The 127,819-nt window shown below is 42.6% G+C and overlaps 1 protein-coding gene across 1 annotated transcript; it reads left to right on the top strand.

Annotated features, from left to right (window-relative positions):
• Positions 1–55,992: 55,992 nt before the first annotated feature.
• LOC310959241 (all-trans-retinol 13,14-reductase-like) lies at positions 55,993–106,930 on the top strand (the record flags this gene model as incomplete). The annotated part of the gene is made up of 12 exons (XM_083930528.1): positions 55,993–56,155; positions 56,696–56,878; positions 76,224–76,362; positions 76,641–76,743; positions 80,314–80,509; positions 80,595–80,792; positions 84,535–84,654; positions 84,768–84,906; positions 85,009–85,118; positions 104,038–104,204; positions 104,317–104,476; positions 104,567–106,930. 12 exons carry the CDS (start codon positions 55,993–55,995, stop codon positions 104,716–104,718), a joined length of 1,830 nt encoding a protein of 609 aa, XP_083786654.1. The 3' UTR covers positions 104,719–106,930.
• Positions 106,931–127,819: the final 20,889 nt, after the last annotated feature.

Here is a 127,819-nt window from a genome sequence, read left to right on the forward strand (position 1 = left end):
GCTGTGCAATTTAGACAGCATCCTCCTCTCAGACACCACCACCAAAGAGTCCAGTTTGACCCCCAGGACGGAGCCAGCCTTCCTGATGATCTTACTGATTCTCTTTGCGTCTGCTTCCCCAGCACACAACAGCGAAGAAGATGGCACTGGATACCAGCGACTGGTAGAACATCCTCAGCATGGTGTTACATACATTGAATGACCAGAGCCTCCTCAGGAAATAGAGACAACTCTGGCCCTTCTTGCAAACAGCCTCAGTGTACTTGGAAGCAGTCCAGCTTGTTATCCAGGTTTACTCCAAGGTATTTGTAATCCTGGACAACATTAACAGTCACACTGTTGATGGAGATGGGTGTGGGGCAGATTTACTCCTGCGGAAATCCACCACTAGCTCCTTAGTCTTGGTGGGGTTTAGAATCAGGTGATTAGCTGCACACCAGTCAACGAAGGAATCCACAACGCCCCTGTACTCGTCCTCCTTCCCCTCACTGACACAGCCAATTGCAAATTGCCGAATCGTCAGCAAACTTCTGCAGGTGGCAGTGCTCAGAGAGGAGCTGAAAGTCTGAGGTGTACAGGGTGAACAGAAAGGGGGAAAGAACAGTTCCCTGTGGAGCCCCAGTGTTGCTGCTTACTTCCTAGCAGAACAGGCTGGATGGTATTGAACGCACTGGAGAAGTCCATGAACAAGATTCTCACAGTGGTTCCCAGTCTGTCCAGGTGGGCGCAGGCACGGTGGAGCAGGAAGATGATAGCGTCCTCCACACCTAGTCTCGGCTGGTAGGCAAACTGTAGAGGGTCCAGTGATGAGCTGACCAGGGGCCGAAGAAGTGACAGGACAAGCCTCTCCAGGGAATTTCATCAGGTGCGACGTCAGTGCGACCGGTCTGTAGTCTTCGGAGGTGCTGGGACGCACCTTCTTCGGTACTGGTACCAGGCAGGACGTCTTCCACAGCTCTGGACCTGCCTCATCTGCTCTCTGTCCCCATCTCTGAAGGCCCTCTTCTTCTCATTCAGCAGAACCTTGATGTCTCTGGTGACCCACGGCTTGTTATTGGGAAAACAGCGTACATTCAATGTAGGAACAACGCTGTCCACACAGAAATTGATGTACCCTGTTATGAAGTCTGTGAGATCATCAAAGTTCTCTCCATGTGAATTACAGAGCAAATCCCAGTCTGTAAGTTCGAAGCAGCCCTGTAAAGCTTCATCGGTCTCCTGTGACCATCTCCTCACAGTCCTGGTGGTCACAGGATGCCGCATATACAGGGGCTGCAGGTGGATGAGGTTGTGGTCCGATCTTCCAAGAGGAGGAAGGGCAGTAGAGCTGTAAGCGTCCTTAACATTGTCATACAGAAGGTCCAGTGTCTTGTTTTCCCTGGTGGGACAGTCCACAAACTGCTTGAAAGTGGGCAGTGTTGCAGCCAGAGTGATGTGGTTGAAGTCCCCAGGTATTGCAATCAATGCATCTGGGTGCCGTGTCTGAAGACCTGCGAAGACGGTGTGGGTGACATCACTCGAGTGCACCACGTTTGCAGTCGGAGGAATGTAAACCAGGACAAACGTGTGAAAACTCCCTTGGTAGATAGTATGGCCGCAGACTCACGGCAGGCAGCTCAATGTCCGGGCTGCACACACAATCCTTTACAGTAACGTGACCAGGATGACAGCACTTGTTATTAATAAGAATGGCAAGTCCCCCACCTTTCCTCTTGCCACTCTCACGGTGACTCCTGTCCGCCCGAACAGTCTGAAAGCCACAGTTACGTTAGAGACCAGGATGTCCTCGTGGAGCCACGTCTCTGTGAAACACAGCACACTGCTCACACGATAAATCCACTGAGTCCTCACCAGCCTTACATCCCCTGTACTTTCTCCTCAGTTCTGTGGGGATTTCAGGCCTCTCCCGCATCAGCGCTGTTGGTTTTAGCGACAACAGAGGTTCACTGGTGTAAACAATGGACCCGCCGCTTTGTTGCGTCCAGACGGAGACGCGGTCGGCAAAAATAGTCCCAAGAATAAGACAAACAGACAAAAAACATGTAAGAAAGTTAACAAACATAGTTGGCTATGGTTATCACGACGACTTACAGGAAGGAAAAGCACTAATAAAAAGACAATAAATAAGATAAAATAGCTAAAAGTGCTATGACTTATTTATGATTTTCATAGACCCAACAATTCCTTTATAGAGTAAGGTGGCAACGAAAACCTTCCCTATAGCAGGCAGGAACGTCAGACAATATATCTGATAATAATTAATACATTTTTGAGACATTCAAAGAATAAGAATACTTAGAGCTTGTACATAATTATATTAGAACTTCTTCATCAAGCTACTATATTGTAAGAAAACTCGCCTCTGCTGAGTAGGGTTTGCAAAAGCTCCTGCGTCAATGGGGCTGGGACACCTGACAGAACCCCATGTTGACGGGGATCATCCTGCCTCTTTCTTACACCTTTTCTGTGTACAGGCTCCACTTTTTCGACTTTTTATCGTACATCTTGTCGTATATTTAATAAGAGAAAAGATAAAAAGCTTTGTGATACATTCATATTAGCTGAGAATTTACATGGGGTGGAGTTGTATGCATCAAGTTCTGAGGCATAAAGCTCTGCCCCCAGATCAACAACGCCTGAAGGGAGTGATATCTATCCTAACCATTGAATTTGTAATTTCAACTTCTTTCTAAGATAAACAACCTCCCACCTTCTCACCAAGATATCAGCCTTTTTCAATTGTAAATATAATCCCTTTGCATTTCAACTACCTGAGACACCAAACATCTCACTTTCTCATCACTACTCAAATCCTCTCTATTTTAAATTGTGCAGACTAGACCTCTTAACTTCACACTTCAGGGGGCCACTGCCGATCTGCAAAAGAATAAAGAGTGTGAAAACACACCCTATGTAAGACGACGACCCTACAGCAGACAAAGGACGTAAAACACACATCCGGGGTTGGCTTTCCCTTCCCTTTAAAAGGCAGGAACGTCAGACAGACCCAGCTCTGTGGAGGACGGCCATCTGTCTTGACCGGTTGGGGAGGAAGAAAAGGAGAGAGAAAAAAGAAAAGGCACACAGATGGACAGAGAGAGACAGACAGACACACTTCCAGAGATGCAAGCAAAGCCTAACAGTAACTATAATAATATTTATAGTAATGTGAATATAACGTATATGTTAAGACAGTTAATACAGCAGAATAGTAGAAACAAGCACAGCTGAGGTGACAGAATATGAAAATGATAATAATTATGGTGGCAAACATGATTAATGATGAGTCCTGGCAATAGCATCTACGATACAGATACAAATTTTATAGTTTATTAAACTAGTGATAGTATATATGAGTAACAGTGATAATAGCAGCAGGAAGCGTCATGTAGGAGCACGGCAGCAGGCACCACCACGATCAGCAGAGACCTGCGAGACGACAAAGCACAAACAGCTCCGGGGAAGAAGCTGAATTAGTAACATGCATTGATGAGACATGAATGGTACAGACAGAGAGGAGAGAAGCTCAGAGTATCAGGAAAAGTATTATCCCCCGGCAGACTAGGCCTATAGCAGCATAATTAAGCAGAATAAAGTCTAATCGTAAGCCCTAGCTGTAAGCTTTATCAAAAAGGAAAGTTTTAAGTTTACTCTTAAATAAGGGGACAGTGTCTGCCTCCCGAATAACATTTGGGAGCTTGTTCCACAGGAGAGGAGCTTGGTAGCTGAAGGCTCTGACTCCACTTTTACTTTTGGAGACTCTAGGAACGACGAGTAGCCCTGCATTCTCAGAGCGCAGAGATCTAGTTGGGTGATGCAGTACTATGAGCTCTTTAAGATACGACAGAGCCTGACCAATAAGAGCTTTGTACGTAAGGAGAAGGATTTTAAATTCTATTCTAGATTTTACAGGTAGCCAGTGCAGAGAAGCTAATACAGGAGAAATATGTTCTCTTCGATTTGTTTTAGTCAGTACACGAGCTGCAGCATCTTGGACCAACTGGAGACTCTTAACAGACTTATTGTAGCAGCCTGATAATAAGGAGTTGCAGTAGTCCAGCCTAGAAGTAACAAATGCCTGTTTCTGACAAGTTTCTCTGCATCTTTCTGAGACACAATGTTCCTAATTTTTGCAATATTACACAGGAGAAAATATGCAGTCCTTGTTGTTAGTTTTATGTGAGAATCGAAGGACATATCCTGATCAAAAATAACACCCAGATTCCTTACTGTGGTGCTGGAGGACAACACAACATCATCCAGAGTAACAATGTCTTTAGCTATTGAGTCTCGGAGGCCTTTGGGGCCAAGTACAATGACTTCAGTTTTGTCTGAGTTTAACATCAGAAAGTTGCAGGTCATCCAGCTTTTTATTTCCTTGATGCACATTTGAAGTTTATCTAACTGATGGGTTTCTTCTGGTTTGATCGACAAATATAATTGTGTATCATCAGCATAACAATGAAAATTTATAGAGTGCCTCCTTATAATATTTCCTAAGGGAAGCATATATAAGGTGAAAAGAATCGTTCCAAGGACAGAACCCTGTGGGACTCCATGACTGACTTTAGTGTTCATGGAGGATTTGTCATTAACATGTACAAACTGAGATCTATCTGATAAATATGACTTAAACCAGCTCCGTGTGGTTCCTTTAATGCCAATTAGATGCCCCAGTCTCTGTAGAAGGATGTGATGGTCAATAGTGTCGAAGGCCGCACTAAGATCTAGTAAAACAAGCACAGAGACAAGTCCTTTGTCTGAAGCTATTAGAAGGTTGTTAGTAATTTTTACCAGTGCTGTCTCAGTGCTATGATTTGCTCTAAATCCTGACTGGAAATCCTCAAATATCTCATTATTATGTAAAAAGTCACACAACTGATTGGCAACTAATTTCTCGAGGATCTTAGAGAGAAAGGGAAGGTTAGATATAGGTCTATAGTTGGCTAGTACCTCAGGATCAAGACTGGGCTTTTTAAGAAGAGGTTTAATTACAGCTACTTTAAAAGACTGTGGTACATCACCTGCTGATAAAGACATGTTAATCATATCTAATACAGGAGTGCTAATTTAAGTAGAAGGTTTTGATGCTGAAATAGTGGAGGTTAATTTGTTAAGGTCGACTGTAGAAAAGCAGTCCAAGAATATATCAGGTCGTACAGTTTCTAAGGTTCCTGGGTTTGATGAAAAATTGGTGCCAAGCGAGTTGATTTTGTCTCTAATAGTTATAATTTTGTCATTAAAGAAGGTCATGAAGTCGTTACTACTGAGGGTTATAGGAATACATGGCTCAATAGAGCTGTGGCTCTCTGTCAGCCTGGCTACAGTGCTGAAAAGAAATCTAGGATTGTTCTTATTCTCCTCTATTAAAGATGAGTAATAGGCTGCTCTGGCATTACGGAGGTCCTTCCTATAGGTTTTAAGACTTTCTTGCCAAACTAAGTGAGATTCCTCCAGTTTAGTGGAGCGCCATGTACTTTCCAACTTTCGCGATATTTGTTTTAATTCACGGGTTTGTGAGTTATACCACGGAGCTAACTTCCTCTGTTTTATTATCTTCTTTTTTAAAGGAGCAACAGAGTCGAGTGTTGTTCTTAGAGAGCCTGCAACACTGTCAACAATGTGATCAATTTCAGAGAAACTAACATTAGTGCAGGAGTCTTGAATATTAGGATAAGGCATTAAAGTAAATGCAGATGGAATTGCTTCCTTAAATTTAGTTATAGCACTATCAGATAAACATCTAGCGTAGACACTTTTACCCAGAGGTGAGTAGTCCTGTAATATGAATTCAAAAGTTATTAAATAATGGTCTGATAAAATAGGATTCTGTGGAAAGACTATTAAGTCATTAATTTCCACACCATAAGCCAAAACAAGGTTGAGGGTGTGATTAAAACAGTGAGTAGGTTTATGTACACTCTGACTAAAACCAATCGAATCTAATAGAGAGATAAACGCGATACTGAGACTATTATTATCGCTGTCCACATGAATATTAAAATCACCTACAATGATTACTTTGTCAGATTTAAGGACTAAATTTGACAGAAACTCTGAGAATTCAGACAGAAATATAGAGTACGGACCAGGAGCAGGGTACACTATAACAAATATAATTGGCTGCACAGTTTTCCAGGTTGAATGTGAAAGACTAAGAACAAGACTAAGAATGAATTATAATTTAGTTTAGGTTTAGGGTTTATTAATAGGCCTGAGTCATAAATAGCTGCAACGCCTCCTCCTCGACCACTGCCTCGAGGAATATGAGCATTAATATGACTGGGAGGAGTGGATGCATTTAGGCTAACATATTCTTTGGGACGCAGCCATGTTTCGGTCAGACAGAGTAAATCAATATGGTTATCTGATATCAGATCGTTTACTAATACAGCTTTAGATGACAGAGATCTGATGTTTAAAAGTCCACATTTTATTTTCTGATATTGTTGCATAGTCGCAGATTTTGCGTTGATTTGTATCAAGTTTTTCTTTATAGCTCCTCTTCTGTTCATTTTTGATCTGTTTAATTTAAATGATCGTGAGGCAGGCAGTGTTTGTATACTAAACTGAGCTGGAAAATGCTCCACAGGGAGCGCAGAGAGGTGTGTAAGACTGCCACTCTGCTTCCTGGGCACCTGCGATAAGGGCAGCGCAGAGAGGTGTATTAAACTGCGACTCTGCTTCCTGATCCCAACACTGGGTTGTCATGGTTTTAGACCGCTAACAACTGCGTCCAGGTTCTTAGATATGAGAGCGGCACCCTCCAAAGTAGGATGAATACCATCTCTCCTAATAAGACCAGGTTTTCCCCAGAAAGACTGCCAATTATCTACGAAGCCCACATTATTTACCGGGCACCATCCAGACAGCCAGCAACGGAATGATGACATGCGGCTATACATGTCATCGCAAGTCAAGTTGGGCAGGGGACCAGAGAAAATTACGAAGTCCGACATAGTTTTTGCATAAGCATACACCGACTCCACATTAATTTTAGTGACCTCCGATTGACGTAATCGGGTGTCATTACCGCCGACGTGAATAACAATCCTACCATATTTACGTTTATACTTAGCCAGAAGTTTCAAATGGGATTCAATGTCGCATGCTCTGGCCCCTGGGATGCATGTTACTATGGTCCCTGGTGTCACTAAGTTCACGTTTCTCAAAATGGAGCTGCCAATAACCAGTGAGGTTTCCTCAGCAGGCGTGTCACTGAGTGGAGAAAACTTGTTTGAAACGTGAACGGGCGGATGGTTAACCATGGGCTTCGATTTAGAACTATGCTTTCCTCTCACAGTCACCCAGGAGGACCCTGGCTGCTCAGGGATTGCCGGGGGAGGGCTAGCAGGAGCTAACGCTACACTATGTGGCTTCGCACCGGCTAAAGTTATAGGTGGCCGGCTAGCTACTGTAGCGTAAGACTGAGCTTCCATGGTGCGGAGCCGTGGCTCTAACTCACTGAGCCTCGCCTCCAGCGCTACAAATACACTACACCTATTACACTTACCAATATCACTAAAGGAGGTAGAGGAGTAGCTAAACATACGACACTCCGAGCAAGAGAGAGCAGGAGAGAGAGCGGGGGAAGCCATCACCAGCCGTGAAGCTAGTTATGGAAAGACTTCGATTCTGCAGTAAACCTGAGAGCACAGAGAACATTTAAAATTACTTCATAATCTGATAATAAAAAACAGGTCAAAGGAGAACAATTAAATAAGTGAAGAGAAAAATTTTCATTGTGAAAACAGTAAGTGGAAGATAGAGCTATACAGACTTACCATATATCTACTTAATGTAGATAATTGTGTACATTTTTTAGCCAGCGTGCATCAAGGACAACTTCTCTTAGAGCCTACTCACACTGTCCTTTTGGACGGGGCCAAAACCGTTTTTTCAGCTAAAGCCTAGTACCTTTAAGCCGTGTGAGTGCACCTGCTCCGCGCACAACTGCGGCCAGCGGGCTGTCCACGGCCCGCTTGAAAGAGGTGGGCTTTAGCGGAGCCGTTTGCACATGTACGAGCACGAACGTGCGCACGTGTACGAGCACGAGCCCTACGGCAGTAGCATTATGTCCGCCTGTTCGGACATGTAAATAGAAGGACGGACCATGCGCGGAAATTTAACAACAACAACAATGGCGGTGAAAGGTTCATGTTGGTGTGATGCAGAGGTGGAGTGTCTACTCCGGATTTGGTCGGATGAAAATATTCAAAAACAGTCGACAAGACGCACAAAAACTCTGAGGTCTATGGAAAGATTTGTAAACAAAGCCACACACACGCGATCAATGCGTGTGACGTGTTACGGCGTGATGGCGTATGGACAGCAAGAAGCATTGGCTGGCCCTGGCAGTGTGAGTACAAACGGGGCTGGGACGCGGGGGGGAGAGGGAGGGGGGACAAGTACCCTAAAGTCCGGGTCGCGGTCCGGGAGGACAGTGTGATTACGCTCTTAGTCTCTGGTGTGCTACAGAATTCTTCTCGATCCAGTACTTCTCCCTGTCCTCCACCAAGGAACCATGGTAACAGGCACGTTAGGCCCACATGTGTTCCTGACACGTGGGGAAGCAGGTCAGTTCACATGTCCTAAGAGAAAAAATGTGGACAATGAGAAAAAAAGGCCTTTTCACCAAAATAACTATTACAAAATAAAATATGGCCTAGATATTTTTATTTCTATGATACTTACAAAGAAGAAAGAATGTATCTGAAGTCTTGCAGCAATACCAGGAGTGGTTGCAGATGTCTTTAGTCCACATCTGTAGGACGGCAGACCCCTTTTGTTGTCCTGCCCTGACATTGCATCACAATTGCATTTTAGGAATGTCAAATTCATTTCTGAAAAGAGAATTTCAGTAGATATTTATTTAATCCAGCTATATCAATCTAACGATAATAAACTTACTGAAGAGGGCTGATATCAGCGAATGAGCATGTGTGCAGAAATCCTCAATTTGGAGTTCTTCGCATAGTGTCTCAAATGCTCGCATGAAGCGCTCCTTCTCCATGATAACCGAGTTACACATTGTCTCACGCTTGTCAATGTTGACTGTGCAGATAATCATCTTGGATTCATTGTCCATGACAGTATACGTACAATACTGTGCAGAGAATCCAGGACTGTCCATGTGAGCATCTCCTTTGAAATTAAATGAGGACATATGGTGATCCAACTTTGTAAAAAGCCACTGTCCAGCACCTTAAATTGTAAAAAAAAATCTATTTTATCCTGACTTTTTATGTCAACCCTGAAGAAGACATTCTTTACTTTTTGTCCCCTGATCTTCTAATGACACAGACTGTGTGCTCATTTCTGGATTCCAGGATCTTCCCATTCAATGCTGTAAAAAAATTAATTAAGAGAACGTAATATAGTTATACACAAAATGAATATGATCTTCAAGTAAAACTACAGCTATACTTCACGTAGAAACTTACATGGAGTTTCGGATATCACTAAATTCATCAGCATCAACACCAACATTTAGCTCCAGTTACGACAGGCTAAAAAAGAAAAACACACAAAAAACAGAGGAAATATTACATCACCACATGTAGCTGAAATAATGCACGGACTATGATTTTACAGTGAATTTTACTCTGCAAATTATTGGACAAAACCATCTAATATAACTATACTAATCCTACCTTGTGTGCTTCTTCCGCCCTTGCCCGTGACAAAGGCTGGTTTCCTCCCACTCTAAAAACTTGCCCGTAGGTGTGAATGGTTGTCTGTCTCTGTTCATCTCTATGTGCCCTGCGATAGACTGGCGTCCTGTCCAGGGTGTACGCCGCCTCAAGCCCGATGTCACCTGGGATCGGCTCCAGCCCCCCCACGACCCTGGCGTGTGCGGTCAGTAACATACCTTGTGTCAAAAGAAAAGAAAAGAAAACTAATACTAAGAGCTCGACAACGCCACCCTGGGGATTTCACCCAGAGAATTGTTTTCTTACGCAAAAAAAGCATTTTATTTTAATATATTCTTAAAAATCAATAAACTCATTCACACAAAAAAAAACAACTAATCAGGGCTGAGGCCGAAGTGGATGGACGGAGGCTAGTGCAGGGGAGGAATCCACCAAAATAAAGAAACAAACTTAAATCTCCGGGCACACGTGGCAGACACACTCAGTGAAGTAAAACCCACTACAAGGGACGCAGCAAGGCAAGACAGGATACCACCACCAGGTCACCAGCAATGCCACCACCGGCCTACAGCACTGAAAAGGGAGGAGACAACAAATTAGTGGGGTTGCACACACACAAAAAGAAAGAAAACCCAACAAAACCATAACAGACAGACCCCTTCCCTAAAATCACAATATATCACATAACAACATGAATTTACAAAATAGATTTGCATAAACAGAATCCAAAATGAACTCAAACACACACTCAAAAATAATGAAACAGGATCCACAAATTGATACACTCATTCAACATAAGGGGCACCAGTCCCCAGTAAAACAGATACACAGTCGTGTACTGCAGCGTATGGCCGACCAATTGTCTTGTACAAGCCGACGTGGCCACACTTCCGATGACCGCAGGACAACGCCGCACGGCATGCAGCAGCAGCAAATAGGAACGTAGTAAACACAACGCACAAAGCAGCAGCTGCCCAAGGAGGTGGCTACAGTAACACCTCTTTAAGGAAAACCATCATTAGTATTGGCTAAGTAAGTTAAAATGAGGTTATGCATTGAAGTATAAGCTACATACCCTTTTTTAGTAGCACAGACACACACACTCACGAGAGGAGGGAGGGAGAGAGGACTCCAGGCAGCACCTGTGACCACACTAGCATTAGCCCTCTGGTAGCATCAACCACAACAGAGAGAGAGAGATGACACTTACCACCGCCAAACCATCACAGAGTCGGACAGGAAGCACAAAGCAGCATACAATCGCCCTACAACACAACTCAAATGCCTAAAACATCATGATTGAATAAGAAGAGCAGCGAGGTGAAGCAGCGTGCGGCCATACCTGTCGAGCATACAACCACCGACCCGAAAATGACGCAGGTGACAATGGGAGCGCAGAGGACGAACCGGCAGGCGGACTACCCCTTTTGTACCAGCCTACCCCAATGCATACCGGAAATGAGTGGAAACCATAGTAACCAAATGTAAGTAAAAAAAGGCAAGAGGGGAAACAAGACAGAATGCTTATCCGGCTACACTTGCATCCAGTTGCTAGAGAGCTGTGTCCTCTGGGCAGTTAATGTCAACAACAACAAAGTTAGAGGTAGCTGTGTTTTGTTTTAGTGTTGGTAATTGTTTTAGTTGATGTTAACAACTCTGTGTAGTGCTGGATCTCCTAAGGTAAAGGACAGTGATCTAATCACTAACATTTACTCAATATCTGTATAATGATATGGCATATATCATTGATAACACATATTGTATGTGCAATGGTTTTTTTATGAAGTACCTCAAATAGAACTTTGAGGCACATAAAACTGAAAAGGCTAGATGTGAAAGACAGATATTTACAGATTCAAGATTCAAGAAGCTTTATTTATCAAGAGGGAAATTATTGTGCAACAGTTTCAATACAAAGATGGGAAAGGATCAGAGTAACAATAAACTAACATAATCAAATCAAAATAAAGCTAACGTAAAATAAATCAAACAATAACTAAGTGTGACAGAGTGCAATAGACATTGTGGTTAAGCGTAGTTATATACAATATACAACAATACACACTGTGCAGATTAGCAGCAGATTGAATAAAAATAAGTACAAACTAAAAAAGTGAGAAGGAGCGGTAAGTGATAACAGTGTTAAAAATGTAGCAGCATTTCCTACAGAACTAAGTGACAGTATGGCACAGTGAAGTGTAGCAGCCTTTCTTACTGAAGTAAGTTACAGTAAAAGTACAGTGTAGCAGCATTTTACTGAGATGCGTTACAGTAAACCACAGTGAAATGTAGCAACATTTCCTACAGAACTAGGTTACAGTAAAGCACAGTAAAGTGTAGCAGCAGTAGTTACAGTACCACAAAATAAAGTGATGTAGTGGTGATATAAAGTGTAAAGTGTAGCAGCATTTCTTACTGAAGTAAGTGACAGTACAACTGAATAAAGTGGTGCAGTGATGATATAAAGTGACAAAGTGACATTTTCTCAGGAAACAGTTTCTCCACTGTTCCTTACCTGACCGGAGGGAGATGAATTATAAAGTTTGATGGCCACCGGAGAAAAGACTTCCTCCGATGTTCAGTATTACACCGGGGGAGAATGAGACTGTGGCTGAAGGTGCTTCTGTTGGAGGTCAGCAGATGGTGGAGAGGGTGAGAGTTGTTGTCCAGGATGCTGTGTAGTTTAGACAGCATCCGCCTCTCAGACAACGCCACCAAAGAGTCCAGTTTGACCCCCAGGACGGAGCCAGCCTTCCTGATGATCTTACTGATTCTCTTTGCGTCTGCTGCCCTCAGTCTGCTGCCCCAGCACACAACAGCAAAGAAGATGGCACTGGCTACCACCGACTGATAGAACATCCTCAGCATGGTGTTACATACATTGAATGACCGGAGCCTCCTCAGGAAATAGAGACGACTCTGGCCCTTCTTGTAGACAGCCTCAGTGTTCTTGGACCAGTCCAGTTTGTTATCCAGGTATACTCCAAGGTATTTGTAATCCTGGACAACATCCACAGTCACGCCGTTGATGGAGATGGGTGTGGGGGCAGATTTACTTCTGCCGAAATCCACCACCAGCTCCTTAGTCTTGGTGGCGTTTAGAATCAGGTGATTGCTGCACACCAGTCGATGAAGGAGTCCACAACGCCCCTGTATTCCTCTTCCTTACCCTCACTGACACAGCCAACAATTGCAGAATCGTCAGCAAACTTCTGCAGGTGGCAGGACTCAGAGAGGAGCTGAAAGTCAGAGGTGTACAGGGTGAACAGAAAGGGGGAAAGAACAGTTCCCTGTGGAGCTCCAGTGCTGCTGACCACAGTGTCAGACACTCCGTCCTGCAGTCTGACATACTGTGGTCGACCCGTCAAGTAATCCGAAATCCAGGAAACCAGGGGAGGGTCCACCTGCATCGCCGTCAGCTTACGTCCCAGCAGAGCAGGCCGGATGGTATTGAACACACTGGAGAAGTCCATGAACAAGATTCTCACTGTGGTTCCCGGTCTGTCCAGGTGGGTGCAGGCACGGTGGAGCAGGAAGATGATAGCGTCCTCCACACCTAGTCTCGGCTGGTAGGCAAACTGTAGAGGGTCCAGTGATGAGCTGACCAGGGGCCGAAGAAGTGAAAGGACCAGCCTCTCCAGGGACTTCATCAGGTGCGACATCAGCGCCACCAGTCTGTAGTCTTTGGAGGTGCTGGGACGCACCTTCTTTGGTACTGGTACCAGGCAGGATGTCTTCCACAGCACAGGGACCTTCTCAAGACTCAGGCTGAGGTTGTAGATGTACTGCAGGACTCCACACAGCTGGGTCGCACATGCTTTGAGGACCCTCGGGCTGACACCGTCGGGACCTGCTGCCTTGCCTGGGCGGAGTCTGCACAGCTCATTCCTCACCTGCTCTGCAGTGAAGGTCTGTCTGCTGTGTGTGTTGGTGGGGGTGGAGAGAGTCGGTGGGGAGTGATGGTGGGGGGGAGGGGACAGGTAGGGCAAAATCAGGAAGGAATTGAGGGGGAGGGGGGGTGTCAGCAGGGCTGGAGGTTTGGAGGTGGATGGTTGTGGAGGAGCTGTGGCGGGGTGGTCCAGAGCCCTTTCGTCAAATCTGTTGAAGAACAGATTCAGCTCATTGGCACGTTCAGTACCACCTCCTACTGTCTGGCTACCAGGTTTGTAGCCAGTGATGCTACTCATGCCGCTGTCCTTGGACCGATTCTATTCACCTTATATATGCTTCCCTTAGGAAATATTATAAGGAAGCACTCCATAAATTTTCATTGTTACGCTGATGATACACAATTATATTTGTCGATCAAACCAGAAGAAACCGATCAGTTAGATAAACTTCAAATGTGCATTAAGGAAATAAAAAGCTGGATGACCTGCAATTGTCTGATGTTAAACTCAGATAAAACTGAAGTTATTGTACTTGGCCCCAAAGGCCTCCGAAACTCAATAGCTAAAGACATTGTTACTCTGGATGATGTTGTGTTGTCCTCCAGCACCACAATAAGGAATCTGGGAGTTATTTTTGACCAGGATATGTCCTTCGATTCTCACATAAAACTAACGACAAGGAGTGCATATTTTCACCTGCGTAATATTGCGAAAATTAGGAACATTGTGTCTCAGAAAGATGCAGAAAAACTAGTCCATGCATTTGTTACTTCTAGGCTGGACTATTGCAACTCCTTATTATCAGGCTGCTCCAATAAGTGTGTTAAGAGTCTCCAGTTGGTCCAAAATGCTGCAACTCGTGTACTGACTAAAACAAATAGAAGAGAACATATTTCTCCTGTATCAGCTTCTCTGCACTGGCTACCTGTAAAATCTAGAATAGAATTTAAAATCCTTCTCCTTACGTACAAAGCTCTCATTGGTCAGGCTCTGTCGTATCTTAAAGAGCTCATAGTACCGTATCACCCGACTAGATCTCTGCGCTCTGAAAATGCAGGGCTACTCGTCGTTCCTAGAGTCTCCAAAAGTAGAAATGGAGGCAGAGCCTTCAGCTACCAAGCTCCTCTCCTGTGGAACAAACTCCCAAATGTTATCGGGAGGTGGACACTGTCCCCATATTTAAGAGTAAACTTAAAATTTTCCTTTTTGATAAAGCGTACAGCTAGGACTTACGATATGATTTTCTTCTGCTTAATTATGCTGCTATAGGCCTAGTCTACCGGGGGATAATACTTTTCCTGGTACTCTGGGCTTCTCTCCTCTCTGTCTGTTTCATTCATGTCTCATCAATGCATGATACTAATTCAGCTACTTTCCCGGAGTTGTTCGTGCTTTGACGTCTCGCAGGTCTCTGCTGATCATGGTGGGGCCTGCTGCCGTAGTCCTACATGATGCTTCCTGCTGCTATTATCACTGTTACTCATATATACTATCACTAGTTTAATAAACTATAAAATTTGTAGCCATAAAAACACCACCAGTGGTATGTCTCTCTGTATCGTAGCTGCTATTGCCACTACTCATCATTGATCATGTTTGCCACCATAATTATTATCATTGTCATATTCTATCACCTTAGCTGTGCTTGTTTCTACTATTCTGTTGTATTAACTGTCTAAACATATACGTCATATTCACATTACTATAGATATTATTATAGTTACTGTTAGGCTTTGCTTGCTTGCATCTCTGGAAGTGTGTCTGTCTGTCTCTCTCTGTCCATCTGAGTGTCTTTTCTCTCGTTCTCTCTCCTTTTCTTCCTCCCCAACTGGTCAAGGTAGATGGCCGTCCTCCACAGAGCTGGGTCTGTCCGACGTTCCTGCCTGTTAAAGGGAAGGTTTTCGTTGCCACCGTACTCTACAGAGGAATTGTTGGGTCTATGTAAATCATAAATAAGTCATTGAGTGCGGTCTTTACCGACTCTGTAAAGTGTCCTGAGATAACTTTTGTTATGATTCAACACTATAAATAAAATTTAATTGAATTCCACATGTCCTTTAAATTGTTCTGCTGGAGTGTGCTCCAGCTTCCTCCTGTAGGTGTCTTTGCCCTGTTGGATCCTCTCCTTCAGCTCCCTCTGGACCTGCCTCATCCGCTCTCTGTCCCCTTCTCTGAAGGCCCTCTTCTTCGCATTCAGCAGGACCTTGATGTCTCTGGTGACCCACGGCTTGTTATTTGGGAAACAGCGTACAGTCACTGTAGGAACAACGCTGTCCACACAGAAATTGATGTACCCTGTTATGCAGTCCGTGAGATCATCAAGGTCCTCTCCATGCGAATCACAGAGCAAATCCCAGTCTGTAAGTTCAAAGCAGCCCTGTAAAGCTTTATCAGTCTCCTGTGACCATCTCCTCACAGTCCTGGTGGTCACAGGAAGCCGCTGGACTTGGGGCTTATACAGGGGCTGCAGGTGGATGAGGTTGTGGTCTGATCTTCCAAGAGGAGGAAGGGCAGTGGAGCTGTAAGCCTCCCTAACGTTAGCATACAGCAGGTCCAGTGTCTTGTTTTCCCTGGTGGGACAGTCCACAAACTGCTTGAAAGTGGGCAGTGTTGCAGCCAGAGTGATGTGGTTGAAGTCCCCAGATATTGCAATGAATGCGTCTGGGTCCCGTGTCTGAAAGGCCCACGACGACGGTGTGGATGACGTCACTCGCGCACCAGAACGATCACGAGTGAAAACTCCCTCGGCAGATATGGCCAAGCTCACGGCAAGCAGCACAATGTTCGGGCTGCACACACGCTCCTTTACAGTAACAGTCTGAGGGCTGTCCACAGTTACGTTAGAGTCCGGGATGTCTTCGTGGAGCCACGTCTCCGCAAAACACAGCACACTGCTCACACGATACATCCACCGAGTCTTCACCAGGCCGGCCAGCTCGTCCTTCTTATTAGCCAGCGACCTTACGTTCCCCATGGTGATGGAAGGGAGAGATGGTTTATTACTCCTCTTCTTTTCCCGGTGTTTACGTCCAGCCTTACATCCCCTGTACTTTCTCCTCAGTTCTGTGGCCTCTCCCGCATCAGCGCCGTTGGTATTAGCGACAACAGCTGTTCGCGAGTGTAAACAATGGAGCCACCACGTTGTTGAGTGCAGACGGAAACGCGGCCGGCAAAAATAGTCCCAAGAATGAGACAAACGGACAAAAAACATGAAAGAAAGTTCACGAACATAGTTGGCTAAGGTTAGCACGACGACTTACAGGAAAAAGCACTAATAAAAAGACAGTAAAATAAGATAAAATTGCTAAAAAGTGCGGAAAGGAGAGAGAGCATCTGTTGCTGGCTGCCGCTTTACACAGCGCCGGACATCCCACCAAAGACAGCGTTGGTCAAATTCATATTCAGAAGCAGCAGCAGCAAGTTGAACTCACCGGTCGGATAGAGACTCAGAAACTATAGTCGAAACTGGCGGGGGAGGGTGTCTCATCAATCCTTTAGACAGCGCAGAGGTTGATGAATCCTTCTTATAGCTATTAGACATAAATGAGCTGCATCACCGCAGTTGTAAAAGCCTATATATGTATGTCTTTTTATTACAATATAATAATGCAGACACTGATGACTATGGTAGAGGTAATATCTTAAAAAATTTGATATACTATAATACTAGCGCCGTCGACCCGTTTTAAACCCACAAAGAAATCGCATTAGGCTAATACAAGTTAAAATAGTAGCTACATTAGCAAAAGTTACACATTTCATGAAAAAAACAAATCCTCCATGAAGCAAAACAAATAATTATCTGTCCAACAGAAAACAAGAAACATTGGCATTACTCTTCAGGCCCTTCTAATCCCTCAGTTGTCTCCACAGCTAAAAAGCTACATCCATGTTGACTCAGGTTTGCACTCTTGCTTTATCCAGAGCCTTTTTGTTTGCAGGCTTTCTCTTCCTTTCCTTTTTCTCTGGACGGGCTGTAAAAAGTAACCATGGAAGCAGTAAGTTGGGGTGTGTTTTCTCAGCCATTGCTCAAATGACCAAGAAATACGTTCTGTAACTCTGTAGTCCTGCAGACCGGTGTACGGATTCTTCTGGCATCGGCAAGACGTGAAGGCTGTGCACACGCGTAGGCAGGGACAGAGGGGGGCGGGTGCAGAACTAGTTGTGTTGGTGGATGAGAGTAAAGAAACAAGTAAAAAGGAGCAGATTTCTGTTACCATGCGGTATTTGCAGCCAGTCAGGCTGCATTAAACACACACTCAGTTAGTTATGTTAACAACTAACTGAGTGTTATATTGATATACATTGCTGTGTCGGTCAATGCTACGTTGGAGCATCTGTGATGTCAGGATGTAATAATGGGGTGCAGGAAAAATTCAGAAAGCCCACGCTCATGCCCACAGGCTGAATTTAGTGTTAGTAGACTGTGTATGTCAGCACTGCAGCAGTTTACAAGTTTGTTGCTGGATCCGTGGTGCACGATTTATTCATGAAAAAACAAAAAGAACTTGACCCGACAGCACAATCAGTGGAACTCAAGAGACTGTGCGATAATCGCTGGGCTTGCCAGTATAATGTGATCTGTGCCTTCAAAAAAACTCTCCCTGCTATCCGAGCCACCCTGCAGTCAAACTCACATTGGAGGGCAGAGGCAAGAGCCATCAGTGCCCTCATCGATGAGAAGTTTGTTTTGCATCTCATCATGATTGAGGATTTATTTAGAACAGAAGAAGTTCATGTCAGATCAGCTACAGGCACCAAATTTTGACCTTGTTGCGGCAGATGATTTGGCCCAGTCTATCCTTAATGCACTATCAGAGAAGCGCACAGACACTAAGCGGAAAAAGAAAAAAAAAGAAATCCAACAATAGGCAGAGACTCTGTGTGCAAACTGAAGAATTAAAAATCAATGTATGAAGTATAGTAATCATGTGTTAGCATGTGTATTAGTAATGATTAATAAGAAGTGTGATAATCAATGATTCAATTAATAATCATATGTTAGCGTGTGTATTAGTAATGATTAATAAGAATGTGATAAGTGTGATTATTAGGTATGATCATTTAAAGTGTGATAGTGATTATAAGTTCAAGCTCAAACTTTTCTGTTCCCAGCATAGCACATAAACTTTTGATTCAATCTGTATCTGCTTTCTCTGCACAGGAACAAGTCAAGGTCACAAAGACAAAGAACTAGTCAGCGCTCGAACAGGAATCTGGCAGATAGCGTAAGAGTTAGGAGAATTGCTGTCCGTGTTTTGTTTCCTTCACAGATAAAGAAGAAGACTCCTGTGGACACAGAGGGAACCCCTACGCCTGGGAGTCGAGATGGAGGTGTCCTGATGGCTGTTTCAAAAATACACACATGCACGCACAAGCGCACACATAACCACGCCTTTGTAACAAGTTTATATGCTGGAATAGTTAGAATAGATATCAGAACTTCTTGCCTCTGATCACGGGTACTGTGTGCTCACAGTTACTCTAGATAGAGAATAGAACATTTCTCCAGACGTCTGTAGAATCCGATATTCTTCTGCTAATAAATGCCTGCTGGCGCACCAAACTACCAACGACTCTGCTGACTCCAGAAAGCCTCCTGTAGAATTTGAATTACGCAATATATACTCTGTTAGGTCCTTTTGATTTGTGTGAAATTCTGAAAAGTATCGTGTAAAAATCCTACAAAACACAGGCACAAGACATAGTTCAAGCAGGAAAAGGCAGACCCAGAAAACTCAACACATGGAAGATTTTATTGTGGAGGCCCCGTGGAGAACACACAGACAGACAACACCGATGACATGAAAACGCACTCTTTCTATCCCGGTGGAAATGAATCTGCGCTTTTCAACAGAGACAAATGACTTTCTGAAAGATGTGCCAACTCTCAGCCCAAACACACCGTTTTTGGACAAACAACTTCTGCTGCCCATGGCCCAACATTATGGTGTTAGTGAGGAAATCCTGTCAGCAGAGATCTACCAGGTGTGACGGCTTCTGCAAAGGAAGTAAGAACATGGACATGCCATCCACAGCACATATGTCACACAAATCCCAAAATGTCTCCTTCCAATCTCCGACTTTATGCTGATGTTCGTGCGCTGACACGCCCCATGGTTTCATATACAGTATACACTCATATTACTGGCCATCACTTCCCACGCTCTCCAAACGTCTAACTGTGCCTTTGTGTGATGAGACCTTAGCATCTAAAATCTGTTCTATTTGTGATATATATGATTCTGAGATGTCAGCTCTGGTCGGAGCTGCCACCTTATCAATGGGTAACTTCTGAGCTAAATCCTGGGTTGAATCTTTGTCTATTACTTCCTTTCCTTGGTCATGGGTTGGACTTTGATTTACACTTGTGTTTAACGCCTGTGTAGTTGCATCTTACTCATCTGATTCCTGCCTCTGATCGTCATTCTGCCGTGGCTGGGTCATTGTTTGGATCCAGCCCTTCAGGCACTGCTGCTTCCTCGCTGGTCCACCCAACGTTCTGCTTCCTGGCAACATCCACATCAGAAAGCACAATAGTGTAAGCAGATGAATCTGCAGTGTTTTGCTTTTACTCTCGCCTGACTCTGTTTCTTTCTTTCTTTCTCTCTTTTGATCAGCTGCTACCCGGGCCCTGATGTAGTGGTTCAGATGGTACCATGTTGTGCTCCCCTCCAGTTGGACCACTGTTGGTGTCCCTCGAACCACGGTGTAAGGACCCTCCCTCCTTGGCTTGTGCCACTTTTCCGGAAGATCTCTGTGTACATCTGGTCCCCTGGTCCCACTGGTCTCAGGATCTCTGACCCGGAGCCTGGAAACCTATTGTTCTCTCACAAATAGACAACACTATATACACCATTAATTGCTCCATTCATCGTAAGTACATTCACATGTTTTCTAAACTTCATTTGCAGCAGTTGAGAGGTTAAAGCACAGCCTGTTAACATGCAGTGTTAAATATATGCTTCTGTTAGTATAGACAGCAAAACAAAACAATCTTGTTATTTTTAACTTCGATGGTTAACTACCTCCATTAACTTACTCACCTCACTCAAGAATGCGACTGTGGCTCAGTAACAGTGTGGGTGGTCCTCCATTCGAGGGATCGACCTCCCCCGGTCCACATGTCGAAGTGTCCTTGGGCAAGACAACACTGAACCCTGAATTGCTCCTCGTGCTGCGCATGGGTGTGTAAATGTGGTGTGAATGATTAGATTAGATGGTATGTAGATGTCCACTGCCATCAGTGTGAATGTCTGTTTGAATGGGTGAATGTGACAAACACTGTGAAAGCGCCTTGAGTAGTCAGAACCTGGCCACGCGTCCACAATTGAGGTTCTGAACAGACTCATCAACAGTTCAGCTCCCTCCTCAGTTTCTTGTTTCACTCTTTTCAGCTGACGGCTGATGTATATGGCTGGATTTTCTGTGTCACCCTTCAATGCGTTAGGATCAATATTGACAGGGTACTCTTTTCTCAGGACTGCCCACATGCGGTTTCTGTAAGCATTGGACTCAGTTCCATTGGCATCCTTGGATCTGCCATCCATGCACATCCATTGTCTCGCAGAAGATTCTCCATCGTGGTTATGCCAAAAACTCCTGCCAACACTGATTTAATGTCGCCCAGTGCAAGCAACTTTCCCACTGTTTCTTCCTCAAAGTGTTTTATCCAGCGGCTAGCTTCCTCGTGGATTTCAGGTAATCTATGGATCAACGCCTCAAGGTCTTGGGTTTTCCAAGTGGAGTAATGCCCCTGTGACCCCCGTATCAATATTGGATATTGGCCATGGTCAGTGCATCTATCTGAGGTGTGAATGTAATTGCATGTCCTATTAACTATCACTGTTCTCCCCCCTCTCAGGGTGCTTGCTAATCTAGGTGTTTCCTTTTCCATGCCTTTTTATTTGTTAGAATTGTTAGACTTCTGTTAGAATTCTCTTTATGTTTTCCCTGTAATGAATGCAGTCATCTCTGACTAGTTTTAATGTTTCTAGTTCTTTCTCTCTTTTTCGCTGTCGTTTATTACTCTAGGCTTTGTAGTCTGTAATACGAAGCTTCATGTCCTCACACAGGCTCACACCAAGGGTCCCTTCTTTTGGCAATACTAAATCTAAATCCTTTTTTCCCCCCATTTCTCAGATATTTCTTGAATCTCCTTCTTTTTGTTGGGATGTTTAATTCTCTCTTTCTTTTAATTATGACTTATTTTATTTTATTTTTTTATAATAATAACACAGCCAGTATTTTTAATATATTAAGGAATACTAATGTGTCAGCTATTTCTCAATAGAATCTCTCACTTGTATCTGTCCCTTGTTCTGAGTTTTTCTAAAATCTATAAGTCTGTTGAGTAGGATCAAAGGCTAGCATATAGTTTCAATTAACTTCCCTATTTATTTCAATTGTTGGCTCAAATATACTTTAACTAACTTCCCTAATTGTTTTTCTTTCAGTGAATTATTGTTTTTATTTTATTACTATTGGTAAAGTTAAATTTAACTTTTTAGTTAAGATATTAACATATACTTTTCCCATTTGCACTTAAATGGCTCTTACTTAGCCTTGCTGCAATTCCTGGTCTCACTGTTTGTGGCTCTTTGCTCTGCCCCTGTTGTTGAGCAGGCTCTCACTTCCTCTACTCTCAAGATTTGTTTGTGAACTGCCAACGTCTCTCCCTTTACATTGTAAGAACAGGCTGCTGTGAGTCCTGTTTTATCGGCCTGACGTCTCACTAACCCAGAAAAAGACTTCAGAATGGCTATCTAACTCACTTCACTTCTCACAGTGTATTAAAATAAGAGTGACTGTATATCAAGCTTCAAAGCAACTTTACACACAGATTATGTACAGAGGCATCTCGCAATTTTCTTAGCAGTTCTGAATTCAGCACCACTTATTTCACTCCACCGAGTTTGTCGGACAGCGACAACTCAACCCACTCTACACAGTCCGTTGCACGACAACAAAATACACCGCAGTTTGAGCCAGCCAGTCTTTTTCACCCTCTCAGGACTTGCAGTCCTGCTCGCTCTAACACACATTCGCACATATATGTGCCCACGCAAAAAACACAAGCCTCCACTCTCTTTCACTGTCCTGCTCTGTTTTCTTTTCCTCCATTTCACTCGTACACATAGGGGACTGCACAGCAAGTTTATTCAAGTTCACAGTTTTTACACTATCCACTACAACAGTTTAGACATCTACAGTATATCACTTTAGTCAGTCCGTCAGTCTTTTTACATGGATTTTTAACCTACATTTCTAGTTACTTTTTTCTTTCTTTATACTTATTCTCTAACTCTTCACTTTTCACTGACATCTAAATTTTCTACAGGTCTTAATCTGAGATATTTACAACACATCCTTCCCGGTTTCCTTTCTCTGTTTTTACAACTAGAATATGTCTGCTTTTATATGCAGCTATATCAGTTCAGTAGTAGTTCTGTATAATATTTATAATATATCTATATCACAAATAAAGTTTATTTTTATTTTTTTACAGTTTATTAAATGCCCTATTAAATATACTCCTGAGTCAAGTGAATACATTTTACACATTTTCACAAAACTATTATTTTCCTTAGAAAAACACAGCTTTGGACACCCAGAGACTTCCTGTCTCTTTTAACATATATTAGTAAGCATGCGGACATCAACTGTGCAAATTCCTTGTCTCAGTACTTCAGTCACCTTTAAAGGTTCTTTTTGGAAGAATTTTCAGATACCCCCAGCTGCACCTCAACCGTATCAAAGACTGAACAAACCGAATTATGGATCAAAAGATCTCTTGGTTTTGGGTGCTAACCGTGTGTCTATTGCCAGGAGAGAAGATGCAGCTCCGATGTGGTGTCTTGTTTGTGACAGGATGCCAATTATGTTACTTATGTTGTGGCAAAGACTAGGGATTGAACAGTTGATGGGCTCTTTAACAACTCTCTGGATCGCATAATCAAAAACAACCATTTACAAAAGCAGCCACTGACAAAAACAAAACAAAAAATGAAACAAACCAAAATGTTCAAATCCTTTTACAGTCTCGTCTCAGTCAATGAGAGACTGGATCAGTCAGCCATTAACCCGTTCAGTCAAAGATTTTCAAGACTTCAATCTATAGATTTATATACGTAGATTATAAACAGAGTTTTTACAGATTTAAATAAACATTATATTATTATAATATTATATTGACACCCTTTCCTGTTTAGAAAATAGTTAAACAATAACTTTACTTTATCAAATGGTGCTTTAATTATCATGCATGCACTGGTTATATGAGTTTATATATTTTTATGTGAGAGTTTTTATAAGTAGTGTGTACCCTTTACCGACTGAATTACTTTACTTATTAGCCTTCCAATGGACCTTTTGAGACATTATTTCTTCTGCTGTGTGTTTCTATCCATTGCTCAAACAGATCCTGCTTAATTTCTAGTGAATTTCCGTAGCCCCATTAACTCTGTAGCCCCACGGTGATCAGCCCGTGGCGGTAGCGGGTCACCATGTGCGTGTGACCTACTCTAAAAACCGATCACGTTGGGGTCACCATTATATTGCAAAACAATGTATTATAAAAATAGAAAGATCTACAAATGAGTCAGCAGAGACCGTCTCAGCCATCAAGTTGGAATTTTATTAACACAAATTGACAGAAGCTCTCACTACACCTTCGTCACACAAATCCCAAAATGTCTCCTTCCAATCTCTCACTTTATACTGATCGTGCATTGACAAAGTTTACACGCCTCATGGTTTCATATACAGTATAGACTCATATTACTCACATCACTTCCCATCTTTCCAGTGTCTTTGTGTCCAGAACGTCATCAAACATGCCCATATATAGTCCTATGTGATCTAATCAGCCTCTATTTCCTGTTATCCACTGTTCTTGTTGCACACACACTTTTTCAATGATAAAGCCTTACTTTCTTCCACAATAGCTACATCTATGAACACTGCCGATTCATCATCAGACAAGTGGTGTTAACTGTCTATGTGATTTTATGTTCTGAGTGTTTTAGGCCGAAGCGTGCACGGTGTCGCTTGCCTTCTGTTGCTGCTCTGTGTGGTGGAAATTTAATGAACACTTCCCTGGTGAGAAATAAATGTATAAGACGACTGAGTATTAAAATGATTTAATAAGTAACAGGTTCAGTCAACAATTATGGGCTGACAATCAAACAGCCGGAGTCATGCAATAGTATTCAGCTGAGAAGGGTCAGAGTCATCCACCAGGCTGGTTTCAGAGTCTGACAATTTCTTGAAGTTTAGCAGGCCTTTTAATACTCAGCTTCCATGTGCAGTAGACGTGGAATGAAGCACGGGCACTGTCCAGTTGTTTGCGCTGGGGCGAACTTTGTTCAAGGCTGTCTGAGCCCCTGTTTAACTTAGCCAGTCTTAGCAAAGCAGGTTTAGAACAACAGGTTTACAATAAGAGAAAGCAAAGCTTATGAATATTGCAAATTTCTATCACATTACACCCTTTTTGTCATTCTCTGAGAAACTTGTGAACTAAATCAAATAGCTAAATTCACCAAGATTCAGAACATCACATCATTAACTCTAAATGGGAAAGTACTTGTACTGTCTTATTAGCATCCCATTTCGTTGAAGTACTACATAATTTTCAAGCTCAACCTCACTATCAAGGCTGTCTGAATTAGGAGGAACCCAGTCTGGAATGGGATACAATTCAGGTTTGTCTGTGTCTGAAACGGATATAAAAATCGTAGTAATTTTTTTCGCACAAACCTTGAAAAGGGTTACAATTACGACGATGACGATCATACCCAAGATTATTCCACCTACTATCCACACTATCCCTTTGATAAGAGAAGCTCCCCATGATCCCGCCCATGCCTTCATTCCCCCAAAAGGATTCCGACCATGATCTTCATGTAATTCTTTTATTCCCCTTGCTGTATCTGACATTAAATCATGCACTGCTGAGGAAGCATCCAACACAAAAGAACAACATTCTTCTGCAATAATTTTACATACCCTGCCTTGTGAGGCTAAAATCAGGCCCAGTGCCATTCTATTTTGTAGCACCATATGTCTAATTTCACTCATTTCATTTTTCATGGCAAAAAGAGCTACTGAGGTGTCTTTCTAATACTGTGAACAATGCAACTATTTCCTCTTGACTCCTGTATACGCTGTATGCTGGTATTATTATGCTCAGGATCTTGATCCTGGGGAAATAGCCCGTTTCTGCTATATGTGAAATGGAGCGAGCTCAGTGGAATGAGCCTGTCTGATTAAAGGAATTAAATATGCCAAATAACATGTTCCCACAACAGATCTTTTAAAAGTTTTACCTATCTCTGGAACACAACCATAGGCGATGTTGCCACAAACTAAATGAACTTGTTCTGGTAGTGCGAAGTCTCTAGATTCCGTGGTGAAACTAATAAACTTGTCATTACAGTTACTATTACTGACATTAGTCAAGGGATGGACAGGGATAGGGGATTTTGGATCAGCCCAATCTCTATTTTTAATTGGGATTGGGATTAAAGGCTTTGTACAATTGTGCCTAGTCCAAGACGAATGGGTTATTCTAAAATCATTCGCCCAAGGTATGCTTTGTATACATACTTCAAATCGAATAGATGCTGTATTTGGGATATGAGTACATTTTGAGGTTAACCAATCACTTTCCATTGCACAATAAGTTTCAGCCAGAGTCATTTGCATTCGATATCTTAACCCTTGTTGGACATACTCCTTCTAATATGTTAGTCTAAACAAACCCAATTGTCCCTTCAGGTCTGTTTTTGTGATTGACTGTTCTTACCGCAAAATGTATGACCTTCCCCTTATCGCATCCGTGGTTAGACACGAACGGTGTGATTGCCACGGTGTGTGACGGAGGAGTATAACAGTCTACATCGTTCCCTACGAGTTGATCAGATATGGCAGGCCACCCCATTACACTCCAGTCTGCTCCTGTGAAGGGGATTGGGGTAAGCATAGGAGCACTAGATGAAGCGGGCATGCATTGGCATATCCAACAATTTGAGATTTTTCTTTTGTTACCAAATTCTCCCATGATTGTCAATGCAATATTGTAATCTTCATAGAGTGGCATACATGTGGGGGGACCCTTTATTACCAGGCCTGCTCCACATGCAGGCTGCTAGTCCATTTCAGTCGGATGGACGGGTTCCATGTTACAACCTGTAGGCTCCTCACACCAGAATGGGAAAGCCTAGCTGCTATCATAGATTGGACTTAGAGTTAGAAAACAGGTGTAATTTGTGGGACATTGCGTTACAACATGTTGTGGTTCTACTGCTGACCCATGGCCAAATAAAGGCTTACTAAGTCGTAGTGTATATGCTTTACACATATCATTCCTACATATCTTTCTTGGGCATTTAAACCTGACTATCCCTGCCCCCACCCCTTCTTGCCTGCGGTGCTGGGCTTATGAATAATCAGGGGATGTGGGTCAAGTCTTTTTTTTAACGACCTTGGGTTGTACTGTTGTAAGTGGTGTCTGGTTGATGCTCTGATTAACTTTTTGACACATGCTTCTACAATCAATGTCGCCACCATAGGCCGGACTCTCCTGACAGGCCTGTGGTTTTCCACATCAATATGGAAAGTCTGTGTTAGAATCAAAGATGTCATGTAACCACACTGTGCAGACACCCTCAGCCTTTGGTCTTGCAACACATCTCGTTTGGATGAGATCATTGTTAACATTAATCAATACATCATCCTCTACTGCATAAATTGAGCAGTTATCTTTGTTACATTATCCTACAAAAGTCAGCAGCAACAGTTAAAAAAACCCTCTGGTGTACCAATTTGCATTAATAGCAGTACACATCCCTCCTTTGCCAACGTGGTCTCTTCCATGCTTAGCATACATATGGAAGAGAGCCCGTGGCAAACAAGGTTTGCTGTCAGGCCCAGTCCAAACTCCGCAGCCAACTCTAAACGTGGCACTTGAGCGTGTCCACATGGAGCATTCCTGGGCATCGGCGAGAGATTGAATGTGGGGAGATCAGCATACAGGTCAAGGTCCGTGTCTGCAGAGAGCAGCTGAGGGAGGGGGAAGAAAGAGCCTCGGTTTTAGCGTCTAAGTCTAATGTCATGTAACGGTCCTTTTGGTCTATGAACTGAGTTAAGGGTAAGTCAGGTCTTGGCAGGCCAAAAGTCGGGGCTTGAGTCAAAGCAGTCCGTCTGTCGTGCGCGGTAAGAGTATTATGTCCGTTTTCTGCCAAATGTTTAAGTAGCGCTACTGTGTCAATTTTTTAAGCTCCCTCTGAGGGGCTACAAACCATCAAATTGTCTACATAATGTAGGAGAGCCGACCCCACCGGGAATTGCAGGCTGCTTAGGTTTTCGCTAAGGGCTCTGTGGAATATGGTGGACGCAGCATTTACCGTTTGTAAATCCCGCACAAATCTCCATTCAGTCGGCTGGTTGTATACCATCTATAGCTTCTTGCTTTAGTGGATATTGCTTGAGGCATGGTCTACGATCAGATTTACGGAACATTATCAGAGGTGCAGGGCCCCCTTATGAGCCCCACATCGTACTTATGGGCGGCCCACAATTCGAAACACATTACCGCTAGCGCTATAGTCAGTAGTGGGATCCCCTGCAACCGGTCCAAAATCTAGCAGTACAAAGACAATGCTGCAGCCACGGCCCAAGCTCCCTCCACTGCCAGTGTGATGCTTTTGACAATGAAATATGTGGGGTTGAACCAAGGAAAACCTTTTCCTGAGGAGGAGAGAGAATGACAGACACAGCAGCAACCTCCTCTATCCAGTACACATGCTTCAGACTCAACTTTTCTGGCTCTTCCTGTTGCTCATACCATACTTCCTCATACCTTCTGTCTGTTCCTTCACTAACATGAGCAACACAGTCTCACTCCCAACGCGTCAAATACTGAAGATTGGTCAGGGCCTTTGGCGTTAGTTACGGACTGAAAAGGTCTCCTTAAACGTACAAACCCGACACAGAGGGCTTTCAACGCATTCCAATGTAAGCCCGTCCGAGGCGATATTTGAAGCTTAGGGCTATCCTTTAACGTCCACATCTGAAGTTTTGGGCTCTCCTTAAACGTCCATATTTAAAGCTCAGGGCAGTCTTTAAACGTATAAACCCGACGCAGGGGGCTTTTAACTCATTCCAATGTAAGCCCGTCCGCGCTGATATTTGAAGCTCGAGGAGCGCTCCTCGGGGCGCTCATCGGGGCGCTCATCGGAGCGCTCCTTAAACCTACAAACCCGACGCAGGGGGCTTTCAACTCATTCCAATGTAAGCAGCCTGTCCTCCACCCAAAAACGACCACATAGGTTGTTTGATCAAGGAGCTTATTACGACCCATAGGCACGTTTCGAGTTTAGCGGTCGTGTACATAACTACAATAAACGGTGTGTTGGGTATGTCGTCATCGCCTACCCTTTAACCTTTGGCACCAATCAAAATGTGATGCGCCAGAAGGAGGCGTGGCATTCACGTTTCACTGGACCTCGTAGCATTGGTAAGTCCGTTTGTGTACTAATTTATGTGGTCATGTTATGTTCTGTGCGTGAGCTATCACGGTGATTGTCTCCAAATCATGTGTAAGTAAGTTAGTTCAGTTTGACGTTTAAGTTACAACTCAGTTGGGAATGCCACCGAGGTCGTATGTTAACTATCAATAAGGCGCTAAGGTTAGCGCACATGCTAACACGCTTTTTATTTATGCTATCTTGACAAAAAAATGCTACCTTATGTGATTTTGTGTATTTCCGTCAGTATAAGGACATCTGTTAACTATTTATTTTGGTAATAAACAGGTGAAAATGCACTGTTAGAACTTAGAGAGCGCATTTTGATACTCAAATACAGAGCCCTGATAGTTTTAATTAGTGTTAGTGTACTCTTAACTTTTGTAGGCACACGTTTTATTTCTCTTTTTATTCTTTTGATTATTTACTCTACATTTTGCTAAATTTTTATTTTTAGAGCCAATAAGTAACATTTATGGAAGTGCAACTAATCCTGCTTCATTTTTTTTATAATAAAAAAAACTCTCTTCATATATCACAAATCCAGCGGTTCTTTTAAGAGCCATTTTCTTAATCCTTCTCCCTGTTACACTAATTTAATTTTCTGAGCTTTTGCTTTGTCATTTTGTCTCTTTGTCTTCACTTTGACTGTAGCCTTTGTTTGGTCTTCTGTTTGTTAGTTTCTTCTCTCTCTCTCTCTCTCTCTCTTTCTCTCTCTCTCTCTCTCTCTCTCTCTCTCTCTCTCTCATCTAAAATGGCATCTGGAAAAGAAAAGAAAACAAAGGGACTAAAGTTTCCAGAGTTACCTTGAGGAAGAGGGACAAGAATGTGAACATTATAGCTCAACACTTTAGGAAGAATCGATCTGGTCAGTAAAATATAATACAGTTCTACTGTTAATCACAAGTTGGTCAGCAGTAATGTTTCTTGCATTATGTTTTGTGTTTATAGTTAAACCGTGTGGCTAGGAAGCCCCCAGAAGTGGAGGAGTTGCTGACAGATGACATTCCTCAAGATGTCCTAAGTCTTGGTACACATATTGACATCTGATAGCTTAAATAGCTTAAAGACGACCTTTATGTTTCCATTTAAAAATGTGAAATTTAGGCAACTGACTTAAGTAGTGGCCGTGATTTTTTTTTATGCACGTGCAGTAACAAAGCCATTATGGAAATGACTTTTCTGTCTTTAAATACACTGTCCTTTACATCAATTTTTGTGTTTTATTATTTTAGATCATCATCTTCAGAGACTAAAGTGGAGCAGACACCCACAATGTCAGCATGGACAAGAAAACAGTTAATGTCTGAAAAAGAATTCAGAGCTGCAATGCCAGAGCTCTTGAATTCGAAATTGGGCGCAGAGACTGTAACTCCACATTGCTGTCAGCAATGTAAAACAGCTGATGCTGGTTGGTGTGTAGTCAGAAAAGGGTAGGCTTGACACGGTACCAGATTGTAAAGTTTTTCTGAATTTTGATATTTTCTGGGGGGTTTTGTGTGTGTGGATATTTTTTTTACAGGCAGAGCAGAGATGATAACTGTGCTTGCCATGGGATGGAACAACAGGAAGACAGAGAGTCTGCACAAGACCCTGGCAAAAAGATTTTTCAAAGTAAGAAGTCTTTACTGCAAGTTACCATTTGTCATTTCATGGTTACTTTCTGTGGGCTTGAATACTGGCATCACAGGTTAAAGGAGTGACAACTTTGTTCAGCTCATGTCCTGTGACTGGTGTGGTGTGGAGGCATGGCAGAGCCATATGCTGGTTGGCTGCTGGCTTGCTGGATCGCTGTGTTTTTGTGCTGCATTGGCTACAAAAAATGAGCAGAACAATGTGCTTATGGTCCACTGACTCACTGCTACTGAGTTTAACAGTCCCTTCTCCTCACACCTTCCTCTGAAGAACATCCTCCCCACTGGCGTGTGTTGTCATCATGACAACTCACAAAAATCACCATTAAGTGTTTTTGACATCAAATGACTGCAGCAAACAACTCAATGTCCTTTCTATCCAATTAGCATTCTTATATACGTATTGCATTCTTTCACCATAAAATAGCCTTTGTTATAACAAGGAAATAATTGTTTCATGAGGCACATAGTCTCTTTTGAGGACATACCTTTAAGAATATCCTCAAGAATATCAATTTGTGCTTGAATGTTTTGCATGTTGTCATTTAGGTTTTTCAATCATGATTAGAGATACACTCACTGATATTGTCCCCTTTTTTTAAAATAACATTTTTTCTGATACTATGAAATACTTTTGGTGTATTACATTCCACTAGATAGTTGTCCTACATCTTAAGCCCTTGTCACACATGCACTGCAAACCTGTAACTATCTGAACATTTCCTGGTACAGCTGTGTGTGTACACAAATATCGGATTCAGTCGGACCAGGCATCAAATGGAGTTTACCCTCCCAGCTTAATAGTGCAAAGACTGGGTAATTCCAGAGTGTGCACATGTGTGAATACAGCTGCACGCTCCCCTTGCCTAAACCAAACTAAGTAGTTACATTAAGTGTGAACACATCTAAGTGTGTGCTGCATGTGTGAAAGAGAAACTCGGGACTATCTCCGGACCTGATTCTCTGACATTATTCTGGGTTCAAATGTGAAAACATCTTTATTCTCTTATCTCTAATGCCCTATGTTAACATACCTTTTTACGGATCACACCATGACTTATCTATGTTTTTTGTTTTTTTTAAACATTCTAAATGGACTAAACAGAGAGCAGAAATCGAAGGAGCTAATCTTGAGAGTCTCAAGCAGGAGCTCAATATCTCTCTGGAGGACACGGAGGAATGGGTGTGTGACGTCCAGCAGTGGGCAGCCACTGGTATGTGTTATGGTACATTTCGCTATATGTTTTACAATACTATTTTTTTATGGTCAATTTTGCTTGTTTCTGTTTTTCAAAAGAGACATGTAGCTCATAGTAGTAGTACTTGGGAGCTGGCCAGGTAAATTCCACTTGATGTCCAGTCTGACTGGATCAAGTATTTGTGTTTTCACATACTGATTGTCTAGATCATTTTATGTTTGCAGTGTATATGTCAAAGGGGCTTAAGTGTTTTACTTTTGTCCCATCTGTTCTCTTTTTCAAAACAGTGGTGAGTCTTCGCCTGAAGAGGCAACTTTTTGACCAGGTTATGCTGGTCAGGCCTATGGAAGAGGAAAAAGTTATAATTGTGAAGGAGATGACCCAGCATTGCCAGTACCTGAGAAAGGCCTTGGACAAAGTATACAGCCTCCTTCGTCACAGTCAAGAGAATATCACGAAACATAGTATGGTATGTAGTAGTACAGTCTCAGAGCTGGGCAGACAATCTGCATTTTAATGTTCATAAAGAGTTGCCTTATTTTCTATCTGATTATTGTTATTTATTTTTTTTACATTTTATTTTAGCACCTCCCAGAGAGCTGAGAGAAAAGGGATACAGGGGCTGCTCTGTTGTCTGCTGCACAAGCTGCACATTCTGCGGCAGAAACTGAGCGCAGTCACCAGCACTTACACCCATTTTGACACTGAACCCTCCTTTTTCATGTTGGAGGAAGACAATGAGGACGTTGAAGAGGACAGTGACCAGGAGGACAACAGCACTCCAGATATTTCAGAGGAAGAAATGTAAAGCCTTTGAGGCTGTGATTCAGTTGTGGACATAAGGCCGCAGGCCGTGTGCCTTTTACATATTCACAGCTGTGATGATGTTCAGCACAGCATCACTCCCTCTCGTGTGATATTGCTTTTATACATCCTTTCTACAAAGCACCAGACTGGAACTGGACTGTGGCTAAGCAACACATAACCATTTGTCTGTGCAATAGCTTGATACTTTGTGTAAGCTGGAAACTAACTGTTGTATAAAGTTTACATAACAGGTGACGAAAGATGTGCTCAGTTTTGGTCAGAGTGCTGTTCTTGTTACTCGTGGAAGTTCAGTAAATGGCTGCATTTATATAGTGCCTAGTTCTGGACAGTGTGACCAATTATTTGTTTAAATATTTTAAAGGTTCTGTAAGTTTTACAGTATATCACAGTGGGATGTGTTTTATTTTTCATGAGAGTGGCATATTCTAATGTGAGTACATAGAATATAAAAACATAGCGTTTTGAAATGTAACATTATTCGTGTCACAAATTGTTGTGCCATGGTGTTCTGGTTCATCCAGTATACCGGTGGCTCATTCAAACATTACTGTTATTACAAACGAGTTTTTTTCATACATCTAACATGTCTGGAGATAATCTTTAAAAATATTGTATTTTGTATGTAATAACAATGTAGACATGAAGAATTAAGCCTCACAAATAAATGTCTTATCTACAGCTTTGTCTAGTGAATGTTTATGATATATTATTTATGAGTTATTACAAAGCGAACAAATAGTTGGAGTGCACAGATGCATCGTTTTCTATTGTTGCTATGGTGGTTGCCACGCACGCTGCGGAAGCCGGAAGTGGCTATAGAGACGGAGCCAGTCCGCTGCATGCAAACCCTAATTTACTTAAAACTAATAAATATTGTTCAAACACCTAGCATCTGAACTGTTTCTTAACATAAAGACCATATATATGAAGAGAAAACGGGAGTTAGGCTATATTCAATATTTAAAGTATAGGGCACATTATTTACTACCCTTTTTGCAAACCAGAAAACTGCATACCTATTTCAAGAATACATCTTTACTTTTTGTTGACATTTTTTTTTTTTGTGAACCCATTTATTTACAAACCGGAAGAACTACAGAAAACTACAACTATGGCAGATAGCAGTACTTAGCGTTATTGCGCGGCTCATTGGAGTTGTAGTTCTTTATTAATGGTTGTATTTTTCATAGAATTGGAAGTTGTAAATGTTGAAATGAGAATACATTGAGGAGTTTATGGGCATAGTTAACACATTGATGTAATCAGATTTTTAAAATCAAATTATTTCATAGGTGAAAATTAATTTGACCCATAATTGACAAAACCCGAAATTGTTGATTGTACTCATGTTATAGCTGGGGCCAAGAGCTCTCTATAACAGTTGCTCCCATTTCTGTATTTCTTTTTATTGCAGAATTATAAGCCCTCAAACAGGCCCTGAGGTCAAGGTTCAAAGTTCATTATTTCAAAACCGGAGCCATGTAGAATATTGATACTAACATATTAGTACTCCCCAGGTCGAGACCTTTCCAATGATGTATTTGGTTTAGCTCTACAGCAAAGTTTGAATTTTTTCATGTCATGGACTCAGGTCATCCAAACCTTACATCCAGACAGCAGTTTGAGGGCTCTACACATAAAAGTTTGTTTGTTTGTTTGTTTCCTTCATTCTTTGTTTGTTTCTTTGTTGACTGACATGAGTCACCTTCATATATCACAATATTCACTGTGTATATGTTATTATTAGCCAATGCAAGCATTAAGAATGATGTTTTATGTATGACGCACAAATGCCGCGCGCGCACACACACACACACACACACACACACACACACACATAGTGCTTTATTTGATGATGTAGATCAAATATCCTCAGCAACATATTATTTCATATATAGATTATATGATTATCAAACCTGTGACAAGCTTCAGCTGCTTGATAACGAGCACATCATTAGAATCAGGTGTGTTGGACCAGGGAGAAACTTAAACATGCAGGACAGTGGCTCTCCAGGACTGAAATTTGGGGATGTTAACAAGGACCAAGGCTGTTGCCTAGCACGGGAATTACATTCCAATGTCTATAGCCTGTTATCTATTATTTAGTATTTATTTTTTGGTCTTTTTCCTTTTAATATGTCAATATGATAATAAAAACCCATTCTGATTCGGATGTGGTTCAATATTAATTGAGGAAGACACATACGAAATACGATTTTATTTTAAATATAATCAGCCATATATTCTTAAAAATATAATATTAAACTATATTAATGAGCCACTTCATATTTTACAATCACTGGCTATAAAATGTCTCATCAACAGAGCTAGTGACGCTGACCGGCGGCATTTTGAGTTGGAATGCAGCCCATCCACGGCGGACAGCTCATAATAGTATTCGAACACACCACGCTGAACGGCGGAATTTGAGTTGGAATGCAGCCCATCCACGGCGGACAGCTCATAATAGTATTGGAACACACCACGCTGAGCGGCGGATATTTGAGTTGGAATGCAGCCCATCCACGGCGGACAGCTCATAATAGTATTGGAACACACCACGCTGAGCGGCGGATATTTGAGTTGGAATGCAGCCCATCCACGGCGGACAGCTCATAATAGTATTCGAACACACCACTTCCGCCTTTAACACAAGCCAAACAAGCGCAACGGTGGCTGGGGGTAAAAACGTAGCCTTCCGTTATCCAAAACTGACAAAATAAAACTATATTTCTCAGATCCGAAAGAAATAATTATAATCGATGGCCATTGCATTAACCCATCGTATTGTGAAGTTATTAAGGACTCTTTATCAGGAGATTGTTAAAAAAAAATGCTTCCGGGAGGCGGGTCCTCGGTTCTCCAATGGGACTGCAGGATGATTTAAAACCCATGTCAAGTCATAAATGTATTCAAAAACAAAAGCCCAATTATTTACTTAGTAAAGGACAACAATTATGAGTCTAAGCTAAGTGATTCATACGATAAGAACGTTATCCCTCTCTGGCATCTTCTTACCTTATCCTTATGGGTGTTATTACACCAGCCAAGAATGAGCATTTCAGATGAATCGATAAGGTGCCTGTAGATCATGGTGATCGTGAATACATTTAAAAGTTTATTTTTAGCTGTGTGAACAGGATGTACTCTTCCTTATGTCTGGGTATTGTCTTCAGCGTACAAATACATAATACATAGAAAGAAACCCAGGGGATGGAAAAATATTTCTGCTTTAAGAAAAGGTGAGGGAATAAGCCAAAAAATAATTGTTTTACATCCACCTTTTTTCAGTAAATCATTCTATTTCTCATGTTTTTAAGATGGTGACTGAACACTAAATTTGCCAACAGTAAAAATAACACTAAATGTTTTGTTTTTTTTGGGAAACTGCAACTACTACAATTCGCTGTTGAAAGGTTCTGAACGATCATAGAAATCAAGTGTATATGAAGGAACACAGCCAGTAACTGGTATATGTGTTTTAAAAACATTTATTTTTGCAAAACATTTTCTTTCGGCTCCCAGGAGTTTTTCCATTTGTCCCCACTGTAAGACAGAAACACAGCAAGAAGTATTACTGTCAAATTGTTCATAATTTTTGAGAATATAACTGACACTGTACTATTTACAATGAGACATGGATTATACAGGTATGCATGCATTCTTTTTTGAAAATGAGCTTTTCAATATCATATTTAGACAGTGTATAAGAAAACTCCCCAACGTCTGTGTGAAAGGTATGGAGAAGGAATGGGGGCAACAGAACTGTTACACCCCTGAGCTGGCATTGGAGGTAGTCACAGAGACGCAACAGCACAGAGTCGACGGAAATTTGTATGGGGGAAAAAAAATTGTAAATTTAGGTTTAATTTGACTAAAGAATGTATTGCCAGTATGAAACTTTTTTTCTTCATGTTTTTGGCCAAGTTAAATCTTGCAGTTTTGTGCCGTTTTATGAGGAATGTTTTTTTCTTAGATTGCATTAGACACCAGGCAAAACTGAGAAAATTGTGGCGTTCACTTTTATAAGGTGATACAATTTTGAATCATTTCACATTACAGTGATATTGCACAGGGGGTTTCTTGATTATATTATATACTGTGAATTTATTTTAAGTCCAATGCACAATACTGCCCAAAACATTTGACTGCTATGTGACTTGCTTGACCCTCAGACTTTGCTAACCCTTATTAAACTGCAGTTAAAGTTGAAGACATTTTACTATTTTTATTAGTGGATTTTCCTCATCTACAGTAAAATAAACTTAAGAACATACACACCATCCAGAGCAAGGCAGCCACTGCACCAACACCTCGGCACGGTCCTTAAAAAAGAAAGAAAGATATAAGGAACAATAAGTGTGTGACACTTGATTAGAGCACAAAACAGTTTGCTGTACAAACTGAACATGTCAGTGCCAAATGAAAGAGACATAATACCACTATGGAATCAATCAAGATTCATCATTCCGCATCAAATTGTGGAAGGACACAGTTAAAGACTGATGGGTAACCAGGTCTGCATTTTCATCCTAAGCCATGTTGTTCACATGTTAACAAAGAAAAAAAGACTTTGCTTTGCTATATGCAGAAATATGTTGCAAAGGCAGTATTTCAAAGGCGTCTTGAAAATATAGCATGCACTGTGTACATTACCGCTAAGAAGACTTTCATAAATCCTCTTAATTGTAATAAGGGCATTCCTGGCATCTTCTGTGTCCATTTCCCATGGACAGACACACTCGGCTGTAAACCCATCTGGAGCTCTGCTGGCAAGGAGGATGGGATGTCGATTGTGGAGCTGAAACAAAATTGGCACAAAATCACAAGACAGAAAATTGGATACATAAATGGAAGGTCATAATACATAAAAAATATATTTTATGCTTTCATACCTATACATATAAGCTATACATTGAGACTCAGAGTGAGGTCACTATAAACTGTTTTAGTAGCAATGTAAAAAACAAAAGACCTTGGTAACAAACACAGCTATTCCAATTCAGTGTGAGACAAGGGAAGCATCACATGCTTCAATATCTAAAAACACAGCTAACGCTATAAACTATCCAATTAAATTTTATTCATGGTATCTAATCATAACAGAAGTAGTCTCAGGACACTTTTCATAAAGAGCAGGTCAAAACCACACTATAAGATATCAAAGACCGTCAGATATGCGTTAAGGAACAACTTCCGAATTCTAATCCTGCAATGTAAATGTTCATTTTCAGGATATTTTATCCAAAATTGATAGATAGCAATGTGTTTATATATACGCAATAACAGCAGGCTCTGATCTAGTAGTACATAACTCTGTTCACCAGTGACTTAGGGCGCACTCACACTGTCCTTCCGCACCGCGCCTCGGGCTTTAGGATACTTGTCCCCCCTCCCTCTCCCCCCGCGCCCCAGGCCTGTTTGTACTCACACTGCCTGGGCCTCGCGCAAATGCTTCACATGTCACATGCATTGATTGACGTCATCGCCATGCGTCTCTTTGTTTACAAATCTTTCCATAGACCATTGAGTTTTTGTGCGGCTTGTCGACTGTTTTTGAATATTTTCATCGACCAAATCTGCATTAAACACTCCACCTCCGCATCACACCAACGTGAACCTTTCACCGCCATTGTTGATGTTGTTATATGTACGCGCATGGTCCGTCCTTCTATTTACTATGTCCGAACAGGCGCACATAAATGACGTCAGAACCGCCGTAGGCATCGTGCTTGGCTCGTACATGTTCAAACGGGCTCTACAAAAGCCCACCTCTCTCAGGCGGGCTGTGGACGGCCCACTGGCCGCAGTTATACCCGGAGCGGTTGCACTCACACTGGTCAAACGCACTAGGCTTTAGCCGAAAAAACAGTTTTGGCCCGGTGCAGAAGGACAGTGTGAGTGCGCCCTTAGGTAGAGTGAAAACAAGACAACAAGACAAGACAATTGGGAGTGGTACAGTAAATCGAGAATTCAGGATTGTCTTGCAAATAAAAAAAGGATGAGTGTTAAATTGCTGCAAAAGCAAATAATGTAAGAGAAATATAGTAATGTAAATGTAAAGATCAGCAATTCATTACTTATTATTTTATGACAACTGTCTGAAAGAAAAAAAATAACCTACCAGTAGATTTGTTGCATCATACATTTTGTTGATGCTGCAGTTTTTTTGTGTGTGTTTCCAATCTTAATTTTTTTTGTAAGGCTGCTTGGCCCCGCACTGCTTACACATCTTGCTGGCCACACCAATCGTTTCCTTGCATGTGATGCATTGTTTTTGAGTAGGCATCTGGAGACAGAAACAGAAATAAGAAATGAGAACACTGCATGCTTAGTTACCAGTGAATAATAAATTAACACAATAAATACAGTGCTCTTACATGTTGGCCTTCAAAGAAAACTGCTACAGCATAATACTACTCAGGACCTGTGTCCCCAAATTAGTTTTTTTTCCAAGTCAATTTATAAAAACTGTATATGTGATAGTTTCTTGAGGGCTCTAGAAGGTAACAATAAATGCTTGTTATGAATTAAGAAATACCTATAGACCTTTTCAAAGATGTAAACTTAAACATTCCACAACAGTCCTAGTTTATTTCCTGTTGCAGTGTATGTGAATGACACCAGCTGCCAGGAAGTAAACAAGGAACAAGGCTGTTGCCTAGCAATGGAATTCCGTTGAAAAGGTCTATTGAAAACAAAATACGTTAGGTGGTATATTAACAAATGCATTCTTCCTTAAAACATGCACAAATAGTCACAAACATAGTAAATGGGTCACATATTTGACGGTACACCTGTTTTGTCTGTCCTCTACCTTGTCTTATGTATTCCTGACTTTGCACCTGTACGTGTCTTTACGTAATCTAGGGTGTCTAAAAATATATTTGAATCTCAACTAGACAGCCTGATTAAAAGAAAAGATTAAATATAAAATACATATCATTTTAGCTTACCATTTCATGTAACGTAAGACTAATTGGGAGCGTGTAAACGCATATAACGTTAAACACCTAAAACAATAACGATGAGCGATCTCTTTCAATTAATATTAGCTATTGTGAAAACGGATATTTATACAAATCATCATCAAAGTTAAATATCACGTTAGCGGTTGTCCGCGCTAGCTGACTAGCTTGCTTAGTTAAATGAATGTTAACTGAGCTCTTAAAACATTATACAGCCGATAATAATCTAGTTTCTATTACATTAATAGGCGGCGAAAGGACAAAGAATGCAATGATTTACACATTTGATCGTTCTCAAATAGTTTTTAGCACTATTTATTACTAGCTACTTACCTTTAATAGTCCGTGTGTCAAGCGATGAAAAAGGATGTAATCAAATAGACCCACAATGCACCATGGACACATGCGAAAAGAGGAATACGTCCTGCCTACGTTCAAACCCGACGCAGGGGGCTTTCAACTCATTTAAGGACTTCCCAAAACTTCAGATATGGACGTTTAAGGAGAGCCCAAAACTTCAGATGTGGACGTTAAAGGATAACCCTAAGCTTCAAATATCGCCTCGGACGGGCTTACATTGGAATGAGTTGAAAGCCCTCTGCGTCGTGTTTTTACGTTTAAGGAGACCTTTTTAGTCCGTAACTAACGCCAAAGGCCCTGACCAATCTTCAGTATTTGACGCGTTGGGAGTGAGACTGTGTTGACATGAGATGTGCAGTGTAATGCTGGTTCATGCATGTAATCTCCTGCTGCAGTGCTATGTGTGTGTGCAAACTTTGTGAGGTCATGACTGAAAGGGGCTACATTGTTTAACATCAGTCTCCACTCATACACATACATCAGTGAGTTTGGGCCATATTTAACCATTTGAAGCCATGGGAACTGTCTTTTTCAAGATTTTGATGCCTGGGCAGTTTTGTGAAACTAGGAAGGAATGTTTTGTAATTTGGTCATCTAGCTCACATCTCAGTGGGACAGAGCAGCTCTCTAAAATAGGAATACCGCTCGACCCCATCGTAAGACTTTTCCTGCCACTTTTCTTTGGAGGATGAGTGAATATTGCAAATTTCTATCACACTCTGTTGTATTCTGGTCTCGACTGTGATAGAATTGTATGAAATATTATTTTCAAAGGTTTACATTGGCAGGCTTATGGTTGTTGAATCTATAGCCCTTGTGTTGAAAACTTTTACATTTGTGCCGGCTGCTGGTCTCTCAAGGAGGGGAAGCTACTTCATAAATGTGTTTGTTTATTTATATGTAAATGCTACCCTTCGTTGCTTTTCAAGAAAATAATTTGTGATATTGTCGTACCAACTAGGCGTCTTTTCCGGGGACTTGACCAGTGTCCTCTCAATGGCCAGCAGAGCTAGGCTGCTTAAACGGCCTTGGCCCTGCTGGAGCTGCTGCGCCAGGCTACTGTGAAGTGTGACCACCTGTGAGTGTGAGTGATCGTGACGGGGGGAGAACATTTGCAGCTGCCGCTGTTTGTTGGGAGTAGGAACCACATAGTGACAGAACAGAGTAGCCAAACACGATGCTAGCCATTTTTAACAAAGACAAAGTCACTGGGGATCAGTAAAGTTTCTGGATCAGTTCAGAACAACGAAATGAAAAACTTGGAAAATGTTCCGCTGGATGTTTATTTTTCAAGATCGCTGATTCGCTCATTTAGCTGTCAATCAAAAAAGGATTCTGCCTCAGACAACTCATCCAATCATCATGCAGAAACTGAGCATCTGGGCCAGCCCAATGTCCCATAGACCCCCAGAGACGTCCGATGGGCGGGACAAAGCCCAGCATTTATTCAATGATGTCTAGTTTCGCTGCAACTGAACAACCCGCTCTATGGTTCCCCAATGAAGTCAGTAGAAGCTGAGCGTCCGACTGTGTAAAGCGCTTTGGCGCTGTGGGGATGAATGAAAAGGAAGTTGCTCCGGTTACCTGTGATAAGTAGCTGATGAAATGTACACAAAGCAGTAAATATTTACCACTTTTTTTCTTTTTTGGTGAGATTTTAGGGGAAGCTGAGCTTCCCTTGTAGTCTTGGAGCAATCGCCACTGTTTTACATATATATTCTTAAAGTCACGGAACGAGTATAGTTAACGCAGTCGTGAACACGTGTATAGCTATATATACCACGGGTGGTCCGATGCAATCTCCATAATGATACGCCCCAAAAGTCAAAGCACATTGTCTTAAGTATTGAGCATCCCCATAGCACCTGCAAAAGAAAATCAAAAAAGGCCTTGGTCTCGGCGGTAGCGAGCAGCCCCACTTTGGCCTCATTAGAGGGGCTGCTCGTTGAAGTCGAGGAAGGTGGGCCGCAGAGTACCCAGAGGCTTTAGAGCAAGCGGAGGCTGAGGCAGCAGGGCCATCCATGGAAGATGGTTGGTTGACAAGTGAAGATTCACTAAAATGTGAATTAAAAAAACAAGTGTTCTTGTGGCTTAAGAACATGATAGATTATCATAAATAATCAATAAATTGATTTTACATCTTTGTCATTACTACAGATTAGTCAGACAGTGAGGCCGAGTCTGTAGCTGCCTCTCCTGCTGCACCTACTGCGACACCACCCAATGCTATGAGATGACAAGATCTGGATTGCATTTATTTTTCTTTTATTGTCCGTATAATTTCTGCATGATTGGTGTGGTTGTCATAATGACAATTCTGTTTGGAATTACTTTCATTAGATTTTTTTGGCATGATTTAAAAATATTCAAATTATTATTCAATCATATATTAAACATATGAGAAGTATAGCATTGATTGAATGTTGTGGTTTCACAAATTGTTTTTGTTTTTCCATTTCATACAGCAATGCAGAGGTCAAGAATGAGAGCCAGGAGGAGAGGAGCCAGACAGGATGAGTCAGATAGAAAATCTGCTCATCCAGTCACTGCAGTGGCCTCCACCACCTCCACTACCTCCAGCCTCAGAGGATGCTCTTTGCCTCAACAGCCTGCTTCCTTCCCTGCAGAGATTGTCACCCCAGAGAAAGGAATATGTGAAATTTCACATACTGTACAAAAATTAATTTTCGAAGCCAGTACTGTGTGTAGCGCCCCTCTAGTGTATGAAACTTTAGTGAGAGGTGGCCAACCTGAGCTCTTTATTACTATCTGTAATAGACAAAAGTATACACTAAAAGTATGTGAGAAAAGTGGTTTTTAAATGTCTTGACTTTCTTGACTTTAAATCAAGTTCTTAACCATCAAATGTACTCTCTGATAAGCTTAAAATACTAAACACAGTGACCACAGCTGTTTAGTGTAAATAAAAAGGTATGGTTTACTCACAAATTATATTTAGCAGGTTTAAAGACATTGTCAAAAAAACAATATATATTACCATGAGACTTTAATGGAACCCATGAAAATAAAAAAGCCGGCAATAAAATAAAACTCAATTGTTCAAATAAACCGTTCAACCGATGCAGGGCTGAATGCAGCTCGGGTAAGTTGTAGCCTCAAACAAAGGGCTGCTTCGCCACGACAAGGCAAAAAGAAAAAGGAGAGTTACCTTAATACACAGGTGTTGAAGCCTCACACAACCGCAGTGGAGAATGGCCGAAACAGGAGGAGGAGAGCGGAGGAGAGCATTCATAAGAAAGAAAGGAGAAGTAGACACCGCCATCGCTGATCCCACAGTGGCTCGGCTCTGACTTCTGCATCGCTGCTGATTTCGCTGTGGCTCGGCTCCGTTGTGTGCAGCTCCTTACACGCCTTTACACAGGCTCTGCTGTAGGGGTCACTAGCCGCTAGCCTGTTAGCAAAGTCCGTGCAAACTACTAGCCACTTGTTAAGCAGCTAGCTTTACGTCTTTCACTTATATTGAGTTGAGCTATCCACTCAAACAGACAGTAACTTCACCACAAAGTCTTCTGAAGCGCCCTGGTTGAACACATACACGACCCTGATGACAGACTCGACTCGAGTCTCTTTTCCTTCACTCTTCACACCGAGATTCCAGGCTTCGTCCTCGGCTTCGCTCGCTCGCTCTTTTTTTATTTATTTATTTTTTTACACGTAGCCTACTATCCTCACTCTCGCACCTTTCAAAATAAATACATTCACAAACATTTGTGTGTCTATTTCTTCCTGTACTTTCAGTCATAGTTAAACATAGTTACAGACATTTATAAACAAAAAATTATTAACATATTAAATGCATAGTTCAATACACCAATGACATTACCCAGTATTTATTTTACTGAATGCTTTTAACTTTAAATGACATTTATTCACCATGAACTTAGACTTCATTAAATCTTAACTGCTATGTATTATGCAATTAACGTATTTATTTAAACATATGTCCTTTTTTGTCTTCATAAATTTCCACCGGGCTACATGTGCATCTCAAGGAGCCAGTTGAGGTGGTTCGGAGGTGTTCCAGGCACGTCCAGCTGGTAGGAGGCCTCGGGGAATATCCGGGACTAGGTGGAGAGATTTTATCTCCACACTAGCCTGGGAACGCCCCGGGATCCCCAGGTTAGAGCTAAATTCGGCCTGGAAAAGGGAAGTTTGGGGTCCCGTGCTAGAGCTGCTGCCCCCACGACCCAACCCCAGATAAGTAGTTGAAGATCAGTGAGATGAGTACATGTGAATTTGGAACCTGTGGAGTAGCTTATTAGCTAATGGAGTGACAATCTCTGCAGAGAAGCAACCAGGCTGTTGAGGAAAAGGGCTTTAATTTGTATATAGTTTTTGTAATTATGAATCATTTAAATAATTGTTCATTAAGAAATAAGAGCTTTCTAAGTCATTTGTGTGTATGTTTTTGTAATTTGTAAATATGAATAATTTAAATAATTATTAATTAAGAAATAAGAAAATAAAAAAAATGTATTTGTATTATGACTGTATTGAAATTCACCCAGCTGGGTGCACTTCCAGAGGATGTCATGAACCCAGACACGACAGTGTTTGGCATTCCCACGTATCTTGGACTTCCACAACAAGTACAATTCAAGGCTGGGATAAACAACGGTGGTTATCTCAGCCATGGTTGATGAGAGAAAGAACATAGCGGGAGGAAATGTTGATAAAAGCTGGTCATTGTCATTCACCCGTTTGGAGTGACACTGTTAGAGCGACAGTTTGGAGCAATGGCCCAAATATGATCACGGAGCACATTACTTGTGTTTCAAGCGATTTGTTGCGTTTGACACGGCCCGGTGTGAACAGAACAGAATATAAAACAGTACATATAAAAAAATATCAAATTTACGATAGTAATATATATACAGATCAAAAGTACTGTAATAACATGCAAAGTACCGAAAAAATGTGCAAAGAACAGATTTATGATTGAGTCCATATTAAAGAGAGGTGGTGACAGACTATCCTAGGGATGCCTTGTATAGTTTAATGACCACAGGCATGAAAGATTTCCTGTGGCGCTCTGTGGTGCATCTCAGTGCAAGGAGTCTTCTGCTGAGGGTGTTCCTCTGGTGGGCCAGTGTGTTGTAGAGAGTGTGTTGGACATTGTCCAGGATAGACCGGAGCCTGGACAGCGTCTTCCTCTCTGCCACGGTTGTCAGGGTGTCCAGCTCCTCCCCCACAACATCACCGTTCCTCCTGATCAGTTTGTTCAGTCTGTTGGTGTCTGTTTGGCCTAACTACAAGGCAGGAGGGGATCCAGGGCCAAGCACTGGTTTGAGCTGGGAACGGTGAACATGACGTGCCTCTGTTGGTCTGCATTTTGGGGCAACAGCATATACTACACCTCCTGGCTCAGGAGCTTTCACCACCTGGAAGACTTCAGGGTACCAGGCATCTTGGATTTTATTCCACCCTCGAGAATGATTGCGGAGGCAGACCTGTTGTCCAACCGGTAACACCTTGTCTTCGGCCTATCTGTCTGCTCTCTCCTTTCGTTGAGCAGCAGCTTGCCTCATCTGTTCCCGGGCATTTCCCACTGCCACCTGCAGGCGCCGCTGATGCTCCCGAACCCAGTCACACACGTCCCCTGCTGTGGGCTCTTCCACACGACCTAAGAGGAAATCTATGGGCAGCTTGGGCTCCCGACCAAACATCAACAAATAGGGAGACTGGCCTGTAGTTTGGTGAGGTGTGGTATTGTAGCTGAACAGTACCTGTGGGAGACATGTTGGCCATCTATGTTTCTGCTCAACTGACAGTGTGCATTTGAGGTCATGAAGCTTTCTGTTGAACCGCTCACATTGGCCATTTCCTTGAGGGTGATATGGGGTGGTCCTGGACTTTGTGATATTATACAGATGACACAACTGGTGAATTATTTTGCTCTCAAAACTGCGGCCTTGATCAGAGTGCAGCCGAGTCGGGACACCATATTTGTAGAACCACTCTTTGGTCAGGATCTCTGCCACTGTTGAAGCCCGCTGATCTCTAGTGGGAAAAACCTGCGTAAACTTGGAAAAAAACATCAGTCAGCACCAACACTTGCTCCCTCCCGTTTTGAGCAGGCTCCAAGTATGAAAAGTCAATAGCCAAAATCTCATTTGGTCTAGAGGCAAATGGCCCATAGGAGCTCGTACCCGTGGTTGTGTATTTTTAGCAACACTGCATCTCTCACATTTCTGGCACCAGATTTTAATCATGTCCTCCATACCTGGCCAGTAACACCTCTCTCGGATCAGCTCTGTAGTGCGCTCGACTCCCTGGTGGCCGTGGTGAGTGTGCAGTTGCTGGAATACTTCTTCCCTCAGGCTCTCTGGAAGCAAAAGCTGGTAGATACACTCCCCACCATCAGGTCGTTGGAAAACTCTGTACAGGAGTCCATTACTTGAAGTGAGTCTGTCCCACTGTCGTAGCAACCCCAGTGCTGCAGGATGGAGTCTCTGCCTTTCTGCTCTGCCTGGCATTCGCTGTTGGTGAAAGAAAGGGAGGACAGCACTTATAGTTGGATCAGCTCCTTGCAGTGCTTTCAGGTCATCAGTTGAACGTTCTGGGACAGCAGAGATGGCATGTTGGACAGGTACATCAATTTCCACAACACATTTGTGGACCATCTCTGGCACCGAAGTCCCAGGGTGCGCTAGACTGGCTACTTTGTCATCCCCCGGTGGATGCTGCCTCGACAAAGCGTCTGCATTCTGGTTGCGCCGTCCAGAACGGTATCGCACGGTGTAGTCAAAGACTGCCAGTTCTGCCACCCAGCATTGTTCAGTAGCACCCAATTTGGCTGTGGTCAGATGGCTGAGGGGATTGTTGTCTGTCCAGACCACACAATTATGCCCAAGCAGATACTCACAAAACTTTTGAGTCATTGCCCACTTCATGCCTAAGAACTCAAGCTTCATAGAACATAATTCCTCTCAGCAGGTTGGAGGCTCCGGCTGGCATCCACCTCTAAAACAAAAGGCAGTTTGAAGTTAGCATAGGCGAGCACGGGTGATGACACCAACCTTTCTTTGAGCTCTCTGAAACTGTTTTCACATCGGGAGGTCCAGGCATCCATCAGAGTAATCCTCTTTCCTCGACGGTTCTTCTTCCCAACCAGTTCAGCGACCACCTTGTGGAGAGGAGCAGCCAGCTTGGCGAAACCCTGGACAAAACGTCTGTAGTAACTGCCAAACCCAAGAAAAGACCTAAGGTCTGCAACAGTTTCTGGGGTGGCCACCGCAGCAATCTTCCTGGGGTCTGTGGAGACACCTGAGGCAGCAACTACATGCCCCAAATACTGGACCTGCTGCCGGAGGAAGTTGCATTTCTCGAGCTTGACCTTTAATCCTTCCTTCTGGAACTGCCCAAGATCCAAATCCAGGCACCTGAGGTTTTTCATCTACTGAGGAGGAAAAGACAATGACATCATCCAGATAGAGCAACAAGGACTGGCAGTGTTGGTCTCCGAACATTCGCTCCATCAGTCGTTGAAACGTGCTGGGTGCATTACATAGACCAAATGGCATCCTCTGAAACTCAAAAAGGCGAAAAGGGGTGCAAAAGGCAGTCTTCACTTTATCCTGCTCAGTGACTGGAACCTGATGGTAGCCGCTAGCCAAATCTATAGTGGAGAACCACTGTGCTCATGAAAGGGCATCCAGTGACTCTTCAATCCGTGGGAGGGGGAAGGCATCTTTTCGTGTTTTGCCATTCAACAGTCTGTAGTCTACACACAATCTCAAGGTGCCATCCTTTTTCCTCACCAGGACAATGGGGGAGGCATAGGGGCTACAACTTTCCCTTATGACCTGACTATCTAACAACTGACGTATGTGGGCCCTGACTTCATCATAGTCAGAGGGGGGAATACGCCTGTACCTCTGCCTAATGGGAACACTGTCAAGTAGGGGGATGTCATGCGTCACCAGATTAGTGCAACCATAGCTATAACCCCACCCAAGTTCTGCTTCACAGTGGAGACTCCCTCTGGCAAGCTAATGACCTGAGCCTGACTCAAAAGCCCTATGAGGTGGCGGGGTGTAACAGGACATCTACCTCTCCTACATTTACTACTGGCACATACACTGTGCCATTAGTGATGGTAACCATGGCTGGAGAGATGAGCACACACTCAGGGAGGGACTGACTGTCATCCGAGCGCTCAAGGCAGCACCTGAGGACTCACTGAAATGAGAAGCACACGTAGCAGTCACCCACTTAACCGTACCCCCTGGTATAGTCACGGGACACCTACCTCTCACCCGCGCCAACCCTTTTGTGACTCGAGCTGCGTGAGCCTGGGTCTGATGGCAGTGCTGTAGAGCCTGCTGCCATGATGGGGGAGCCTGCTGCACAAACGGGAGATCGAAAAGTTCAGAGCCATGTTGACTAAACAACTGGTGGTAGCACTCCCTTATCACATTCATGCCCAAAACACCAGGAAAGTTTGAGGGTGGTGCTTGGCCTGGGGGATCTTTGACGACTAGAATACCTCACTGTGGTACAACCTTACCAAGCACAGTAACATCCAGCTCCACATAGCCTACATAGGGAATTTCAAGGCCGTTAGCAGCACGCAATTGAAGCCAGCAGCATGACTTTGGAGCATTTTGAAAATGCTGCATGAAGAAACTTTCAAAAATGGTTGTAACCATAGACCCTGTGTCTAGAAGGAGGCTAGTAGGTACACCTCCAAGGTTAACTCTTACCCTGGGGCAGGGGGCTGCTAGATTAGGGGCCATAGTCTTAGTATCTAACTTTTGTGCGTCCCACATCCTGAGCCACTGAGGTTGCTGAGGTGGGATGTGGGGGCCTGGGCTGCTGGGCTACCTGGGAAACAACACGTTGACTAAAGCACTCTTGAGCATAGTGACCTGGTTTACGCCTACATACAGTATAACAGAGTCTTGATGTTTGTGATTGACAGGATGTCTGGAAGATGCTTGTATTGCTATGAGGCCCTGGGTCAACTGGTTAAGCTGCTCTTGTTGTAGCATCTGTTTCAACTCCGTCATCTCCAAATTACGTGAACTAGCTGTTCTACTCTCAGACACCTGCATGGCGCTAAAAGAGGGGACTGAAAAACTCCTACCCTGAGGCTCATCAGGTCTGCCCTCCCGCTCCCAGCGTATGGCCTCTGCTCTGATGTCTAAGAGGGTATAATCTGGGTGCTGACGCACGACTCGCTTTAATTCCTGTCGAAGATCAGTGTCAAACACATGCTCTACAAACTGGTCTCCAAGCAGAGTGGGGGAGACGCGCATTCCTCTAGGGGCACAACGGTCAACTTTCTCAACAAGGCAACACAAGGCATGGGAAAACTCTTGGAGGGACTCTCCATCTAGCTGCCTTCTTGAAAAGAATCTCTGCTGCAGAGAAACATTAGATTTAGGGCAGCCATACAGATCTTGGAGGATGGCCAAGATTTGCTCTGGGTCCTCCCTCTCTGCCTTAGGCCGGTATCTAATTTCATCTTTAGCCTCACCCTCTAGATGGTCATATATGAAATAAGCTTGATCAATAGGTCTTAACTGTCAGTTACACTCAGTTCAAGTCTTGATAAGTAATCAAAGAAGGCTAAGCAAAGAAACCCCAACTCATTCTGCAATTTTATCAAATCTAGCATCCTTCCCTCGTCAGTCACAGCAAATCCTAAAACATGGGGCAGATAATAACGATGCTAACACACTAAATCTAGCCTTATTAAATATCAGGTCTTTGACATTTTTAATCAATGATTTCATTATCAAGCACAATCTTGATTGTTTATTTTTTACTGAAACCTGGTTAAATCAGGATAACAGTGTTGTTCTTATTGAATCGGCTGCTCCCAACTTCAGTTTTAAGAGTGAAGCCAGAGTTCATAAGAAAGGAGGAGGAGTGGCTGTCCTGTTTAATGAAATTGCCTGAAACTTTGCCTCCTTTGAATATGTGGCTCTTAAGTTGAATTCCTCCTCAAGAGTTTTGTTTCAAAATGTCTACAGGCCACCCAAATATTGTGCAATCTTTTTTGAAGAATTTTCTGAACTGCTGTCTGTGATCGGTATTTACTTTGACTGTGTAGTTATTGCTGGTGATTTTAACATTCATGTTGACAAACTCCATGACAAGGGGACTTCATTGTGTCATTAATAACCATGGATTTATTCAGCCTGTAACCGAGCCCACACACAACAAAGGTCAGAAGAAAAGACTTCCTCTGGCGTTCAGTGTCACACCGGGGGAGAATGAGTCTGTGGCTGAAGGTGCTTCTGCTGGAGGTCAGCAGCTGGTGGAGAGGGTGAGTGTTGTTGTCCAGGATGCTGTGCAGTTTAGACAGCATCCTCCTCTCAGACACCGCCACCAAAGAGTCCAGTTTGACCCTCAGGACGGAGCCAGCCATCCTGATGGCTCTTGGCGTCTGCTGCCCCAGTACACAACAGCAAAGAAGATGGCACTGGCTAACAGCGACTGGTAGAATATCCTCAGCATGGTGTTGCGTACATTGAATGAATGGAGCCTCCTCAGGAAATAGAGATGACTCTGGCCCTTCTTGTAAACAGCCTGTGCTTGGACCAGTCCAGTTTGTTATCCAGGTATACTCCAAGGTATTTGTAATCCTGGACAACATCCACAGTCACGCCGTTGATGGAGATGGGTGTGGGGGCAGATTTACCCCTGCGGAAATCCACCACCAGCTCCTTAGTCTTGGTGGGGTTTAGAATCAGGTGATTGGCTGCACACTAGTCTACGAAGGAGTCCACAACGCCCCTGTACTCCTCCTCCTTCCCCTCACTGACACAGCCAAATATTGCCGAATCGTCAGCAAACGGTCAACTAAAATAGTCCCAAGAAATAGACAAATGGGCAAATACATGTAAGAAAGTTCACAAACATAGTTGGCTAAGGTTACCACGATGGCTTACAGGAAAAAAGCTTCAATAAAAAGGCAGTAAATAAGATAAAATAGCTAAAAAGTGTGGAAAAGAGAGAGAGCAACTGTTGCTGGCTGCCGCTCGACACAGCGCCGGAACCGGATGTCATTTTATATCAAGGATTAAATGACTTATGTGTCAGCAAAAACTTGTCCATGCATTTATCTTCAGCAGGCTCGACTACTGCAACAGTGTCTTTACAGGTCTCCCTAAAAAGTCCATCAGACAGATGCAGTTAATTCAGAACGCTGCTGCTCGAGTCCTCACTAAGACCAAAAAAAGTTGATCATATCACTCCAGTCCTCAGATCTTTACACTGGCTTCCTGTCTGTCAAATAATTGATTTCAAAATACATCCTTTGGTTTACAAAGCACTGAATGGTTTAGGACCAAAATACATTTCAGATCTTATGCTCAGCTACGAACCATCCAGACCTCTCAGATCCTCTGGGACAGGTCTGCTCTGTGTCCCTAGAGTAAGAACTAAACATGGGACAGGTCTGCTCTGTGTCCCCAGAGTCAAAACTAAACATGGAGAGGCAGCGTTCAGTTTTATGCTCCACAAATACGGAACAAACTTCCAGAAAACAACAGGTCTACTGCAACTCTTAGTTCTTTTAAATCAAGACTGAAGACTTTTCTATTTGCCGCTGCTTTTCAGTAAATTGCACTGTAACTTCTTTAACTGTAACCATCTTCTATGTTTTAAAAATGACCTTTTATGCGTTTTAAATCTTTTACCGTATTTTTCGGATTAAAAGTCGCTCCGGAGTATAAGTCTCACCAGCTGAAAATGCATAATAAAGAAGTCGCATTTTTTGGGGAAATTTATTTGATTGAATCCAACACCAAGAATGGACATTTCATCTTGAAAGGCAATTTAAAATAAAAATAGAATAGAGAACAATAGGCTGAATAAGTGTACATTATATGACGCATAAACAACGAACTGAGAACGTGCCTGGTATGTTAACGTAACATATTACGGTAAGAGTCATTCAAATAACTATAACATATAGAACACGCTATACGTTTACCAAACAATCTGTCACTCCTAATCACTAAATCCAATGAACTCTTCTTCCTCGGTGTCACTTCTGAACAACTCCCCCAACTCCAAGTAGCAGGTAGCATCTCTTTTTTCACAATGCACTTCTGCCATGTCCCGCCCCCGCCGAATTTTGATTGGTTGACGTGTGTGTGACGATTGCTGATATACGCCTAGTCTCTTACGTGACTGACATAAATAATAGCCCTGGCATGTGTTAATAATTTCACACATAAGTCGCTCCAGAGTATAAGTCGCACCCCCGGCCAAACTATGAAAAAAACTGCGACTTATAATCCAAAAAATACGGTATATGTTTTAATTGACCTTTATATGATATAAATTTATATTGTGTTATTTCTTACAATGCTTTTAATGTTTTATGTGAGTCTCTGATGAGAGACGAGCTGAGGATCAGGGACTGGGAGATCCAACTCCTTTCCTCAGGACCGCATCCCTTCCAGTAGACCAGGTACTGGAAGCCGCGCCCCCTGCGTCGCACATCCAGAATTGCACTGACTGTGAAAGCCAGATGGCCATCCACGGTCCGGGGGGTGGTGGGGCGACGGTAGTCGGGCACAGCGTGCTGGTAGTCACAGGCTTCAACTGGGAGACGTGGAAGGTGGGATGAATCCTGAGAGATGAGGGGCGTTTCAGACGAACAGCACAAGGGTTAATGACAGCCTCGACCTTGAACGGACCAATGAAACGGGGAGCGAGCTTCTTGGTGGTAACATTCAGGGGAATGTCATGAGAGTTCAACCAGACCTTCTGACCAGGGGTCTCATGTACTAAGACTTGCGTGGATTTCTGGATTTCGAAACATGGCGTACGCTAGAATCCAGAACCTGTCGTACGCACAAAAAAATCAGATGTATCAAAGTGTTCGTACGCATGGATCCAAGCACTTTTCCTTTGTACATCCCAATCAATGGGGAATTGAGCGCACATTTAGAAGTGCTAAACTCCTCCCTGTCCACGCCCCCATTTAAATATGCAAATTAATTTAAATAGGGCCTGCACCAGGGATTCCCTCTCTGCACCATCAATTCAACGAGTCTGAGCTCGAAATTTTATTAAATGAAGTGGAGACCCAAAGATCTGTTTTATTTGGTAGCCTCTCTTCAGGGATAAACACAAAGAAAAAGAAATTTGAGTTGGAGTGTGTGTGTGTGTGAGGCAGTGATAGCTGTGGGGTTGGAGCAGCGCACACCCACTGAAATAAAAAAAAAAGGTTGTACGTGAAGGTGAAGTCGAAGCAGAGGATTTCGGCCCACCGCCGAAGTATCACCCCAATGGGCGGGGGGACAGGAGGGGAGGAACTGACCCACTTTGATCAGAGAGCGGCGGCTCTTGTGGGGGACACAGCTCTAAGCGGTGGCCCATGAAGGCGACACAGATCATCCTCAAGGTAAATGTGTTAAACTCAGAAATGCCATTATACTGGTCGTTCAATAGGCTGCTCACATTACACATGCTTGTGCGTTAAGTTGCCAGGATATAAACGCATTGACTCATGTTTAATTACTTAATTTTTTTAATTATTATTTCTCAATAGACGATGAACCAGGAGAGGGCTCCTCCCTCTGCACTGCGCGCCCTTGCGTCTCCACTCCAGCTGCTGACGTCCGCCCGATTGGCCGTGTCCTTTCACAAGCTGTGCTGGAATAAATGCACTTTACATCGTTGAAATCAGATGCTGCCGGGCATCCGGTTCCTCTGGTGGGGGATGTGCTCTGGCAGTAGTATGGCATGGCGTTGTGCAAAGTTGTGCAGGACACAACAGGCCAGCACGATGCGGCACACCTTCTCAGGTGTGTACAGCAGCACCTCGCCCGACCTGTCTAGACAGCGCCAGCGCCCCATTAATAAGCCAATTGCCCTCTCCACCAACGCCAGAGTTTGGGAATGGCGGTCGGTTTACCTCCCCTCTTGGTCGGTGCCGGGGTTAGTGAGAGGGGTCAACAGCCACGTTCTCATTCTCAGGGGGTAACCATATATATATATATATATATATATATATATATATATATATATATATATATATGGTTACACATTGCGCATGCTTTTATATCCATCCATATGATTGCAAACATGTGTGTGTTAATTGTCCATTAATGTGTCTCTGAGGTGCACATTACACTGAGAATGAATTGTTTTCACAAAATTAACAGTTTCCCAGCATCACCTCTAAGTGTTGCCAAAGAAACAATAGCTTTAGAAACATGCGTACGCCAGCCATGAAGCTTGCGTGGCGCACCGCACATTTTCACGGTCATTTCACTTTTGATGCATCTGAACGTTGGCGTGGAAAATGGTGTACGCCACGTTTTTGTGCGTACGCTACATTGATACATGAGGCCCCAGGTCTGTACTTAGGGGCCGGGACGCGACAGCGATCCACCATCCTGCATTTCTGTTCTGTCGTACGGAGCAACGCCTCTCGGACCTCTCTCCAGATCCGACGGCCTCCAGAGGTGATGTTGGACCGAAGGAACCGCAATCTCGGACTCTGGGCAAGAAAGAAAGGGGGTAAGTAACCTAACGAGGCCTCTAAAGGTGACATACCTGTGGTGGAACAGGTGAGTGAGTTGTGGGAGTATTCAACCCAGGACAGCTGAGTGAATCCTCACCAGATGGTACGCGTTGCGGAGGCCCAGTTTGGAGAAGATGGTGGCGCCATGCAGAGGTTCAAAGGCGGAATTGATTGGAAGCAACGGGTACTTGTTCTTTATGGTTATGTTGTCGAGACCACAGTAATCAATGCACGGCCGTAAGGATTTGTCCTTCTTGAACATGAAGAAAAAACCCACTCCCAGGGGGAAGGAGGAAGAACTAATGATCCCCGACTTGATGGAGTCGATAATGTAGGCCTCCAATGCCTCTCATTCAGGTCCCTACAGATTATAGAGACGACGTAGGGGCGGTGAGGTGGCAAGGAAAAAGCCTTAGTCTTGCTAAACACCTCGGTGAGGTCATGGTTGACAGGTGGCACCGAGGATAGATCTGGGGGCTCAAGAAACAAGGGGCTGGGGACACTGAGGCACTTAGAAGGGGCCATAGAAGACAAGAAGAGTGACAACCGCTGCACCAGCTCACGAATCTACCTGCTACCCAGTCAATGACAGGATTGTGATTAATGAGCCAGGGAAGACACTTTTATTTATTTTACACAGACAACCAGTTTTAACATTCATATTTCTTTTTGTAGTTATTGCTCTAATTATTATTCTTTATTGTACATCAGTCTTTTTAGCACAGCATCAAGAGTATGTCACACTGCACTGACTGCAAACAATGAATATTTGTTTCACTGAAACTCTGGAAAGTTCAAATAGTCAGGACTTTAACTTTACAGTACATAAACCTGAACCCATTTACCCAGAAAGCCAAGTGACCTAAACATATCCCATTCACATCATATTGGCTCTGTAAGCATCTTTGTTCACATGCATGCAGGGGAACTATGGTGATTTCAGCCATACAGTAAGATTTTTGTAAGTATAGTCATCCTGAGGCAGTTTAGAACGAGCTACAAATGGGTACTGGGTGCTTTGTACACCAGTCTTAGTGGCGTCTGAAGGGATGATAAACAAGCAGTTCTCTCTTCTCTGCCAGTCTCATGTCCTTGGTGTGGAGAATGTGTTATCTGCTCAGCTCTTTGTGGAGTCAGAATTTCCAAAATGTCACATGTTCCATGTCCTCCACCCCGCACTTAACTTTAACCACCTCCCCCTCTGCAGTTTAGTGCTCTTTTGAGGGGAAGCCTTGTTGGAGGATCTGTCTTTTCTTACTAACGTTTCTATTTATCCTTTATTCCTACCTCACCCCTTCTCTTTTTGGATTGTTCTCTCAATCTACTCTAAATCTTATTTTATAGCTGTTTTTGTCCTGTTACTCTCTTCTCCAGCCTGCTGTCAGAACTATATAGTGGACCAACAACTCTCCTCTGCTATGTGGTGGTGGCTGCTTGGTGTTTTGAGCTGTGTGCTGCTGGTGGTTGTCGTCCTCTTTCTGACCACCGGGAAACGCTACAAGGTGTTCAGTGAGAAGTGTCTGAGGCCACCGGGACCATTGGTCACTAACAGCAGGCAGAGGGATGACAGGCTGAAGAGAGGTGAGAAAATGTCTTTCTGATACAGGGGATTTAATCTTAATTATTAGCAGACGCTGTACTGTAGCTTTTTATTATCTTTCAACATCAAACTTATTGAAAGTGTTTGACCAAATAATAATTAGGTTTGACAACCATTTTCCAATGACACACAACATACAAGTCTAATTCTTCTCTTCAAATTATTGTTGCTGTGAGAAAGTGTTGGGGAACAGGGAAGCTTGCAGAAGTAGTTTTCAACCAGCTCTTTAGAGTCATCAGCAAAACTGTTTCTGAAAGATGACTACAAGAATTATGTTACTGGGGGAAATCTTTCTTCTCGGTAGTAGCTGGCCTTCTACATTTCTCTACCCTTCAGATTTTATAGTTTTACAAGCTGCTATAACCAGTCCTGTAGTCTTTTTCACTGCAGATACAGTCTGTGAAAGTTGTGATGCAATTTAAAAACCTTCATGTTGAATATGTTAAGAAAGGACTCTTGAGAGCATCCTAATAACCTTTCCACCAGACTGATTTTCAAATCCAATCTGTGCTGTCCTGTAGGGTTTCGTGCAGACCGTGTTCCCCCTGCTCTGGATGCGGTGGTGATTGGCAGCGGTGTAGGAGGTTTGACAGCAGCAGCACTTTTGTCTAAAGCCGGGAAGAGGGTATTAGTTCTGGAGCAACATGATCAGGCTGGAGGCTGCACACACACCTTTCAGAATAAGGGATTTGAGTTTGATGTGGGTAAGAAGACAGGACTCACACACACACACACACACACACATCTGAACACATAAAAATGATTTCCCTTCAGCTCTCTTGGCAGGGGTGGAGTGAAGTCTAGTGAGCTGCACTCCATGTCTGCCGGAGCACAGGACTGTTATTCTGTTATCCCTCTCTTAACGGAGCAGAGCAAAATGCTTCTGGATAGACCTATTGTATAACCAATAAGAGCCATCAGAGGTGATCTACAACCAAATCCAGCAACATAATGGTGGTGCTAGCTCAATGGAAAACAAGGGCAGCTGGGACACAACCATTCTCAAATTACAGCTATATGTACCGTATATATACAGTAACTGTATAGTTAGTATACATAGTACATACAGCGCATGTCTCCCCCGGCATCGTCCTGCCCCACTGTACTGTTATTGGCTAGTACTACTGTTCTGTGATTGGTGGATTGCTGTAGTGGCTGGCTAGTTAGATAGCTACCTTGCTAATTCCACCACGGATACAATATGATAAAATACACCAAGCTTTCATTCTACACTGGTTAGTTTCTGGTTCAAAGTAAAGTTTAAAGTCTGAATCAGTCAAACTGAGACACTGCCTCCAGCAGTGTGGTGTCGTTGTTGGCTCCCAAGAAGGGGACTATGACCTCCCGCTGCTCCAGAGGGACCCTGCTGCCTCTGTGAATGTCACGAATGTATGGAGTTATTATATCTTAATTCAAGAGCGTGGTCTTAGAATTAGACTCTTTATTGATCCCTTTGGGATGGCTCCCGCAAGGAAATTGAGTTTCCATCAACTTACAAAAACGTAGGGAAGTATAAAAAAAATACAGTATAGGATAACCAATAAACTCTTAGTTAAATAAATACAGAAGGTATAAAAAAACAGTTAGCAATAAACTCTTAAAAAATAAGTGTCCAGGTATGTAAGAGTAGATTATTCATTGCTCAGTGAGTGGCTCCCACTCCTTCCCTTCTGTCCTCTTTATTTTTTCCTCCCCCCAAGTGAGGAGTTGTAGAGTGTGAGTCTTCAGCCTGTTGGTCCTACACTTGGGCAGGAGCAGCCTTCCACTGAACAGGCTCCTCTGGATGCTGATGACGGTGTGCAGGGGGTGGCTGGCACTGTCCATACTATCCAGCAGTGTCTCTCTGCCACTGTCAGCAGCGAGTCCAGTTTCATGCCGACCACAAAGTCTGATCAGTTTATCCAGTCTGGAGGTGTCCTTCATGGATATGCTGCCCCCCCCAGCACACCAGTGTAGAAGAGGACACTGGTGACCACAGACTGGTAAAACATCCACAGCAGTTTGCTGCAGATGTTGAAGGGCCATAGTCAGGAAGTACAACCCTGGTCTTTTGGTTTTAGTGCATTATTTACTGATTTCGCGTTCAGATTTGTCTTATTTTCCTTCAAACTCTGCACTCGCACTCAAATAACTCCATGTGCTCAAATAGTTCACATTTCACACTTCACATTTATTCTGCTTCTGCTCAAACTATGCTTGTGCACAAATGCATTGTTACTCATACTTAATTCAATTCAATTATATTTACAGTGCCAAATCATAACAAAACAGGTTCAGACAGTTTACATATAGAGTAGGTATAGACCACACTCTATGACTTACTTATTATTTACATAGACCTTACAATACCCCCGTTTAGTAAACAGTGGTAATGAAAATCTTCCTTTTAACAGGCAGGAACATCAAACAGACCCAGCTCTATGGAGGACGGACATCTTTCCCTGAATTGCCCCCCGGGGACAAATAAAGTTTTTTGAATTTAATCTGTCTTGACCGGTTAGGAAGGAAGAAAAGAAGAGAGAAAGAAAGAAGAGACAGACAGATGAACAGAGAGAGACAAAGAAAGATAGACAAATCAAATCAAATCAGCTTTATTTATATAGCACGATTCATACATATTAAAATCCAGCACAAAGTGCTTTACATTAATATAAAAGAAAACAAACCCCCTTGACATCCCAACTCCTTCAATTGTGTAACACACAGCCCCTCTTGAGCCTTTGTTAAAAGCATTAACAGACTCAGTGGCCCTGAGGCCCTCCGGAAGGCTGTTCCACAGGCGAGGGCTGTAATGATAAAATGAGGCTTCACCAAAGGTTTTAGTTCTCATATTGGGAACAGATAAAAGACCAGTACCAGTGGACCTCAGGGTCCACAAGGGCCGATACGGTAAAAGCAGGTCAGAAAGATAAGAAAGCCCAAGGCCGTTAAGACACATAAAAACTAATAAAAGAACCTTAAAATCAATCCTGAAGCGCACATGGAGCCAATGCAGCGATTCTAAAACTGGTGTTATGTGAGCCCGCGTTCTGGTCTTGGTCAGAACACGTGCAACGGAGTTCTGGAGCAGCTGAAGATGTAAAATGCTCTTTTTTGGGAGACCAGAGAGACAGTAATCTAACCGGCTAGTGATAAAAGCATGCATTTGCACTTCTGTGCTGGCCAGAGAGAGAAATGGGCAAACTCTGGCTAGATTCTTAAGATGGTAAAAACCAATCTTTGTAGTATTTCTGATGTGTGGAAAAAAAATCAAGCTCAGAATTATTAAGAAAGCTCAGGTTTTTAACGCACTGTGAATGTTTAAAAGCATTTAGTTTTTGTAAAAGTTTCTCTCCCTTGCCTTCAGGACCAATAATTAAAACCTCTATTTTGTCCTGGTTGAGCTGTTAGAAGTTCTCTGCCATGCATGACTTTATATCTAAAATACCATTTAAAAGGGAATCAATAGACCCTGTGTCATCAGGAGACACAGCAATGTAGAGCTGTGTATCATCAGCATAGCTGTGAAAATTGATGCTGTGTCTCCTGATGTAATCCCCAAGGGGGAGAATATATAAATTAAAAAGTATTGGACCCCTGGGGCACCCCACACTTATGTAGGAGAGTAAGCCTACTTTTGTTATGGCTAGAATATAGTAGTCGCTGAATTAATTATGAATTAACACGACTCGTTAAAATTTAGGATTTAATTTACCTCGAAGTAAGGGCACCACACCAAATTAAGACAGGATGTTTATTAAACTTTGGTGAAGGTTTAATACCTGTTAGTTATTTAAAGTAATTGATTGTTAAATTTTATCAGTCTTGTCTTTCATTCATTCATTCATTCATCTTCAACCGCTTATGCCGGGGTCGGGTCGCGGGGGTGCTGGAGCAGATCCCAGCTGACATCGGGCGTGAGGCGGGGTACACCCTGGACAGGACGCCAGTCTATCACAGGGCACATAGAGACGTACAGAGAAAGACAACCATTCACACCTACGGCCAATTTTTAGAGTCTTGAACGCCTAAATTCGTACCACAGCCTTATCAGTGACCAACACTTTCTGCACAGAACGGAAGACTCTCCCAACGACGTAAGGTTATAAACATTTATTTGACTACCTAACAAAGAGAATATAATACAGTGCAACAGTGAATAGATAAGTGAAAAAGGGTTAAATGTGGATATGAAAAAGTTCAAGACCAGAGTGATTCTGACCTACGGGCTGACATAAAATATTACTGGCGGACCGAAACTGGATCTAATTAAACTGTCAACAGAACTCAGATCGGACCACCAACGTCACCAACGTTTAACCAAGAGTTGCATTAAAAGGCCAACCTTACTTTGCCGTTGATATTACAGTCGCCCTGGCGTCTTACAGTACCGCAGGATCGTAGGTCCGTGTCCCGGTGTTTGGCGGACCTTAGTTCTGGTTCTGTAGACTCGGTCAGCTGCGTGGTTGGTTCGGCGGGTTCGTCTGCTCCCGTCCTGACTCGAATTCAGCTCTTCAGGTGGCTTGCCTCTGGAAGTTGTTCGTGGGTTGACAAAAATTCTGACCGGTTCTGACCTAGAGTTTGATGCAATTTGTCGGCCAGACAGAAAGGAAAAGACGGCACGAGGGGTTGTACTATACTTAGGAAAATTAAAGACGTGTCGTAGAAACTTATAAAGTTTCGTGTTAAAAATTAGATTAATAAACGAAAATACTTTAGTACGAAAACAACGTCTCTTGCTAACTCTGGGTTAAAAAAGTTAGACAAAAGAACAAAGGGAACGAAGAGGGAGGTAACGGAGGGGGGTCAGAGGTGCAGAGGTGCAGGAGGAAGTTGCAGAGAGAGCGAAGACAAGAGCTGTCCCTCTCTTATCTACGTGGGTATTGAGAAGGCAGCTCTTTCTGACCCAGCCCTCTGGTTCTGAGTGACTTAACTGCTTTTTATGCCGGAATTCTAACAGGGAAGATTATTTATTTTATTTTATTTTATTTTATTATTTCAGGACAATGCACATTAATGAACATATACAAAGTACATGTCAATATGCCAGATTGTAGCCCAGGGGCTAATTTCCATCTGTAGTCCAATGTAGGCAGGTTAGGTGTTTAAAAGACTAAGAAACAGAGGACATACTTAGACACACATAGACAGAGTTAGTAGAAGACTAAGTATACTAAACAACAAGAAGAGATATAAGAGAAGAATTTAAATAAAAAGAAAAAGAAAATGAAAAAAAAGATAGATAAAAGAGACAAGAAAATATATCTGTGTTAATGATGGTTACATATTTGGTTAGCCCTGAGCCACGCCTTAAGATGATACTTAAAAGTGGTCAAGGAAGGAGATTCCCTTATAGATAGGGGAATTGTGTTCCACAATGCACTACCTTTTACAGATAGTGAATTGTGGCTAAAAGATGTTTTCCTAGAGGGAATCTCAACATCCCTATTGACCACTGCCCGTGTAACCCGAGTCTGACGATATTTAATAAATTCTTGCAGGGGGGGTGGCGCCAGGCCATGTAGAACTTTATAAGTAAGGCAACTGTATGAGAATTTACAAAAATTATCAAAACTCAATAGATTGTATTTCTCTAAGATGTTACAGTGATGGTATGTTAAGGGTTTTTTATCCAGAGTTTTAAGTGCCTTTTTGTACAAGAGCTCCACTGGCTTAAGGGTGACAGAGCCCGACATAGACCAGCTGGTGACACAATAACTTAAATGGGAAAATATCATTGCATGTAGGAACATCAGGGCAGCGACATCTGTCATAGAACTTGAGATTGAACTTAATTTTTTTAGATATAATTTTTATGTGTTTTTTAAAAGAAAGATTGGAGTCTATAATGACACTTAAGTATTTAAAATCTGTCACTACTTCTAGCTCTTCTGTACCCTAGGGTACCCCAGTCTGCAGAAGCTTAGAGGAGGGTTGCTTACTCAAATATATACAAACAGTTTTTTTAGTATTCAGTATAAGGCAAGATCTGTTTAGCCATGTTTGTATGTGTGTAAGAGCTGTGGAGAGGACGCATGCTGCTTCCTCTGGGTTTTTAGCTTTAGTGAAAATGACTGTGTCATCTGCATAAAGCTGGACGTCAACATTCAAACAGTATTCAGGTAAATCATTAATGTAAAGAGAAAATTAAATGGGCCCCAGTATGGACCCCTGAGGGACCCCTACTGGACACCCCATGAAAGTAGACTTAAAGCCATCTACCACAGTACATTGTTCTCTATATGATAGATATGATTGAAACCAACTAATAGCTTGAGAAGAGATTAAAAAGAGACAGTTTCGACAATAGTACCTTGTGATTCACAGTGTCAAACGCTCTTTTTAAGTCCAAGAAGACAGCACCAACACAACCATTCTTATCTAGCTGGCATTTAGTTTTTTCCATGAACATGGCCAAGGCAGTCTCTGTAGAATGTTGAGGACGAAATCCAAACTGCATAGGGTGCAAAGGTGTTTGGCTATTACAGAGGAAATCAATTAATTGCTTAGAAACCCACTTTTCAATAATTTTTTGAGGTAATAGGTAAAATGCTGATTGGTCTGTAATTATTCATATCGGTTTTGTCCCCAGCTTTATAGACCTCTCTCTTTTTTCCGTTCCGTTCCTAGGGCTCTTTATAGAGCCCTAGGAACGGTGGAATTTCTTATAGATAGATTAATCATATGCGTGAGTGGGGGCGCTAAGACCTCCTTATGTGACTTTAAGAAGCTAGTATTGAGCCCATAGATATCCTTGGCTTTAGAGTTATTCAAGGCAGTTATGATCTTAATGACTTCTTGTTCTGTGATGTCTTGGATATGAAATTTAGGTTGGTCACTGTCAGTTTGATCTGCCAGCTGATCAGAGGCCTCTGAGGATGTGAACTGCTTCACCAAATCTTCTATTGAATTAATAAAAAAAGAGTTAAGCTCTTGTGAGAGGACAGCGGGATCGCTCACTAGTTGATTACCAATTATCAATTCCATGCCTCTGCTTTCCTGTTTAGGTTTAGGTTTCCCAGTTAATTTATTAATGTTCTGCCATATTTTCTTACTATTACCTCTAGCATTATCAATAATCTGCATGAAAAAATTTGCCTTGGCCTTGCGTAATTCAGATGTAACTTTATTTCTAGCCCTTGTAAAGTTAAGTCTGTCTATATTAATTCCAGATTTAAGAGATTTTTTAAGTAACTGATCCCTGTGCTTTATAAGTTTTAGACATGTAGGGTTCAGCCAAGGGAGGGAGCTGGACTTCCTCCTCCCATGGCGCCCCCTCCTAGAGAATGAAAGAATGACCTCATTCACTTTTGAGAGAAATAAATCGCTGCCAACATCAGCGTCTTTACATTCCATTAAGTCACTCCAGTCAGTATCTTTCAAAGCTGTGCTCACGTTTTCTAATTGGTTATTGGGAATGGTCATATTAATAGTAGGCCTACGTTTGGTCGAGGAATAATATAAATTATCTAAATGTTTGACCTTTGTGGAAAAAAGAACTGCGTTATGATCTGATATACCTGTTAACTGATTATGGGTGTTTGTGATCCTATCCGGTTTATTAGTAAAAACTAAGTCAATTCTAGAGTAAGAACAGTGTGTGATTCTGGTGGGTTGCTGTGTTATTTGGGTAAAGTTAAAATAATCCGTAATAAGTTTGAGTTTATTTCTTTCTTTTTTGTTATCCCAATTTACGTTAAAATCGCCAGAAATGACAATTTCTCGTTTATGATTGCATGCCGCAAGGAGTGCGTTAAACTGGTCATAGAAATCCTGACTAGCAGTGGGTATGCGATAGATGCAGATAGCTGTCAGGGACATCTCCTTCGATAGGTAAATGTTTACTCCAATGCATTCAAGAGTGATGTTACTAGGCCATTCAATCTCACTGCATTTCAAGTTATTCTTCACATACATAAGAACCCCCCCTCCCCTCCCCTGCCCCCTGTCTTTCCTGAACGTATTATATTCTGGTAGTGTCACCGCAGCTTCGGGTGAAGAGCTGGTGAGCCACGTTTCGGATAGACCCATAAAGTCGATTACATAACAAATGTTCAATCTGTTCGCGTTTTGGTATCAAGCTACAAACATTTAAATGGCCCCCAAACAGCCCCCCTTTCTTGTACCCTTTGTCCCAGACAGTCCGAGCCTGATTAAGTGTCCTGAAAATTTTAAGTTGTTTATGTTTTTTAAGAACAGGATTACGAGTTGTTCGTGAGTTTGTGTATGAAAACTGTCCATCTGATCCGGGCTCAGTGGCAACCTCCTGTTGCGTCGCCGAAATCAAGTTCTGATCCGCAGAGTAGCCCGCAGACAGATTAGGGCTAGCAGGCACCTGCGCCTCCTCTCCTCCGGCGTAGACAGAGGGCAGCGCCACAAAGGCCAAAACACTGACAGGCGATGACAGGCGATCTCCATCCCTCTCCTGGTGTACCGCTGGCCCCCTCGAAACTGATGCCTGCCCGCCGATGGTGGAGGTGAGTGTCTTCATCGCGCCGGTAGGTCTAGTCAGGCGCAGCTCTGCTGTTGTGATGTTCGTTCGAGGTTGTTGAGGCCGATGTCCGGTCACCAGGTCAAGCGAAGATGGCTCTCGAAGTGGCACAGCTGCGTGAGGCGATTGTCTCCAGACGGAGGACAGGTTCAGGGTTGTTGCAGACGGGTAGCCCCTTGTAACCCAGCTCTGAGACCTGAGCTCAGGTCGCAGCAGTTCGTTTAGATTAGCCACTGCGGCTCGCCAAAGTAACCAGTTGGGATTGGCTTCGGTGAGGGCAGGAGTTAGTAGTCCGATGTTAGCCATAGGCCAGGCTGTTGGTAATGGCCACGGCTGGATGGTTGTAGCCCCTGGCCACGTCTGTCTAAGTAGTGGTTGCACAAGCCAGTAGGTGTGTGTCTGTACCTGATTCGAGACTAAGTTGTTTTGGAAGTTGTTTAAGGGATGCGGCGGGCCAGGGTTAATCTCCACATCGCCAGCTAGCAATACCATAAACGCCAGATGTAAAAGCACCACAGTTTTACCGGCTGAGTTAGTATGCCCAGGTAGCGTAGACGGTATTTTGGCTCGCCCATTCTCCAGGTAGGCAGAGTACAGAAGACGCTCGCTTCCGTTTGATGGAGCACAAACATTGTTTGCTATGGTTAAACGCTGCCGTGTAGTTAATAAAAGCAAACATATAATAAAAACAGTGTTGACTGTCCACTTAGGAATTAGTCGAGTTAGTGGAAACTTTTTGATGGCTATTGCCGTGTTAGGCAGCACACACGGAGCACCTGCCGACCCACGCGTGTGCTCGGCAGCCATTGTCTCTGGTTGGCTATCTCTGGTTGATTTTCCGTTATTAATCTTCTTGATATCCAATTTAACCAAAATCTTTAGGCAGACAGTTTTAACAGATACAGATACTGAGTGACGGGCCTATTATTAAAACACAAACAATATTTCAGGAATTAGATAGACTTTGCACTTCTGAAACCACATAAACATAATCACAACAAGATACAAATAATGCATATACTGTTACACACTTGCAAGAAAGTCTTTGAACAGCCAGTTGCGATGAAACATCGAACTTTAACTGTTTTTCCAAACATCTACACAAAGTTCTGTTTTATTAATGAAAGTCCATCTGTCTCACAGAGACAGCTCCTCCAGTTCGAAGTGCGGTCAGATTTGACGTTGATTTAGGTTAAAAGGAGGTCCTTAATCCTTGGGGTTCTAGGTTTTATTACCCTAAGAGGGTCCGAGGTTGTAAACCAAACCTTATCTCTTATCGAAACAAGCTTACAAATGTCTTATCTACACTGTCTTCCTGCGATGCTGAGCAGACAGCCAGACTCAAAGAATTCCTTAAACATCACTTCCCCTAGAGGTCCTACACTTAAGCTCATGCGTTCCTGGGGAACATGTATCCATTTCTACAAGAAAGTGACGATCTGTGAGGTAGGAATAAAACCAGTTAAGAACAGTACCAGAGAGGCCCACCAGGTGTCTGAGTCTATTAAACAATATGTGGTGGTCTACTGTATCAAAAACAGCACTTAGATCCAGTAGCACCAGGACTGACAGTTTCTGAGAGTCCATGTTACACCTGAGATCATTAACAATCTTCACGAAGGTTGTCTCGGTACTGTGGTTCATCCTAAAACCAGATTGACACTGTTCCAAAATAGTGTTACTCTTTAAAAAATAATTTAATTGGAAAAACAGCTTTGATTGATTGAAATTCTTTATTGTCATATGCACAAGGGTAGGAATACAAAAGTGCATCAGGACAAAAGATTAACACAAAAAATTGTGGTCCCTTCGTAGTGTATGCATTTGTAAGTGTGTGTGTGAGAGTGATGTGTGAGAGTGTGCGTGTGTGTCAAACGCAATGTATATGATAGTGTAGGAAGGAAATAAAACAACACAATTCAATCAAACACATACAAACATACACACATACAAATATACACACATACACATACATAAGTTAAAAAGATACCAATAAATACAACCATCTTATGACTGTCTGATACTCAACCATTTTTTTAAGGCGGTTTTGAAACTCACTAGAGAACCCATTGGCTTCAGATTGGTAGCTAACCCATTCCATAAAACTGTTGCTGAATATAAAAAAGAACCCTTTCACAAGCAACTTTTAAATCTAAATACCACTAAATCAGTAGCACTTCTCCTTGTGGAGTAGCTGTGTGTGTTCAGTATTCTAGAAAACTAATTATATAGATATTTAGGTACGTCATTTTTTATAATTCTATGCACCATACACAGTTGTATATAATTTACCCTGTTCTCTACTTTCAGCCACTTAAGGCTACTAAAATGAGCAGGAGTGAGATGAGTGAGAGTTTGAAGCTTGAGAATTAGCCTTACTAGTTTGTTTTGGGATGTTTGTAATTTAGTTTTGAGTTTTTTGAAAGGTTAGTAAACCATGAGGTGCAGACATAGTCAAAGTGACCTTGAACTAGGGCCCCAGTCAGTGTCTCTAAGGCTTTTCCATCAATAAGATGGGTTAGGGTTAGGGTTAGGGATTTCTTGCCAGAAATTTTGTTTTCTGATTTATCTTGGTAATAACTTTCACCGCCATGCTCTCCCCAGTATGTTTATTATCAAGAATGCATCCTAGATAAGTTACAGTGTTTTGAGCTATAATCTCAGTTTCACCCACTACTACCTTGAACCCAGGAGACTTTCTAAACTTTGAATTTGAACCAAATAGTATTGACTCGGTCTTACCTAAATGAAGGGACAGCTTGTTTTCAACTAGCCAAAGACTGACTTTCTGAAGTTCTGAACTCAGTACACTCTCCACTACAGCTTTATCTTGATGAGAGAATAGGAGGGCTGAATCATCCGTGTAAAGATATAGGTTGCAGTTACACGCTGACTCCATGTCATTAATATAGAGCAGAAAAAATAGAGGCCCTAGGATGCTCCCTTGTGGAACTCCACATGACAGTGGGAGTGGATCTGATATAGTCCCGTTCACATCTACTACTTGTTCTCTGCCCTCCAAGTAGGACCGAACCCCCTGACGTGCTGTGTTGTTGAAGCCCAAGGCCTTAAGTTTAGCTAATAAAATAGAATGATTGACTGTGACGAAGGCTTATTGAAGATCTAACATAACCATACCACAGTATTTCCCTTCATCCACTTCCTTCTTGATGTAATCAGTCAAGTAAAGCAGGCACATATCAGTGGAGTGAGACTTTCTAAAACCAGATTGAAACTCATACAGAAGATTATGTGTGGATAAATAGCCTTCTATTTGCTCATAAACAACCCTTTCCATTATTTTTGAGAGGCAACATAAAATAGATACTTGGCGATAGTTTCCCTGCTCTAGCTTGCTTCCCTTTTTGTGTAAAGGGGTTACCCTTGCCCTTTTAAATTCAGTTGGAAATTTGCTTTGTTCAATGGACATGTTGGTTATGCATGGAGCAATAACTTCTGCAGCATCTTGAATGAACCTCGTGGGAATATTATCCAAATCTGTTGCTTTATTAGGATTTAGACTTTTGAGCTTTTTGAGAATTGCATCGCTGGGTACTTTAGTCAAGGAAAAAGTATTTATCTGGACTCCCTTCTGCTGATAAAACTGTTGAACACGACTGTCACCATAGAATATTAAATCAATGATGGTTTGGGTATCAGTACCGACCCTTGTGAATTGGGTGATCAACTGGCGTAAATCAAATAGGCTACTAAAAGACCTCAGAGCTTTACATATGAAGGCATCCTTCTTCAAGACGTCTGTATTAAAATCACCAATCATTTTCTAAAACTTTACTTAAAAATGGTAAGTTGGATATAGGTAGGTAGTTGGGCAAATTGTCAGGATCCAAATGGCTCTTCTTTATTCACTTGCAGTGGGATCTGAACAATTATCTGTGTGTATATTAAAATCGCCAGTTATTAAAACCATGTTGTAAGTTGAGTGTAAAATTGATAGAAGCTCCGAAACTCACTGATAAAAAAGGGGTGGTATTTGGTTGGTCTATAAATAGTCACACATATAATCAAAGGACTGCATAAAACAAAGGCATGGTGTTCAAATGATGTATAGTTGGTAAAAGAAATGTCCTTTGTTATTATAGAGTTTTAGACAGACATAGAGACAGTCCCAGAGATGCAGGCAACCACAAAAGTAACAGTAATAATATCTATAGTAATGTGAGTATGACTCATATGTTATGGCAGTCAATATAGTACAATAGCAGAAACAAGTACCTCTAAGATGATAGAATATGACAATGATAATAATTATGGTGGCAAATATGATCAATGATGAGTAGTGGTAATAACAGCTCTGATACAGTGAGATTTATTACTGAGGAGGTTTTTATGGCCCGTGAATTTCATAATGTATAAAACTAATGATAGTATACTGTATATGAGTAATAGTGATAACAGCAGCAGGAAGCGTCGTGTAGGACCACGGCAGCAAGCCCCACCACGATCAGCAGAGACCTGCGAGACAAGTCGACAAGAAGTTGAATTAGTAACATGCATTGATGAGACATGAATAATACAGACAGAGAGGATAGAAGCTCAGAGTATTAGGAACAGTACTATCACCCAGCAGACTAGGCCTATAGCAGCATAATAAAGTAAGCATAACAAAATCAGCAGATTATGATATGAGATATGTTGTTGCCAGCACAGATTTCCTGCTCCCAGCTTCATTGTTTTTGAAGAAGTTATCATTATTATTTTTCTACTGCACCATTTGAGGGGCTTAGGATGGACGATAGTGATGTCCAAATGAAGCTTCATTTAACATTAGTTGTATTTGTTGAGTCCACTAGATGGAGCTCTTGTTTTAAAGAAAAGGGCTCAATGAATGGTGATTCAATGTTCACAAAATTTGGTGGGATCTTTGCCATCATCTTAAAGAACATAATGACATTTCTTTTAATTTTTTTTCGTCTGACAGAAAGTCAGGCATCTTGGACTTTGTGCATTCATTTTCACTTTACGAACACATGTTCGAGGCCTTTAGGATGCACAAAAATACACAAAACTGTGGATGCATGTTCAAACTAGTTATGTTTTTGATTTAATTATTTGTTAATTATTTCAGACATTTCTCATTAGATTTCATTAGCTCCACCCAACAGGAAGTCAGCCAATTTTAATTTTGTGCTTTTATTAGGGCCAAAGCACCAACGAAGACGTGGGAGAGGGACCTATTGGATTTGCTCTTTTGTCTTCTTCTTATTATTATTTTTTACAAAAATGAATTGTCATCCAACTCTCGTCCAAGAGGCTTAATCAGTTCATGTATGCATCTGACCAGGCTGGGACTGATCCAACTATCTGGTGTGGAGATCCAGGTATTTAACCTTTCATAAGGCCGATGATGTCACTGGAACCCTTTGTGCTCCAAGTGCCAACGACCGCCTTTGGAGTGACAGTTGTTGGTGGGAAGTAGATTTCAACTTTGTTAGTACTCTATTGGGTCATAACGACGAGTCGTTGGAGTCACAGGAGGCCAACTGTGAACGGTTAGGTTAGATTGTTGAATCTCCTGGGAAGGGATGAAAGGGCAGCATTGTAAATTGGAGATAAGTGGTGTCTCAGACCTCCTCCTCTGTTTAGCAATGGTTTCTCTACTCTTACATAGATGGCTTCTTTTACTCCTCTTTCAAACCATCTGTCCTCTCTGTCCAGGATGTGGACATTGTTGCCATCAAAAGAGTGGGCTTTCTCCTTGAGATGTAAGTGGACAGCAGAGTCCAGGCCTGAGGGGTTAGCTATCCTGTGTTGGGCCATGCGTTTAGCAGTGGTTGTATTGTTTCTCCAATGTAGAGATCTTGGCATTCCTCGTTGCATTGGACAGCATGAACCTGATTGCTTTTGTGGGTGTGTGGTGTTCTGTCCTTGGGATGTACTAGTCTCTGTCTGAGTTAATGGGTTTGAAATCCACACGGATGCGGTGTTTGTTGAAGATCCCCCTGAGTTTCTCTGATACCCCAGCCACATGTGGGATGACTATGTTGTTTCTCTTGTTTTCTTTTCTTTTACAACCACTTTGGTTTTCTTTCTTGAAGCAGCTGCCGTTTTCACAAAGGTCCAGCTGGGTAACTACAAGTTGTGAGAGTGCCTCTCAGGTACTTGCGTTCTTCCCCTTGGGCCTGTGAGCTGGTGGGTACGTTATCAGCTCTATGTTGCAGTGTTCTGATAATTCCAAGCGTGTGTTCCAGGGGGTGGTGGGAGTCAAACAGTAGATATTGATCTGTGTGAGTAGGTTTTCTGTATACCCCAATGTGGAGGCTCCTGTCATTCTCCATATGGACATCACAGTCTAAGAAAGGCAAACTGGTTTCCTTGACTTCTTCTCTGGTGAACTTGATGTTTCTGTCCACTGGCAATTTGGCCTGAATCAGCCAGGGTGCTACGAATGAGGTACATTTACCAAAATCGGTAGGCAGGTAGCACTCTACCAGACACACAAAAAAGCCTCTTAAAGTGCTATCGTAAACTAGACAGTAAGTCGGCCATTTTTAATTTTATGGTAATTTTTCCACTTTTGCATGTGTCATACTTTAACAAACTCTTCCTAGAGATTTGATCCGATCACCTTCAACATTATCCAGTCTCATATAAAGACATGTTTGGTCAAACGATAATAGGCACTTTGTTATTTTTCGCTAGGCACTTTGTTATGTTTTGCTATGGCTTGGTGCCCAAGTTTGGCCTTTTGCCTTCAAACAGGAAATAGCTCAAACTTCGCGATACATATCCAATCTGCACCAAATTTCTCATGATTTGTAAGAGGCCGCCCCGAACACAATCCCATCTTAATATTGACTCACAGTCATGGCGCCCCTTGCTGGCGAAAGGAAGTCACATGGTTCACATGTCTATACTTTAACGAAATCCTCCTAGAGATTTAACATGATCGACTTTAAACTTGGTTAGTACCATCTTTAGACGTATGACCAAACGATACTTGGCGTTTGCATTTCAACTGCACTGTATAGGTCTGACGTGGCCCCAAAGTCGGCCTTATCGCTAAACAAGAGAAAGTCGTTTTAACCTGACCATACATTGTCCATTTTTCACCGAATGTCACATACATGACCAGAGACCCGACCTGGACCAACCTACATCTCAATATTGACTCTTAGCGGTAGCCCCCCCTGCTGGCAAGCATTAAATTACAGCCCCTCCCCAGGATTGACATAAAATTCTTAAAAACTGTATGCATAGATAACTCATTGAGACATACAAAAAAGCCTCTTGGAGCCATATGCTAAAATCAACCGGAAGTCGGCCATTTTATACCCATTTTCACACTTTTGCACTTTAACAAACTCCTCCTAGGGATTTAACAAGACCGACTTCAAAATTAGCCCGTATCATCTAAAGCCATGTCTGACCAAATGATACTCATGCACTTTTTTTTATTTTTTGCTCTGTGTCTCCGTGGCATGGCGCTCAAGTTCGGCCTTTCGCCTCAAACAGGAAGTTGTTGTAATTTTAGAATACACTGTCACAGTCTGCACCAAATTTGTTAAGCCTGACAAGAGTCCTGTCCTGACCACACCTACATCTCAATATTGACTCACAGTCATAGCGCCCCCTGCTGGCGACAGGAAGTCACATGTTTTTATATGTCATTATACTTTAACAAACTCGTCCTAGTGATTTAAGACGATCGACTTCAAAATTGGTTAGTACGATCTTAAGACATGTGTGACCAAACAATACTTGGCGTTTGCGTTTTAACGGCACAGTATGGGCGTGGCGATGTGCCAAAGCTGCCCCTATTGCCAAACAAGAGAAAGTTGTTTAAACCTGACCATAGACTAAATTACAACCCCTCCCCCAGGATTGATGTAAATCGCGTGTGCCAGCGACCAGCCATCTCGCCGACATGCACCGAGTCCGAGGGCCTGTTCATCGCTGCTTGCAGCTTTAATTATTATTATTATTATTTTAACTTAACTTAACTGATCAGAAGTGGTGAAAAATTTGATATTTTATGGGTCTCAGTCCTGGGCGCTCCCCCACGCCATGAACCAGGAAGTGATCTTTAACATGACCATACATTGTCCAATCTGTCCCAAACTTCTCAGGCATGATTGGACTTTTGGCCTGAACACATCTGTCTGACAAAATTTACGTATAGTCATAGCTTTCATCAAACTCTGTTGTCGTGGCGACCATCCTTTGCCGTGAAAGAGGAAGTGGTTGTAACTTCAACATACATTATCCAATATGCCCCAAATTTCTCATGATTCATAACAGTCCAGGCCTGAACACATCTGCATCTCAATATTTAGTCATAAGCATAGCATCGCCTACTGGCAACAGGAAAAATAATAATAATACAAATAATAATTCATTTACATGAAACTTACGTTGTGGGTTCTATACCTGATATAGGGAAACATGATGCATGTTTTGTGTATGGTGGGTAATGGCATGGAATCCATTTTGATCCGCCCGCCGCAAACAGTAAGTCGCTGTAACTTCAATATACATTGTTCAAGCAGCACCAAATGCCCCATACATGATGGGAGTCCAGGCCTGAAGACAATCACATGGCAATAGTGACCAACAGCCACAGTGCAACCTACTGGTAACTGGAAACCAACCTGGTATGACAAAGTTCATCCGATTTATATCATATTTTCAATGTGCGTTTTACATCTCTATACATCTGTCCACTTATTTTATTATACGTCTATGGTCATAACACATAACATAACATGTCAACTATGAAATTAAGACTCTGTAATGTGTAAGTATACTGTAAAAGTCTGGCAGATAATTTGATAGAGTGCTGTGATTCATTCCCAAAGTGTTTTCATCTTGTTTCTTCCACTGCCTTCGGTACCATAGACTGTATAACTAATCTGACCTGCTCACCACCTGGCTGGCATTGCAGCTACTGCCGCCAGGGAAATGAAAACAAGAAAAAAATCACGTTCGATCCTCCTTAATCACGCCCTGGCGCACAGAGCTCAGGTCAAATGAAAGGAGGAACATCTGCATGGCAACAAGAACCAGCTGACGTTTAACTTTACCTTCCAACAACAAGAAGATAAACATAAAACTCAGCACTTTTGACAAAAACGATTACAACTACCCACTGCCATACCCCTCAGGACCATACCAATGTGTTGTCACAAGTAATAATATCAAAATTAGAAGCTTAAATCCCTGGGGAGATAAATCTGGCCCACTGAACCAGGTTAAAGAGTAATCAGCCGTACAGGACGCTCTATGTAGGCCAACTCACCCGCAAGGAGATAGAGATAATTTCACATGGAATCCTTTTGGTTATTTTTGATAAGGTTGTCACAAAAAATCCCAGCGCGCAGCAGAAATACATCAATATATTTGTGCACAAGCATACAGTTTGAGCAGAACTATTTGAGCAAAAGGAGAAGCTATTTGAGTGCAAGTGCAGAGTTTGAAGGAAATAATGAAAAATCTGAATGTGAAATTAGTAAATAATGCAATAATGCATGCATTTGGTGACAGATGTTTAATAAATTAGGCCAGTCTACGCGCAAAGGCAAGTTATATATATATAATAATTTCATATATGTGTGTGTGAGGGAGAGAGAAGTATCGTTTTAGAACCGGTATTGAAATAACCCAAACGATACCCACCCCTAAACGTAACAAGTGTTCTCGTCCAGCAAGCTGAATATGTAGGCTACCCTATATTACAAGCAGAGAATCTGGAGACTTCCCAAACGGCCATGCCATCCTGGGCCAAACTGCCCCATGGCCCTATTTTGATTTCAGACGTAATACACATAATACGTATTAATACAGGTGACGGTATGGCCCTCAGGCACAACATTGGCTGGTCTGGCTTTGCATCCAAAGAGAGTGCAAAACGGAGCTCTGGTCCTCACAGTTTAATACTGTCAGTTTAGAGGGGGGATGGTAGCGGTCTTAAAGGTGGTGGTGGAAATCAAAAAGGAAAAAACAAAATGTGGCAAAATGAAGTGACATTTTGCCACATGGAAAGGCCTTGCAAAGTTAGGACAGGTTTTTTTTTCAGAGGTTCAAAGAATGTGACAGATTTTTGTAAAATTCTTAAATTATTCTAAAATTATGCACAATAATTATACACAGTTCCTTTCAGAAAATCAAAGAACTATTAACCCGGCAAACAAACATTAAAAATATCTGGTGTAATTGCAGTTCTCATTGAACACAGCTCCAGGTTGCGGTCATTTGATTATGACATTGACTGTAAACACATAAATTATTGGATCATTAATTTTAACTGCAATGTGATCAATACCAGGTAGTCTATGCTAGGTAAGGTTAGGTAAGGTTAGCTAAGGCTAGCCCACTAGAGCTAATGTTAGCTTCCAACAAAGGCTAACATTAACATCTTACATTCAGTGTTAATAAGAATCAAAACGTGTTAGCTTCCTTCTCAAACAAAATCTCCATCCAAGTGTGTTGTAGTCCACCATTGTTGTTGTTATCCTTTGGGGAATCCTCAGATGTATACAGTGATGTAATGACGCGGCTCTCTGGGCTCTCTAGCCTGTGAAAAACCTAACAGGTTCCGAGAAGATTTGCAAGTTTAACCCAGGACAGGCACTTGCGTCATATGCCACCATGGGCTTAGCGGCCAAGCGCGGCACTGCAGCACACACCTTTGTGTCGTTTTTGCGGCTGTCCTGTGCCCAGAAGCACATTGCCCATCCACTCCCATTCATGTGGGGAAGAGGAGATCACCCCCGGAAAAAAATTCTGGATACCAATCCAAAGGCTCATTATTATCTTCAGACCTCTACTAAAAAAATGTAGGTGGACATAATTATAGACCCTACCAAAATGGAGTTATGGGCAGGAGAAGGAGGGTTGCCAGCTTAAAGAGCCTTAGTGAAACACATTGAGCAGCTAAGGTACCATCTCCGTAGAGCCCAGTGCAAGAGCCATTACTCTTCTGCTCAATCTTTTTGTGCATTTTGTCCGATGTTTTTCTATTGTTTTTCGCCAGCCCAGATTCCAGATTTAAACCCCAAAGAGAATCTCTGGAAAATCCTTGGCAACAAAGTAATGTCTAAGAAACCCACTACAGTTACTGAACTGTGAAAGAGACTGAAGAAGAATGGACCAAGATCAAACCAGAGCAGTGTGATAAACTAGTGATGTCCTGTGGGCGCAGATGGGCTGAAGTCATTAAAAGCAAGGGCCTCTACACTTCCTATTTATTTTTGGATCCTATAGCCCTAAGAAAACCCTGTTTAATTCTTCTCTTCTGACACAATGGTTACTTCTATCTCTCTCTCTCTCTCTCTCTCTCTCTCTGTATATATATATATATATATATATATATATATACACAGTATATGTGTGTGTATATAAGGAACAACTTTACTATATTATAGTGAAATATAAAAATGCACTTGAAGCGTTTCAAGCAGGTCAAGAGAAGTCCTGTCTTAGGAGACGCAACATGGAGAAAGCTCTGTTTGCCCCTAAATTTGACTTAGAACACATTTTGAATGCACAAACAAACTATATAACATACTAAAGGAGAGGAAAATCCCAAAATCGCATAACCCCCTCACTGCCTCCACCAGGGATCCATTACCTGGGTCAGCTTCATGAGGGTAGCCTGCTGAGGGTTGCACTGGATCAGATCACAGAGGGACAATTGCAGTTCACACGGCTGGAGCAGCACTTTGACACACTGGTCCTGGGTCAGCTTGACCAGCGCAGGTAGGTTGCACAATCACATAATGCTTATTTTAAAACTCAATTCTTTCTTTCAGTGGGTTCCTGTATTTTGTGTGCACACTGAACTCTTTACCAGAAGTAACCAACTACATCAAATCTACAATAAACAAATCTGACTATGACATTAACTGTATTTCTTACAAATACTAACTCATCTATCAATAAATGTTTTTTTTTAATTTCCACACTTGAGAGTATGTACAGAAGGCTTCAAACTGATCAAAACAAGATTTCCAATCTCTACATTACTTCATTCTCAGGGAATACCATATCTATGCAGGGAAGAGTGAGATGGCAGAGAACCTGAAGAAGCAGTTCCCAGGAGAAGAAGAGGCCATTGATGAGTTCATGAGATTGATGAAGGTAGAGGGGAAGGGTATTCCTACAGGTCCATGTACATATACATTTTTTCACTTTCTAATTACTTACAGACAACACACGGCTGCCACCTGTCAATATTATCGTCTGGGTTTTCAGTTAGTGTGACATCAGTCAGACGCTGATTCAATTCACAATTAGTGGAAAGTTTAATCATTTTGAATGATACAGATTTACCATGTACTGTAACACTCCGATACTAGTATAATCAGCTCCTGCATCATTTTTCTCTCACTGTGGTTTCTGTGGTTGCCATGGTCACATGATGAGCCACCGTGGCAAATTGAAAAAGTCCATCATAAACTCCAGACTCAGCAGCAAAGAGCTGTTCACGCTCATAAGATGTGTTGCTGTGACATATTATTTATTTCCGGTGCTTGTGTGTGTTGGTCAAGCGTTGTTTCACTTTTTGCTGCTCTCACTAAATTCAGCTGTTTTTGCTATAATATTCACCACAGCGGCTAACTACCGCTTAACATTTAAAAATCCACTAGTTCTACTCAAGCACTCACAGCTCTTCTTCTTTCAGTCACTTTCTCGCTAATTCTACAGTGTTTAACGTTACACTCTATCTGTTAGCCACTTAAGCTTAGCAGTTAGCTTCACGGCTGGCGATGGCTTCCTCCGCTCTCTCTCCCGCTCTCTCTTGCTCTGAGTTTCTTTTGTTTAGCTACTCCTCTGCCTCCTTTAGTGATAATAGTAAATGTAATAAGTGTAGTGTATTTGTAGCGCTGGAGGCGAGGCTCAGTGAGTTAGAGGCACGGCTCTATGAGGCACCATGGAAGCTCAGTCTCATGCTACAGTAGCTAGCCGGCCACCTAGAAGTTTAGCCGGTGCGAAGCCACATAGTGTAGCATTAGCTTCTGCTTGCCCTCAAACAAGTTTTCTCCACTCAGTAACACACCTGCTGGGGAAACAATACTGGTTATTGGCAGCTCCATTCTGAGAAACGTGAATTTAGCGACACCAGGGACCATAGTCAAATGCATCCCAGGGGCTAGTGCGGGCGACATGGAGTCCTATCGGACACTGCTGGCTAAGGATGAGTGTAAATAATGTAAGATTGTTATTCACGTTGGCGGTAATGTCACCCGATTACGTCAATCGGAGGTCACTAAAATGAATGTGGAATCGGTGTGTGCATATGCAAAAACTATGTCGGACTCCGTAATTTTGATATCTGGTCCCCTGCCCAACTTGACTTGCGATGACATGTATGGCCGAAAGTCATTATTCCGCTGCTGGCTGTCTGGATGGTGCCTGGTAATAATGTAGCCTTCCTAGATAATTGGCAGTCTTTCTGGGGAAAACCTGGTCTTATTAGGAGAGATGGCATTCATCCTACTTTGGAGGGTGCCGCTAACCTATCTAAAAACCTGGAGGTAGTTGTTAGCAGTCTAAAACCATGATAACCCAGTGTTGGGATTAGGATGAAGAGTCACAGTTTAATACACCAGCTTTTTATGACTCAGACCTATTAATCAACCCTAAACCTAATCTAAATTATAATTCATTTGAAAGACTTGTGGAAAACAGTGCAGCCAATTCTATTTGTTATAGTGTACCGTGCTCCTGATCCGTACTCCTATCTGTCTGTTCGAATTTCTATCTAAATTCTCAGATTTTTGTCAAATTTAGTCCTTAAATAAAGTAATCATTGTAGCAGATTTAAATATTCACGTGGACGTTGATAATAATAGCCTTAGTATTGCATTCATATCTCTATTAGATTCAATTGGTTTTAGTCAGTGTACATAAACCTACTCACTACCAACTATAGCACTATATCCAACCTTTCTTTTCTCTCTAAGATCCTTGTGAAATTAGTCGCCAATCAGCTGTTTGACTTTTTACATAATACTGAGTTATTTGAGGAATAAAACAAATCAAAGAGAACACATTTCTCCGGTTTTAGCTTCTTTTCACTAGCTACCTGTAAAATCTAGAATAGAATTTAAAATCCTTCTCCTTACCTACAAAGCTCTTATTGGTCAGGCTCTGTCATATCTTAAAGAGCTCATAGTTCCGTGTTACCCGACTAGATCGCTGCGCTCTGGGAATGCAGGGCTACTTGTCGTTCCTAGAGTCTCCAAAAGTAGAATGGGAGGCAGAGCCTTCAGCTACCAAGCTCCGATCCTCTGGAACCAACTCCCAAGTGTTGTTTGGGAGGCATTTAAGAGTAAACTCAAAAGTTTCCTCTTTGATAAAGCTTATAGCTAGGGCTTACGAGTCCTTAGCTATGTTGTGATTGGCATTCAATTTCTCTTAGAGCCTGCATGTACGGGTCCTAAGCTGATTTTGTTCTGCTTAATGATGCTGCTTTAGGTCTAGTCTGCTGGGGGATGATCCTGTTCCTGATACTCGGAGCTTCTATCCTCTCTACCTGTATCATCCATGCCTCATCAATGCATGTTACTAATTCAACTTTTTCCCTGGAGTTGTTTGTGCTTTGTTGTCTTGCAGGTCTCTGCTGATCGTGGTGGTGGTTGCTTGCATCCTTGGAAGTGTGTCTCTGTCTAGTTTTCTTTGTGTCTGTCTTTTCTCTCTTTCTCATACCACACAAACCAAAACCAAACCAACAATAAATAATGACAATAACTGCACTATAATATTCACCAACTGGGTTAACTTCAGTGTGAAATATTTAGACCAGGTGAATTTTAATCACGATGTGCAATAGTAATAGTACTTTATTTTTACCTGCGCCTTAGTGTGAATTTAAACATTTGAAGATATTGTATATATTGTTCCTGTTATTCCTATATTTTATACTTCCCTGTGTTTTTATTGTTCATAGTTTTCTATATTTATCGAGAATTTATTTTTTCTTATTGATGTTTTTTATCCACTTTGCTGCTGTAACATGAATATGTAACACGTTACTAATTCAACATCATATCTACCATCATAATTGTTAGTAATTTTCATTTTCTGTCACCTTGGCTGTGCTTGTTTCTCGCTATTCTGCTGTATTAAGTGCCATATAAGTTATATTTACATTACTTTAATTATTAGTATAGTTACTGTTACTTTTGTGGTTGCTTGCATCTTTGGAAGTCTGTCTTTGTGTCTGTCTTTGTCTCTCTCTGTCAATCTGTCTGTCTTTTCTCTCTTTCTCTCTCCTTTTCTTCCTCCCCAACCGGTCAAGACGGATGTTTGTCCTCCATAGAGCTGGGTCTGTTTGACGTTCCTGCCTGTTATAGGGAAGGTTTTCATTGCCACCGTGTACAATGGGGGAATTGTTGGGTCTATGTAAAATCCTAAGTAAGTCATAGAGTGTGGTCTAGATAGTACCTACTCTGTAAAGTGTCTGAGATAACTTTGGCTATGATTTGACACTATAAATAAAATTGAATTGAATTGATAAGAGTGGCCAACCTCTCACACCTTGCTGCTGCTGCCCTGTTTACAGCAAGCGGTTGCCACAGCTGGGCAACCGCTTGCTGCCTGATGATGAGAAATGCAAAACACTTCGCATTTCTCATATTGATGGAACTTTAAAGGAAAAGTCTATTGTCCTGATGATAAATGGGCCTGTATGTCTTCCTCTTGCAGCTAGCCTCCCAGCGGACGCCACTTATCGCCACCTTGAAGATCATACCTTATTGGCTGGCTAACTTCCTGGTTCGAACCGGCCTATTAGATTGCATCTCTTCAGTGTTCCGTCTAGCAGCAACCAACCATTCAGAAATAATGTCCCACCTCACAAAGAACAAGGACCTACAGGCATTGTCTGCCTACCTATTCTATGGTGATGGATATACCACCTTCACATGCATCACAGCTCACACACATTCTGTATATCCTCCTCAATGTTCTGTTTTATGTCATTTTAGGTGTCCCGCCTAAAGAGTCCAGTTTTCTCATCAATGCTCTCCTTCTTCACCACTACAAACGTGGCGCATACTACCCACGGGGGGGTGCCAGTGAGTTTGCCTTTCACATGATCCCTGTCATTCAGCAGGCAGGCGGTGATGTGCTGGTCAGAGCTCCTGTACAACGCATCCTGCTCAACCAGCAGGGAAAGGCCTACGGTGAGGAAGAGAGGGGAGACAAGTTCTGGGATGCAATGGCCTCCTCCATGAAAGTGTGCACAGCTCACTCTGTTCATGGAATCTTTTGCTGTTTAAATCACAGGGCTTACTGCTCAGTTCCAATTAATTCCCCAGATCAGATCTTCTCAGAATCTCAGAATCTCTTTATTGTCATTGCACATAGTACAACAAAATTTAAGTGTCATCCAGATGGTGCAATTTACAACAACACATTTTAAAAATATAAGAAGGGTAAAATATATGTATAACAAATAATATATACAAATAACCAATGAAGATAAAATATAAAAATAAATAAGGAAAGCAGCTGAGGTAAAGGGTATTGCACAGTAGTGTTGTCTTCCTTTAAGGTGTTTGGAAATGAGATGTAGTTGAAAGTGAATGTATTCTTTTTTTTTTTTTCATTATTCAGCTTACGTATGGCTGTGGGGTAGAAGCTGTTTTTGGGTCTGTTTGTGCAACCTTTGAGACCTGTACCGTCTGCCAGAGGGCAGCAGGTGGAACAGGTTGTGTCCAGTATGGCACAGGTCCTTCTGGATGTTGGCTGCCCTGCCCAGGCAGCAAGAGTTTATGTCCTATAGGAAGGGCAGTGTGCAACCGGTTTGAATTATCTCAGTCAGTGCGTTTACTTGCACATCAGTAACCCGAAAAAGGCCTTTCCGAGGTTAAGGGAATAATAGGATTATTAAATTTCCCCTCGTATACATGAGCAGGGGTTGAATGGTAAAATGATGGAGTAACTCGAACACCAGTACAGTAGGTGGCGCTCCGCCAACATACAGCTGGACTGAACACAGCTTTTTTTCCGGCTCTCCTTTGTCAAAATCACAAACGTCCGACTTTTGGACAAAATTACGACCGAAACGGGTCTTCTTGGTAGTGTTGTTACTTGCCGTTGCAAAGTCCTCCCTTGGTTTAAAGGTAACACTCTATTATTGTTGTTTTTTCATGTTGTTTATTCTATTTTTGGGGCAAAAGCCACTGCCGCGGAGTGGGGGAGCATGCGCATACAAGAAACGCTGTAATAATCCGAGAATGCTGTTTACATGTACAAATAATCGGGAAACTGGAGGAGTTCTCTAGGTCTGTTAACCGGGGTATGAGAACCCCCGATATTACCCAGGGTATGGTGTTTACATTGTATTTAAGAAACCAGGGCCTTCCCTTAACCCAAATATCAGGTTTTTAAACTGCATGTAAATTCACTGACAGTGTGTTCGGGCCAACTCCAAGTTATGTGTGTGTAGTCTTTTCAGATACAGTGATAGTTAACAGAGTGGTAATGAGCATGCAAAAACTGTGTGGAGCATTGCTAACATAAACACAATGGGCCTCATTTATCAAACGAACGTACGGCAGAAAAACGTGCGTACGACCATTTCCTGGCAAACGTCGGTATTTATCAATTTGGACGTGAGCGGGAGCTACGATCAAATCTCACGTCAGGTCTGAGGTCGTGTACGCACATTTGAGCCTGTGTATTTGCGGTGCAGCACAGCACAACACAACTGAAAATAATTAACAAACCTCAGCTGTCATTAAGCATAAGCAGTCACATATTAAGAACAGATCAAAACGGATTCTTAAAACGAATAAAAAATATATAAAAATTGTGGTTGGAGCGATTGATTGTACTCATGTGCGTCTGAAGGCACCATCCATGAATAATTACGCATTCATCAATCGCAAAAACTACCACTCGATAAATGTACAGGTGACTTGTGATGCCAAGCTATCGCTTTTAAACGTTGTGGCCAGGTGGCCAGGGGGGGACACACACGATTCTTTTAAATATCAAAACAGCTCGGCTCCAGCCCCCCGACATTGAATGAATGAATGAATGTGTTGGCGCGTGGCTGCAGCAAGACGCACTGCAGAGCCAAATTCATCTCCTCTTGGTATGGTTCTTCTAGGTGACAAAGGTATTCTCTTACGGAATACCTAATGACCCACCGGTAGCGCCAGTGTTGTGCCGTATTCAATACCCCGGCCGTAAAATGCACCCCTCGCATTATAGGTGATATTCTGGATCAGAAGGCTGTTGTTTCCACCTATAGGAGTAATTATATATATCCTGGTAACCCCCAACGGTCAGAATATTGGTTACTTACAGTCTTTAAACTATTTTAAAGAGTTTAAAGTCACAAACTTGGATGATAGCGAACACAAAACAACACCTTTTTTATATTCTGTGGAAATAAACTGCAGCCATAATTATAAAATGAATTAAATGGATCTTTTGAATATCAGCTATAATGCGAGGGGGTGCAATTCACGGCAAGGGGGCTGAATACGGCACACCTGTCCAACAGTGCGCACAGGCGCACTCGGGTCACAGTGGAGCGCTGCTTCGGTTTGAATCCCTCGGTTTATTTTTTTCCATACAGTGTTTTTATGGGCCCCTTTTATTCCACTCTTAAGACTGCCAAAAAGCACATCTTTATTTTGCTCCATCTCGGCTGTCAGGATGCCGATCTGTGTGTCGGAAAAGTTTCTTTTCTAATCTGCGTTCTTCCTCCCCGCGTTTGACCTCAATGGGTGAGGCCTCCGAACCAGGAATATTTAGGGGCGTAACATGTTAATGACGATCAAATTAAACCGCCGCATTTATCAAGGCCCGCTCGAATGTTTCATAAATCACACGTGGGTCCTTTTCTACGACCAATTATGCGCTCAGATCTGCACCCGTTTCCACGCAAGTTTGATAAATGAGGCCCATTGGCTGCAATGGTGGCTGACAGTTTGGGGTCCCTTGGAAAGTCCTGTGTGATCCTGCTGGTTCACATGGGATTACTTTGTCCTTGCCATATGATCAGGAACAAAGGGCCGTGCGACAGGCTTTCAGGCCTGGTCTTAGTTTGATCATTTGAGGCCTTCTCTTGATCAAACTGGAAGTTCAAATTGGGCCACAAATGAACAATCATCTGTGTAATGCCGGTTGCACCTATAACGGTCTGGGGGCAGTTAGACAGAAAGTCCTTGAACCAGAGACAGAGTTGGGAGAGTCCTAAGCCTATGAGTTTGGGAACCAGTCTGCTGGGGATGATAGTATTGATGGCAGAGCTAAAGTCAATGAAAAGCATCCTCATTTAGCTCCCCTGATGTTCAAGGTGGGTCATTGCAGTGTGAAGAGCAGTGGTGATGGCATCGTCAGTGGACCTATTTGGTGTGGGTCGAAGGTTCACATTCATTTTGAAGTGACCTGACAACAGTGTATCTTACACATTGCTATTGCCAGATGGGTTACCAGTTCGGCACATTTTATATAACAAGGGTAGCATGAAAGTATGGTGGAATGACTAGCTAATTAGGTAGCTTAGCTAAAATTAGTCAAACACTCATATCCACATAGCATCCAGTCAGTCAAATCTGAATCAGATATGGGCCAAATTTGCTTGTAATATGAAAGTAGCCTTTGACTCCCTATTTAGCTTTTTAAGCATAACTGTTCTTTGAGTCTTTTGGGGTCCAAGCCAGAAGCCTCCATAAGCACATTGTAAGTCCGTTGCCTGACTTCTAGGTTTTTAAAAACTGACCAATAAAATGAATGTGGATAGATACATTAGTAAAAGGAAGCACTAGCAAAATGATTTGTTGTTAGGTCTAGGGGTTTACCATTATAGTGGCTCAACCATTTTAGCAGCTTAGCAGCTGGTACAGCAGTAACTGTGTCTGTGATGCTGTATATTTCGTTGGGATTAACACTGTTTATGTGTTTCAGGTGTGGCAGTGCTTAAAGGACAAGAGGAGATTGAGGTCCAAGCCCCTGTTGTTATTTCTAATGCAGGAATCTTCAACACCTTCCAGAAATTTCTGCCTCAGCCCATACAAGACAAACCAGGTAACACAGTATGTGGACTCGGCTTGGCTGCAGCTACTTAATAGTACATTGCACTATTTTCTCATTTGTCATCTTTTTCAACAGCTTATTTTTTGTAATGTTTGCCTGTTTAGAGATCCAGTCACTGTTAGGTTTGGTGCGTCATGGTATGGGGTCCTTCTTGGTCTTTGTTGGTCTGGATGGAACCAAAGAGGAGCTGGGAATTGTTTCTACCAACTTCTGGATGTATAAAGACAATGATTTGGACTCACTGTAGGTTTTTTATATAAAAAATAATATATACTATTTAGTTTATATATTCGTTTAACAATACATTCAATGTTATTTTAACACATCCCTGTCCTGTGTGTGAAGTATGGAGGGTTACTCTTCTCTGAGCAGAGAGGATGTGTTGGGTAACATTCCCATGATGTTCATCACCTTCCCATCCGCTAAAGATCCCACAGCCAACCTCAGACACCCAGGTAACACACATTCACAAGTTGCTTGTTAGTTTGCCTTCACCTCCTCAAGCCTTATTACTCTTTTCTAGCAGGTATGCAATCATGTAATGAGTAACAGTGACAAACAAAAAACTGTAAACTCAAAAGGCAGTATTGCAGAACGATCTATTGTAAAAAAAAATAGGTCCACAAATGAGTCAGCAGAGACCGTCTCGGCCATCAAGGGGGAATTTTATTTACACAAATTGACAGAAGCTCTCACTACACCTTCGTCACACAAATCCCCAAATGTCTCCTTCCAATCTCTAATTTTATACTGATGTTTGTACGTTGACAAAGTTTACACACCCCATGGTTTTATATGTACACTCCTATTACTGGCCATCACTTCCAAGGCTCTCCCAGTGTCTATGTGTGTCCAGAACATCATCAAACATGCCCATAAATAGTCCTGTTATTCACCTGGCAGGATGTGATCTTATCAGCCTCTTTTTCCTGTTATCCACTGTTCTTGTTGCACACACACTTTTTCAATGATAAAGCCTTACTTTCTTCCCCTCTGAGGGTTCCTAAACCCTCATCAAAGTATTAGTATTAGTAAAAAGTGTGATAATCAGAAATCAATTCACCATCCACGGCTCATGCAGGTGAAAAACCTCCTGCCTTCATTTCTTCATCATATAATCATTTTTGATACATTCTTGAGAAAAGTCCTGCATAGTCCCCATTGGCTGTGTTTTGACATAACATGGATGATGGGCGACTGCGCTAGGCACGAGCAGCAGCTAGCTACATTTATTTCTTCACATTAACCATTTAGCATGTGATAAAAATAAAATAGTGATAAAACTATTTAAAAAGTATACATTTGTAAGTTAATTCTTATTAAATGTTAACTGATTAAATCCATATAGTTGTGACTTGTAATACTACAAAATTTAGAATAACAAACTGTAAATGATAGATGCAAAATCATAATAAGTCAGATGGACTAGTTATTGAAAAATATAAATAAAAATATGCTGGTCTTTGATTGAATCCCAAATTCACATCATAATGGCTTACTCAAACATATTCCACATATTCCCACACACAAGATATTCAGTTCACACTATTTAATCACGTACAAGTAAAAAGATTACTTAAAAATATATAGGTGATTATATGTAAAAGGCATCTCATGATTACTAATCAATTACCTGTCATAATAGTTATAGGTGATATTGTTATTATGAGAGCTGTCTGAAAATGAATCTTAAACTAAATGTGAATAATGACAACACTCCTCTTCTCTTTTTTGATTGCAACCATCACTTTCAACTGTACAGATCATCCGCTGTGATCTGGTGCTTACATACATCTAATCTCGAGGGAGAAGGTACAATATTCAATATTCATTGTTTGAAGGTTGGAATCCAAACAAAGAATGCTAAAAGTTTGAAATTCTAAAATGAATATTCAAAAGTTTAAAATTCATAGATGACCATTCACGATTCGAAAGATCCATCTGAGTGTTTAAATCCAAAGTTCAAAGCTAAGCGAGAAACTCACAATGGCAGGGAACTCACAAAGTTCATGATCCTGCAAAGGTTACAAAGTTCAGTTCACACTCAGAACCCTTTAAAATCCATTGGGTACCAGTTTCCCTGGCAGGGAATCCCACTGTCATCCATGTTCTTCAAATAATCAGGTATAGGAAACAAATCTGGTTTCCGAATCACCAATCTCTGTCACATTCATCTGTTTGGCAAAGTTCTGGCGAGGACATTTCTCAATATGGGCATGATGCAACCAACTAACAGAATAACTATGATCAAAACTATGAATTTGATTAATGTTACTTTAACCTGTGTTGCTCCTTAACAACAGAGTTTTAGATCCAACCAATCCCATGACCCCTCTATGTTTACATTTTCCTTCACTTCCTGATTCTTTAGGTTTTGACATTTCCACTGAGAACGCTCCTTCGGGAGCAGTGTTGTTGGTGTGTACCGTGCAACATTCTTCTCAAAACATTTCACACATACCAACTTTTTCAGCTAACATCCAATCTAATGCTTGTCTACTCTGCCAAGCCATCCTACTAGTTCCTCTTGAAGTTGTTCTCCTAAGCCACTAAGGGCCTTGTTCATGTAGTTGATAAACCGTTGTTGATTATAATAAATGTATAATAATTTTTCAATGCTACATTCCTGTTTGGCGTAACCAAGAGGAATATGGATTCTATAGATTCCAGCTCTGACCTCATCTTATTTCTCGAGGGATACCTCTAGGGCTCATTATCTCATATAAATGTACATGTGACTCTGGAACATATTGCCTCTTTACCCTATGCCCTGTATCTGTAGGCCTCTGATCCCCAATTAAGTCACTTACTCCCTTGTAAATTACTTGTATTTACTAACTTACTTACTTACTTGTAAAGTACAAAGACCGATCCAACGTGGTGGAACAATGTTAATCCCTGCATTACCACCAAACATTCAATAACTAACCGCTACTGCGTATGTCTGCTCACTCAACACATGTCATGTGTGTAGTGTCATAGTTATATTGTGACAAGTTTAATCTATTGGGCCACACTACCACATATACCATACCACACTGGTCTGTTCAGGAAACTGCTTGTCTCTGAAACTCATTCACTAACGAAACATTCATATTCAGCCAGCCAGTGTATCTACTTAAATCTGTGGGGGGCTCGCTCTGGGATGTTGCAATTTGAAAAGTCTGCACATGCTTCTCTAAACTTGAAAAAAATGTTTTTAACAAGTAATTAATATGTTGTGATCCATAGATTAATCTACATTGGATGCCGTATATAGGCAGCCTGAAAATGCTGGGTGCTCTGTCTATGGGCATAAAGTTACCTTCTCTACACTCCTTCTGTTGTGCCTTGGCACACTCCTGAAAGCTATAGTTCTCTGGGATTACTGTTGGAAGAGTATTAGGGGCTTCTGCACAAACCTCACACTGACTTGATGTCATTTCTCTGTATATGCTGTATACCAAGCCCACTCATACCAGCTATTGTGTGAAGCATGCTCCTAACCTAAATCCTTCACTGGCCTCAAACTCCTTGACTGTGGCTCATATTTGTCATGCTGATCGATGTGTGAGGGTTATAGTTCCTTGGATTAAACCTGGGTCAATTCCCACTGACCGAGGTGGTGAGGCTCAATTGGTTGGTCTGCGGGGCTAGTAGTAACCTCAACCTTAGGGAGTAAGAGCAGATGTCTTGCCTAAAGGGGTGGTCTAAGCTCCTTATTGGGAGATTGGATGTACAACCTGTCTAACCTGTAGAGTAGGCACACTGGAAAAGGACTCTGAACGTCTAACTGTGCCTTTGTGTGATGAGACCTTAGCCTCTGAACTCTGTTCTATGCATGATGTGTATAATTCTGAGATGTCAGCTCTGGTTGTAGCTGCCACCTTATTAATATGTAACTTCTGAGTTAAACCCTGAGTTGGGCTTGACTCTCTGTCTGTTACTTCCTTTCCTGGGTCATGGGTTGGACTTTGATTTACACTTGTGTTTAACGCCTGTGTAATTGCATCATACTCATCTGATTCCTGCCTTTGATCCGCATTCTGCCGTGGCTGGGTCATTATTTTGATCCAGCCCTTCAGGCACTGCTGCTTAATCGCTGGTCCCTGCAACGTTCTGCTTCCTGGCAACATCCACATCAGAAAGCACATTAGTGTCAGCAGATGAATCTGCAGCGTTTTGCTTTTACTCTCGCCTGACTGTTTCCTTTTGATCAGCTGCTACCCAGGCCCTGGTGCAGTGGTTCAGATGGTACCATGTTGTGCTCCCCTCCACTTGGACCGCTGTTGGTGTCCCTCGAGCCACGGTGTAAGGACCCTCCCTCCTTGGCTCATGCCACTTTTTCGGAAGATCTCTGTGTACACCTGGTCCCCTGGTCCCACTGGTCTCCGGATCTCTGACCCGCAGCCTGGTACCCTGTTGTTCTCTCACAAATAGACAACACTATATACACCGTTAATTAATAAAAAAAAAATCATCGTATGTACATTCACATGTTTTCCAAACTTCATTTGCAGTGGTTGAGAGGTTAAAGCTCAGCCTGGTAACATGCAGTGTTCAGTATATGCTTCCTTTAGGTTTCATGCAGTAGCTTATTAGTAAAGACAGCAAAACAAAACAGATCCTGTTATCTTTAACTTTGATGGTTAACTACCTCTATTAAGTTACTCACCTTACCTCTGTACATCTAAACACTCTTTGTTGTGACTCGTATATGATCTCCCTACTTACTTTTGTGTACATGCTGATTTATTATCTAAACTTATTTCATAAGATCTAGATTTTCACATTGTTCTGTTTTACTGTTCTCATTCTCTCCCCCCTTGCACCGTGACTTATCCTGTATTAATATTTCTGTTTTTTCTGTGTCAATAAGGATTTCACCCTTCAATGCGTTAGGATCAATTTTGACAGGGTACTCTTTTCTCAGGACTGCCCACAGGCGGTTTCTGTAAGCATTGAACTCAATTCCATTGGCCCTTGCATCTGCCATCCATGCACATCTATTGTCTCGCAGGATATTCTCCATCTTGGTTATGCCCAAAACTTCTGCCAACACTGATTTATTGTCGCCAAGTGCAAGCAACTTTCCCACTGTTTCTTCCTCGAAGTGTCTTATCTAGCGGCTAGCTCCCTTGTGGATTCCAGGTAATCTGTGAATCAATGCTTCAACGTCTTCGGTTTGCCAAGGGGAGTAATGCCCCTGTGACCCCTGTATAAATGATATTGGCCAGGGTCAATGCATCTATCTGGATGTGAATGTAATTGCATGTCCTATCAACTATGGCTATTCTCCCCCCTCTCAGGGCGCTTGCTAATCTAGGCGTTTTCTTTTCCATGCCTTTTTATTTTTTAGAATTGTTAGACTTCTGTTAGAATTCTCTTTATGTTTTCCCTGTAATTAATGCCTTCATCTCTGACTAGTTTTAATGTTTCTAGTTCTTTCTCTCTTTTTCGCTGTCGTTTATTACTCTTATCCTTGGGCTTGTAGTCTTTAATGCGATGTCCTCACACAGGCTCACACCGACGGTCCCTTCTCTTGGCCATACTAAATCTAAACGTTGTTAGTTTTTCCATTTCTCAGATGGTTCCTTAATCTCCTTCTTGTTGTTGGGTTGTTTAATTCTCAGAATGATTACCGGAGTCACATTCATTTCTAAGTTTATGTATCTTTCTTTTAATTCTGATTTATTTAAAAAACTGTGTCATATATTATTATATTATATATTATTATATATATTATATATATAAATATATATTATTACTATTGTTAATGTTACATGTCACTTATTAGTTAAGTTATTAACATATACTTTTTCCCATTTGCACTTAATTACCTCTTACTTTGCCTTGCTGCACTTCCTGGTCTCACTGTTTGTGGCTTTTAGCTCCGCCCCTGCTATCGTGCAGGCTCTCACTTCCTCTAGTCTCCAGATTTATTTGTGAACTGCCATGAATAACGTCTCTCCCTTTATATTGTAAGAACAGGCTGCTGTGAACCCTGTTCTATCGGCCTGACATCTCACTCACTAACCCAGAATAAGACATCAGGATGGCTATCTTACTCACTTCACTTCTCACAGTGTATGAAAATTAGAGCGTACAATATATCAAGCTTCAAAGCAACTTTACACACAGATTATGTACAGAAGCATCACGCAATTTTCTTAGCAATTCTGCAATTATTTCACTCCACCGAGTCTGTCGGACAGCGACAACTCAACCCACTCTACACAGTCTGATGCACAGAAAAAGTTTATTCAACAAAATACATCGCAGTACGAGCCAGCAAGTCTTTTTCACGCTCTCAGTTGGTGCGGCCCTGCTCGCTCTAACACAAGAAGAACAAAGAAACAATAAACCATCGAAACACGGAGAGGAGTAGAATTCTCAAATAACAAGGGGAGCCAAGGATCAGAAGACAGATGTGAAGATACCACGTTGATGATGTAACGATCTGGCGCTGAATGCGTCTCACATCCGGTTTCTAATACTGGCAGGGAGGTGATTAGTGAGATTGGAAACACCTGGCACAGCTTGTCCTGAAAAACCACGCCTCCCGTCTCCAACAGACAAACACAGAGAGGGGAGACACATACAGGGAAACACAGACAGAGGGAGACAAACACAGGAACAAAAGGAAACGAGAAGGGCTGCCAGGATGGGATCCGGGTTGGACCGAAGGAACCGCAATCTTGTACTCCTGGGCAGGGAAGAGAGGGGGTAAGTAACCTAACGAGGCCTCGAAAGGTGATATACCTCTGGTGGAACAGGTGAGGGAGTTTTGGGGTATTCAACCCAGGACAGCTGAGAAGACCACGACGAGGGATTGCGAGCGCAGACACAGCGAAGGCGATCTCCAGATCCTGATTGGCCCTCTCCGTCTGCCTGTCGGACTGTGGGTGGTAGCTCCCAAAGCCTGGCAGAAGGCTTTCCAGACACGGGAAGTGAACTGAGCACCCGGGTCCGAGACGATGTCAAGAGGGATACCATGAAGGCGGAAGACATGATCCACTAGGAGAGATGCAGTCTCCATGGCTGACGGCAGTTTAGGCAGGGGAACAAAGTGAACCATCTTAGAGAAGCGGTCAACTATAGTCACAACGGTGTAATTACCTTGAGAGGCAGGCAGTCCCATAACAAAGTCCAACGCTATGTGAGACCAGGGATGGCCAGGCACGGGGAGAGGACAGAGAAGACCAGCTGGAATACGATGAGAGGCCTTGCCTCGAGCGCAGATGGTGCAGGCCTGGAAAACTCCTTTGTATCATTCGTCATGGATGTCCACCAGAAATGACGATGAAGGAGGTACAGGGTCCTGGCGATCCTGGGATGGCAGGTGAGTCGAGAGGATTGACCCCACTGGAGTACCTGGGAGCGAACACTGGCGAGGAAAGTTGCCCCGGTGGGCCACCACCTGGGTCAGAGTTAGTGCGTTGGGCTTGTCTTACCGTCGTCTCTATCTCCCAGGAGAGGGAGGCCATTACGCAGGAAGAAGGTAGGATGTGGCGCGAACAGGCGTCCTCCTCTTTAGCTGGTCCGGACTGTCTGGACGGGGCATCCGGCTTGCCATTCTTACTACCTGGAATATAAGTCAGAGTAAAGTAAAAGCGCCCGCAAAACAAAGCCCACCGGTCTTGATGAGAGTTCAGTCTCTTGGCCGTCTGAAAGTACGACAGGTTCTTGTGGTTAGTCCAGACCACAAATGGAGTCTACACCCCCTCCAACCAATGTCTCCACTCCTCCAAGGCCAACTTGACAACCAGTAGTTCTTGGTTACCTATGTCATAATTCCTCTCTGCCGGTGACAGTTTCTTCAAGAAGAAGGTGCAGGGGTGAACCTTATTGTCCTTTACGGAACGCTGCGACAATACAGCACCCAATCCGAGTTCCTAAGCGTCCACCGCAACTATGAACTGGCAAGAGGGATCGGGCTGGACCAACACAGGGGCGGACGAGAAAATGCTTCTTCAGGACCTGGAAAGCACTTTCAACAGAAGGAGACCACACAAAGGTAGTAGTGGGAGAGGTTAGCTTGGTCATAGGGGACATGTGACATCTGACTGTAGTTACGGATGAAACGACGGTAGAAGTTAGTGAACCCCAGAAAACGTTGCAACTGTTTTCTGGAAGAAGGCGTCGGCCACTCCGTCACAGCTTGAACCTTAGCCGGTTCTGCCTTCACCTCCCCGCTCTACACAATGTAGCCCAGAAAAGTTACTGATGAGACGTGGAATTCACACTTCTCCGCTTTGACAAAGAGCCGGTTCTCTTGTAGGTGCTGTAGGACCTGACGGACATGGTTGACGTACTCAGAAATGTCCTTGAAAAAATGAGGATATCATCCAGGAAAATGTTCAACAGGTCACGAAGAACATCATTCACCAATGCCTGGAACACATCAGGGGCATTAGTGTGACCAAAGGGCATGACCAGGTATTCAAAGTGACCTAGTGGTGTATTGAAGGCTGTCTTCCACTCATCTCCCTCCTTATCCTCACCAGATGGTACGCGTTGCTGAGGTCCACTTTGGACAAAACTGTGGCGCCATGCAGAGGTTCAAAGGCGGAATTGATCAGAGGCAGCGGGTAATTGTTTTTTATGGTAATGTTGTTGAGACCACGGTAATCGATGCACGGCCGTAATGATTTGTCCTTCTTAGACACAAAGAAAAAACCCGCTCCCTGGGGGGAGGAGGAAGGACGAATGATCCCCGACTTGATGGAGTTGTTGATGTACGGCTTCATGGCCTCTCGTTCAGGTCCTGACAGATTATAGAGGCGACTAGTGAGGAAGGTCGACCCGGGTAGAAAATCTATCGGACAATCGTAAGGGTGGCAAGGATAAGGCCTTAGCCTTGCTAAACACCTCGGCGAGGTCATGGTAGACAGGTGGCACGGAGGACAGATCTGGGGGTTCAGGTAACGAGGGGCTGGGGACACTGAGGCACTTAGAAGGGGCCGAAAGAAGACAAGAAGAGTGACAACCACTGCTCCAGCTCACAACTCTACCTGCTACCCAGTCAATGACAGAGCCAGGGGCCAGATCGATGAGCCAGGGGAGACCAAGAACTACGGGGGCATGATGTGAAAAGATATGGTCTCAATGTGATTACTGGCTAGTTAGATTGACATGGGAACCGTCTCGGCTGAAATCAGGGCTAACTCCTCACCACTGAGACCGTTTACCACCAAAGGAGTATCCAGGGAAATAGTCGGTAATTGATTAGTACGGACCAACTCGGAGTCAATGATATTAGTGTCCGCCCCAGAGTCAATTAGAGCTTGAAGGGGGAATTCTCTACCATAGCAGCTCCAAATAATGTCCAAATTTATTCTTTTACGGGGAATAGCTGGGACTATGGATCGACTCACCAGAACCCCATCTGTGACTGTTGAGCCTAGGCGTTTAACCGGAGAGAACAGGTGGCAAGTTGATGGTTTAGGTCCCCACAGTAAATGCACATTAACTTCCGGAAACACCGTTGTCGTTCTGCTGGGGTTACGGCCCAGCTGCATGGGTTCCTCCCTGGAAGGAGCGGAAAACTGGTTGACAATGGAATTAGCAGAAACGCTAGGGCGTCTAGTAATAGGGTTGAGAGGGACTGTGAGTGAGTACGGGGGTATAGAGGGTTATGACCGTCGATCGCAGCGTCTCTCTCGGCGTCTCTCCCGGCGTCTCTCCCGGCGTCTCTCTCGGCGTCTCTCTCGGCGACAGTTGTCAATCTCACTGGCTAAACTGATTAGCTCCTGCAAGCAACGAGCCTCGGACCTACCCACTTAACAGTCCTTAACCTCCTTATTTAACCCTTTAAAGAATATTCTCTGTAAAGCCCTATCGTCCCACCTCAACTCTGCCGCTAGGGTGGGAAAGTCCACAGAATAATTGACCAAAAACTAAGGAGCATTGAAAAAGAAAAATCTTACACTCTCCAAACTTCAGAAAGCTGACTTAGATTCTCTAAGATTCCTCGAAGCATCTGAGAATGTTGACTGAGCAAAACTCCTTGAGCTGTTGAACTGTGTTCCTATTATAATATGAATATTCATTAACTTTTCACTTTTCACTAACGTCTAAATTTTCTAAAGGTCTTAATCTGAGATATTTACAACACATCCTCTCTAGTTTCCTCGATCTCTTTATACAGCTAGAGTATGTCTGCGTTTATATGCAGCTAAATCAGTTCAGTCATAGTATTTATACGATATCTATATCACAGATACGATTTTCTTACAGTTCATTAAATGCTCTATTTAATACACTCCTTTTTGTCTAGTGAATACATTTTACACAAAACTATTATACACCCAGAAACTTCCTGTCTCTGTTTACATATGTTAGTAAGCATGCAGACGTCAACTGGGCAAATTCCTTGTCTCAGTACTTCAGCTACCTTTAAAGGTTCTTTTTGGAAGAATTTTCAGACACCCCCAGCTTCACCTCAGCCGTATCAAAGACTGCACAAACCGAATTATGGATCAAAAGATCCCTGGTTTTGGGTGCTAGCCGTGCGTCTTTTGCCCAGAGGGAAGATGCAGCTCCGATGTGGTGTCTTGTTTGTGACAGGATGCCAAATAAGTTACTTATGTTGTGGCAAAGACCAGGGATTGAACAGTTAGCTTTAACAACTCTCCGGAGAGCATAATCAGAAACAGCAATTTACAAAAGCAGCCACTGATAAACAAAAAGAAAACAAACCAAAATTCCCTTTTATATGTACATTTGTACTTCATGCCTGATCATGCATAAACAGTGATGACATAGTCGTTCTGTATCAATATCATTCCAATGCTCTCTGGGCCTATGGCTAACTGCTAGGCCCTCTCATCTGATGCAATCTGTTACCTCCAGCCTCCTGTATGATGGTCTACCAAAAAAATTCAAACTGCGCAACATTTGCTTCAAAATGTCGATTGGATTTTACAACCAAAACCAACTCCTGAATTTCAACTGCGTCACAACTTCAAGATGAGGATTGATAACTCTTCTAAATTTTCCCCTACGCCACTACTTCAAAAATGAGAATGCCGGCAAAAAACCCACTTGTTTAATTCACAGTATGTCTACAATGCTTTACTCTGCTATTTTTCCTCTGGTTTTGAATGACCCGAGCCACATTAACTTTTCGACTTTGAAATAATGTAAACCAGCTGTTCAATGGACTTCACGCGCACACACAAAAACACACACACACACACACACACACACACACACACACACATACACACACTAGGCCTCTCAACAATCACACACACATATCCAGTCTTGTCTCAGTCAGTGAGAGACTGGATCAGTTAGGGATTAACCCGTTCAGTCAAAGATTTTCAAGACATCAGTCTATAGATTTCTATATGTAGATTATAGTCAGATTTTTACAGCTTTATGTATAGATTATATCCTTCTGATATTATTTTGACACTCTGTCCTGTTTAAAGTTTTCATAAGCAGTGTGTTAACTTTACCTGGGATGGACTTAAATGCTAAGAGGAGGATTTGGAATTCAATGCAGAACTTGATTGGGAACCAGTGGAGCTGTTGTAGGACGGGGGTGATGTGGTGGATGGATGGGGTCCTTGTGTTGATGCGGGCAGCTGAGTTCTGGACGAACTGGAGTTTATGGAGGGATTTGTGAGTGACACCAGAGAGGAGAGAATTGCAGAAATTGGTGCGAGAAGTGACGAGGCTGTGAACAAGAATAGAAGTGGTATGGGGGGTGAGTGAGGGGCGAAGGCGGTTGATGTTGCGTAGGTGAAAATAAGCAGACAGAGTAATGTTATTGATATGAGAGTGAAAAGATAGAGTACTGTTGAGGATGACACCCAGACTCTTGACCTGTGGGGAGGGGGAGACGGTGGAGTTGTCGATGGCTATTGAGAAACTGTCGGTTTTGAATAGTGTTGATTCGGAACCAATGAGGAGAACCTTGGTTTTGTCACTGTTTAGTTTGAGAAAATTGGAGGAGAACCAGGATTTTATGTCTGTTAGGCAGTCAGCAAGGAATGAGGGTGGGAGGATGGAGGTGGGTTTACTGGAGAGGTAGAGTTGGGTGTTGGGTGATATTGCACAGGGGAAGAAGGTAAATTATGAAAAGGAGGTGGGCCCCAGGGCTCTGTCCTAGGGCCCACCTGAAGTGACGGGGGAATGCTGGGATGTGAAGGATTTGAGTTGGATGAATTGAGTGCGGCCTGAGAGGTAGGATCGGACCCAGTTTAGTGGAGTGTGGGTGATGCCGATGGAACGTAATCTATTGAGGAGGATGGGGTGGCTGATGGTATTGGTATGGTAAGGCCGCACTAAGGTCGAGGAGGATGAGGATAGTGAGTAGACCAGAATCAGCTGCCATGAGGAGGTCATTGGTGATTTTTACAAGTGCGGTTTTGGTTCTGTGGAGGGGTGGGAAACCAGACTGGAACTGTTCATACAGGTTGTGAAGTGATAAGTGAGAGTGGAGTTGAGTAGAGGATTTTGAAAATGAAGGGCAGATTTGAAATGGGACAGAAATTATTGTAGTTGGTAGGATCTGCACTAGGTTTTTTCAGGATTGGGGTTATTGCAGCGGTTTTGAATGATGTAGGAACAGTTCCAGTGGTGAGAGAGGAGTGGATGATGGCATAAATGAGGGGGACCAGAGAGGGGAGGCAAGATTTAACCAGAACTGTGGGGAGGGGGTTCAGCTGACATGTGGTGGGCTTGGACTTATGGATGAGGTTGGAGATCTTTGAGAGGGTGGGGAGCTCAAAAGCGGAGAAGGGGAGGGCAGGTGGGTGGAGGTCAGAAGTGACACTGGAGGAGTTGGAACCAAGATCCTGGTGGATTGTCTGGATTTTGGTGTTGAAGAAAGACATAAGAGAATTACAGAAGGCAGTTGAGTACAAGTTGGGTGGTATAGAAACTGGGGATCGGGTGATATTGTTGAACAGTGAAAAGAGAGATATGGTGTTAACTACATTTGAACAGATTTGGCTTTCACATAAGCCAGAGTTCAGGCGTAAACTCGGGAGCAGAGAGGGAGAAAGAGACAGATCTGGGTTTTAGTGGAGCGAGGGAGTTGAGGATATCATGAAGTCCAGTGTTATAGTATAAAACCAGCTGTTCAAGGTTTGATAAGTCTTCAATGAAATTGTCAATACTCAAGGAGAGAAAGTCCGTGTTTATGTCCTTAATATTGTGAAAAGGAGATGAGACGAGGGGACTTAGTGATGGAGACAGTTAGGTTGACGTTGAATGAGAGTAGGAAGTGGTTGGTGATGGGGAGTTCAGCTGCTGCACAGTCAATAGGGGTGACACCAGAGCAGCATATTAAATCCAGGATGTGTCCTTTGGAGTGTGTGGGAATATGGGTGTGCTGCTGAAATCCGGAGCTCTCAAGGCAGGATGCAAAGTCTCTGGTAAGAGGATGGTTTATATTGTCAGTGTGTATGATAAAATCTACCAGCAATATTGTGTTTGGTGCAAAAGATGTGCGAGAAAAGCAGCAAAGTAATTTAAAAACTCGTTATTTGGTTTCGGGGGCGGTTAACAGTTGCAATAGTTGTAGGAGTAGGTCCAGGCAGTTGGCAGACAGTGGATTTGAAGGAGCTGAAGGCAGGCAAGGACAGAGAGCAGCAAGACTTTCCATGTATCGCGGTGAATTATAGCAAGACCTCCTCCGTGGCCGGAACAGCTGCGTTGACAGATGTAAACAAACCGGAAGAGTTGAGTCGTTGAGTTGGGAAAAGTCGTGTGTTGGGTGGAGAGCGATGGGAGTTGGATCAGAGGGACTTGATTGTTTTCGAAGAGTCCTCTCGGAAGCTTCCGCAGCACCCCCGGTGGATGTACTTCCGACGGAGCAGGAAAGCGATGTCCGGGTGGAGATGCAGCCAGCAGCGGCAGCCAGCAGCGGCAGCCAGCAGCGGCAGCGTTCACTCATCTTGCCAGGTCCGCCATCTTGATCTGAATGACGGAGAATAATTCAGATTTTGACTGTGTGCGTCACCACTATCTTGACTTTGCATTGCCAATTTGAACCTACGTTTTAATGAGTGTTGGAGACATACAGGTTGAAGATGAGGAGCACGGTGTGCTTGAGAGTGTGTTGCAGAGGCGGTGGTTCACGTGGGAGTGGGCGTGTGCACGTGCGGAAGTGTGTGTGTAAAGGTGCGCACTTACCTGTGACACAGATGATGAGAGAGACAGGGTTGGGTAGTAGCCGTCATTTTTGTTGACCGCTATCCACTCATTCATTCATCACTTTTTTGTCTGTTTAATCCGCTGGTTTTCCTTATTCCATTCATCCATCTTTATTGCGCTGTAATAGCTCTGTGCTGTTCTTTCATAATAAATGCAACAAAAGCATATTTGGATTTCATGGTATATGTTATCATAGCCTCCTAATGCGTGACAGATCCGCGAGCCTGAGAACCCATCCTCGTACTCTCAGCGGCCAAAGGGTGATTTTTTGGCTGCATTTATCTCTTTCTTTTTCCACAACACATGCCGTTTTGCTTTCCACGTCCATGTAATGAAAGTGTTTCTTCTTTTCCTCTCAAACACGAGCCCCTTCTGGTGTCACACTTTGTTCTCATGTTTCTTTAGTTGCCGTTAACCCTAAATCTAACGGTAACGCTAACCCACAGCAGCGGCAGCTTCAGAATCCAAATAATGCGCGTGTGGGGATTGAGGAAATGATGTCGCCCCGACGCGAGACTGGGAGAAAACTACAAAATAATAATAATAATAACGTGACTAAACGAGACGAAACAACTTTATTTCCTCTCGTTTTCGTCAACGAAAATGAAGAGACATTTTGTCTCGTTTTTATTCGTCAACGAAATTGCATTATATATTTCGTCTTAGTCATCGTCACATGCCTAGCATTTTCGTTTCGTCTCGTCTAGTTTTCGTCACGTGATAGAGGTTCGTTGACGAAGATATTTCGTCATCATTTTCGTTGACGAAAGCAACACTACCCTGTAGTACAAGTTCCTGTGGAAATAAGCAAGGATTTGTCTGCTGCTGACCCTCCAGTAACTGTTACCACTGCACAAGACCCTCAGGATGAACTTCGGCCCTGTGACAGCATCTCAAATGCAACCAAGAGATCACACTCACATCATTCCTCATCCTCACGCTCATCTGCTCGCTTAAAAATGGAACAAATCTTGCAATTTTGGCAGCAAAACAAAAAGCATTAATGGAAAAACATGCACTGGATGAAGAGGAGTTAAAGTTACGCAAAAAGAGAGAACAGTTTGCATGGGAAGCAGAAGAATTAAAGCTACACAAAAGAAGAGAACAGCTTTTACTGGAGAATGAAATCACTGAGGAAATGGCAAAACTAAGTGTTATAAAATCACAAAGCAGTGTTGGCAGTAAATCAAGGTCAAAGGTTTCAGATGGGATGAACTCATACTATGAAAGGACATGTTCAAAACAACAACTTGATGTCAATGCCACTGAATTTGTCCCATCGCTGCCAGTTAAACTACAACTCAATGCAACTGAAACCACACAGACAGCGGTGAAGCCTAAAGTCACACACACTTGCCTGACATAGAACATCTCCCAGGTCCTTCTTACACGCACCAACGTTATCTAATGGCTCCTGAAGATCCTGTGACCAATGTTACACAAACCGACGCATCACAAAATGACAGTATGCTGGACATAATGAGAAAAAAAAATGAAATTACAACACTCCTAATATAACAACAATGCCTCTCAGCACTCCCAAAAAGGGAAATTCCCATTTTCGATGGTAACCCACTCAAATACCATTCGTTCATTAAAGCTTTTGAAAATGGAGTTGAGAGAAACACCAATAACAACTGTGACAGAGTCTACTTTCTTGAACAGTACACCAAAGGGCATGCCAAAGAGCTGGTGAATAGCTGTCAGCACATTGAGTCGGACAGAGGATATTTGAAGGCGAAGGCTCTATTGAAAGAGCACTATGGCAATGAGCAAAAGGTGACAGCAGCATACATGGAGAGAGCTTTGTCATGGCACACTATTACAACAGAGGATGTGAGGGCCCTCCAGGAGTAAAGCCTCTTCCTGCGTGGATGTTACAATGCTATGGAGGAGTATTAAAATGATCTGGACACGCCCACAAACATGTTGGAAATCATCAAAAACTGCCCTACAAACTCCGAGACCGCTGGAGGTACCACGCATGTGACCTGCAGGAAAGATACAACAGAAGAGCAAGATTTATGGACATTGCCAACTTTGTTGGAAAACAGGTGAAAATCTTAACAGACCCTGTGTTTGAAAACATCCAGGACACTGCTATATCAACCAAACAAATGCAGCGGCAGGCAGCAGTCGGCAGCCAGCAGCGGCAGGCAGCAGCCGGCAGCCAGCAGCGGCAGGCAGCAGCCGGCAGCCAGCAGCCGGCAGCCAGCAGCGGCAGCCAGCAGCGGCAGCCAGCAGCGGCAGCCAGCAGCGTTCACTCATCTTGCCAGGTCCGCCATCTTGATCTGAATGACGGAGAATCATTCAGATTTTGACTGTGTGCGTCACCACTATCTTGACTTTGCATTGCCAATTTGAACCTACAGTTTTGCGTTTTAATGAGTTGAGGAGACATACAGGTTGAAGATGAGGAGCACGGTGTGCTTGAGAGTGTGTGTTGCAGAGGCGGTGGTTCACGTGGGAGTGGGCGTGTGCACGTGCGGAAGTGTGTGTGTAAAGGTGCGCACTTACCTGTGACATTTTTGTTGACCGCTATCCACTCATTCATTTATTCCATTCATGCATCTTTATTGCGCTGTAATAGCTCTGTGCTGTTCTTTCATAATAAATGCAACAAAAGCATATTTGGATTTCAGCATATTGTTGAGATCAACCTGCAGTTACCTCCCCGGGTCCGTTGATCGGAGGATAGAAGGATAGATCTTGAGACGATGGCTTGAGATCACACCAATATCTTTATTGGAGCACTTTGCAAAGCGGAGACAAGTTCTGATACAACTCAAACCAGGTCATACATCAGACGAGTCTGTTGTGGTCTAGGGGTAGCAGCTTTATATACCCTTCTGTCTATGGTAACGCCTTAAAGGTAAAAAAGGCGGCAATGGGCGTTAATCTGCCTGGCAACACATTATAACAGTAAAAGCTGAGTCAAGGAAATTAGTGCATGTCCCTATATGGCTATCTAGAGAGACAGATGTGTCTGTGTTTGCAACACACGAAATTGTTAGTTAATGAGTATGTGTGTGTGTGCCTAAAATAAGGAAATGAGCATTCCTCTGTTCTTTAGAATCATAACGAGGTGATGTGTGAGAGATCACGAGATCTCTATCTTCCTCTCTTTTCTGTGAGGCTCTGTGATTCAAGTTATTATCTACTCAACCAGCAAGGACTAGTCTCATTCCAGGGGTTTATGTACCATGACCCCACTGTGCACCAACTTCAGTTTAGCCATTTCAAAAGCCATATGACCGAGCAGCTCATTTCTCTATCTTCCACAGTATTTGTAATCATAGCCTCCTAGCGCGTCACAAATCCGCGAACCTGAGGACCCAACCTCGTACTCTCAGTGGCCAAGGGTTTTGTCAAGGAAGCCGCAACAATGAGTAAACATTTATTTACATTTTGCTTTTGTAGTTTTTTTACGGTGACATACAGCTTGTCAAAATCAAATGAACATTTAACTTTTCACTATTATGTCTTCAATCTTATTTTCTTTTTTTTTAAAAAGTGGAAAAATCATATTGTGAACTGAGTGTCATGAATCAAATCGAATTGTGAGTTCAGTGTATCGTTACATCCTTAATCAAAGCACATAACACATTTTAACACAGTTTCTGGACTCAAAATCTATCCCATCCCAGTGAAATGTCCAAGCTGGGACAAGGATGCTTGTGCAGGAGTCAGATTTAACGGATTTAATAAACTTACTTAACAAAAAGGGTGCACAGAGAACAAAGGGAAAACAAAGAAAAACTGGTCACGGGGAATGAGCACAGGAGGGAGGTACGCTGGGAGACAGGCTGGCAGGTAGGCAAACAGGCTGGCAGGCAGGTCGACAGGGAGATGGGCAACTGGAAAAACAAAACACTAGGAACAGTCACAGGTCAACAGGGAAACAGGCAACAGGGGCAGAAAAGACAAGGAACAAGGCAGTGAAATCCGCAAAAAATTATGACGCGTCCACACAGGGATAACTTCAGAATCAAACTTAAAGCAGACTGAGTGACGGGGTTTCGGTTTAACAAGTGACCCTGTTAACTGGAGACTTTGAGCTGAGTGCCTCTGCGGTTACAGATGATGAAAACAGGATTATGTTTTTAAGAGAGATACTCATAGACTGTATACAAAGGAGATCTGTTTTACTGGTGCACCGAGACAACCTCTTAACTTTCATTTATTTTCCTCCAACGGCATGACTACAAATCTCCTAAAATAGTTTTTTTTTTGTGGTGAATAAAATTCTACACACGTGTTTACACAGGCAGGTTTCAAAGACAAATAGATTTGTTTAGAAAATGAATTAGACATAGATATTATTAGGAAGAACAACTCTCTCCTCCTGATTAATGTAACAACAAGCAACATATAAACGCCCCTGACACATTTACTCAAACAAAACTATAAAGCCTGATCAGGTAGGTGACGTTATGTTTAAAAGTGTCATGAAAAGATAACAGAGGCATTCACAAGGACAGCTACGCATCTGCCATCACTATTGCAACCGCGGACGCTTTCAGCTGAAAGTTTCCAGTTAACGGGTTAAATCCAAACACCGGTTCAGGAGAGAAAACATCTGTCGGAGCAGTGATGTCTTCTAGATTGCACACTTTCAGGAGACCTGCAGTGGATTCAACCCGGTCCACTTGACATCAGGTCGGTGCATGTCAGTGTTTCTGAGGCTGTAGGCTGTTCTCATGTCTCATTCTGGCTGCTGGTGTCTTTGCTGACCTAAACAATTACCTCCTCAGTAGACCGGCCTGAGAGGAGTCACACATGACCAGGTCTTCTTTCATTCCCAAATTGCGTCACAATTGCATGTTTATCAGCCCAATCAAAAAAAATTCTCCGCCCGAACAACGTTTGGAAAGGACTCTGACTTCTGGGCTACAGCCCTGGATGTTTTCACGAGCTAGTGACGTGCATGATTGGGCACATCGAAAACATAAAAACATAAGATGGGCAGCATTTGTGTGGTGGTGTTGCTGCAGGTAATGTAATAAAAAATAAATCCAACCCAGTTTGAAGGCATCTTAGATGCCGAAACACCACCCAAGAGTTTATTCTCATTTGAGGATTGCACGCAAGAAGTTATTTCACTTATTGAGTGTGTTACTGTACAATGCAAAGTTACCCACAATCATCTACTGTTCTGGAAAACCTAGTAGTAAATTCAAGATCAAAAGTTAAATAAACTAACACATTTGTACCACCCCTTAGGTAAGTCCTGTATGACATTGCTAACCATGGCTCGCTATGAGTGGTTTGAGGAATGGGAGGGGACAAGGCTTGGCAAGAGGGGACAGGACTACCTGGATATGAAAACCAGCATGGCCCAAGAGCTTCTGGACTGGGCACTAACAATCTTCCCTCAACTGCGAGATAAGGTATTCCAAACTTAATTTTCACAATCTTGCATAGCTTCTTTTCTTTTTTTTTTCTATCCTATCTCCTGTTGATGTACTATGGTCTACAAAAAGCTTGTGTGTTTATGTTCAGGTGGTGATGGTGGATGCTGCCACTCCTCTTACTAATGTACACTATTTGGGCGCTCCAAGAGGGGAGATGTATGGTGCCGAACACAACTTGGAGCGCTTCACCCCAGATACGATTGCTAGGACACGACCACAGACACCGATCAGTGGACTCTACCTAACAGGTAACCTGACTGACAGACTGTCTTGTCTGGTCTGGATTCAACAATGACTGACACACTTTCTTAATGTGTCTCTGTGTATTGTTTGTGCAGGTCAGGATGTATTCTGTAACGGCATGGCTGGGGCCTTGCATGGTGGACTGCTCTGCGCCTCGGCCATCCTCAATCAGATCCTCTACATTGACCTTCTAGCCCTTAAGACCCGCATCAAAAACAGACAGACCAATCATAAAATGACCTGGTAGCGAACACCTGCGTTTGCTCAAACTGTGATCTTTCACACAATTCTGCTTTTTTAAAATATAACAACAAATAATGACATTGGCAAGTTAGTTTAGAATAAATCAAACAGAAAGAAAAAAAAGGAAAAAACAAAACAATCAGACAAGAAAATAGTTATAGAAAGTTATAGAAATAACAGAACTGGTGGTTGTAGTTTTAGGCAATGAAGATTCATAATCATTTCTGTTTCTTTACCATTATATCTTCTTAACAACAACCAGCAACGTAGCACCCACTGGTGCTACACAGCATAGAAAATACACAAACATTGGGTACTGAAGCCAGCAGTTAACATGAAGCAGCTGGATAAATTAGAATTCAAAAAGATTGCCATCTGACGTCATCAATGTGCTGCCGACTGGCTCAAAAAATAATCTGTCCTTAAAAAGACCACAAAATAAGTAGCCACATATAAGCACAAGTGAGGCTTAAGTTTAACCATCCAGTTTAGCTGGATAGTTTAAGTAGCTTGAATGTAAACATAACCTGTATTATCATGACATCACATTTAAACCACATTTGCTGTCATGAACAATATGCACAGTTAAAAACAAGGTTTTAATTTTTTAATCAATTCAATTCAATTAAATTTTATTTACAGTGCCAATTCATAACAAAAGTTATCCCAGGACACTTTACAGAGTAGGTATAGACCACACTCTATGACTTATTTATGATTAACATAGACCCAAAAATTCCTCAAGTACACAGTGGCAACGTTTCAACTCTCCTCGAAGAGGCTTGTTGCTTTTGACTTAAACTTCTCCTGGGAAGTACAGCTAAGGTGATAGAATATGACAATGATAGTAATTATGGTGGTAAATATGACCAATGATTCAATTCAATTCAATTCAATTTTATTTATAATGCCAAATCATAACAAAAGTTATCTCAGGACACTTTACAGAGTTGGTAAAGACCACACTCCATGACTTATTTATAATTTACATAGACCCAACAATTCCCTCGTAGAGTATGGTGGCAATGAAAACCTTCCCTATAACAGGCAGGAACGTTGGACACACCCAGCTCTATGGAGGACGGACATCTGTCTTGACCGGTTGGGGAGGAAGAAAAGAAGAGAGAAAGAGAGAAAAGACGGACAGATGTACAGAGAGAGACAAAGACAGACACAAAGACAGTGTGTGTAATAGCAGCTGTGATACAGGGAGATATCTTATATTACTGATGGTGTTTTTTATGGCTACCAATTTTATAATTTATGAGAATAATGATAGTTTATATGAGTAATAGTAAAATTTGTGATAATAGCAGCAGGAAGCGCCATGCAGAGCCACGGCAGCAGGCACCACCACGATCAGCAGAATCCTGCAAGACGACAAAGCACAAACAACTCCGGGGAAGAAGTTAAATTAGGGTGCACTCAAACTGTTACCGTACCGTGCCCAAGCACGTTTCACGGCTAAAGTCTAGTTCGTTTGACCAGTGTGAGTGCAACCGTTGCACATGTACGAGCACGAGCGTGCGCACATATACGAGCACGAGCACAAGGCCTATGGTGGTTCTGATTTCATTTTACGTTGGTGTGATGTGGAGGTGGAGTGTTTACTGCAGATTTGGTCGGATGAAAATATTCAAAAACAGTTGAACAAGACGCTACTTTCCAGTATGTGGCCAAAAGGCTGCATGCTTTTGTAAACAAAGCAATGCATCGCAATGACTACAATCAATGCATGTGACGTGTTACGGTGTGATGGCGTATAGGCAGGCAAGAAGCATTCGCGAGAAACCCAGGTAGTGCAAGTACAAACGGGCCTGGGGCGCGGGGGGGGTCTAGTTCATTTGACCAGTGTGAGTGCTGGCCACGGCCCGTTAAAGAAGCACGAGCGTGCGCACGTGTACGAGCATGAGGGCCTACGGCGGTTCTGACTTCATTTTATGTGCGCCTGTTCGGACAGAAAAAAGAAGGACGGACCATGCACGGACATTTTAAAAAAAGGGCGGCGAAAGGTTCAGGTTAGTGTAAAGTGGAGGTGGAGTGTTTACTACAGATTTGGTCAGATGAAAATATTCAAAAACACACAAAAACTCTGAGGTCTATGGAAAGCGACGCATCCCGATGACAGCAATCAATGCGTGTGACGTGTTATGGCGTGATGACGTATAGGCAGGCAAGAGGCATTCGCGCCAAGTCCCGGGTAGTGTGAATACAAACGGGCCTGGGCCGTGGGGGGAGAGGGAGGGGGGGACCAGTACCCTAAAGCACGGGGCACGGTACGGATGGACAGTGTGAATCAGAAAAAGAACAAGACAAAGGGGGAAAACAAGGAGGCTGTCCCGGCCCTGTGCAGACCAATCACAACCGATTATCTCATGTGGGGTGGGTTAAAAATGATGGCTGACAGCATCATCTGCAGGTATGTTCAGTGCCGTTTTTCAGGCATACATAACTCAGATCAATCTGTCAAATTAGACAGCGCTCATCAAATATGGCTTGATATTCTGTTACTGTATTGATTATTTCAAGCATTGAAGTTTTTCAGAAATGCATTTCTGCACTGATTAGCTGTAATTTAAGAGGTTTTTTTACACTGAGCAAGCACCGCCTTTTTATTAATGTAATTGGTTGTAGGTATATCCAATTGTGTCCAGAAGCATTTTGCTCTGCATCATTGAAATCAGAAATGAAATGAGAAGGCCTAGACTAATAAGCATTAACGTCATTAACTTTATTCTGGTGATGCCAGGATGAGAAAAGCTGGTAATGTCTAGCCTATAGTTTAATATGCATTATAATAACCTGACTAACTTCAAAACAAAGGACTGAAACCTGCTAAAATATGATTAAATTATTTGAATATAGGGACTAACAATACACAACCATATTAAAATTCACCACAGCCCTGGTTAGCTACATCATATTTCTTTGCTTTTGAGTACTATAAATGTATGAATGAATAATTAGCCCTAATAACTTTAATTGGCTGTGTCTGCTGACTACAGGCAGGTTATAAAATGATGGGAATAGGTTGTTTGTTTTTTGCTCCTGTGGTCAAACAAATAACCAAAATGAATTAAAATATATATTTAATTTAGAAATAAATTTGACAAAAACGGGAAACATTGTTACCACAACATCGTTATTAGTTATCCAACAGGTCATACATGGTTTAACAAAATAATCTTAGCTCAAGGTGCACTTACTTGCTTTGCCAGAGCTTTCAATGGCATGACAGTAGCAATTAACTATATGCCATCAGCAAAATGAGTTGTTGGCTTTGCTGCACTTGAAAGCTGCTGAAAATGCTAGTTGTTGATAGTAAAAGCTTTTTTTAATTTTCACAAGGTCAACAACAAACAATAAACATTCACAGTAAAGACCAGACATGGTATTTAATGTTAATTTGTCTGACATGTCTAACATGAACAAACTAATACCACTGTCACAGCAAAGTTCTAATGCTACAGTACAATACATCACTAATAAGTAGTGATGTCCAAATGAAGCTTCATAAACCATTAGTTGTATTTGTTGAATCCACTAGATGGAGCTCCTTTTTTAAAGAAAAGGGCTCAATGAATGGTAATACAACATCACTACTAGTAAGTCACTCACCTGTGCTTTGCTGCATTCATTTTTTTTTTAATCACTTTTGAGACACATTTAAAAGTAGCAACACACCCAGACATATACATGTTGCCAGAGCACTACCAATGCAATGCATGTATTTCCAAAATGTTAATTTTACAGTATGTATTTAATTTCATATACTGTCACTCTTCTCAATGTATAGCATGGCACAGTTCAAATGACACTGGGGATAAATATATTATTAAAATTGGATGACTCTACGGATGGCAATGTTGGTCTGTCAGTCAAGCAGTCAAAGTAGTACAGGTATCTCAAATATTGGATGGACTGCCATGATATTTAGTAAAGGTCACGTTCCACAGGAAATTAATTGTTCTAAACTTTAATAATAAACCTGCAAAACTAATGAAATTTTAATTGGCCTCAGCTGTATTTTTTTTGTACATTAAGTAGTAATTAGGAAATGTTGATGACTTGATGCAATCATGTGTTCATTTATTTATCTATTTATTAATTTGTTTATTATGGGCATGCCAGTTAGATCAATCATCATCACACATTATCTTGGTTTACAATTCACATGAACCTGCACGCCTTGTTGAGAACCCTCTGTCAATCGCATTCAATGACCAGCTTAGCAGCTCCATCATGGACCAGTTGATTCTCCTTAATGTCTTGATTTATAGGACTCAGCTGAGTTCTTCAGTAGTGTCTGTGTGATCTCGCACAGTATATCATCTTGCCATAGTATCGTCTTTCATCTGCACATTCTTGTTACATGTTATATATACCTATGTGTATATATATATATATATATATATATATATATATATATATACACACACACACATATGAAATCTTATTAAATCATATAATTTGAGTATTTTTGATTTAATAAATAATTGATTTGTATGTGCCCTATAGTTAGCATGAACTAGAATTCTCAAAGCTCTCAGAACTTTGTTCTCACTAACTCTTTCAATATTCACTCCATTAAATTGAATGTTAATACTCTTGTTTTTTTCCATACAGCGGGTATTTAGTTTTCTCTAGATTTAGTGATAGTTTATTTACATTAAACCACACATGAAGCTTGGCCATTTCATTATTGACTGTTTCCACTAATTGGTTAAAATCCTCCACAGAACAGAAAAAAGACTTAGACTTAGACTTCTCTTTATGATCCTTTTGGATGACTCCTGCAAGTAAATTGAGATTCCAGCAGCTTACAAAAAACACAAGGGAGGTATACAAAAATACAGTATAAGATAACCAATACACTCTTAGCTAAATAAATATAGAAAGTATAAAAAACAATAAACAGTAAGCAATAAACTCTTAGTCATTTATATATGAGGTAGATATAAGAATACAGGTCAAATAAATTCACAGGAATTAAACCATATAAGTTAAATGTAGAGGAAATGTATAAGATTAGTATCACCGCAAATATTATTAATTTCAGAATATTAGATACTTTGCATTTGTCATTTATATATAGTATAAACAGCTTTGGACCCTGAACTGACCCCTGTGGGACCCCACAAACTATGTCCAAGCAAATTGATGTATTATTACCCAATTTAACAAATTGAGATCTCTTGTGTAGTTAGCTCTTGACCCATTCTAGTACTATACCTCTAATACCATATCTCTCCAGTGTACCTATCAAAATATCATGGTTAATGGTGTCAAATCACAGATCTGTGTAGTGTAGTTTCTGGTGATTTGCAACTGTAATGATTTCCACAGACTCAGTTAAAGCTAGAGCAGTCGAGTGGTTTCTTCTGAATCCATATTGGCTTTCATATAGCAGATTGTGTTTGCTGATGAAGTTGTCTAGCCTATTATTTGTGCTGTGCTGTAGTTATGGAGTGTTCATGAGCCATACCTTAATTGATGAATTTCTCCAGCTCTTCCTAACTCCTGATTTGCATTATTTTAACTTCTTCTGGTGAGGATCCATTTGTTTTGACGTAGATTTTCTACCAATGCTGCTTCAGCAGTGCAGTCTTGTATTTTCTGTTGGTGAATCTCAGCAAGACAGCTCTTGTTCCAGCTTCTTTCCTCTGGGGTAAGAGGTGACATACTTCCACATTTTTTAAATCCACATCGATGTCTTTGTCACCCAGGAACTCAGACACCTGCTCCTCCACAGATTTGATATCCGATTCATAAGGTTTCCTCGACTGGTTTGCCAAAGCCACCCTTGGACTGATGCTTAATCCTGAGGCCAGTCACAATCACCTCGTTGAGTCTTCCTTGCTGGTGCAACTCTTCCACTCTTTTCCCCAGCTCCTTTAAGGTCCTTTTTGACATTCTCTTCCTGGAAGTGTTTGATTTCAGCTATCACCCTACATTCACACCACGGGCAATTTAGAGTCATCAATTAACTTAACACCTGCATGTCTTTGGACTGTGGGAGGAAGCCGGAGAACCTGGAAAAAACCCAAACACATGCTAACTCCACACAGAAGGGCCCCAGCCCGGATTCGAATGAGAAACCTCTAGCTGTGAGGCGACAGTGTTAACCGCCACACCACCGTGCTGCCATAATGGGTAATCCGTTACCATATTTTCCGCACTATAAGGCGCACCTAAAAACCTTCAAATTTCTCAAAAAGCCGACAGTGCGCCTTATAATCCGGTGCGCCTGATATGGGGACCAATATTGAGCCACAACAGGTCTCGCAACTACGGTGAGCAGCCGCCGACTCTATTGTCCCCCGTAGAAGAAGTAACGCGCGGTGCATGTTGATATATGACTGCGCGAAGCGTGATGTTTCATTTCCATATGTGTGTTTGTGTAAAGAGCCCCAAATGGCTCCTACTAAGAGACACGCTTATTACGCAGAGTTTAAACTCAAGGCCATTAGTCACGCAGTAGAACACGGGAACAGAGCAGCAGCGAGAGAGTTTTACATTAATGAATCAATGGTGCGGAAGAGGAGGAAGCAACAAGACAACCTGCGACAAGTAAAGAAAACTAAACAGAGTTTCAGAGGGAACAGAGCGAGACGGCTACAGTTGGAGGACAAACTCGAACAGTGGGTTGTTGAACAGAGAGCAGCGGGAAGAAGTGTCCGTACAATCACTATTCGACTGAAAGCAACAGCGCTAGCCTATACTATCCAGCTGCAGACACGGAGCACAAGCCCCTCACTTGTCACATGCCCCTTGCTTGACGGAAGTGACGCAAAAGTTTTTTTTTTCAAGTGAGGGACTTGTGTCAAGTGAGGGGCTTGTGTCAAGTGAGGGGCTTGTGCTCCGGGTCTGCAGCTGGATGCTACTCGCGCTAGCAGGCGAACATAACATCTTAATTAATCTTAATTTAGAGATGGTCCTTAACGTAACCCCAGCCTCGACTGTAGCGTCTGTTCTATGCGCCTTATAATGCGGTGCGCCTTATATATGAAAAAAGTTTCAAAATAAGCCATGCATTGAAGGTGCGCATTATAATGTGGTGCGCCCTATAGTGCGGAAAATATGGTACTTTAAAACTATTATCATAGGTTATTCTGTCGCCACCTGCAACTTGACCGGGGAGTCTTGGCGGATTGCAGCGTATGCCTCTACCCAGCTTGCTATCAGACTGTTAGCAGCCAACCTGTCAGGTAACCTCAAGCTTTTCTATTTAGCCTACTTTGATGTACATACAGCAGTCCTCTTTCACTGCTTCTTGGCTGACATCCTGTGAAAACAAATAAGCCACAATTAGAAAAAAAGGAAAATGAAAATAAAAACAAAAGAGGTATACTCAAATCAAACAATATTCATATGGCACATTTCATACGTAAAGTTACACAACGTGTTTCACAGAGGCTGACCCTGAGACAAAGAAAGTCACTTTTTGGGGCCATCCAGACTGAGCAGGGTCAACGCCCACGACCACAGGGAGTGCAGCCCCAGTGACCACCCTGGCCCGGGCAGACAGGAGGCTCCACACAAAGGTTCAGAGCCCTCCAACCACCAAGGCTAGAGATGTTCATGGGACAACACCCGTGTTGGTACACCAGAACTACTCCTAGTGTGGAAGGTTCCCATGGGGGAAGCACTGGAGCTGAAAACTAAGGAAATAATTCAGTAAAATAGGTTATAAAAAGGGTATAAATTAAACTAAATACTCTTTTGCTCATAAAATAAAGTTAATAAGTGATTGTTGAATAGTCAGAAAAATAGAGACCAAGGGCAAGTTAACGTTTAAGATAGATAAGATAAAGATTGAATATGATTTTAAAAAATAAAGGGATAAATAATTTAAGAATTCAGTTAAAATTCTAATATGCATCTTGAATCAAAAATGTAGAGAATCTTTGACCTTCCATATAATATCACAAGTGAAGACCAGATTATAAGGCTAGAAAATCATTTTAATATGGTCAAGATGATAATCAGATACCTGTTAGTCTTTGATCAGCTCCTCTCAACTCTCTCCAAGATACTCAACTAATGTCCCTTCTGCGATAAACAGGATGCTATAGAACAGTGGTTCCCAACCTGGGGGGCCCGACCCCCCAAGGGGGGCGTCAAATATCCAGGGGGGGTCGCGAAGCCCTCTTGATTTTAAGGGGTTTAATAATTTTAATGTAATTAAAATGTTAAACAAATGAGTAGGCTAAGCATTTAATTCATATATGTGACAAAATCAACTAAATCCAAGGGGCCACATTAAACATTTATTCGTGTATTTCAAATTTTAGTTATAGGCCTACATCCCGAGGAACAGAGTTTGTGACTTGAACGCCTCACGTGCAGCAGTCGTTGCTAGGCGAAGCTAAGGGAGAGATGGCGAAGCGTCAGGTAGAGGAGACTGCGGAAAATGTCAAAAAGAAAAAGAGGGGCTACCAAGAAAGTTATATTGAGTTTGGCTTCATAGAAGCAATGGATAAAATTAATGCAGAATGTATATTTTTTTATATATTATATTATATTATATAATATATATTATATATTAATTTTCTTTATTATATTTCAATATGTTACCTGCTTAAATTAATCTGAAAAAATTTCTGAAGCTGTTTTTCAAATTAATTTAAGCAGGTAACATATTGAAATATGTTAAAGAAAAATTAATCATGCACAGGTTCTCCTCATTGTCCTATGCTGTTATTAAATAACTTAAATATAAAGTATTTAATGTAAAAGAAGTTATGATGTTCCTTATTTTATTTTTATTTTCATGGGGGGGGGGGGTCACCAAAGTTTACAATGGTAGAAATATGGGTCCCTTAAGAAAAAGGTTGGGAACCACTGCTATAGAACACAAAAAGAAAACATTTATTGCAGAGAATACATAACATAAAATATGTAAAATACATACATAAGAGCACATACACAAAATTTAAACAACAAAAGTATTTCTGATTCTGATAAAGAAAGTAACCCATGGTTAATGTAAGCCTGCAGCTGCATTCTAAAGTTGTGAAGTGTGCAACTTAATGTGTTGGGACAAGAGTCAATGACTCGTGCATGTCATAAACTCTGTCTCTGCCCACTGAGGATACATTTCTGCCTCATCACTGGACCTGAAAATTAATTTTTTCCGCAACATAACAGTACCTCCTAACACATAATGAACCAGGCAAACACAGGAATTCCCTCACACAAGAGTATTATTTTGGGAAATGATTGTATTGATTGATTGTATTGAGAATAAAGGTCGCTGGTTCAGTTTTTTACTACTTTGAGGTTTATTTTATACCTCCTCAGTCGAGGTCAAGTGAAGAACTGACCGTCAAAATCCATGTCTTGGTACATAACAGTAAATCGTCCTGTAATATCAAATGTCTCTTGAAGAAGATCAATGAGGTCCTAAAGTGTGCTTGGGATGCCTACAGGTACCTTAGTTCTTGAATACATCAGTCCTCTGATGCACCTGAACACATCATCAGTGATGTTACCTGAGATCATCAGATGTTCCGGGTCTTTCAAACATCAGACATCCTACTCAGGCGACCCAACCACGGGTGATCAAACCGGGCTTGTGTTCAAGTGGCATTCACTTTTCCACCACTCCCACCAGCTCTCTGTGGTGCAGTCGTGATTCTGCGTCCAGCACAGGGGACTGGGCACTCCACTTTCTTCCCTTCTTCACCACCACACCTGCCTGGGCCACCTTCGGGTCCCGTGAGTCTCTGTACATCAGCACCTCTTTTGTCCGTGTCACCTTGAGCTCCTCTTCCAAAGACTTCAGGGGCAACCGGAGCTTTGTGGTGTTCCCATAGAGGGCGATGTTGCTGAGGCTTCTGGGCAACCCCAACCATCTCCTGAGACAGGTACTGACCTTCCTCTCCAGGGTCTCCACCGTTGAGATAGGGACCTCGTACACAAGTAGCAGCCAGAGTATCCTTGGCAATATACCATGCTGGTATATCCACGCTTTAAACTTGCCCAGGAGGCCAGATCTGTCCACTGCTTTGAGCCAGCTGTCCAGCTCCTGGCAGGTTGCCTGGACCGATGAGGAGTCTTTGAGGCTGCTATCAAAGACTTTGCCCAGGCTCATCACAGGCTTCTCTGAGACTGATGGTATCAATGACCCTTCGATGCTGAAACGGAACCTGTCTGTGACCTTCCCCTTCTTCACCACTAGGGATCTGGACTTGGCTGGTTTAAATCCCATCCGAGCCCAACGGATGAGTCTTTCCAGCCCTTGAAGGATCCACCTGCATCCTGGCACAGACTCTGTGGTGACTGTCAGGTCGTCCATGAAAGCCCTGATTGGGGGCTGCCGCATCCCTGATTGGGTCTGTGGGCCCCGGCACTCTGGCTCCGCAGACTTCACAATCATGTTCATCGCCAGCGCGAACAAGGTCACAGAGATGGTACAGCCTGTGATTATCCCAACTTCCCACTTGTGCCACTCTGATTTTACTTCTCTCGCTGTGACTCTCATCCTCCACTGATCATAGTAATCCAGGATCAGATCTGCAACGTGGTGTGGCACATGGTGTTTGGTCATGGTGGTTTCGACCAATTTGTGTGGGATGGAGCCATATGCATTGGCTAGATCTAACCACAGCACAGTGAGGTCTCCCTTGTTCTCCCTGGCTTCTCGGATGTGTTGGGTCACCACTCCAGTTTGTTCTAGACACCGCGGCACTCCTGATATCCCTCCCTTTTGCACCGACGTATCTATGTAGTTGTTACTGGAGAGGAAGTCCGCCAGCCGCCTTGCTACTATGCTAAGATCTTGTCTTCCACGTTCAGCAGTGAGATTATCCTGAACTGGTCGATCTTCTTTGAATTTTTCTCTTTAGGGATCCAGACATCTTCAGCGAATCTCCACTGCTGAGCCACCTTCCCTCTCCTCCATAAGACCCTCAGCATCGTCCAGAGTCGCTTGAGTAGCAAGGGACAGTTCTTGTAGACCTTGTATGGGACACCACTTGGTCCAGGGGCTGAGCTAGCTCTGGCCTTCTTCACAACTTCCTGGACCTCTTTCAGAAGTGGCTCCTTGGTGTCAAAATCCTTGCTAGGAGGTGGTGGTTCCACAAGGAAATCGCATTGGCCCAGATCTTCCTGTTTGCAATGGTCGCTGTAGGTGTCGTGGAAATGCACGTCTATTTCCTCCTTGGAGCAGCCCAGGTTCCCATCCTGTTTCTGCCCCAGTAGCTGCTTCGTGAAGCCAAAGGGGTTGGCTATGAATCCAGCACACTTCCTGGATCTCTCTCTCCGACGCCTCCGGTGTCACTCAGCTCTGCGCAGGGTCATCAGCCTTTTCCTCAAGATGGCGCGCAGCCCTGCCAGGGGGGGGACTCTGGTCCTCACTGGCTTCCTTGTACTGCTTCTTGAGGGACTTCAATTCGTGACGGATTTTGTGGATCTCAGCAGCCTACGGTCCACATCTCCCTTTGCAGATGCTTCAAGCACTTTGTCGACGTCCTCGTAAAACTGCTCCCAACCTGTCGTCTTACAAGCCGGTGGCCACTTGATTCGAATCTTCGCCAGGGGCAGAATTGGGGGAACAGGTAATGCCACATGGAGGCTCTGGGCACTGTAGGGTGCTTCCTGGCCCGGCTCCTCCTGCATCTCATCAGATGTGCTATCTGTGCGCTGTGACATGTTCTCCTCCACCAAACACTTCATCCTGGCCTGGTGAATCTTGAGGCCACGGCTGTTTTTGCAGATTTTCCCGCATCTGCATACCGCGGTCGTAGCCGTTTGTCCATCGTAATTTGTCGATATTCTTAGTTCTTTCAGCTCATCTTCCCCCCCTCTTGGGCTCCCCTGGGGGTATTTTTCCATGAATCGATCTGTAGCTTAATGATGGGTTACCTCCTCTCGGAGGAAGTGGTTTGGGCTGCCAACCCTCCCCGCCCCGGTTGCTGTCTTTCCAGGCTGCCAACTGTCTCTCCAGTACTCACCAGTCATTTCCTGGTCGTCAGCCAGCCTCTTCCTGATTGTCACTGGTTTCGCCAGAATAGTTAGTTCTTGAATACATCAGTCCTCTGAGGCACCAGAACACATCATCATTGATGTTACCTGAGATCATCAGATGTTTCGGGTCTTTCAAACATCAGACATCGTAAAAGTAGTTTGCGGACATTATCCTCCCCAAAAATGATTTGCAGTTTTGCTGAGGCTCTCATACCAACAGAAGGAAGCTGCAACAACAGGGAAGAGAAATACACAGAGAAGATAAGCAAATGTGGTGCTTTATAGTTGTCAGGCATCTTCCTGCAAGGGTGTATGGAGCCAAAGGATAAAAATATTTAAGCTCTCTTTACTTAAGTAACTGCACACTCCCCATGTTCTCCAGCTCGTAACTCCTCAGGTGTCCATTGTACCATGTATTTTTTTGTCACACAAAAAAGTTGGTTTGTTACAAGTCACCATTATCTGCAACACTTCAGAAAAGTCAGGCAGTCCTGCAATGGAACCACAAAACAACAGCCTAAACTGCACACATTATTGGCAACATGTACAGCCGTAACAGCAGGGAATCTGCATTTCACCAGGTCTTTTAGGTCATCCTTAAGCACATCTAAAGAGACCTCTGTTGTTTTTGTGACTGCAAGTGATGGTTTGACAGCATGTGATTGATGGTATAAAACCATAAGCTGGCGCATATTTGCAAGGGACAGCATCAAATTCATTAAACAACCAGTGTGCCTGAACACATTCTTGAAAAAGCTGTGTTTGGCCTCCAATCTCATGGTCCAGAGAGCAGCTAGGGGGCCAAATTCCAGAATGAGCTGAGGATAGTGCTCAAGGAAATGGTGCTAGGCTTGGAGCTTATGTTGAGGGAAAACATCAAGGAATCTGCTTCGGTGTTCTGAATGCTGTCAAGATAGCAAATGCTCTCTCCTGTATGGACGGGAGACATGACATGGTCCACAATGTCTTTCAGTCTCATCAAGGCTCTTGTTTGGGTACTTTTAAACCCATAATCAGAGGCAAAGACGCAATAAGCACACCATCTCTCACACTATCCTCCTCAACAGATTAATCTCCACTGGCATTTCTCACACACCCCTTGACTGGTTTAAATCCTACCTCTCAGGCCGCACTCAGTTCATCCAACTCCGATCCTTCAGTTCCCACCCATCCCCCGTCACCACTGGTGTGCCCCAGGGCTCAGTCCTGGGGCCCCTTCTCTTTATCATCTACCTCCTTCCACTTGGCAATATCTTCCGTAAATACAACATTAATTTCCATTGCTTTGCGGATGACACCCAGCTCTACCTCTCCAGCAAACCAAACTCCACTCTCCCACCTTCCTCCCTTACTGACTGCTTCACCGAGCTCAAATCTTGGTTCACCTCCAACTTCCTCAAACTCAACAGTGAAAAAACAGAATTCCTTTTAATTGGCACCAAATCAACCCTCTCAAAAACTGACAGTTTCTCCCTCACCATTGACCATTCCTCTGTCTCCCCCTCCCCTCAGGTTAAGAGTCTGGGTGTCATTCTCGACAGCACGTTATCATTCCAATCCCATATCAACAACATCACCCGGTCTGCCTACTTCCACCTACGCAATATTAATCGCCTCCGCCCCTCCCTTTCTCCTCACTCCACTGCAATTCTTGTACACAGCCTTGTCACCTCCCGTATCGACTACTGTAACTCCCTTCTCTTCGGTCTACCTTACAAACACCTCCATAAACTCCAACTGGTTCAGAACTCTGCAGCTCGGATCATCACCAGAACCCCCTCCATCCACCACATCACCCCTGTTCTGCAGCAACTCCACTGGCTCCCGGTCAAACTCCGCATCAAATTCAAAATACTCCTGTTACCCTTCAAGGCCATCCACAACCTCTCCCCTCCTTATCTGTCTGAACTCCTCAACATCGCCACCCCTTCCCGTTCCCTCAGATCTGCCTCCTCTGTCCACCTCTCTGTCCCCCCCGCCCGCCTTGTCACCATGGGGAGCAGGGATTTCAGCCGTTCTGCCCCCCAACTCTGGAACGCACTTCCACCGGATCTCAGGAACTTGGACTCTTTCACACACTTCAAATCAAAACTAAAAACTCACCTATTCCGGACTGCCTACCCCACTTAACCATCCATATTGTCTTTTCTTGTCTGTTTTGTATTTCCTTCTTAGTGTTTTTATCTATTTTGTTTATTTTCATCTATTTTGCGGTTGTACGGTGTCCTCGAGTGCCCAGAGAGGCGCCCTCAAATTAAATGTATTATTATTATTATTATAAGCACCAATTTTCATGTGAGTTGCCCCCTACTGATTTTTGAGTCAAAACGTTAGCAGGAATGAGATGAGGGTGATTTGTTCTATCACTCCAATTGCATGGGAAATTTTAAATAGCATCATTCAGTTGCATGAAAGAAAAATATTTTTTCTTGATCAAGTTACCAAGTGCCAAAGCCAGTTCCAATGGAACAATGCCCTCCAGCATAGAAAAACATGTAATAATAACGTTTTTCTGACAATGCACGCTGTTTTTTTACACCATAACAAGGAGTGTGATCTGGATTAGACAAAGCTGTCTGTACATGCAGTGTATTCTGATCTTGGATCGCTCCCCAACACAAAACCGGCAGACGTACAACCCTGCACAAATCCTTCCACAGAGTGCACCCCTAGTTATCTGCCACCACACTGACCGCAGTCCCTTTAATAGCTTTCCCTAACGCAGGAACAAAAAGATCATCTTTCTCCAATGTTTGGATATCTGTTAACATTGGCTCTAAAACTCATTGGAATCCAAACTGCTTGGTGTCTTCAGCCTTACACAGAATTGCAATGTAGATTGATGTCGATGTGGAACATAACTGCGCTTGAATGTTTCCCAACACCCAATAGACAGCTGTAACTTTTTTGAGATGTCCCAAGAGGATAACCTACCTCAAAGTCATCAATGTACAGGATGAGACTCGCTCTGCTTTCTTCTACGGAGAAAAACTTGTTTTTTTGATCATGAGCTCCATAACAAAATGTCAGGTACTTTGGTCATTTTCAGATGTGTTTCTTTCAAATGTGTTTTCGTGAAAAGACTTACTTAGGACCTGCAACTAGAAGAGCAATTTTGGAACATACTGAAAGGTTGTTTCCTCTTTTTTATCAAGTATGTGTTCTTCTGGTTCAAAAACTGAAAAATACTTCTTGTATGAAGTTGTGAAAGGGCCACCTGTCCCCAAGGCAGTACTTATAGGATGTGTCTCGCAAATATTCTTTTCTAAATCTGAGATGATAGCTGGATCCCGATCACATTTATGGCTTTTCAAGGTGGACACTACCACATCTCTTAAAAGTGGACCAGATGCATAGGTCATCTACCATTTCATCAACGCATTTGTTGGGGACATTGAACATGGTTTCCAACTTTAAAAAGAGATGGCCAAATTTCTCATTTATATCTTGAGATAACTCTTTTGTCATCCCAAAGCTCTAAGCTCTCTTCCACAGAGGTCTCCTCCTGAGCAAACATGGGTTCATAAGGTTGTCTTTTTAATAGTTCCGTTTTAAAATCCTCAAGGGTGTGTAAATGGTGTTTTCTGTGTCAATTGTTGAGATCAACCTGCAGTTGCCTCCCCGGGTCCGTTGATCGGAGGATAGAAGAAGAGATCTAGAGACGATGGCTTGAGATCACACCAATATCTTTATCGGCGCACTTTGCAAAGCGGAGACAAGTTCTGATACAACTCAAACCAGGTCATACATCAGACAAGTCTGTTGTGGTCTAAGAGTAGCGGCTTTAAATACACTGGTGGGCTGATGGTAACGCCCCCAAGGTAAAAAAGGTGGCAACAGAGGTTAATCTGCCTAGCAACATCTTATAACACTAAATGCTGAGAGAAGGAATTTAGTGCATGTCCCTATATGGCTATCTAGAGAGACAGATGTGTCTGTGTTTGCAACACACAAACTTGTTAGTTAAGGAATATGTGTGTGTGTGCCTAAAATGAGGAAATGAGCATTTCCTCTGTTTGTTAGAATCTTTACGAGGTGATGGGTGAATGGGCACGAGATCTCTTACCTTGCACATTCTAGGCTCTGTGATGCAAGTTTATTATCTGCTCAATCAGCAAGGACTAGTCTCATTCCAGGGGTTCATGACCCCACTGTGTACCAACTTCAGTTTAGCCATTTCAAAAGCCACATGAAGAGAGCAGCTCATTTCTCTTACTTCCACAATTCCCCCTTTTGAGCTCTCAAAAGAGCTCAACATCAAGCGTTCGCAATTGCAGACAATCATTGATAGTAAACATGAATATAGCTCGGCCGTATGCTATAGTTCGGCCGTACATGGGTTTTAAGAAAAAGCGTTGGAATCACATCTGTAGTGGGTCTAGACATCGACCAGTCTAATATCCCGTACATAGTCACCATCTTCATTCTCCTGGTTTTCCTGTTCTTCAGCTAACAGTAGAGGCATGGTCATCATGACAGGAGCTTTACCTTCAATGGAGGTGGTGATTAGCCTAACCATCAAAGATCTGATACATGGTACACAACAGCATCCACAAGTTACTAGTATAGCCAGGAAAACAGCGATAGACAGAAACAATGACAGAATCAATGTCTTCCATTTTCCAAATACTCTGGTGAACCATTCATCCAAGGGGTTATCCAATCCAGAATGTTCGTGCATAGTTTTAGAGAGGGTTCGCAATCCTTCTAAGGCCTTGGTCACTGAACCGTCCGGCGCTGTATTGTTGGGAATGAACGTGCAACACATGTTCCCAAACATTGCACACACATCCCCTTTTTCGGCTAAAACCATGTCCAAGGCCATCCTATTTTGAACTGCCATAAGTGAAGTCGGGGCTAATTGAGCCGAAAGACCTTCGACTGCATTCCTGGTTAAATTGGTTAGTCGCAGGACATTGTAATGCACATAATTGATGCGATCGACATTTTTGTTAGGCGTGATCGGGAACACAGCACTGATAAGGGGATGTTTTCGAAACCTGCTGCTACTTGATCCACTAATTTGTATCGGTTGGGGACCCCGCGTGGTACTCCAACTGCATCAATATACGTAGGATTGTTTAATGACGTATCAAATGAACCGGTGTGTCGTTTCTCGAGCACATGACGTCGTCGACGTTGTGTGAGTGCCTGTCTAGCGGTTTCGGTGGCAGACAGATGTCTCAAATGGTCGCCTATCAAAAGGAGAGGTGTTCTCAGTCTTACCATCGCGCATTTCCCAATGCTATGTGGGAGAAGACGGACATAGAGTCGGTTAGTGCCGCAATAGTAATACAATCCTGCCCGAGCCCACGTGCCAATTTCACTTCCGTTTCTGATTTCTTTGCACCAGGAGGAGTCTATGGACCCATAGTCGCGTTTATCAGGCATTTTGCTGTGAGTTAGATTACATCTTGGGGTATAGTCAGACCATTCATAATATATATACGTACCATTGTTCTTATTGGGCGTAAATGGACCTACTGTGGTTTTGTTAGATATCGGGGGAAACAGATGTCCCAGAGTGGAACAGCTGGTATCAATGCCGTTAATCAAGCTCATCATGCAATTATAGCCTACTGTGTCGTTTGGAAAGAGTGGCGCTGGGACTGTTACTAAACTGGGCCGAGCAGATGCACATGCTACACAGTCCCCTTCACTCTGTTCTCGCGCTACCTGAGCTACCCAGGATACCCACAAGTTTTCTTCAGAGTACCCGGTAGCCATCCGTACTACATCTGCCGGTTTCAATAGAGAGTAGTCTATGACCTTAAAGGTAGATCCCAGATCCGGTTTAGTCGCTGAGGCTGGAGTGGACACAGTGGCTAATGCGGTGAGGTTTTGAGGACGAGCCGGGTGTAAGTTTAGTTTTATTAGGCCCATAGGGTCCTTTCCTGTGATATCTAACCCTAATAAGAAATAGAAGGAGTTTTCGGTATAGTTCCAACAATGTCCACTTGGGCGGTTAGGATACGGATTGGCTGTTAATTGTAGGACACTCATTGTTAATGGGTTTGTTTGTGCACTAAAATCCCTCTGTATACGAAAGTACCCCGCCGTTTTTATCTTTCCTTCCGAGGTCGTCGTTTGCGGGTTAAAGTCTCGATTGGTGGCCTGCCAGACATGGTTCCAGCTAGGACACCAAACCTGACTCCCTGGCCACCCCAGCTGGCAGAGATATACGTCATACCCTCTATACGAAGTTGGCTTGCCTCCACAAGGAATTATGCTACATAGGTCAAATTGGAATGCCGAGGTTGAATTTAGGGTGTAATCTAACTCAATTCCCCCATATTTCTGTATACACTTATCCTTTTTTTGCGTTCCTCGTTTCTCACGAGAGAACGGGCTAAGGGGTGTCACTGCCTGACTCTGTTCATGCTGATCCTCGCATACCCAAGAAATCAGGGGTACTATTATACATGTTAGAGCACCACACGATAATAACACTCCTCTATTACCAAATAGTAGCATGATTTAGCACTAAAACCTAGTGGTGCCTGTGAGTATTAGTTTTAGCAAACCTAAAGCAAAGTAAATAGCAAATATTACAGATAGAAAAACGAAAAAGTTCAGTTGACACGTTGTCATGGAGATGGTGGGTCTGGCGACGTCGTCTTCTTCGGGTGTTGGTTTTAACGAGCTCAGGTATACTACCTTCCCTCCAGTGCCACCAGGGGATTATTCTGCCCCTTGTTGGATGGTGGTCTTTTCTTCTGTACCAGCTGGTACAGTGCACGATGCTTTCAGGTCCTGATGCACCTCACTCGAGGAGCGTTGTGGTTCTGCTGCTGCCGCACACTGGCTCCAGTGGTACCAAGTGTCGCCTTTCCCCTTCAGTCGGACGACGTGGGATGTTCGCTCCACCACCTGGTATGGACCTGTCCAGCGAGGTTCGGACCACTTCCGCTTGATGACGTTCAGCACCACCCAGTCTGTCTCCGGCGTTGGCTGGGCCTCCGCGTTGCCGAGTCGATCTGTCACCTGTTTGGCGAATGCTGAAACGAGACTTTGCAATTCACGGAAATACTCTCTGTTGGTTAGTGGTTGGTCATCATTTTTCATACCAGGCAGCCTAGACTTTGGCCCTGGCAGAGCCCTTCCCGTTTGCAACTCAAAAGGCGTGAAAGCTGTGCTCTGATTCACAGAGCTCCTAACAGACATCAAGGCTAATGGTAGGGCGTCAACCCAATTCATTTTGGTCTGTGCACAGATTTTGGCCAATTTGTTTTTTATAGTCTGATTCATTCTTTCTACTTTCCCTTGTGACTGGGGATGGTAAACTGTACCAAACTTGTGTTTCAAACCCAGCATTGATTCAACCTTCTGCAAATCCTGATTCTTGAAATGTGTTCCGTTATCTGACCTGATTTTCTCCGGGAACCCATGTCTCCTATCCACAATCCCCCCAGCAGTCATTCATAGCTTGACTGTTAGGTAAATCAACATACAGGGATTTACATCATAGATAAATAAAGAGTTACAAAAAAAAGTTAGGTCAATCTTGGTTATTTCTCACATTCCCCCCTTTTGACACAAAGTGTCAAATAATTTTCTTGAAATAACACAATATCATCAACGAACTCTTTCTTTGACTACACACTGCAACCATTAGTAGAGGTTAACTTTTAACTCTCCGAATATAGCAAAGAAAAATAAAAACAACGAAAAACATTAAAACAAAAACAATTCTATTCACACCGTATCATCATCTGCTATTGCATTGCCCTGTGAAAACTGAGTTTTTACAGTCAGCGTGAACTCTTTTAACTGTAAACAGGTAAAAGTGTTGGAGACAAAAGGTTAAAAACAAAAGGTTTTCCTGTAGGAGTGAGAATGCGACTGTTTTTCCCAGAGTCTGCAAGTTATGGACAATATTAAAGCATATTGTGACTCTGACACTGTATCATCTGTTGCGCCTAGAAAGAAAACCACAGATTAATACAAATAACTCTGTCGCCTTAGCCGACGAGTTATTTTGGCAGTTTAGTTCAAAGGCAAACACAGAAAGAGTAGTTAGACGGATTCCTCGCAGAACCATCTATGAAGAAAAACAGAATTATCGTTAGACACTATGTATCAAGCAATGCTTTCCATGGTTTTGATCCACTGTTAAACATTTCCATTCAAGAATGGTTCTCCATCTTCAGCTGTAGGATCAAAGGCCCAAAAATTAAGACGGTACAGCGCTTCAAGCTGACATAAACATTAGTGTGACAATGAGTATCATGCATAACATGCACACTTTGAAAATGCAATAGGGTCAGATGTTAGTGTTTGTTAATCGACATAAAAGTATTGACATACAATTATCATGCAAAAATTAAAAAGAAACAATCAGAGCTTGATCAGGTAGGTCATTTTAAGTCGGTACAGGCTGTTTGCCTCAGCAGTCACAGTCTAAAAAGTCAGTCATTGGCCAAGTTTCTTTATACAGGGTTTGGAGGATCTCCAAAAAAACATAAAATAATCCATAAGTGGCAATAGAATTTAATCTATTTATTTAGTCATTTTTTCTTTTAAAAACCCATCCAGTTCCCATGGATGCAGTCAGGACCCTTTTATTATCATTATTAATAATATTATCCTTATTATTATTGTAATATCTAATGCTTCAATTTGCAAAAACAAGACGTATGTTTCTGAAAACTTCACCATCACTATGGCAGTTTTTTAAACCAGGTTTTCCCAGAAAACTATACCATTAAATTCCAAAAATTGAAATACCATTGAGAGTGAAAGCAAAAAACCCAGAATAATGAGTCAGGATTTACAGTGATGCATCAATATTGCATTTTCTAAACTCAATCACCAGAAACGCAAACCTGTGACATCTATGATGCCTCTTCAGGTAAAATGGGAGGTATATTTGAGATATTCCACAATGGCATGTTTGTTTTATAAGAAATAATCAGTGTTGCTTTCAATAACTTGAATTTTTTCTTATGTGAGCTAAAAAAGATTTTGTCTGAGCATAGTAATCAAAACCTTAACTTTCTGGTTGTCTAATGATCAACTCTCACTGCAAAACCCTAATTTTCCCTATTGACACCAATACTTATTCTTAATAAATGTTCCTATATGTATATGCAAGTGTATGTATGTGTTGAACATTAACATCCTGTTCATTCTAAGTTCAACTAACGTTGCATCTAGTGTGGATGTTTTTATCTTTAATTTCTAATTTGTGATTTTCAAATGCTCTGACCTTCCTCCGCTGTCTGTATGGCCTGTTCATGGGGGAACCATGAAAAAACCCCAAGCAGAAACACGCAACCAGGACTTCTCTGGATCTTGTCCCAGTCTCCTTCTTTCTCTCCTTCTGCTGTTGTCTTGATGAGGCAATCTTTGTCCAGGATTCTGTGCCCCATTCTGCTGGTAGCGAACCAAATGGCCAGTTGAATGTTGAATTCACACCTCTCCATCTCCACCTCCTTGCAATCTTTTAGTTCCTCTGGCTGCCATGTCCTGAACACAAGCTCTTCAGTGTTCAATTCAACTGGACATCTGGTGCCGTGGCCATCCGTTTCCTTTTCTTCAGGCCAGTAGTCAAAAAAGAAGTTGCTGTTTGGAGAGAGAACTTTTCTGGAGAAGCAATGCTAACTTTTTCCTTGTTTCAGTCTGTTTTCCTCAGTCACTGGTTTTGTGACAACTGACACATCAGATGCAGGTTCAGTCTCCCCTCCCCCTCATTGTCAGAGTCCTTCTGGGAATATGCATATGGGCTTGATGCAGGGGCTACATGGCCTGGAGACAGCATGAGGAGGCCCTGTCTTTTATCCCTAATAACTGCTCCTCATCATTCACACATACTTATTTCTTTAATTTCTTGTCTTTCTATAACTGAGTTTGCTTTCCTCCTATCTTTCCCTACTCGCTGTCCCTTTCTCTCTCATCACTTTACCCTCTTCACTACATTTGTACCTAGACATGTGCCTAATAAAAGAAGAAAAAATAAAAAAAATAAAAAACCTCTTAGTCTAGTAATGCCAAAATGTAAGCTCTCAACCACATTAACCCATTTATCTGCTATAAATTTAGCAGGATCTGTAAAAATTTTAACTTTCCCAATGTGTTTCCCATTTTTCTATTGACTCACTGGGATGTGCTTTTACTTTCAATGGGCTTATTGTTTACTCAGACAGATTTCACACATGCTGATCTTTCCATACGAATATGGTTAGATCTTATCACACATACACTAACTTTGGATAATCTTTCAGCCAGGTGGTCTATACGACAACGCACCCTTTAATATCCAAACTGCATATTTAGACACTGAAATGAGTTACCACAAAGTTTATTTTTCTTACCACATTCATACGCCCATTTTATTGTAGTTGGGAATCCCTACACTCATGCAAATTATATTTGCATTTTAAAAATTTCTACTCCTTTAATGAATTGATTGATCATTCATTTTCTCCCTAAATGCTTATGTATTTTCCAAAACACTTCTCTGTTCTCGTCAACGGGGGTCAATGCCGGTAATGCCGTTCTAGTAAAGGAAGCTTCTACACAGACTCACGTCTGTGCGCCTTCACTCTTGGGGTTACCCCAGAACGTGCACCAATTTTCCCATTTCAGATAAAAACGGCTACAGAACTATACCACCCTCTGCTGTCCCACAGAAATGTGTATTCCTCAGAACCTGAGTCTGATGTCAAAGTGGATATACACATGAACCTCCCACACTTCTTTAAACACACTTATGAGTCCCAGACTCGACTTATAGCAAAATTGCGATACAAACACACATATGAGTCCCAGACTCGGCTTATAGTAAAATTGCGATGCCTCTACATATGAGTCCCAGACTCGGCTTATAGAATTCGGGGTAACCTAAGTTCCCCGGGCCTCTAACCCACTTATAGAATTCGGGGTATCCTCAGTTCCCCGGGCCTCTAACCCAGTAACCTCCTAGGTTTTGTACGTATCCTCGTCAGAATAACGCTGGGGTCAACCACGACCCAGGACCATTCTCAGTTTACCATTCTCAGTTTACCATTCTCAGTTTTGCCATTATCTCAATTTAAATAGTTTACTCACTGTGGCGCAGGCAAGACACAATGTTTTAGAATGCCCAATGTGCAGAGTTTCGATTAAACAGGTTCTGCTTACCTTTACTAATGTGC

This window comes from Echiichthys vipera, assembly GCF_963691815.1.
Source record: "Echiichthys vipera genome assembly, chromosome: 17".
NCBI classification, from domain to species: domain Eukaryota; kingdom Metazoa; phylum Chordata; class Actinopteri; order Perciformes; family Trachinidae; genus Echiichthys; species Echiichthys vipera.